General features: G+C 44.1%; 3 protein-coding genes across 5 annotated transcripts; all 3 read right to left on the reverse strand.

Annotated features, from left to right (window-relative positions):
* Positions 1-3043: 3043 nt before the first annotated feature.
* On the reverse strand, positions 3044-46192 carry LOC120023915 (RAC-alpha serine/threonine-protein kinase). 3 transcript variants are annotated; one of them, XM_038968016.1, is made up of 14 exons: positions 46064-46192; positions 29973-30158; positions 14416-14544; positions 14063-14174; positions 10800-10926; positions 10533-10664; positions 10365-10430; positions 10179-10247; positions 9442-9567; positions 9225-9353; positions 8846-9060; positions 8087-8174; positions 7697-7799; positions 3044-6831 (listed from the first exon to the last, which is right to left on the reverse strand). In XM_038968016.1, exons 2-14 carry the CDS (start codon positions 30016-30018, stop codon positions 6752-6754), a joined length of 1422 nt encoding a protein of 473 aa, XP_038823944.1. In that variant the 5' UTR covers positions 30019-30158; positions 46064-46192; the 3' UTR covers positions 3044-6751. The 3 variants fall into 3 exon arrangements, with proteins under 3 accessions (XP_038823944.1, XP_038823943.1, XP_038823945.1); XM_038968015.1 differs by having other exon boundaries at positions 14063-14177; XM_038968017.1 differs by lacking the exons at positions 3044-6831; positions 7697-7799; positions 8087-8174 and having other exon boundaries at positions 8842-9060.
* A 6161-nt stretch (positions 46193-52353) lies between these two features.
* LOC120024438 (adenylosuccinate synthetase isozyme 1 A) lies at positions 52354-65295 on the reverse strand. Its single transcript, XM_038968677.1, has 13 exons — positions 64979-65295; positions 59190-59292; positions 57496-57558; positions 57291-57341; positions 56892-56958; positions 55365-55472; positions 55175-55256; positions 54773-54899; positions 54318-54472; positions 54028-54152; positions 53704-53801; positions 53405-53554; positions 52354-53298 (listed from the first exon to the last, which is right to left on the reverse strand). The coding sequence occupies exons 1-13, from the start codon at positions 65144-65146 to the stop codon at positions 53246-53248; spliced, it is 1350 nt and encodes a 449-aa protein (XP_038824605.1). The 5' UTR covers positions 65147-65295; the 3' UTR covers positions 52354-53245.
* A 236-nt stretch (positions 65296-65531) lies between these two features.
* LOC120024457 (inverted formin-2-like) lies at positions 65532-101298 on the reverse strand. The gene is made up of 21 exons (XM_038968705.1): positions 101142-101298; positions 86669-87084; positions 86303-86418; positions 85857-86016; positions 84436-84469; positions 84125-84266; positions 83903-84035; positions 83006-83752; positions 82710-82849; positions 82493-82554; positions 72843-72945; positions 72585-72670; positions 72392-72492; positions 72211-72281; positions 70482-70660; positions 70262-70385; positions 69943-70107; positions 69619-69721; positions 69005-69157; positions 68228-68770; positions 65532-66411 (listed from the first exon to the last, which is right to left on the reverse strand). Exons 2-21 carry the CDS (start codon positions 87063-87065, stop codon positions 66365-66367), a joined length of 3606 nt encoding a protein of 1201 aa, XP_038824633.1. The 5' UTR covers positions 87066-87084; positions 101142-101298; the 3' UTR covers positions 65532-66364.
* Positions 101299-103801: the final 2503 nt, after the last annotated feature.

A 103801-nucleotide genomic window follows, 5' to 3' on the forward strand; every position in this document is an offset into this window, starting at 1 on the left:
GTCAGTGTGCCTTTGCAGTGGTTCAATGTCACCAACAGGGAATGGTACTGTAGCTAGGTCAGTGGTGTAGGTAAGCCCATAGCCCTCTGTTTAGAAGTCAGCGCTGCTATGACACCGCAAGCTTTGGGACTGGTGGCAAGGGATGTGAAACTGAGAGGGCCCAAGATGCTACGTTGTAACTAAAACACTGGAACCACGCCCTAGACCAGGGACGGCCAGCCCTCTCCTAGAGAGCTACTGGCTGCTCAGGCTTTTGTTCCAGCCCTGCTCTAACACGCCTGATTTAACTCATTAGCTGCTCATCAGGATGCTGAATCACATGTATTAGATCAGGGGTGTTAAGGACAGGGGGATACTGCTAGCACGGCGATAGCGATATAGCACAGCCTTATAGCACTGAAATGAAGAGGGGCTTTAATAGCAGCAAACAGCATCGCAGGCCTTTGATCTGTAATCTGAATGCTTGTCTTTCAACAGGGAGGTTTAAGCTTAAAAGGGCCAATGTCCTGCAATGGACAAGGGTGGTGTTGCTCTGATACCAAAACGAAGGCAATAATGCTCACATTAGAAATAAATGGAGAGAGGAAGATGGAGAGGTCTTTATAGCTGCTATAACATTGATGTAAGAGTCCCCTGCCCTATCCCTCCAGCATTGTGATATTATTTCTTAAGACCACGGTTTTGTGTAATATCACATTTCATAGAGGTTTCTCATATTCAATAGTTTGTCCCTAACTAGAATCCTCACTACAATAGCTCCGTGTTACAGTGAACACCAGAGAAAATGGTATTGCTGCTAAGTAAGCCTTACAGACACCCAAGCTGCCCATACAAAATAACAATGTAGGCCTATGGTGATGAATATTATTACTGCATAATAGGTAGCAACATACTGACTATAAGAAAGCAAATGTTAGGCTCATCTCAAATGGAAACAATGAAACATATTTCTGAAGCAAATCTTAAATGATTCATAAACACACGTATTATTCATACTAAGAATAGGCATCGCATCAATTTCCACACTCCATTACAGGCCGGTGTCAGTAGCCAATAAGATGCACGTGATAGCCTACAGAATGTCTGCATGCCCTCTTTGAAACATGCACCGTTATAGGATAATTGAAATCCCAGTTACATTCAAGCTCAACCTAAATGTGTCCTTGAGGCGACCTGACTCGTTTCTTCAATAGTTTCTCCAAAGCCTTTAATTTGTTCATTAAATAACCCGATCATACAGCGCAGCTGGTGCCGGATGCTCGCGTCAGTGAGAAGCCAACCCGACTGGATGATGATGTCTGCCTTATATGCCCAGCCCAGCACTATTGTTAGTTCATATAGTCCTACTACGATACAACGTATACAATTGATTGGGCGCAATAGCCTAATAGCTATAGGCAGAGGATGCAACTGTCGATACTGCCATGGACAGAATGCTACAATCAATGTAGCTAACATTAAAAAGGCGCGTTTAGCGCCAAAAGCCTTGAGTAGGCTACTGTCTCATTCAGTGAGGCACGGACGAGCTAGATCTTTATCGTTTTAACCCAAAATATATAGCCGTCGACCATACCAAATAAGATGGGTCTAGGCCACTGGCATGATGAAATAATGTAATTTTCTAATATTGAAATCCTCGCGACCTACCTACAATATTCCAGATGCTGCTCCCCACCAAAAAGCAACAAACGATGTCACCATCAAATAGACAGCACCAGCCTTGGCGCAATCCTTTGACAATTCAGTCTGTGGTCAAATGTGGCTTCAAATCGATGTCGTTACGCGGGTCCAGGTGAATATCATGCACTTCGGGTGGTGATATCGATGCTGCTGTTATGGCATTTCTGTCTGACCAGCGCGCCGCCTCCAAACGCCCAGCAGGACCAACGGCGAATATCAGATGCTCAGTTATCTGGTGGTGCACCTGCTCTAATGTATGCCGAATGCAGGATTATATAGCTATGTCTATCCCAAATAAATATGAACAAGCGTTGTCTAACGAAGATTTTGTTACAGATTCTTGTTGAAATATTTTTGGATATTGAAAATGTGGTTTCAAAATCATTCACGTGAGGGGCATTGGACACCGTTATGTGATGACGTCACGTCTTTTGTTTACGTTATAATTTAAAAAATGTAGTGTAGGCTAACAGCGAATTTGGAATTGCTGATACGAATTAAAATGTTGCAAAAGTGTGTTATTATTACGGATATTGACTGTGCCTTCTCATCCCATACGGACTGCCAGGTAGGCCTGGTAAACTACATGTCTATACCTCGCGCTTTTGGATAGCCTGTAAATCCACGCCCTTGATTACATAGTAGCCTACAGGAGGCTATTGAAATTGGTGTAATTTCTGTTAATGGTCAATTATAAATAAAGAATTCAAATCAGCTTCCTGTAAAACTATCATGTCATGGATGATTTAGATGCTTAATTTGTCCATTATGTGCCCAAAAAATCTAATGCTTAACCTTTCATGTGTGTTCTTATTTTGTGATCTTGTTATGATTACACTTTATCCAAGATAGGCCTATCTTGATTAGGATTAATGGCAAATAATGCAACCTTCACTATTTACTATGTTCAATAATAAACTGCATAGCCTTTTGAGCCAGAAGATGGCGCACTATACATGCCAAATATGGCTTTGCTGAAATAGAGTTTCCTTGAGGAACTAGCTGAAGAAATAATCTCCCAAACATAATGCAAAATGTCCTTCAAATCTACAGGATTGTTTTTTTTAGGATAAGGGCTAGGGGCCAATTGAGAATTCAGCAATTGGCTGTGTTGCTCCCTCCACATGGAGCTCGGCTCACAGCTGGACCCCGGAAAACCTGGGTTTGTCTCCCTGGACCTCTGCTCCCTATCCTGGGCTGGCCTGGGCAATCTGCACTTGGCTCTAGGCTGCCATTGTCAGCCCAATACAGAGATCCAGTGGATGAGCCAAAAAATTATGTCCTGGACAATATTTGTAGGCTACTTGATATACTCTTTATACAAGTGGGGAGCTTGAGTGAATTGAACAAATCAAAATCATAATATTTGTCCAAAAAGTCTTTATTTCTGAATCCCAATGAAAATAATGCCACATTTTTGCCCACACAGCAAAGGAAAACATTCTTTGCACAGGAGGTTGGTGGCACCTTAATTGGGGAGGATGGTTTGTGGTAATGGCTGGAGCGGAATCATTAGCTCCGTTCCAGCCATTATGAGCCGTCCTCCCTGCAGCAGCCTACACTGGTTCTTTGTTCACAAAAGCTGGAGCATTCAATTGTTCAGTTTCTCATCTACAAAGGGGGCATCAAAGGGAATGAAATAACTTAAATATAAATTCTTTAACATTTTCTTACCCCCCCAACTTACATGGTGAATCACCAGGGAAGGACCGGTCGATAAGTAACAATTAGGTCAATGATTTCAAAATAAGGAAGTAAAAAAATAAGTAAATATACAAAACTGGAATGGGTCAACAAAATTAAATATATGTTTTACATTCATTTATAATTTCTTTAACATTAATTATTAATTGTATTGTTCAGTGAACATTTTGAACCCTTTCCTAAATAAATAATTTATATTCAGAGGGGTTTCAACTAACTTCAAATTAAATAAGGCCTTAACACTTAAACCTAGAATCTAGGGCATCTGGACACAACGTAAATTACCATCAGCAAAATGTGGATATCCTCACTTGGATTCAATTAAGACCATTGAGGTATTTACGTCTCAAATATTTTTGATTTAATATGTAAAAAGGTAAGATTCTCATTTGTTTTCCTTGACTAACATACCATACATAGCCAGTGAGTTTTTTTACAAATCACTGATACAAATGCATTGAATTGTTGGCCTCACAGACCTGTCCGCACAATCGCTTGTGTACACACACACACAAATACAGTCATCCTTCCTTGATTGTGGATATAGTCACAGCCTGTTTGGTGTGTTTCGCTGCACCAGTAACTGTCTATGTACAGTAGCTGTCTGTCTAAAAGGGTTGAGTACTGTAACAGTGACCTCAGTGAGGTGTTGCTAAAAGCATTGGGGAGAAAACACCCAATAACTGGAAAGGATCGCAAAACAATAAACAATTAAACGTACAAACAAATAACAGGCTACCTGTTGAGAATCTAACAGCAAAGAGAAGGTCAATTTGTTGGTAGAACAGAACATTCACACCATTCATTTTGTACACTCAATTCCAAAGGTTCGTATCAGTACACGAGCATGCCTTTCAGATGATCATATCCCCCAGTTGTCAGTCAGTGCGACTCCGGTAAGGTTAAGGGTCAGGGCGAGGTTGTAAATCTCACACAAACTAAACAGGACTTTGGTCACAGTTCTAGCTAAAAGAAAGACATTCATTTCAAACCATTCATTTTGTATCAGCATTGCCCAGCCCTTATCCCATCTACCCTCACGAGGATTCCAGTCACAAATATGTTTGCTCCTTCTTTCCTCTCATACCACAGCCCTATGTTATTGCACAATTACATTTACTTAGACCAGGTAGTCTTCCCACAGTATACAGAAACTGTCCACCAAGCTAAGGGTCTTCAGAATATGTACTGGAACATGGCTGGTAAGAGTTTTGTTATACATTGTTCGGACTGTGACCTGTGCTCTCAATACCAGATAGTTGTGGAGCAACTGCTTGGTTGGTAAATCGTTTTAAAATCTTTACAGGCGAGCTTCAGACTCTTCCGTTGTTTAAGCCATGCATGTGTCAGCATTCAATGGCATGCTGGTAGAAAAACACATTTGTTTTTTAAAAGTTGATTTCTATTATCAACATGTAGCTAGCAGCTAACAGGTCTACGAGCATGGTTCTCTGCTAGATATAAAAAGTAACTTTTATTAGCTAACTCATCTCAATGTACTTTGAAGTTGTATATGTCTATAGCTTTGATAGAGAAATATAAACCAACAAAAGGGTTCCTTACACATGACTTCAACAGAGCCCATTTGTTTAATGGGTAAATGGATATAGTGGCCTTTCTAACAAAACAAGTACGTACATCCAGTCATTTCACCATACAACCTACTGTGGTCGCAGCAGCAACTTTTGCCCGCTGTGTTGTACCGGAATACCAAGATTGCTATTCGCATGAAAACAAGCTATTTCCCAAATCATAAAGGTAGCCAGATACACCAACCCCCACAAAACATGTCCTTTATAATCCACACACCGTTTTGTGGATTTCACTCTGCGCCATGCCAATTTACAGATGGTGTGATCCCGTACACCAAACTTTCACTGTACTGTAGTCACTCTTAACTAAGGAAAGCTTAGGCCAGAAGGCGAGGGAGGCCAGTAACACTGAAGAAAAGTAGAATAACAGATCATTCTATAGACTCCATTTCAGTAGTCTAGTCCTCACTGCTACTATAAAGGTGTGTGTGTTTGGGAGGATCAACATTTGAGAGGTGAGAGACAGCAGGGTCATGTTCAGAAGTCACAAAATATGAGAAAGCAAACAGGAGGTGCTATTGCAGGGATGGGCAACTTTCCAAAAACAACGTATCTTATTGTGTAGAGTAAGAATAGTAGAATACACAAGGTGCAATTTTGAAATTTGGTTGTGCATAAGCAGTTTCTCTTGTTATGTCAGTCACTGACAGTCCCTCAATTAGCCCATGTCAACTAAGATATTTTAGATTGGTAGTTATTCTAGCCAGCTATCTAAACTTATAGTAATTATGGTCAATTTAACGGCCGGGGGGCCCCCATTGATTTTATTAGTCACTCTCACTCAGATATATTAAAAACTGCAAAACTGCATATTAAAAACATTTCTCTCCACCCTATGGCAAAATGTGTAGAATAGCAGGAAATGAACTGCAATTCTAACTTAGGGCCCCCCAAAAGGCTAGGGCCGGACTGACTGCATGCGTGGGTATGGCCCCTCGTGATGAGTTCTGATTTTTTGTGGCCCCCACCCTCACCAAAGTTGCCCATCCCTGTGCTACGGGAACTTGTTTAATAAGAACACATATTTTCATTTTCGATTTCAAAACGTTTTGCTTTGTGGTGCCCTACTGAACACAACCCAGGTGTGGAGCTTTAGTGTTACCTCTCGCAAACCTCTGAATATCTGTGAGAGTCTTTGAGAGCACAATGGCAGTGGTGGCTAGTAGAAGAAGATGGGAAGAAGGAGGACTATTTCTAAAGATCACGCTATGATGTTTCCTTTGCTCCCTCAAAATATAAAGCTAATAATTTGTAGAAATAGATAGTGTACCGTTTAAAAAGCTAATTTTCAGAGATTGTGTATAACTGTGCTTCTCTTTTGAGGCTAGCTGCATATGTATCATTGACAGGAAATCATGTTGCCATGAAGAATTAGGTTGGCCGGTCACCACTGTATCTTAGTGACTTTTGACCTCTAGTCCAAGTGTTTTCCTATTGGCAGGCAACCGACTCCTCCCCTCTAAGCAACACAAGTACAGTATTTGAAACACTGGTGACACCAAGGGAGACTCAATAGTCGAAAGTGGCCTTCCACTCCTCGTCTCCTCTCCTCCCCTGGACTCATCTGAAGAGGAGAACAGGCTAAGAAGCCACACTAGACAATTGAGATGTGCCCCAACAATTACAGAACAAACAGACAAAAAAGAAGATAAACATGAGTGAGGTCATAGATGGCCTATGAGGATGAGGTCTGTTCAGAGATTGGGGCATTAGGGTGAGAGCAGTATGGTCTGTAAGAGGGTGAGGAGAGGGTAGAGGGGGTCTAGGCTTCGGTTTCAGGCTGTCCCACTGGCAGAGTAGGAGAACTGGGGGAAGTGGGGTCTCCTGTCGCTGTCGAAAGACTCCATGCTGTCATCTGGGAAGGAAAAGGAGGGCAAGTTAGAGAAAGAGAGTTAAAGCGCAATTAATTCAAAACTGACATTCACGTTCCAAAATAATAAAACTCAACAACAAAGCAATTAAGTCAAATTGTGGTTTAACTAGTAGTATGAAAGCTACTAAGCCCACTAGGGGTAGTCAGTGTGCTATAAATCCATCAACTCTTTAAAGCGGGGGCACAAACTACTGCACTCAGTATCAGAAAATAGGCTGATCCTCTTTGAAGTCTTGTAGATCGATGCATTGCACGTTTTTTGTTTATACAGCCTTTTAGCATAAACTCCCACCGTACCCCACTTCTCTGTTAACCTACAGAAATACAAGATATCAGACACCGTCTCAGGCTACCTCTGGAGATCCCTTTGATCTCAACAGAGTTAGGTAAATCTGCCTTTAGCTATTTTGCACCTTGCGGAATGGTGTACAGAGTTTGCTGAAATTGGATGAATTAGTGCCTCTAAAGCGAGAAGCGGGCAGGCGAAGCAAGCAGAGAGGCGGATGAGAAGAACGGGATAGGCAGAGCAGTGACTGTATTCTAGCAGGATAGTCCATATCTCCAATCATCTTCGCTGATAGCGATGTTGTGTTTCCATAAGTGGATTTTTATTTACCTTTATTTAACTAGGCAAGCCAGTTAAGAACAAATTCTTATTTACAATGACGGCCTACCGGGGAACAGTGGGTTAACGACCTTGTTCAGGGGCAGAACGACATATTTTTACCTTGTCAGCTCAGGGATTCGATCCAGCAACCTTTCGGTTAATGGCGCAACACTCTAATCACTAGGCTACCTGCCGCCCCATATGCTTAACATACAAAATATATAAGGGGAGGGAGGGTACCTTGTCCTGGAGGCGTGATGGTGATGGTCTGCCCGGTGAACTCCACATCAAAATAGCGGGTGTCTGTTTCCGAGGTGACCTGGGGCTTGAAGGGCGGGATCAGCTGAGAAGAAAAGGAAGGAGTCATGATAGTGGGCACCTACATGTCATAACACTTGTCATAACCATGAGAACAATGAGAACTAGTGGAGGCTGCTGAGGGGACAGCTCATAATAATGGCTGGAACGGAGCGAATGGAATGGCATCAAACACATGGAAACTCTGTGTTTGATGTATTTGATACCATTTAATTTATTCCGCTCCAGCCATTACAACGAGCCCGTACTCCCCAGTTAAGGTAGCACCGACCTCCTGCGATGAGAACACATAGAAAGCTAAGGATATGATACCTTCTTCTCATACACGTCTTGCCACTCGATCCCAGCGAAGAACTTGTGCTGCATTATCTCCTTGGCGTCATCAGGCCCTCCACCTAACCTAAAGAGAGGCACACACACACATACATTCATTTATTGAATGACCATTGTTACAAGCAAGGTGTTTTGAGGTTGTACTTTCAATCAAATCAATCAAATGTATTTATAAAGCTCTTTTTTACATCAGCCGATGTCACAAAGTGCTACACAGAAGGGAGTACACCTTTAGCACGTATTGGTCGTTAGCACGCAGGGCGCTCCGATTGGTGTTACCTTAGTCAGTGTTACACCTGTGCTGGTTCCCATCTTGTTAGTGGGAAGGCGTTTCATCTGTGCTGGCTCAGGTGCTATTTAAGAGTGGCTGGCCCAGCGCTCCAGTTGTCTTGGGATGTGGAGGGTCAACACCTTTATTTGGCTCTGCCTATTTGATTTCTAGAAAAACATTAATTTGTCTGATTTCCCTGATCTAATTTTGCTCCACATTTTTCGTTTGCTTCCTATCTGTAAGTTTGGTGTGAGATTTTCTTTTTGCCTCTTCTTGGGCAAATTTAGTGGACGTCTTTTAGGTTCCAGTTGTTGTTGCTCCTAAACCCCCCGTTTCATATTGGTTGTTGGTCAGTGACTCTTTGTTAGTTCCCCCTACTGTTTAGCGCCATTTTTTGTTTTCTTGCTGGGGAATGTAACGCCACCACATACACATGCAGAAACATACTTCACACACACCCGTCTTACCTCTGCTTGGGGTCCTTCTTGAGCAGGCCAGAGAGCAGGGACTTTCCCTCGGGCCCCAGGGTTCTAGGGAAGCGGATCTCCTCCATCAGGATCAGCTCAAACAGCTTCTCATGGTCCTGGTTGTAGAAGGGCAGCCGACCGCACATCATCTCATACATAACCACACCCAGACCCCACCAGTCCACAGCACGACCGTAGTCATTGTCCTCCAGCACCTGTGTGTTAGGAAAGGGGGAGGTAGAACATGAGCGTCATGTACAGGTGGGTGGTAGATCCTCTGGAAGGGCTTTCAAACCCTTAACTTCTATGTTAGTGGTTCTGATTCACTGATGATAGCTTTCTATCAGTGGAAGAACAGGGTTGATGGGTAGGTGTTTACCTCGGGGGCCAGGTACTCTGGCGTCCCACAAAAGGTCTTCATGGTGGCCCCGTCCTTGATGCCCTCCTTACACAGGCCAAAGTCTGTGATCTTGATGTGGCCGTCTTTGTCCAGCATCAGGTTTTCCAGCTACAGTAGAGAGAGGGTTAGGGAGGTTCCAATAAGAACACATGTTTTTATTTTCCATTGCGAAACGTTTTCCGACTCCTTAACTTACCTTCAGGTCCCTGTAAACCACGTTCTTCTCCGAGTGGAGGTAGTCCAGCGCCGACACGATCTCCGCTCCGTAGAACCGGGCCCTCTCCTCGGAGAACACACGGTCTCGTGATAGGTGAAAGAACAGCTAGGTGGAAGGAGATGGCGATTGTGTCAATTACATTGTCATGACTTCTTCCGAAGTCGGTTCCTCTCCTTGTTCGGGCAGTGTTCGGCGGTCAACGTCACCGGCCTTCAAGCCATCACCGATCCATTTTTCATGTTCCATTTGTTTTGTCTTGTTTTCACACTCACCTGGTTTCAATTCCCTAATTACATGATGTATATTTTCCCTCTGTTTTCTCCCCATGTCCTTGTCGGGAATTGTTCGTTGTATGTATTGGTGCCAAGTATGTTATGGTGTGCGACGGGTTTATACCCACTTTCTTTATTTTGTATGTTGGTTTTTCGAGTTTTTAAGCAGTTATTAAATAACTCAGTTTATACCAATTTCGTTCTCCTGCACCTGACTTCCCTGCCACCAGCACACACCCTATTACATACATTTACGGTCACATAAATCCAACCCATTTCCCCTCACCCTTACCGGTATTAAGTTCACTCCCATCAATTGTCTTACATGTAGATTAAGGAACCATGTCTGTTCTATTCATTACAGTTCATCTGCAAGGTTCAGAGTATTTCACCTCACTGATAAGGCGTATGTATACCTCAGGTAAAATGCAACACAGTACTCACCTCTCCTCCATTGGCATACTCCATGACGAAACACAAGCGGTCAGGCGTTTGGAAGGAGTACTTCAGACCCTTAATGGTAAGGAGAAGGAAAACATTTAAGAAACACAATGCTACCCATTTATATTAGGATAACAGTAAACAGAGGGAACACATTTGCTGATGCACACCAATGGAATGGTCTCTCACCGTTAAGAAGGGGTGTTTGGAGTTCTGCAGTACTCTGTTTTCAGTGAGCGTGTGCGCTACTTCATCCTAGAAAAGAGTAAGGAGATGAGCATGATCCAAGTAAAGGAAATACCAGTATGTGCAGACACAAACTGAGACAAAGACACACGCACACACTCGTCTACTCACTTTCGCCACAATCACTTCTTTCTTGAGGATTTTCATAGCGTAGTATTTTCCTGTGGCTTTTTCCTTCACCAGGATAACCTTCCCAAAAGTGCCTTTTCCCAAGAGCTTGAGGTATTCAAAGTCGTGCATAGTCTAGGAGTTGAGAACAAACAGTTGGATGAACTTTATTTGACCATATCTAAAACCCTGCCGCTGGTATTTGTCTTGTATTAAAGTAACAAGAAATGCTGAGTAGAAAGGGTTAGGGCTAGGGTTGGGTGTACGCACCACTTTAAGTTTGGGTTTGGTGAGGTACATCTCCATGTCCATGGGGTCTGGTGAGGAGTCCATCCTCTCCTCCTCCTGTTTCTGCAGCCCATCAGCCACCTCCTGGATGGCCTTCGTCCACTGCTCCCTAAGGATGGAAGGAACCAGAGGGGGATGACTCTACGGGCTCTATTTTCGGCTGGTGCTAAGGAAGCGCAAGTGTCAAATGAACATTAGTTTGCAATTTCGTCAAGTAAAAACTGACGCACTTTCATTTTCCACCCCTTTGGCCAGGTTTGGTAATTTACCTGTCTCACGTCAGCTCACTTGCGCTGAGGTGGGAGGGATGGAAATATTTAAGGTGCGCCAATAAGCCAATTTTGGTCAGCAAAAAAAACTAATTAAAAAAAACTAATTCAGTCAGTGAAACTAGGGCTATTTAAGGCCAACCAAAATCTGGTCTTAGCGCTAACTCAATTGGTTACGGCATTGATTTTGCCAGCGGAGGTACACACAGTAGCCTTACATTAGTGTACATCACTAATGTTTTATTCAAATATCAGAGCAGCAAAACAGTCACAGAACTTCCCCTTTTTATTTATTCTGAACATTCTTTTTTTTCAGCTTCAGTGAAAAGTTTGGACTCATTATGTGCGATGCGCATGAAAGGTGTCAGTAACTGTAGGAAGCCTGTTTAGGAACATCAAGTTATTGAAAAAGACTGCTTATTGTTTTTTGTTGATCAAAAAATCTTCCACTTTCCTCTGCCGGACCAAACTGTCAAATTGTGGGAGATCTAATCGCTGTCCGTGGTGCTTAATCTGCTTGTAGGCTATATTTGCCCGTTTGTTTACCTTTCACATGGCAAAGCATATCAACGGCAATGGTAGGCTATAGCTATATATACACATTACCGGTCAAAAGTTTGGACACGCCTACTCATTCAAGGCTTTTTATTATTTTTACTATTTTCTACATTGTAGAAAAATAGTGAAGACCTCAAAACTATGAAATAACACATATGGAATCAAAAAGTGTTAAACAAGTCAAAATATATTTGAGATTCTTCAAAGTAGCCACCCTTCGCCTTGATGACAGCTTTGCACACGCTTGGCATTCTCTCAGCCAGCTTCATGAGGAATGCTTTTCCAACAGTCTTGAAGGAGTTTCCACATATGTTGAGCACTTGTTCGCTGCTTTTCGCTGTTGTCCAACTCATCCCAAACCATCTCAATTGGGTTGAGGTCGGGTGATTGTGGAGGCAAGGTCATCTGATGCAGCACTCCATCACTCTCCTTCTTGGTCAAATAGCCCTTACACAGCCTGAAGGTGTGTTGGGTCATTGTCATCTTGAAAAATAAATTATAGTCCCACTAAGCTCAAACCAGATGGGATGACATATCGCCTCAGAATGCTGTGGTAGCCATGCTGGTTAAGTTTGCCTTGAATTCTAAATAAATCACAGACAGTGTCACCCGCAAAGCACACCATCACAACCAACTGCTCCATGTCATCACAAATGGGAACCACACATGCAGAGATCATCCGTTCACCTACTCTGCGTCTCACAAAGACACGGCAGTTGGAATCAAAAATCTCAAATTTGGACTCATTAGACCAAAGGACAGATTTCCACCTGTCTAATGTCCATTGCTCATGTTTCTTGGCCCAAGCAAGTCTCTTCTTATTATTGGTGTCCTTTAGTAGTGGTTTCTTTGCAACAATTTGACCGTGAAGGCCTGATTCACAGTCTTCTCTGAACAGCTGATGTTGAGATGTGTCTGTTACTTGAACTCTGTGAAGCATTTATTTGGACTGCAATTTCTGAGGCTGGTAACTCTAATGAACTTATCCTCTGCAGCAGAGGTAACTCTGGGTCTTCGTTTCCTGTGGCGGTCCTCATGAGAGCCAGTTTCATCAGAGCGCTCAATGGTTTTAGCGACTGCACTTGAGGAAACTTTCAAAGTTCTTGAAATGTTCAGCATTGACTGACCTTCATGTCTTAAAGTAATGATGGACTGTCATTTTACTTTGCTTATTTGAGCTGTTCTTGCCTAATATGGACTTGGTCTTTTACCAAATAGGTCTATCTTCTGTATACCACCCCTACCATGTCACAACACAACTGATTGGCTCAAACGCATTAAGGAGATCAATTCCAAAAAATAAACTTTTCACAAGGCCACACCTGTTAATTGCAATGCATTCTAGGTGACTACCTCATGAAGCTGGTTGAGAGAATGCCAAGAGTGTGCAAAGCTGTCTTCAAGGCAAAGGGTGGCTACTTCGAAGAACCTCAAATATAAAATATATTTTGATATTCTTTCACACTTTTTTGGTTACTACATGATTCCATACACGTTATTTCATAGTTTTGATGTCTTCACTATTATTCTACAATGTAGAATTTTTTTTTTTTTAATTAAGAAAAAGCCTTGAATGAGTAGGTGTGTCCAAACTTTTGACTGGTACTGTATATTTGGGAGCAGTATAACGGTGAGTGGACATTCCCACTTTCTCCTTATAGTTGATCTTCTTCCAGCTCCTATGAAAAGATTGGATGTGTGTAAAACCCTCCATAGTCTATGTCATCTTAGGCCTAATATCATATGCCCACGTGGAACAATTATGGTGCCTGTAACTGTATTTAGACAGCCTATTTAAAACAAGTTGTTGTTTTTTGTTGACATTTTTTTATTTATTTTTATTTTATTTGAATTATTCAGTCTTTTTAGGTCTCATCAATAATTAATTTCATATTGATTATTGACAATGTTTGGCATGTCCATGGCTCAGACATAATGCATTTTACAGTAGGCCTATTTCAGTGTGAATCCATTTTGAAGCCGTGCAATTTCTTAGTACAATGTACACTGCAAATATGCTCAACATATTTAGCAAATATGGGACAGGCCTACATTTCGTTTTTTTGTTTCTGTAGGCTATTTAACAAACTAGGCTATAACAGACTAACACTCGAATTGGAGTTGTGAAAACACAATACATAAAATCCTTTACATACACAACTTGAAGCAACCACATATTTAGCCATGGAGCACATTCTGGTTGGCCAGCGAGGGATCAAGTCTAGACACACCCACAACTTTCTTATTAATCAAAACCCAGTCCTTTCGCGATACTGTCAGCTACTGCGCCCATAATTCTGGTTGTGAAAATAGCTCAAGTATTTCGGACATACCCCTGACCCAACCACCAGCGCTAAGATTTACCATTATGTTAGGTTCGTTAAAATAGAGCCCTGTGTGTGTACGTGTGTAACCTACCTCTCCTCCGGGCTATCCACGTGGAAGGTGCGCTCTATGACAGTGGTCCACTGCAGGCAGCGGATGATGAATGTGTTGGGCTTAGGACGCTCTGTTTTCATCAGCTGACATTCTGCTGGTCATAAGGAAGAAGGAAGAGAGAGGGAGGGAGAGAGAGAGGGAGAGAAAGACAGGGAGCAAGCGAGAGATATGTCATGCGGTCAAGTGAAACATCAGGGATGCAGAGTGTAGTGCAAGGCTAGAACAAAAATGTGGAACCTCGGAGGAACTTGAGGACCAGAGTTGAGAAACACTGCACAATTATTTTGTTAAATTTTGTGGTTAGGGCAGAGAGTGTCATAGGGTTGCCTTACGTGCTACTGAGAAGTTATTGAGTGGCGTCTCCAGTTGATCGATGTCTTGCGGTCGCTCCTTGTACCCGATGAACGTACCGTCGCTCTTCAGCAAGAAATACCTGGGTCTCCAAGTCTTTATGTACTCTCCTGAGAGAGCGAGAGAGAGACACAGAGAGTGAGCGAGACGGAGAGTGCATATCACATCAGAAAGGACAATACTCTGTCAACCTTGGACAGTGCAATCTTAAACCTAGCCCAGTCTGAAGAGCATTAACAACACAGCACTATCGCTAACCCTAGGGTGAGCTAGTAATGATAGCACTGGACAAGTGTGTGAGAAAGACAGATTCTCTCACAGTCTGGTTGACCGCAAACTGAGGCCTTTCTACTGGTGGTTTCAGAGAAAACGGAACTTTTCTCATTAGGCCTTTTCCTTCTCCTATTTATGTATTTGTATTATTGCTTGTTTATCTCCTCTTTACACATTATGGTGTGTGTTGCCAACCTGTACTGTACCTTTAAGACAGGCAGCTAGTAAACACGGGGTCTCACCCAGTTTTTTTATTTTTATAACTGTGGCTAGAGGTACTTCTGGTAATCAACAACCAGATTCTAGAAAACAGGAAGTGACACACTATCAGCATGGGTAAACACCACAGTTAGAAAAGAACAAACCCCAATCAGGTCTAATGTCAGTGCTGCTGCTGACTCATTTGTTACCCGCTCAAAGAGGTGCGATGAGATCAGAATCCTCTGAAAACAGTTTTATTTTCACACGCACACACTGCAATGGCATGGCTAATGAATAAAGCAGCGGAGTGTGTGCATGCTACCGAGCCTGTGCACATTTTCGTGTGGCATGGACCGGATGGTGTTTTCACATAGCCAACAGCTGCAGGTGCACAGGATGCTCCTGGGGCAGAGCTAATGAACAAGCTGTTAACTTATAAAGTCAATCCATCTCTGTCTATTAAGTGTTGTTGCATGGTGCCTGTCTAGACTCACACACCAATGCCACTCATCTCCAACCCATTTCTTTACAAACAGCACATAAGCCTGAAAACATGTTTGAAGGTGCATGTTTTAAATGGGTGAGTCTATGATAATGTACTGAGCTGTAAGTACCTGTGCAGTGTGCTGCTAAATAGATACTCTAAGGACAGTGATTTCTAGTGACAGAACTGGACAGGTGAAAGCAATCCATCCATACACCTCCAACCTAATGCCAGATCGGTGCAGTTGGGGTAAAGGAGGGAAGTCGAGGAAGACGCAGTAGAAAATTGAGATGCACACTAATAATGCATAAATGACGGAGAGCTACCCAGGCAGGCAGGAAGTTCAGTTTATTGGGATCCTTATTAGCTACTATGCAGCAACTACTCATCCTGGGGTCCACAAATGTACAAATACATGACAAAGTACAGAACAGTAATAGACAAGAACGACATAAGATAGTACATTAAATTCAAAATAAATAAGAGTTATATATAGGAAAGACCACAAGATTTAAAAAAAACTATTGACAGTGTACAAAATATTAGGAACACCTGCTCTTTCCATGACAATATCACCTGTTAAATCCACTTCAATCCGTGTAGATGAGGAGGAGACAGGTTAAAGAAGGATTTGTAAGCCTTTAGACAATTGAGACATGGATTGTGTATGTGTGCCATTCAGAGGGCGAATGGGCAAGACAAAGATTTAAGTGCCTTTGAACAGGGTATGGTAGTAGGTGCCAGGCGCACCAGTATGAGTGCGTCAAGAACCGAAACACTGCTGGGTTTCTCACGCTCAACAGTTACCCGTCTGTATCAAGAATGGTCCACCATCCAAAGGACATGCAGCCAACTTGACAACTGTGGCACGCATTGGAGTCAACATGGGCCCGCATCCCAGTGGAATGCTTTCGACACCTTGTAGAGTCCATGCCCCAACGAATTCAAATCAAACTCTATTTGTCACATGCGCCGAATACAACAAGTGTAGACCTTACCGTGAAATGCTTACTTACAAGCCATTAACCAAGAGTGCAGTTCAAGAAGAGTTAAGAAAATATTTACCAAATAAACTAAAGTAAAAAATAATCAAAAGTAACACAATAACAAGGCTATATACAGGGGGTACTGGTACCGAGTCAGTGTGCGGGGGTACAGGTTAGAGGTAATTGAGGCTGTTCTGGTGGCAAAGGGGGGTGCAACTCAATAATAAGGTGTTTGTAATGTTTTGTTCACTGTGTATACATATTCAGTACAGTTAAATTAGATCTTTAGAAAGAGGAGATGCTCTAAGATAAACATATTGTATCTGTTTTTAAAGTTAAACTTGCTTTTTGCCTGAGTAACCTGTGGTGGCAGAACATTCCATGATGACATGGCTCTATAGATAACTGAGCAATGCATTAAATCTGTTTTTGGTTTGGGTACAGTAAAGAAAGCCATAGTGGCATGTCTGGTGGGGTAGGTACTGTATGTCTGTTTGAAGTGTATGCAAATAGATTATGCATGTGATTAGGCATTTTCAACACACAAATTCTTCTTAAAAAATAGAGTAGTCAGTCAATTTCTCAACCATGAAAGACTATCATGCATGTATTATTATTTACTTATTTGGGGGGGGCTAGATCAGCTTTAATATTGGAGATAGACTGTGGCTTCCATCAATGTAATTGTCTGCATCATTTCTAATCCTCCAAATATTATATTTCTTATATATACAGAACCTTCCAGAAAGACAACCATCTCTGCAGCACTCCACCAATCAGGTTTTTATGGTAGAGTTGCCAGACGGAAGCCACTCCTCAATAAAAAGGCACATGACAGCATGCTTGGAGTTTGCCAAAAGGCACCTAAAGACTCTCAGACCATGAGAAACAAGATTCTGATGAAGTCTGATGAAACCAAGATTGAACTCTTTGGTCTGATTGCCAAGCGTCACATCTGGAGGAAACATGGCACCTTCCCGGCAGGGACTGGGAGACTAGTCAGGATTGAGGCAAAGATGAACAGTACAGAGTACAGAGATCGTTGATGAAAACCTGCTCTCAGACTGGGGCGAAGGTTCACCTTCCAACAGGACAACGACCCGACACTGTTCATATCTGATGTTAGAGAAGCTTCCATTGAAGAATACTGAGTTATATTGGATAAGTAACTCTCCAACCATGCGATGACAGGTGATTTAAAGCCATAGTTTTTTTTAATAACAAACGGAACACTGAAAACTAACAATACAGCTCCAACTAACATCTTATTATCCATTTATTTTGGCCAATCATCAGTCATCTGAGTCAATGCAGTACAAGTTAGGTGCCCTTTCCTATATGCATGCTGAGCATCTGTAGTTAGCATTGTATTTATTCTAACACACTCTCCAACAGTTTACTAAGAACAGGTGTCACATTCGTTTAGAGATGGATTGGACCAAGGTGCAGCGTAGTAGGTGTACATTTTACTTTTATTTAAATGACACCAAAAAAACACCAAAATACAAATGAAACGTAAAGTTCTGGGCTGCTCACAGGCAGCCACACAAAAACAAGATCCCACAAACTAAAGGTGGAAAAAAGGCTGCCTAAGTATGATCCCCAATCAGAGACAACGATAGACAGCTGCCTCTGATTGGGAACCATACCCGGCCAACAAAGAAATAGAAAAACTAGAATGCCCACCCAAATCACACCCTGACCTAACCAAATAGAGAAATAAAAAGGCTCTCTAAGGTCAGGGCGTGACAACAGGCAGCTGTTACAGCCAGCAAAGGGTGCTTTACCATTTTTAGGTAGAAAATACATTTCTGTTTGCATCAGAGACCTTATCTAACATCACACACATATTCTCCAGATACTGACAATTTGTACTTGGTGGCCTATAGAGAAATAAAAAGGCTCTCTAAGGTCAGGGCGTGACAACAGGCAGCTGTTACAGCCAGCAAAGGGTGCTTTACCATTTTTAGGTAGAAAATACATTTCTGTTTGCATCAGAGACCTTATCTAACATCACACACATATTCTCCAGATACTGACAATTTGTACTTGGTGGCCTATAGCAGCACCCTAAAATAAGAGACTTCAGGTGTAGCAGGTGAATCTGCATCACAGCACTTCTATTTCATTTGTCATGAGATCCTCTCTGAGCTTTACAGGAATATGGCTCTGAATATATACAGCAACACCTCCCCCCTAGACATTCCTGTCTTTTCAATATACACTGAACAAAAATATAAAACGCAACATGAAAAGTATTGGTCCCATGTTTCATGCGCTGAAATTAAAGTTCCCAGAAATGTTCCACACGCACAAAAAGCGTATTTCTCTAATTTTGTGCAGAAATTTGTTTACATCCCTGTTAGTGAGCATTTTTCCTTTGCCAAGATAATCCATCCACCTGCCAGATGTGGCATATCAAGAAGCTGATTAAACAGCATGATCATTACACAGATGCACCTTGTGCTGAAGACAATAAAAGGCCACTCTAAAATGTGCAGTTTTGTCACACAACACAATGCCAGAGATGTCTCAAGTTGAGGGAGTGTGCAATTGGCATGGTGACTGCAAGAACGTCCAGCAGTGCTTTTGCCAGATAATTGAATGTTAATTTCTCTACCATAAGCCGCCTCCAACGTTTTAGAGGATTTGGCACAACCAAAGAATTTCTGCACAAACTGTCAGAAACGGTCTCAGGGAAGTTCACCTGCGTCCTCATTGTACTCACCAGGGTCTTGACCTGACTGCAGTTCGGCGTCTTAACTGACTTCAGTGGGGCAAATGCTCACCTCCACTGGCACGGTGGAGAAGTATGATCTTCACGGATGAATCCCGGGTTTCAACTTTATCGGGCAGATGGCGTCGTGTGGGCGAGCGGTTTGCTGATGTGAACGTTGTGAACAGAGTGCCCCATGGTGGCGGTAGGGTTATGGCATGGGCAGGCATAAGCTAAGGACAACCAACACAATTGCATTTTATCGATGGCCATTTGAATCCACACAGAGATATCATGATGAGATCCTGAGGCCCATTCATCCACCACCATCACCTCATGTTTCAGCATGATAATGCATGGCCCCATGTCACAAGGATCTGTACACAATTCATGGAAGCTGAAATTGTCCCAGTTCTTCCATGGCCTGCATACTCACCAGACATGTCACACATTGAGGATGTTTGCGATGCTCTGGATCGACATGTACGACAGCGTGTTCCAGTTCCCGCCAATATCCAAAAACATTCCACAGGCCACAATCAACTCTATGTGAAGGAGATGTGTCGCGCTACATGAGGCAAATGGTGGTCACACCAGATACTGACTGGTTTTCTGATCCAAGCCCCTACTTTTTTTCTTCTTCAAGGTATCTGTGACCAACAGATGCATATCTGTATTCCCAATCATGTGAAATCCATAGATTAGGGCCTAATGAATTTATAATTTCCTTATATGAATTGTAACCCTGTAAAATCTTTGAAATTATTGTCTGTTGCGTTTATATTTTCATTCAGTATATGTTACATCCTTGTATTTCTACTGCTGTATCAAAGGCGCTGTCAGCCTCAGAAATGGCTAATATATTAATATTATCTCAGATTAGCAAATTACTAATCTCATGAGGCTATATATATTTATATGAGCTAACTTTAATCCTTTCCGGGGTAGCTTATATAAAACTGAACTCAATGATAAATGGGTTGTATTTCTAATAATTCTATTTATGATAATAACAAAAGGAATTAATCGATTCTTGAGGAGATTATGTTCAGCAGATGCCTGGTTTAGCTCGGCTGCTGTAATGGGTCCTATGTGTAGCTGGTGTAGACAGTCAGGCGCAGGACAGCAGATATGAGTAATCAACGTACTTTTACTCAAAATGTCAAATATACAAAGTAACAAATACACGCACACCATGACAGACCGAAAATACAATCACTCACAAAAACCCATGGGGGAACAGAGGGTTAAATAATGAACAAGTAATAGTGGGATTGAAATCAGGTGTGTAAAACAAAGACAAAACAAATGGAAATGAAAAGTGGATCGGCGGCTAGAAGGCCGGTGACGTCGACCGCCGAATGCCGCCCGAACAAGGAGAGGGACTTTGGCGGAAGTCGTGACAGTACCCCCCCTTTGACGCGCGGCACCGACCTCGGGGACGACCCGGAGGACGAGGCGCAGGGCGATCCGGATGGAGACGGTGGAAATCCCGCAGCAACGAAGGGTCCAGGACGTCCTCCACCGGCACCCAGCGTCTCTCCTCCTGACCGTACCCCTCCCACTCTACGAGGTACTGAAGGCCCCTCGCCCGACGCCTCGAGTCCAGGATAGCTCGAACAGCATACGCCGGGGCCCCCTCGATGTCCAGAGGGGGCGGAGGAACCTCCCGCACCTCAGCTTCCTGGAGTGGACCAGCCACCACCGGCCTGAGGAGACACATGGAACGAGGGATTAATACGATAATCTGGGGGAAGCTGTAACCTGTAGCATACCTTGTTCAGTCTCCTCAGGACTTTAAATGGCCCCACAAACCACGGACCCAGCTTCCGGCAGGGCAGGCGGAGGTGCAGGTTTTGGGTCGAGAGTCAGATTCGGTCCCGCCGCGGTGGCGGTCAGCGCCTTCTTTTTGGTGCACATGGGCGGCGTCCCAGGTCTCCTCCGAGCGCGTGAACCATTCGTCCACCACAGGAGCTTCAATCTGGCTCTGATGCCATGGTGCCAGAACCGGCTGATACCCCAGTACGCACTGGAAAGGAGAGAGGTTAGTGGAGGAGTGGCGGAGTGAGTTTTGGTCCGTCTCTGCCCAGAGGATGAACGCCGCCCACTCCCCCGGTCGGTCCTGGCAATATGACCGCAGAAACCTACCCACATCCTGGTTTACTCTATCCACCTGCCCGTTACTCTCGGGGTGAAAACCTGAGGTGAGGCTGACCGAGACCCCAGACGTTCCATGAACGCTCTCCAGACCCTGGAAGTGAACTGGGGACCTCGACCAGAGACTATGTCCTCAGGCACCCCGTAGAACCGGAAGACATGAGTGAACAGGGCCTTCACAGTCTGTAGAGCCGTAGGGAGACCGGGCAAAGGGAGGAGACGGCAGGACTTAGAAAACCGATCCACAACAACCATGATCGTGCTGTTGCCCTGTGAGGGAGGAAGATCCGTCAGGAAGTCCACCGACAGGTGTGACCACGGCCGTTGTGGAACGGGTAGGGGTTGTAATTTCCCTCTGGGCAGGTGCCTGGGAGCCTTGCACTGGGCGCACACCGAGCAGGAGGAAACATAAACCCTCACATCCTTGGCCAAGGTGGGCCACCAGTACTTCCCACTAAGGCAACGCACTGTCCGCCCGATGCCAGGATGACCAGAGGAGGGTGACGTATGGGCCCAATAGATCAAACGATCAGACGGAACGTACAGGCGCCCAGCTGGACACTGGGGGGGAGTGGGCTCTGTGCGTAACGCCCGCTCGATGTCCACGTCCAGCTCCCACACCACCGGTGCCACCAGGCAAGAGGCCGGAAGTATGGGAGTGTGATCCATGGACCGCTCCTCTGTGTCATACATCCGGGATAGTGGGTCTGCCTTAGCGTTCTGGGAACCTGGTCTGTAGGATAGGGTGAAAACAAAACGGGTAAAGAACATAGCCCACCTTGCCTGGCGAGGGTTCAGTCTCCTCGCCGCCCGGATGTACTCCAGATTGCGGTGGTCAGTCCAGATGAGAAAAGGGTGTTTAGCCCCCTCAAGCTAATGTCTCCACGCCTTCAGAGCCTTGACAACAGCCAACAACTCCCGGTCCCCCACATCATAGTTTCGCTCCGCCGGGCTGAGTTTCTTCGAAAAGAAGGCACAGGGGCGGAGCTTTGGTGGCGTGCCCGAGCGCTGAGAGAGCACGGCTCCTATCCCAGCCTTCGGACGCGTCCACCTCCACTATGAACGCCAAAGAGGGATCCAGATGAGCCAGAATGGGAGCGAAGGTAAACAGAGCCTTCAGGTGACCAAAAGCCCTGTCCGCCTCAGCCGACCACTGCAGCCGCACCGGTCCTCCCTTCAGCAGTGAGGTAATGGGAGCTGCTACCTGACCAAACCCCCGGTAGCAGTTGGCAAACCCCAGAAACCGCTGCACTTCCTTTACCGTGGTGGGAGTCGGCCAATTAAGCTCGGCTGAAATGCGGTCACTCTCCATCTCCAACCCTGATGTGGAAATGCAGTACCCTAAGAAGGAGACGGACTGTTGGAAGAACAGACATTTCTCAGCCTTGACGTACAGGTCATGCTCGAACAGTCAACCAAGAACCCTGCGCACCAGGGACACATGCTCGGCACGTGTAGCGGAGTATATCAGAATGTCATCAATATACACCACTACACCCTGCCCATGCAGGTCCCGAAAAATCTCGTCAACAAAGGCCTGGAACCCGTACGGCATGACGAGGTACTCATAGTGCCCTGAGGTGGTACTAAATGCCGTCTTCCACTCGTCCCCCTCCCGGATACGCACCAGGTTGTAAGCGATCCTGACATCCAATTTTGTGAAGAAGCGCGCCCCGTGCATTTACTTCGATCGCACTGGCGATGAGAGGCAGCGGGTAGCTGTACCTCACAGTGATCTGATTGATCCCTCAATAGTCAACACACGGGCGCAGACGCCCATTCTTCTTCTTCACAAAAAAGAAACTCGAGGAGGCAGGTGAAGTGGAGGGCCGAATGTATCCCTGCCCCAGGGATTCGGAGACATATGTTTCCATAGCCACCGTTTCCTCCTGTGACAGAGGATACACGTGACTCCTGGGAAGTGCTGCGTCTACCAGGAGATTTATCGCACAATCCCCCCGTCGATGAGGTGGTAATTTAGTCGCCCTCTTCTTACAGAAGGCGAGAGCCAAATCGGCATATTCTGAGGGGATGTGCACGATGGAGACCTGGTCTGAACTTTCCACCGTAGTCGCACCGATGGAAACCCCCACACACCTCCCTGAGCACTCTCGTGACCACCCCTTGAGAGCCCTCTGTTGCCACGAAATAGTGGGGTCATGATAGGCCAACCAGGGTAAGCCCAGCACCACGGGAAACGCAGGAGAATCAATAAGGAAGAGACTGATTCTCTCCTCATGACCCTCCTGTGTAACCATGTCAAGTGGAGCGGTGGCCTCCCTAATCAGCCCTGCCCCTAATGGTCGACTATCTAGGGCGTGCACAGGGAAAGGCATATCCACAGGAACAAGGGGAATCCCTAAACTATGAGCAAATGAACGGTCAATAAAATTCCCAGCAGCGCCTGAATCTACTAGTGCCTTATGCTGGGAATGCGGGGAAAACTCAGGAAATGAAATAAACACATACATGTGAGCAACAGGGGGCTCTGGGTGAGCCTGGTGCCGACTCACCTGGGGTGACACGATAGTGCCCTGCCTGCTGCCTCGACTCCCTGAGGAACCCCTCCAGCACCAACCAGCAGTGTGCCCTCTGCGGCCACAGATGGTGCAGGGAATGGCCCCTCCTCCGGTCGCGCTAAGTGCAGCACCTCCCAGCTCCATGGGCGTCGGAGCGGAGGTGCTGGTGGATGGAACTGACAGGTCCCGATCTGGATGTCCGTGGCAGTCAGGAGGTTGTCCAGCCGGATGGACAGGTCCACCAGCTGGTCCAATATGAGGGTGGTGTCTCGGCAGGCTAACTCCCGACGGACGTCCTCGCGCAGACTGCACCTGTAGTGATCGATCAGGGCCCTGTCGTTCCATCCCGCGCTGCGCGCTCCTCGTCCCCTGTCTCAGGTGGAACAGACGCTCACTCTGCGTAATAATCCAACACCGCATCTCCCTCACACCATAAGGTGTTGGCCCACTCCAGGGCTTTGCCTGAGAGGCAGGAAACGAGGGCGGACACACTCTCACGCCCCGAAGGAGCCGGGTGGACGGTTGCCAGGTAGAGCTCCAGTTGTAGTAGAAAACCCTGGCATCCGGCAGCCGTCCCATCATACTCCCTCGGGAGCGCGAGTCGAATCCTGCTGGTACCAGGGGAAAGAGGTGTGGACAGTGGGACCTGTTGTAGTGGGGCTGGTGGAGGCGCTGAAAAACCTCCTCCTCTCTCCAAACGATCCATAGTCTGCAGCACGCGATCCATGGCAGTGCCCAGGCGTTGCAACATGGTCGCGTGCTGCTGAACACGCTCCTCCACTGGAACAGGGAGTGCGTCTGCTCCTGCTGACTCCATTCTTATAGGTGAGTGATTCTGTAATGGGTCCTAGGTGTAGGTGGTGTAGAGAGTCAAGCGCAGGACAGCAGATATGAGTAATCAACATACTTTTACTCAAAATGTCAAATATACAAAGTAACAAATACACGCACACCATGACAGACCGAAAATACAATAAACAATCACTCACAAAAACCCATGGGGGAACAGAGGGTTAAATAATGAACAAGTAATAGTGGGATTGAAATTAGGTGTGTAAAACAAAAACAAAACAAATGGAAAATGAAAAGTGGATCGGCGGCGGCTAGAAGGCCGGTGACGTCCGGTGACGTCGCCCGAACAAGGAGAGGGACCGACTTCGGCGGAAGTCGTGACAGCTGCAGCACGGTGCTCTATTCTTCGTTCCACTTCTGGACTGTTGGTCCCTTCTGATTGGGGTGTTGTCCTGTAAGCATGGGGGTAGTGGGATGGGGGGGTGCTGTCCAATCTGGAAGGTGCCTGATGGTGCAGGGTGTTATTGGCCGCTCTGGATGGGGCCCGATGGTGCAGGGTGGAGCTGAATTCTCTGCCTGCGGCCCGATGGTGCAGGGTGGAGCTGGCTTCTCTGCCCGCGGCCCAATGGTGCAGGGTGGAGCTGGATTCTCTGCCCGCGGCCCGATGGTGCAGGGTGGTGTTGGCCGCTCTGGATGGGGTCCGATGGTGCAGGGTGGCGCTGGATTCTCTGGATGGGGCACAGCCTATAGCCAGCTCAGCATTGTTGCTCTGAATAAATGTGGAAGGGCACATCTCCAAGTAACAACAGGGTGGACACAGTGATTTTGTGTTAGTTAATCCATCCAACTCTGGCTGCCACTTGCTGCATTGCAGGATCTACATGTCTTCTCATTGCCATCAAATCATTAGTAGCGGTGTGAATTATAATACGTTTGACCCCATTTAATGTGTTGCTTGGCAGACTGACATGCCTGTAGTGCTGAACTTTTAGTGTTTTTTAAGGTCGGTTCGGTTTCAGTTCAATCATTAAAAAAACAATCACGGTTTCTGCAAAAAAAAATTACATTAAATTAATTATGAAATAATTCTATTAAAATTATTAGTGCTTTTTCATGGAAATAACAAAGCCAAAAATAGTGAACGTTCAACTGCCAAAACCTTGAAAATTCTCCATTGTCTCAGTCAGGGCCACATAGAAAAGTAGGAAATTACTATTAAATAAAATATATTTCAATTGTGTATATTACTTAGTTTTATTTGATGACATTATAATTTTTCATTCCTTAAAGTAATCATCTCATCTCTGCTCAGGCACTAGCAGCCAGCCAGCCAGCCAACCATCTAACATCATCTCTGTTCTCCCCATACTATACTGTCTTTAGTCATCCTATTTAGCTAGGCTAGCCTGCCTAAGTATGCTGCAGAACGGTCTGATAATCATTTTACTATAAATTATTTTACTACTATAAGTCATCCTTTAATGAACTCTCTATCCCTTCCTCTCATCGTTGTGTTGTCTACATTCCTCTCATGTGCCGGCGTATGTGGTGTGTGTGTATCTAACCTAAAGTAGCAGGCGTAAAAGTGTATCCATCTGTGTCCGAGCCAGAAAAGAACAGGCGCAATGGATTATGGTTAGTGTAGTTAATTGCCAAGTTTATTTGCTGAACTTGGTTGAATATTTGCTCAAGTAAAACAACTCCCTTCAGCCCAGCGTCCCATATAGTTCTTGACTTAATTTATCTTGTGAATGATTTGATTTCTCTCCAGAGAAATGGCGCATTGGGCTCACAAAAAAAACGAAATGGAACTCAAGTAATTGATCAGACGTCGGTCAATTGGCTGTTTAATAACCGGAAAAAAACATTTGGTTAATCACTAAGCACTACATGCTAGGGAAAAGCAGTTTCTCTGAGAAATGTGTCATTGGAGTCACAAAATAAAAGCCATAGGGTGCTCTGACTGTGTGCTGCTGTTGTGGGCTCTGGTGTCTGGAGTGATGTTCTTTGGAGTGGGGTGGTGACCACAGGTGGCCTTTCCTTGTCTTCCTCTCTCCTGAGGGTCCCAGCATGGCTCCGCTGGCACTCTGGGACTGGGATGTGAGGATCTAAGGGAGGTCTGTTCAGACCTATCTGACAAGGGGAATGTGCTGGTGTGGGTAGTGAGGAGTTGCACTGGGTCTGGTTACTGACCTCTTGTGCTGAATGTCTGAATTCTGGGAGGTCCACTATGAGAAGCTGTGGTACTGCTGATGAGGGGATGTGAGGGTGTGGTAGTAAGGGTTGTGGTAGGCCCCAGTTTTTCTCTCATAGGGTGGATGGCACTATAGCAATTCTATGACTGCTGACATAAGTCAACAGTGGCTGAGCATGGTGGTGCAGTGACAGGGAAGATAAGAGATACCAGTGCAGTCTGGGATAGGAGGAGGATGTGGTTTCAAAGGAACTGTGTGGCTTATAATAAGAATCCACTTCCTCCTGTACCTCCCCCACACATACACACTCGGAAACACACACCCACACACACTCGCTCTGATACACGCCCACTCGGGGACACACACCCCCACACCCCCACACACACACACACACACACACACACAAAGGCCTAATCTAATTCAGCTCAGCCTACAGTGTGGTAACCAGGCCCCTCGAATAGGCAGTTTCTTCTAAAAGAGGCAAACACTGTACACTATTGTGTTGTATGCATGTGAATAGCTACAACAGCAGCAACTCAAACTAAGTACCGCCACCTTTATTGGGGGAGCGATCATCCATGTATGTGTATATATATATATCACTGTGAAAAGAGTATGACATGCAAATTGCTTGTGAGCAGAATGAATGCGAGGGTAGACAGTTCCTGTCTACACTTTGAGATAGACAAGTAGGTCAAAACATCAGTCAGATGTCATACCTGTCTCTAAACTCTTCCATTCAAGCACAAGCACAGACGACAGAGTACGCCCGTCGTCTTCTGGTCAGCGGTCCCATTTGCAAGCAACTATGAACCTTATGCTAGGCCTTGGTAACACAACAATGTGGTACAGTAAGTGCTGTGTGTGTGTCCCTTTGATAACTCGGCACACATTTCTCATCCATATGTAAGTGTTAAGAGGAGCCACCACTACCAGTATGTCTCTGCCTTACAGCCACTCCTCAATATGCCTCACCTGACCCCGTAGTGTGCTCAACCACACTGGGTCTGAGGAGGCTTTTGGTAAGGAAGGTACCGGTTGGCCTGGCTGACACATGACCACCCTCCCCCCAACCTACAAATCCTCTGCACCAACTGTAACTGCCAATCTCCACAGACTGATCCCGGTGTACCCGTCTCCTCTGCAACGTTTGCGAACGGAATGCTTTGATCAGGCAAGAGAGGCACACCATCGCAAGCCACATAGCCGCAGGCTAAAGGGTGTGGCTACTTTTCCATATCAGGAACCAACCAGCTGCCAGGACACTAAACAGTATTTAGGCTGAGGCTGGGATTTAAGAATAAGCCTTTCCAGTTGTGAATTTTGAGTCCAGGAGTTACATCCAAAGCACATTTTTCTCCTACCTCGTGTATGACTCATTTGCTTGGAATCAGAGGACTCCTAGCCATGCTGAGATATTGGCAAAAAAAGAGAAAGGTAGATGCGTTCCAGGGAGTCCAGATGTTTTCCTCAGAGCAGGCTTTTCCAATGGTTGACTAACACCTTGATTGGAGCCCCTGCCATGTTTCAATGTGAAGAGTCCCATGGAGGTCGTCCTAGCATCCATCCGTGGCTTTGATTATCCCTGGATTAGTGGGAAAGTCCAAACTCGGTCTGCAGTGATGGAACCAATGCCCTTCAGTAACCGCTTAAACCCAAGTAGTTGACTCACTTCACGCTAAAATACAGCCCTATCTGATGAAAGCAAGAAACCTGGCATAATCGGGTCATTCAGGCTACATTTATATACCTTGCTTCCATTACATACAAACCAGTTCAGCATATTGTCAACCATACAGAGGAGACATGATGCACATTGGCATGTTTAAATTAGGTGACTGGCATACAGTGCTTGAATGAGCATGACCCTCCTAAACTAAAGTTGTTGTATAAAGTTTGAGAGTGACAGGTGGGCAAAGCATGAGCATTTTTAAAATGCACCCTGAGCTGAAAGAGCCTGACAACACCACCCTGCAGCCTTCATGGTTTCCCATGGGTGATGTCACCATGGCCACATCGAGAGAGAAAAAACATCTCCCCCCAAATCCCTTGTGGGCAAAACAGGCTCGCCGCCACACTAAGCGGCACAAATCCAGCATCGGCTGCCTTCCTTTTGAACAGGGCCCAGAGCCATTCCGGGTGGTGTCTGTCTGCATAGCTGAACTGGGATGACCCCCAAACTCCTAGACACGGCGCTACACTGTCCGACTGGCCGAGGCTGGAGGGAGGGAGGATTCTCCCGTAATAACCCATTGGCCTTGCAAACTCCTCGACCGTCCAACTTCCACAGAGTGTGTAGGAGTCTTACTGCTGCTGTCGCCCTCCACCACACCCTTATCCCTGCACCATTGCAGAAAGTTAAGTTGCGCCTCTGTGATTGAAAAGGGTGTTGTACACAACCCAATAACAGAATTCACTCTGAAATATCCAGCGTAGGCAATTAGAGGATTTCATATGTGAAAACAAACATAAGTGGCTGAAACCATCGTTTGTCATTGTCAGTCATTCTCTGAACTCCTTAATTTTGCAATCCGTTCTTCCCTGTGGCTACAGCTGTGTCGAGGTGAGGCGGCGTGCGCTGGCAACTGTACAGTCATACAGTGGGGGGTGTCATCCTCTTTGTTTATAGAACACAGAAAGGGTCAAAGGTAAAGCAGGTGCAAGTGGAAAACATGCACGAGGTTTGGCTTGGGTCACAGCAGAGACCCAGAGTTCAACCTACACACAGACTAATCCAAAAGTTAATAGTTCATTTCTATCCAGAAAAGGGCAAAGTCCTGATATAACCGCTACTAGTGTGTGTGAGCACTAACAGGTTTGTTATGAGGATGTATTCACAGGCCTTAGGTGTTGGGAACTAACATTTTATGGACCATGAACATTCGTAGCGGCCATTAAATACTTCAGAACAGTAAACATTCTTATAGACCGTAAACAATATTGAGGACCATAAACATTGCATCACTTGCATTGTAGACCTGGTTATCTATGAATGGAGCTGAAACAACAGGAAGCAATCTCAGGAATTTGTGAGACGACTTTATCTGCCCATTTAGGTCAAAAGACAACAGGTTGGCTAATTGAAAAATATGCAAAATCTACAAAGAAATCTACACTTATTTCATATCAAAACAGAGGAAGAATCAATGGAAGATTGTGTGATTTCCAAAGCCTTAGGTAAGTGGGTGTGGGAGATGGAGGGAATATGTATTTACCTCGTTTGTGAAGCCATCCCTCCTTCACAATGACTACTTCGCCCATGGTGGTCTGCGGAGGAATGGGGGTAAGGGGGAGGTTCTGTCTACTGAGGGAGTCCCACAGAAGGAGAAGACACTCTGGTCCCCTTCACTCAAATCAGAAGTGGTCTAGTGCTGGGGAAGGTTTCAGCCAGCACTGGTTACCTATTGGAGTAAGACAAAGAGACAGGCTGGATTTGAACTAGGACACCCTATTACACATTCTTCAATGCTGCAAATATTAACACACCACAGGCAGTGATAAAGCAACATTAAGAGACAAAGAAACAAGGACTACAAATGGCAATCAGTTATTATTCCAGAAAAACAGCTCAAGTCATTTACTATACAATTACAAAGTAATTACTAAATCACTATGTAACAAAATACAATGTTAGAGTAATTACAGTTTTACTACACATGAATAAGGACAAATTCATGTAGTGTTGCCATTTCTATCTGTATTTTCTGTAGCGTTGTACCCTACTGAACAAGTGTCTGGTATTTGTTATTATAAACTGGGTGGTTCGAACCCTGAATGCTGATTGGCTGACAGCCGTGGTATATCAGACCGTATATTTGTTTTTACTATTACGTTGGTAACCAGTTTATAATAGAAATAAAGCACCTTGGGGTTTCTGATATATTGCCAATATAGAAGAAAAAGAAACGCACACCTATTTAGGTGAGGTGCTGGCTAGCGGAGTAGAAAACTTAAAAATAAAGGAGAGCCGCACACTCTAGGAGCTCTAATTTAACCAATAAGGCACGAGGAGGTGTGGTATATACCACAGCTAAGGGCTGTGTCCAGGCACTCCGCATTGCATCGTGCATAAGAACAGCCTTTAGCCGTGGTATATTGGCCATATACCACACCTCCTCGTGCCTTATTGGTAAAATTAGAAGACCGGGTCCTTACTCGGATGGCACCAAGACACAGAACTATGCAGACCGTTTAGCAGCTGTCAAATCTTTCTACCTTGTCATGGCTACCACCCCATGTATCCCTCCATATCTATCAACAGTGGAAATATTGCACCAAAATTGTCCCTTGGATATATAGCCTACTTTGTGCAATGCCATATAAGATCATTTAATACGTTTAAGTGATAATGAACACCCTGGAAGCCGGTGTTTGAAGGATACATTGGCACGGGTGTTGTTAGGCCCGAGACAAAGTCGAGGGGAGGCAAACCGTGCCAATATATCCTCCAAACACCGGCTTCCAGGGCATTATCACTTTTATACAACGAGTTACCAACATATTCAAATAAAGATCGACATATTTTCATTAAAAAAAACATTTTGATAAATGTATTCATACTATTTCATCCTTCCACAAGATATAGTCCCGACACAAAACTAGAGTTGCTACCCAAGCCAGCTGGTTGTTCATTCTATCGGTTTGGTTGCCAGAGACGCAACTCAGTCGTTCAGTCTTTTTGTTCTGTATCTATGGACGCGACACAGGTCTTCGTTCTAAATGTTCCATTGCCATACTGGCTGGCAACATTCTTATCCCTTGCTTGCTAGCTAGCCAACTACAGCTAACTTACAGTCATGTCAAACAGTGCAGCCAGAACAGTAGCTGCATTTGTTTAAGCTGTTTCCTAGTGACATTTATTTGGATGCATCCATAGGCGCGATTTTGCCTGGCACAGAAAATGTGCTTTCTCATCAGGACACTGTTGTTCAGAGGAGCTAGCCAACAACACAACTAACACAATCACTTCAAACTGAAGCTGGAAAGACTACAAACTAGCGGCACTTTGTTTCATTTTCTTTTTTCAATTGACATTTCTTTGTGTATATATATCCATAAACATGATGCCAGCTGATTCATGATTTCGAATGGCTAAGAAAAGCTGCCTGCCTGTCTGTCTCATCCCGACACGTTCATTACTATGGGACAGCTTGAGATCGAATGTCAGAGAGCCAGACAGCAAGGTTAATACAAACCTCCGCTGTAGAAAACAAAGTGTTAGTCTAAAAATAAAATGTGAGATAACGGATTTTTATAGTGGAGATCAAGCTTACAAATTGTCTGGCTGGGCTGATGAGACAGTGGATTGTGCAGTCAGATGGAACAGAGTAAATAGGCATTTTAACGTTATAGATTTAGCCAGTGGTAACTTGGGGAAAAGACACCGGCTGGAATGCAGTTTTAACCAATCAGCATTAGAACCACCCGTTGTATGAAATTAAATAATAATCAAGGTGGTTCACAGGTTGGGTGTTCTGCTGTTGGACCAAACTAAATCAGGTATATTCAAGGAATGAGGGAAATTTCAGATTTCCATTGGTAGGCCTAAAAATTATAATATTGTACTATAACTACACTATGATCACCATTATTAATATTAGTGCTAGGCTAAAAAATAAAGAGAACCGTTGCTGAGCCTTGCAGAGCTTTATTTGCCCTAATCCTCTGGTTGTTGAAATCCTGCCCCTTGACTGCAACCCAATATTATATTAAATGACACCCCTGTTCATCAGAATGATATGACTAGCCATGAAAAGAGCTTATGAATGCATTGGCAGAAGATCTGTACGATAGAGAGAGAGGGGTTAATGCAGGTTCACATTATTTAATATGGCTTCAACAGACAGCAGGTGCTGTCTAGCACAGCAATATGCCAAGTGTTTCTACTGCTACTGTCAAGCTCTGTATGGAAATGGATGCATTCCAGATATACATTTTCTGCACGTCTATACAAATTACAGGACGGTTATAGCATGTTGATGTGGTTGTGCTGAGATGGTAAAGATCCAATGACTTCAAGGCACAGGGCTGGGGAAGGAGGCAGCAGTTCTGTAGACGAAGCCCAGACAGAACACCCCTCCCCACTGCACAACACTACATGCTCCATCTAGCAGCTAATTACATAAAACAACCTGAAACTGTCTTTACTATGCAGCTTAATGTTTTTGATCTACCAATCAAGTATCATTTCACCTAGGGAAAAAATAACAGATGCCCATAGTGAACTGTTCAGAAGCCCAAAACAAACAGACATGAAAGACAGGAGCAAGTATGTTTACAAAATGGCCATTCACTGGACCGTAGCCCACCAGACTATTTGTTTTTGTTTAACTAACTAGCTGCTAGCCATGTTCTGATTTCTTCATTTGAAGACCTCTCTCCAGGCCTATTGCAACCATTGGTGGTCACCAAATTATATCATGGGGAGCTCCCGTTAAACCATCAATAAAAGTGCTAAGTAACTGTCCAGTGAAAATATACTTTTAAAAGTTCTTATTCTGTTAACGCATACCCATATAAATGTTGTTGACTGATCCTGTATTTGTGGCCAAAGCATACATTGAAGAAAAACACACACAAAAACACCCTAAACTGTATATAAAACAGACCATTAAAAAATGCTTGCTATTTCCTCATAAAGTATGATGTCATACTCCTGAGGAGGATGAGCTGGCCAATCAGCCTACTATCAGGATAAATATTTTTTTATGACCAGTATACGCCCACACCATTCTGTTGTTGGGATATGCCCACACTATTCCAACACGGAAAAGCTGCTTTTAACATACGTAATTCCAAAAATGTTGGTAAGGAAAACTATTTCACGCATATTGTCATTATAAGTCATACTTCATAGAAATCTGGAAACACTGGACAATTACTTTAATAATTTGTATTAATAGTAATTTCTTATCAAGAGGGGAAAATAAAACATCCCTGAACTGTCCACATCTAAAATGTGTAATGAAATCAAGCAAACATGAGATCAACAGATATGCAGGTTTACTCTTGTGGGTTTTTGGTTGCAAGCAAGGCTGCTTAAAGGCTGTCATCTCCCATTGGTAGTTTGAAGAAATCCTGCACTATTGCAAGGTCATTGCAATTGGCCAGTCAAATCTAACTAGTTAGGCTACCACACAACAACAACAAAAGGTGAATTGCAAAATATTAGAAATGTACACATGGTATTCTCTAGCCCTGGTAAGGGCTTCAATCTGTGCAGTACAAAGGGGCAAGCCAAGGGTCAAGAGGTTGTGTGTGTGTAATGTCTCCTGTAATGAGTTGCCTATAGGAGAGAGCGAACAAACCCGGAGGGGTTCACCAGGAGGTCGTACACAGCTCCCAGAGAGGCATGATTTGTCGGCGTTGAGGCAAACATGAAGTTACAGACCTCGCAGTGACCTTTTTTGCTTGCTGCCTTGCAGTACATAGAGCCCCACTGTCAAACCACACTCATGTTGCACAGCACAGAAAGAATGCTGACAGGACTAAGCAGAGGTTAAGGTGAGGAAGCCAGGAAGGGGGAGATTGCGAGACAGTGGTTTTTCATTGCTTAGACTTTGTGGGAAACTGTCCGTCAACATAACACGCACATTTCCATAGGATGTACAAACTCAGCGAGCCACACTATAGGTCAGGCTACATCCGTTGTGATGTTTTAAGGCGCATTGAAGACATACGTAGTCTTCAACAAAACAGACAGACCCCTAACTGTACAGTTGTGGCCAAAAGTATTGAGAATGACACAAATATACATTTCCACAAAGTTTGCTTCTTCAGTGTCTTTAGATACTTTTGTCAGATGTTACTATGGAATACTGAAGTATAATTACAAGCATTTCATAAGTGTCAAAGGCTTTTATTGACAATTAAATGAAGTTGACGCAAAGAGTCAATATTTGCAGTGTTGACCCTTCTTTTTCAAGACCTCTGCAATCCACCCTGGGATGCTGTCAATTAACTTCTGGGCCACATCCTGACTGATGGCAGCCCATTCTTGCATAAACAATGTTTGGAGTTTGTCAGAATTTGTGGGGTTTTGTTTGTCCACCCGCCTCTTGAGGATTGACCACAAGTTCTCAATGGGATTAAGGTCTGTGGAGTTTCCTGGCCATGGACCCAAATATCAATGTTTTGTTCCCCGAGCCACTTAGTTATCACTTTTGCCTTATGGCAAGGTGCTCCATCATGCTGGAAAAGGCATTGTTCATCACCAAACTGTTCCTGGATGGTTGGGAGAAGTTGCTCTCGGAGGATGTGTTGGTACCATTCGTTATTCATGGTTGTGTTCTTAGGCAAAATTGTGAGTGAGTCCACTCCCTTGGCTGAGAAGCAACCCCACACATGAATGGTCTCAGGATGCTTTATTGTTGGCATGACACAGGACTGATGGTAGCGCTCACCTTGTCTTCTCCGGACAAGCTTTTTTCTGGATGCCCCAAACAATCGGAAAGGGGATTCATCAGAGAAAATGACTTTACCCCAGTCCTCAGCAGTCCAATCCCTGTACCTTTTGCAGAATATCAGTCTGTCCCTGATGTTTTTCCTGGAGATAAGTGGCTTCTTTGCTGCCCTTCTTGACACCAGGCCATCCTCCAAAAGTCTTTGCCTCACTGTGCGTGCAGATGCACTCACACCTGCCTGCTGCCATTCCTGAGCAAGCTCTGTACTGGTGGTGCCCCGATCCTGTAGCTGAATCAACTTTAGGAGACGGTCCTGGCGCTTGCTGGACTTTCTTGGGCGCCCTGAAGCCTTCTTCACAACAATTGAACCTCTCTCCTTGAAGTTCTTGATGATCCGATAAATGGTTGATTTAGGTGCAATCTTACTGGCAGCAATATCCTTGCCTGTGAAGTCCTTTTTGTGCAAAACAATGATGACGGCACGTGTTTCCTTGCAGTTAACCATGATTGACAGAGGAAGAACAATGATTTCAAGCACCACCCTCCTTTTGAAGCTTCCAGTCTGTTATTCAAACTCAATCAGCATGACAGAGTGATCTCCAGCCTTGTCCTCGTCAACACTCACACCTGTGTTAACGAGAGAATCACTGACATGATGTCAGCTGGTCCTTTTGTGGCAGGGCTGAAATGCAGTGGAAATGTTTTTTGGGGGATTCAGTTCATTTGCATGGCAAAGAGGGACTTTGCAATTAATTGCAATTCATCTGATCACTCTTCATAACATTCTGGATTATAGGCAAATTGCCATCATACAAACTGAGGCAGCAGACTTTGTGAAATGTAATATTTGTGTCATTCTCAAAACTTTTGGCCACGACTGTACATTTGATTTGACATCATGTTTTTTCACCCAGAATGGGATGTACAGTGTAATGAATCTCAGACGGACCTATAGGCAGACCAGAGGAATTGCTTTGAGATGATCCGGTGATCGCAAGGGGGGTGCAGCAAGGGCCCTATTGACTGGGACTAGCCAATGAGAACAGAGACGGTAAAAGGTAGACTAATTCCAGAGAAAAATCCTGCTGCCCCCAGCATACACCCCTCTTCCTCCTTCCTTTCTCCTTGCTACACACACACCCACCACCCATCAATGTCTGGTAGGGGTGGGCATGAATAATCGAGTACTCAAACAGACGTCAAAACTCAATATTTAACCAGAGATTTTTTTTTTAATTAAAGAAAGTCCAACACCGTAAAACTATTTGGTCAAAATGTTGTCTTGACCAAAACATTCATTTACTTTGACTCTAGTGTTCCATTTGTACCTGTGCATTTGCGGAACACAAGAAAAAAAAAAAACAAGCCAAGCATCACACATTCTGCTACCTAAAAGCCTTTACCCCTCTGTGTCTCACTCAATTGTGTTCGGAGCGCTCCCTCTACACACTCTACAGAAATAAATGCCTTTAAAAACATATCTAACTGATGGGATGACGACAGTTTTATCACAAATGTAAAATGGACTGGTTGACTGAAGTAGCAAAATATGTGTTACAATAATGAGCTGCAATTTTGGAACAATTGCGTAATTTCCCGCTTCAGCTACTTTGTGGTTGTCACTAGCTGCCAGTCACAAAATCAAAGTCTCTATATTAGAAAAACTCATGAAAGGTTGGGCATTAGGTTAGCAGTGTGGTTCAGGGTTAAGTTTAAAATCTGATTTTAAAAAGAGAAATTGTAGAAACAGGCACGGTGTCACACCCTGGCCTTTGTTATATTGATTTTCTTTATTAGTTTAGTTAGGTCAGGGTGTGACATGGGGGATGTTTGTGTGTTTTGTCTAGTTTAGGGTGTGTGTATTGTTTAGGGGGTTTTGTAGTATGTATGGGGTTGTGTTCAGTGTAGGTGTTTAGGAAAGTCTATGGTTGCCTGATTTGGTTCTCAATCAGAGACAGCTGTTTATTGTTGTCTCTGATTGGGAGCCATATTTAAGGCAGCCATAGGCTTTAGGTGTTTGTGGGTAATTATCTATGTTTAACGTTTGTAGCTTGTGTATGCACTAACGTTTGTAGCTTCACGGTCGTTTGTTGTTTTGTTTTGTAAAAGTGTTTGTTTTCGTGTTTCGTCATCTCTATTAAAAGAAGATGTACTCATATCCCGCTGCGCCTTGGTCCGCTTATTATGACGATCGTGACAGAATTACCCACCAACCCAGGACCAAGCAGCGTGTGAAACAGCAACAGGACCCACCTACACAGGATTTATGGCAATGGGAGCAGGATCTGGGCTACACTACGTGGGAGGAGATCGACAGGTGGGCGATCGACCCAGGGCGAATGCCGGAGCCCGCCTGGGATTCTCTGGCGCAGTGCGAGGAGGGATACCGGCGAATGGAGGCAGCACGACGACGCGGTAGGAAGCCTGTGAGTCAGCCCAAAAAAATTCTTGGGGGGGGGCTGAAAAGGGAGTGTGGCGAAGTCAGGTAGGAGACCTGCGCCTACTCCCTGTACTTACCGTGGAGAGCGAGAGTACGGGCAGACACCGTGTTACGCAGTAGAGCGCATGGTGTCTCCTGTACGTGTGCATAGCCCGGTGCGGTACATACCAGCTCCTCGTATCGGCCGGGCTAGATTGAGTATTGAGCCAGGTGCCATGAAGCCGGCTCAACGCGTCTGGTCTCCAGTGCGTCTCCTCGGGCCGGCTTACATGGCACCAGCCTTACGCATGGTGTCCCCGGTTCGCCTACATAGCCCGGTGCGGGTTATTCCACCTCCCCGCACTGGTCGGGTGATGGGGAGCATACAACCAGGTAAGGTTGGGCAGGCTCAGTGCTCAAGGGAGCCAGTACGCCTGCACGGTCCGGTATTTCCGGCGCCACCTCCTCGTCCCAGCCCAGTACCACCAGTGCCTACACCACGCACCAAGCCTCCTGTGCGTCTCCAGAGTCCTGTGCATCCTGTTGCTGCTCCCCGCACTAGCCCTGAGATGCGTGTCCCCAGCCCGGTACCACCAGTTCCGGCACCACGCACTAGGCCTAATGTGCGTCTCCAGGGTCCAGTATGCCCTGTTCCTTCTCCCCGCACTAGCCTTGAGGTGCGTGTCCTCAGCCCGGTACCTCCAGTTCCGGTACCACGCACCAGGCCTACTGTGCGCCTCAGCCGGCCAGAGTCTGCCGTCTGCCCAGTGCCGCCTGCACTGTCCGTCTGTCCCGAGCCGTCAGAGCTGCCCGTCTGTCCCGAGCCGTCAGAGCTGCCCGTCTGTCCCGAGCCGTCAGAGCTGCCCGTCTGTCCCGAGCCGTCAGAGCTGCCCGTCTGTCCCGAGCCGCTAGAGCCGTCCGCCAGACAGGATCAGCCAGAGCCGTCCGCCAGACAGGATCAGCCAGAGCCGTCCGCCAGACAGGATCAGCCAGAGCCGTCCGCCAGACAGGATCAGCCAGAGCCGTCCGCCAGACAGGATCAGCCAGAGCCGTCCTCCAGACAGGATCAGCCAGAGCCGTCCGCCAGACAGGATCAGCCAGAGCCGTCCGCCAGACAGGATCAGCCAGAGCCGTCCGCCAGACAGGATCAGCCAGAGCCGTCCGCCAGACAGGATCAGCCAGAGCCGTCCGCCAGACAGGATCAGCCAGAGCCGTCAGCCAGCCATGACCAGCCAGAGCCGTCAGCCAGCCATGACCAGCCAGAGCCGTCAGCCAGCCATGACCAGCCAGAGCCGTCAGCCAGCCATGACCAGCCAGAGCCGTCAGCCAGCCATGACCAGCCAGAGCCGTCAGCCAGCCATGACCAGCCAGAGCCGTCAGCCAGCCAGGATCCGCCAGAGCCAGCCAGCCAGGATCCGCCAGAGCCATCTGCCAGTCATGAGCTGCCCCTCAGTCCGGAGCTGCCCCTCAGTCCGGAGCTGCCCCTCAGTCCGGAGCTGCCCCTCAGCCCGGAGCTGCCCCTCCGTCCAGTGGCGCCCTATGGGATGGTAATCAGTCCGGGACTCGCCGTTCCAGAGGCGCCACCAAAGCGGGTAGTGACTATGGTGGAGGGGGGTCCACGTCCCGCACCCGAGCCGCCACCATAGGAAGGCCCACCGGGCCCTCCCCTTCTGTGTCAGGTTTTGCGGCCGGAGTCCGCACCTTTGGGGTGGGGTACTGTCACACCCTGGCCTTTGTTATATTGATTTTCTTTATTAGTTTAGTTAGGTCAGGGTGTGACATGGGGGATGTTTGTGTGTTTTGTCTAGTTTAGGGTGTGTGTATTGTTTAGGGGGTTTTGTAGTATGTATGGGGTTGTGTTCAGTGTAGGTGTTTAGGAAAGTCTATGGTTGCCTGATTTGGTTCTCAATCAGAGACAGCTGTTTATTGTTGTCTCTGATTGGGAGCCATATTTAAGGCAGTTTGAGTTTCGGTTTGCATCCCATCCAACACTCTACATAAAAGCAAAACGTTTACTTGGGTGTTACCCAGCCCCCTCCCTGGCCCAGGTGCCCAAAATCCTTGACAGTTTTGATTCTCAATTTCAGAGGTGTTATACCCACAAACAGTATCCAGTCCCTTCCGTGCCCCCTCTCAGCAGCCCCCACCCAACCATTCCCCTACTCCAGATATCTGCTCTTAGGTGTTTGTGGGTAATTATCTATGTTTAACGTTTGTAGCTTGTGTATGCACTAACGTTTGTAGCTTCACGGTCGTTTGTTGTTTTGTTTTGTAAAAGTGTTCGTTTTCGTGTTTCGTCATCTCTATTAAAAGAAGATGTACTCATATCCCGCTGCGCCTTGGTCCGCTTATTATGACGATCGTGACACACGGTTTATGATTAACGACTTATTGTTTATGACTTTGTGGCTGTGGTAACTCGTGACGACCCTACTTTGCAAATTGCTAGTGCCATTTAGAATTGGTTAGCCTAGGGTATAACCACCCTAAATAGACAGGTTCCAGACTGAAAATATGCAAAAACATTATTTTGATAAAGACAAAGATCATATTTGTCAGAATCATTAAGAATAGACCTACTCACCAAACACTAGGCCGTAATTCCTCCCATGTGGTGTCCAATGTGGAATTGTTAACATTCAGGATAAACGAAATCAAAATGTCTGTATATCGAAAAGAAGACCGATTTTTGGTTTGTACCCCTGAAAAATATTTTTCAACTCTCCAAATTGGGGCCAGTTTCAAATGATCACTGTTTGAGAATAAGTGTTCCAGACAGGAGATGTGCATCACTTCTGTTCTATTTTTACTATAAAATGTGTGTCGACTGTGATAAGGGCTCGGGAAATAAGAGCATCTTGTCTGCTAAATTAACAAAACAAGGCTATGCCAGTACACAGCCATAGGCTCCTACAAACAAGCACCACACTGCTGAAGGTTCAAATGATTAAAGCTTGATGATTAGTTGAATCAGCTGTGTAGTGCTAACGCAAAAACTAAATGTGCACCCCTTTGGGTCTCCAAGACCGAGCATGGGAAACCTTGGCATGTAGACAAATTCACCACAAAAAAATTCCAGTGCAGGCATTGTGTTCTAAAAATAGCTTTTATTTATTAAGAGTGCTCGAAGAAAAAAAAGTAGTGCGAGTACTCAAACAGTTCAAAAAGGTCAAATGTCCATCCCTAATGTCTGGCTCCTCAAAAAATGAAGTAAGCTTTATGCGACATTCTTTAGTGCAGACCCATCATACCCTTTGCTTTCTGAATTCACAGATTTTACACATCAACCAAACTTCTGGGAGAGCTCGATGGTCCCTTTTCGATTTCCTTGGTATGCACAGAAAGAGACCACAGTGTTCCTGTGAACGACAGAAATCTTTAACAACAGCCCTCTTGCCCATGTGGTTAACTCCCCTGCCCCAACTTGCAGCACAAACACACACTCGTATTATGCCAGCAGAAGCACAAGGATGCACAAACACACACTCGTATTATGCCAGCAGAAGCACATGGATGCACAAACACACACTCGTATTATGCCAGCAGAAGCACATGGATGCACAAACACACACTCGTATTATGCCAGCAGAAGCACATGGATGCACAAACACACACTCGTATTATGCCAGCAGAAGCACATGGATGCACAAACACACACTCGTATTATGCCAGCAGAAGCACATGGATGCACAAACACACACTCGTATTATGCCAGAAGAAGCACAAGGATGCACATAAAACAGCTAACACTATCATCCAACGACAGACATACAAAACATGTAAGAAACAGAAACACTCCTCACACCTGTCAACAGCATGCAGTCCAACACATGGGAGCACATAGAAACATGTGCAGTAAACACATTCTCACAAAAACACCTATAGGCTGATACAAATGGTCATGTCATGCACACACCAGACTAATAACTCTAACAAATGCTACCGTACCAAAACCACACAAAAATGTCTCATACATGCAACACACATGAACGCACACACACGCGCACACACACACACTCACACTGACATCTCCTCCTGGTTCAGGCACACTCCTGCAGCCCAGAGCGCTCCTCCCCTCCCAAAGACGCCTGCACGTCCCCCCCACCCCACCACTGCCGGCTGGCTGCGGAGGGGAAAAGAGACTTGGCCCATGGCCAAAACACTCGCTCCCTCAGACACACACACACACACACACACACACACACACACACACACACACACACACACACACACACACACACACACACACACACACACACACACACTGCAGCACTCGAATGAACCTAACGCCCTCACAGCTGGTCACGTGACCAAGCCAGAGAGGGAGGGGAGGAGAACGAGAGGGAGGAGAGAAGGAAGAAAGAAAGAAGGAGAAAGAGTAGGAGCGAGAGAAAGACCGATACAGAGGGAGGGAGGGAGAACGAGAGGGAGGAATGGGAAATGAGGGAGGGAAAGAAAGGGGGAAAGAGAGGAAAAAGAGAGGCCCCTTAGGGCTGCCACCGCCACGCCTAGTTCGACATTTGTGGCCTCGTCATGGTGGAGTGTGCACCACGCGCCCCAGTGTCAGGGAGCCAGGGAAGCTGCTGCAGAGGAGAGAGGGAGTGTATAAAATACAGCAAGAAAGAGGATGGACTCTTCTTCATGCCACGCAGCTGCACATCCACAGCTGGGATTTGTGGGATGTCAGTGGACATGCCTTGACATTAATTAACATGTGGAGTAGCAGGGTTTTATGGTGAATAGGGTGCATCCCAGCAGCGGCTCTGTGCAAATGTGCCTTTCAAAGTACAGGAGACGTTGGCCCTTGAAAGGGATGATAGGAGGCAAATAAACCTGCAGTTTTGTCAATGGATTGAGTTAACAGCACACAAAGTCTGCCAGGCCAGAAACTGCAGACGGTAGATAATGTGCATGAGCCAGTGTGTGCAGTGCAAAGGCTGAGGGAGGGCTTTTGGGTGGAATCACCCTTAATCCTAACGACTCATACATGTAGCAGCTGTTTCTGCCAGGTACAGTTGCTAACAGGTAGAGTTCACCAGGTTCATTCCACTAAATGGGTGAAATGATGCAAATACAAGAGTCAGCCACGTTGCCCATACTAGACCTACTATTTTGTTTGCTGTTCTGTTTGGTTACTAACCAGGTGACCACTGACCATGTTTGCTAATGATCCCTTACCTTCTAGTACACAATATTCTAAAGAAAGACCCCCAATCCTGTGTGTTGCGACTTTCTTCAGATTGACTGTTGTTTCCAATCATGTCTGGCAACTTTGAATAATCTGTCAGAATCAATTGAGACAGAAATGTGACAAAAGTTACTCATGTAATCAGTGTGGAGGTAACTTCTGTTAAGAGTTGTTTAAAAGAGGCTGTCAATATCCTCACATTCAGCAGGCTGTCAATATCCTCACATTCAGCAGGCTGTTAATATCCTCACATTCAGCAGGCTGTCAATATCCTCACATTCAGCAGGCTGTCAATATCCTCACATTCAGCAGGCTATCAATATCCTCACATTCAGCAGGCTGTCAATATCCTCACATTCAGCAGGCTGTCAATATCCTCACATTCAGCAGACTGTCAATATCCTCATATTCAGCACGCTGTCAACATCCTTTGCGTTAATTGCTAATGTTCGGGAACAGGCTGAGCAAAAGGGAACAATGAGTGGGTGAATAGCATAGAAGGAGCATTTACAGGACCCAAATATAAAACTCATTTCCAGATCCATTCCTTGAATTCTAATGACTTTGGACAGGGTGGTTCGCCTCTGAATTACAGTGTTTAGATTGTTGTTTGTTTTTATGTTAGGTAACTAAGCAACCACCACCCCCCTTGTTTTCAAATGGACCACCTTGAGTGAGTAGCCACATTTTTTCTGATGAGCGTGAAGATGGGTAAAAGAGTGCTTATTTATGCAATTAGTGTACAGCATATTTTACCTCCCTGTAAAACATAAGCATATGAAATACACTCAGCTTAGTTAAGAGAGACTATTACTGGGTGTAACAACTAGGCTGGCGCTGTAAGCTTGACTGGATGTCTGTGCGTGAGAAAGAGTTCAAAAGAGACTGACTATGGATTGCAAACAGAAGTGTCTGTTTTAAGGTGGTTGTGGCTAGTTCATTTGTAAACCCTTGAGAAGTAGCCATGATTAGACGTTTCTTCCAGACCTCATCTGTCTAGACAATAAATTGGGTTGAAAGACTCAAATACTGACATGTTGTTTGACTGATATCCTTCATGCTGCCCCACTCCTTGACCTCTGATGGGATTCAAAGGGTTATCTTTCTCAAACACACAGAGACAGTGAAATGCTTTGAGAGTTGTAAGAGGTGAGGGTGGACCCCTTGTTAAAATGTCATGAGATCTGGAGGTTGTGTGTATGTGTGTGTGTGCGCGCGGTTGACACAACAACTCCTCTTGCCATTTGTCTGATTGTACATCTGAACCTCTTGGCTCGCTGACCGGCACAATACGCTTGTCTGTGCTACAGCAGCAGATTCCAGAGACATTCCTCATATTCAGGCTACGACCAAATTTGAGGTATTTACATCCACAGGGCAAACAGTTCACACTACTGCTTACTTCAAAAAGTTGTCACAGCCTGTCTCTTACACTCTCCATCCTCTGGTGTTTTTTTTCAGTCTTTGTATTATGTTTTAGGTCTCCTGTTCCTCAAAACAACCCCAGGCACACACATTATATGTGAGATGTTCGTAACCATCTCATTTTTGGCTTTAAAATTATTTATCTGCCATGTTTAGCAACAACTGTGAGTATTGACCATGATCAAACAAAGATATTGGCATTTAGTAGAGAACTGTTCCCAACTGCAATGGATTATTTTCATGGCAACTTGTTTGTTTTAAGCCTCAATATGCTCCCCCTTCCTCCTCCGAAAAACTGTCAGTGGTACCCTGGCATCACCACAAATCTGCCTTGAATCCTGTCTGACCTCCTTGTTAGTGTGTGCTCTCTCTCTTCTCAAGGTAATCCACAAACACTAGATTTTAGGAGCATGTCTAAGAGGAGATAGCAGTTGTGTGAGAGAGACAACGTGTCTGGTGTCTGATTTAATAATAATTTGCATGTTATTCATTATGCTCACAATAACCCTGCCCTTGGCTTGGACTTTGGTATCGAAAGATGCTGAGTTGGGTACCAGAGGAAAGCCTTGCTACATTTTCACCCGTCACTTTGTCAGTGTAAGGATTTTAAGTCATTTTTTCTGTTATGTAATTGTAGTGTTTTGAGAGGTATTTTTGCTGTAGGCATAATTTCAGCTCAATTATTCCTGGAGATTGAAAATGAATACTAGCCTCTGTCCATCACATCTTGTTTTTAAATGCTTCAACACAAACACACAATCTCACTATCTCCTAAACTTTCTATATTTTGTTCTCTAAGTAATATGGAGTAAAAGTAAAAATAAAAATCATGGTGATTACTGCACTTCCTCACCTGTGGCAAAATCCATAATTGAGAATAGGCAGATGCACTATCTGATGCACTATCTGACAGTTTAACATCACATCATTTTTGCAAATGGCATGTCATGATACAAATCTATAACACAAAGATAGTGTGAAATAGTTTTTTTTTTTTTATGCAGTAAAATAGGTCATTTAGAACTTTATACAGTGGTTGCTTTTCATGAAATACATTTTGTAATCATATCACCGTTTGAATACAACGTTTCAGCCAATCTTTTAGGGTTGATACACGAGTAGCCTATGTGGATGTAATGTTTCCACACTATAACGCAATAAGTGGGGGCCATTGTTACAGTCGGGTTACAGCACACGTGTTAGCCTACTGCAAAAAGCAGGTTCCCTTATTCTCTATGGTTAGCCTACAATGTAGAAAATATATCAATGGAACAACCTTCAAGTCCCGGTCAGTTATTTTAGGTTCATCAATAAAATAATTCAACTAAGTTTCAACTAAATTAGGCTACAAGACAATACTGAGTGAATAGGCTGAGCTTCACCAAAGAACAAAAAGATGTTGGGAAACTTATTGGACTTGTCACTAATAACACTGTACGGCGGATTTACACTCCTTGCTGTGGCCAAATGATGCCAAGCGGCATAAAGCAAATGTACTACTAACATAACAACTAATGACAGGGAATTGACTTTAGTTTCCCGAGCACTGTGACCGACACCTAAAAAAAATAAGATTTTACAGTAATTATGTGAACTCTTCGTAAATATAATGTAAGAAATGTAATAACGTGCATAACTGTGGAAATTAGCTATGCGTCACAAAGCTACACATTACACACAGTCGGCTAAGTGGAACAATATCCCGAATTGTAAATATTTCTCATATTTTGGCTCGTTTTTTTACAGTTCTAGGCCTAGCAGCAGATTGGGTGAAGAAGATATCCGCATCCCACTGACTACAATGGGAACTACCCTTTCTGGCATGACTGAAGACTGAAACAACAAAATAAGAAATCAAACACAGTACTTTACCTTAACCAATTCAAATGTTATTCCGGGCCATTGCTTGGACTCTTTGACAATTTATCAGCGGATATGTCCATGCGTATTCGTTAATGTATCCTCGTGCACTAGAAGTCTAGCCTTTCTCCCATTAAACCAACCGAGCCTTATGTCTGAACGACATTTGAATCGCTCCTGGGTCCTAAAGCCGACCCAATACCTGTACCGTAACCTCATTTGCCTTTTCACCCGTTTCAAGAGTTCATACTCATTGTGTCACTCAAGATGCAAAATGCCACGTTTTCTGGGACTGTGTTGTTAAACTAGAACGTTATACGGGATGATGATGATGATAAAATTGAGAACTTTACTGTAGGCAGAAACAACTTGCTTTGTATCTATCTAATGTATTTACGGGTAATTGAGAGAATATTATATTTCATTGAGAGAATGTTCTATCATCATTATTGCTAAAATGAGAATTAATACCTATTGTAACTCTATAATTGATGCAGAAAAAGATCCATTAGTTATGTAAGCTAATTACTTACAGTATACAGTATAGCAAACCATTAGTTGGGCTCTTCTTTCTTGATAGGTTACATGAATGGCACATATTTAACATAATGATTGGGAGGGAGTGCATTAGAATTATGGAGCAGCGTTTGTGTGTGTGGGGAGGGGGGGGGGGGGGGGGGGGGGGGGGGGGTAGTGTGTGTGTGCCTACTCATATTACACATGAAAGTGTGTAATAAAGGTGTAAGTGTGTAATAAAGGTAATGCCACAATGACAACACTTCAACACAGTTTCGGTAAAAAGCCTCCATGATGAGGTTTAGGGATTCTTTTTTTGCCACAGAGGAAATCCCCTGTCAGAGCCTCAGCCGGTAAACAAGAAGTCAGAGCAGAGTGGGTCTGCCAGCAGGACAAAAGGCCTCCATTCAGCTGGCTCAACTACGAGAAACACACACACAGCCGCGCTTCATGAGCTATTTGTTATTGGAAAACTACTCGGACACTTTCAGTGTTCTGTGACACCACTTTGGTTCATTGACCTCATTTGGAGTAGTTATATGCTTAACTAGGCTACTGCTGTCTAACTGTTCTGTCTCACAGACTTTGTCTCAAGAAGAAACTATATTTCCTTAAATGTCTACACTTTCATTATCAGTCATGATTTGTTTAGTTATGAGATCAGGAAGCTTATATGTAGCTTGTTTATTTCCATACCTCTTTACTTTGTGACACAGAGAGTTTGGCTTTTAAAGTATTACTGTTGTATAAATTAATCAACAGAAATGGATTAACGAGCAAACCTTTACTGTATATTATACTGTATATTGACCCCCCTCACTCGTTCTCTCTCTTTCTCCCTCTCTTTCTCTCTCTCTCTCTTTACAGTGCATTCATAAAGTATTCAGACCCCTTCACTTTCTCCACATTTTGTTACATTACAGCCTTATTCTAAAATGGATTAAATAAAAACATTTCCTCAATCTACACACAATACCCCATAATGACAAAGGGAAAACATTTACCTTTTTTAGCAAAAAACTGAATATCTTATTTGTATAAGTATTCAGGCCCTTTGCTATGAGACTCGAAATTGAGCTCAGGTGCATCCTGTTTCCATCGGTCATCCTTGAGATGTTTCTACAACTTGATTGGAGTCCACCTGTGGTAAATTCAATTGATTGGACATGATTTGGAAAGGCACACACCTGTCTATATAAGGTCCCACAGTTGACAGTGCATGTCAGAGGAAAAGCCATGAGGTCGAAGGAATTGTCCGTAGACCTCTGATACAGGATTGTGTCGAAGTGCAGATCTGGGGAAGGGTACCAAAACATTTCTGCAGCATTGAACATCCCCAAGAACACAGTGGCCTACATCATTCTTAAATGGAAGAAGTTTGGAACCACCAAGGCTCTTCCTAGATTTGGCAATCAGGGGAGAAGAACCTGATGGTCACTCTGACAGAGCTCCAGAGTTCCTCTGTGGAACCTTCCAGAAGGACAACAATCTCTGCAGCACTCCACCAATCAGGCCTTTATGGTAGAGTGGCCAGACGGAAGCCACTCCTCAGCGAAAGGCATATTACAGCCCGCTAGGAGTTTGCCAAAAGGCACATAAAGGACTCTCAGACCATGAGAAACAAGATTCTCTGATTGAACTCTTTGGCCTGAATGCCAAGCGTCACGTCTGGAGGAAACCAGGGACCGCTCATCACCTGGACAATACCATTCCTACAGTGAAGCATAGAGGTGGCAGCATCATCTTGTGGGGATGTTTTTCAGCGGCAGGAACTGGGAGACTAGTCAGGATCGAGGGAAAGATGAACAGCGCAAAGTACAGAGAGATCCTTGATGATAACCTGCTCCAGAGCGCTCAGGACCTCAGACTGGGGTGAAGGTTCACCTTCCAACAGGTCTTTGAGTGGCCCAGCCAGAGCCTGGACTTGAACCCGATCGAATATCTCCAGAGAGACCTGAAAATAGCTGTGCTGCCATCCAAACTGACAGAGGTTGAGAGGATCTGCAGAGAAGAATGGGAGAAACTCCCCAAATACAGGTGTGCCAAGCTTGTTGCGTCATATTCAAGAAGACTCATGACTGTAATCGCTGTTAAAGGTCCATCAACAAAGCACTGAGTAAAGGGTCTGAATAATGATGTAAATTATATATTTTTATATATTTTTTAATACATTTGCAAAAATGTCTGAACCTGGTTATGGGGTATTGTGGGGTATTGTGTGTAGATCGATGAGGGGGGGGAAACAATTTAAGGCTGTAACGTAACAAAATATGGAAAAAGTGAAGGGGTCTGAATACTTTTTGAATACACCCTCATGGAGTCTGTTTCTAACCGTTTGAGGAGACCCATGCACATTTGTGGCCTGCTGGAGGTCATTTTGCAGGGCTCTGGCAGTGCTCCTCCTTGCACAAAGGCGGAGGTAGCGGTCCTGCTGCTGGGTTGTTGCCCTCCTACGGCCTCCTCCACGTCTCCTGATGTACTGGCCTGTCTCCTGGTAGCGCCTCCATGCTCTGGACACTACGCTGACAGACACAGCAAACCTTCTTGCCACAGCTCGCATTGATGTGCCATCCTGGATGAGCTGCACTACCTGAGCCACTTGTGTGGGTTGTAGACTCCGTCTCATGCTACCACTAGAGTGAAAGCACCGCCAGCATTCAAAAGTGACCAAAACATCAGCCAAGAAGCATAGGAACTGAGAAGTGGTCTGTGGTCACCACCTGCAGAACCACTCCTTTATTGGGGGTGTCTTGCTAATTGCCTATAATTTCCACCTTTTGTCTATTCCATTTGCACAACAGCATGTGAAATGTATTGTCAATCAGTGTTGCTTCCTAAGTGGACAGTTTGATTTCACAGAAGTGTGATTGACTTGGAGTTACATTGTGTTGTTTAAGTGTTCCCTTTATTTTTTTGAGCAGTATATATATATATATATATATATATATATATATATATATATATATATACACACAGTGCATTCAAAAAGATATAAGATATATATATATATCTTTTCCGGTAAGAACTCAGCCCCCCAAGCAAAGGTCAGATTGCCAAAGCATCTGGCACTTTCTTCTCCCCTGAAGTGTTTTTCTTACAATTACACACAGCCAGAAAAAAATAGAGCTCTTAAATCCAATTAATGAGAAGATAACCGTTTCTCCCTTGGGTCTTTGTGATGACACATTTAGTGATGCAAGGTTTTGTTTTCTCTAAAAGAGAAATACGGTATTGCCCAAGGCAACAGACACCTGCCGAGAACTGTTTTAGGTGTCATTTAACACTTTAATTGACCACGGCTTTCACTTTTACACATCACTATCTCTTCAAAAAGGAATTTCCATGGCAAAACCACAGTATGGTTACTGTATGTTTTAACTCAAGCTGCAACAAATTATTTTTCACTAATATCTGTCAGGTCTTTGAGTGTTATTATGACTGGATGTTTTCCCAGATGAAGCAAAGAGAGAAAGAGAGCGAGAAAGCAAGAGATAGAGAGGGGGGAGGCAGAAAGCAAGAAAGAGAAAGCAAGAGGGAGAGTGAGAAAGAGAGAAAGCAAGAGTGAGAAAGAATGTGAGGTGAATAGAAAGATAGAGCAACAGCAGAATTGGAGGCAGATGGTGTGACAGAAGACAGCGACACCCCTACTGTGCAAAATGCTGAGTGCCAGTCTGTGAAAGAAAGCCACACACAGCACCTTTTCTCTTCAAGCCCAATCTGTCTTTGCTGTGTTGCCCACTTATAGTGAGGGTCCTACTGGGAAAGTTATTGTAATTGAGCCACACCTACAGTATCAATCTACAACAACGATGTAATAGTAATGCAACTACAATCTAAAGTAATAGCAATGTAACTCACCTCAATAAAAGTATTGTGCTTCAACTGTTCAAGTTCTATGTGGGATTCAATGGCTTTGTTTGAAATCAGAGCCATTTTAGATAGTACATTTCTCTCTGAGGTGCTGAAACCCAGACTTTAGCATGTTGTAAATTACATTACAAGAAATAAAGAACGTGGACATCCTCCTCAATATCGGCAATTAAAAGCTATCCAACAGCCAGTATAAAACCAAAAGCAAAGATAAGACCTGGTTTCAACATTACGTTAGTATTGGCCCCTGCTGGACCAGAGGAACACAACAGGTATAACAACTAACATCCAGAAAAGAAGGCACAAACACATAAAAATATACATGTACAAGGAGAGGAAGAGATGTTAAGTAGCAAAACAGGTGAAAAGGCCTCCTGTTCCTCCCCTGCAGGGACACAGTTCCAGGAACATTTTCTCATAGCAACTATGGATTTAATGTCAGTAAAAGAGACAAAATGGCCCCCTGCTAACCGGATGAGAAACTCCAGCAGGCTTGTATCTAATATGCCCTAACCTTCTCATGACACAGCCCATCCCTGGGTCACGGTCTCTGGCTATTTTCAGGGAAGTGACAGCGGGTGGCGGTGGCCTTCTGGGGTGACACTCAGAGAAGGGGGGAGGGTCATGGGGACCAGGTGTGGTAAAAGGGACAAGTGGCTGTGATTTAATTTCAAAGGGTTTTAATCTGATAACCTGAAATGGCCAAACAGGAGCCTCATTGCCACTATTTCAGCAGTGAACGGCGGTGCGGTCGTACCGGCCTCTCTGATGAGACTAAATAGAGACAATGTTCCCATCACCACTGACTCACCAGCAGGTTACTATCCACACCGCTGCCAAATAAATAGAGGGATTTCAGGTTCTGACAGGAGGAAAGAAAGTCCCTTGAATGACATTTTCCTATGTATTATGTCCACCTATTGTGTTCTCAGAATGGTGCAGATAAAGGTAAAGAGATAGAAAGAGAAAACCCCTTCAGACTGTAGAGATGTGCTGCCAATTTAAATAATCCAGTGCGGTACATGATGTCAATTCCCCAGCATTCGCCAGAGTTGTGCCTACTGTTATCTTTTCTTGACAAAGGGGTGAGCCAGAGATGTACACTACCGTTCAAAAGTTTGGGGTCACTTAGAAATGTCCTTGTTTTTGATAGAAAAGCACATTTTTTGTCCATTAAAATAACATAAAATTGATCAGAAAGACAGTGTAGATATTGTTAATTTTGTAAATGACTATTGTAGCTGGAAACGGCTGATTTCTTATGGAGTATCTACATAGGCATACAGAGGCCCATTATCAGCAACCATCACTTCTGTGTTCCAATGGCACGCTGTGTTAGCTAATCCAAGTTTATTATTTTAAAGGCTAATTGATCATTAGAAAACCCTTTTGCAATTATGTTAGCACAGCTGAAAACTGTTGTTCTGATTAAAGAAGAAATAAAACTGGCCTTCTTTAGACTAGTTGAGTATCTGGAGCATCAGCATTTGTGGGTTCGATTACAGGCTGAAAATTGCCCGAAACAAAGACCTTTCTTCTGAAACTCGTCAGTCTATTCTTGTTCTGAGAAATTATGGCTATTCCATGCGAGAAATTGCCAAGAAACTGAAGATCTCGTACAACGCTGTGTACTACTCCCCTCACAGAACAGCGTAAACTGGATCTAACCAGAATAGAAAGAGAAGTGGGAGGCCCCGGTACACAACTGAGTAAGAGGACAAGTACATTAGAGTGTCTAGTTTGAGAAACAGACGCCTCAAAGAAGGTCAGCGTCCCGGAGTCGCCTCTTCACTGTTGACGTTGAGACTGGTGTTTTGCGGGTACTATTTAATGACGCTGCCAGTTGAGCACTTGTGAGGCATCTGTTTCTCAAACTAGACAAACAAAACATAGATAATACACAACAGATCAATGTATGTGATGTAACAGATTTATTTGCATATCAGATTTCCACTTGTAAAAGTGTTGCACTAGAAAACTTTTGGGGTATAACAGTGTCATTTTCTTAGCTGTTACAGTACAGTGTCAATGGGGGACATACTATTACTGGGAAAAAATCAATTTGACTGGCAAAAAAATCCATAGAAACCGAGCTCTAATTGCTACAACAATACATTTGTTTTATATAATCAAATGTGTCACAGAAGCAAAGAACAGGATCCCTGTGATTTTTCAACATAGTGTGGACAGCAAAATACAGTATTGCACTTCAGTTCATGGACAAGTATCAGGACACATGATTTCCACCTTGACCACATGTCATACAACTACCTAATTCTGGCCATTGCACATTGCATTGTTCAAAATAGTTTTACATATCAGCTGTAGTTCTAGCATGCAAGTACTGTTAGACATCAGATACTGGCCAATGTTAATTCAAGTCTAAACAACGTAGGTTAGCTGACATGACAGCAATATCAAATCAAAACAATATTCAACAAAATACGAAAATGCTGTATCAGTGCAAAGAACGGAATTGGAACATAAACAAGTCTATTTGAACTCACCTAAGACAATTTCATGGTTTGTAAATTGCAATAGAGAAGAACTACTGTGACACAATCAATATAACTATTATTTGCTCACTTTGTGCTTTTTGAACCATGTATAGTAGAGCATGGTGGTTGCACAAACTCTCATTTGAACCTGTTTGTTAGTCCAGGAGTTGGGGTCTGTGCAGCTGCTGCTGCCCCTTAAAAAAAAACATTTTCAAAACAGAAGAAATCTGACCAGAGCAGATAAAGCCATACCACCTCAATTCACCTTCATGGAGAGAGGAAGGAGGAAGGACAAAGGTCTTGTTGTGTCCTAGAACATCTGGATCATAGACTCCCTGGCCTTGCCCACTCCAACCCATTTGACTGGAAAGATAAAAAGTTGATTAAGAGCTATTGAAAAATGTTTCCGTATTGATTTATTGAATTTTAAAATAACATGTAAGTCCTGCATTTGGAATAGAATACTTACTGGGTACACCAACATGGTTCTCCACAAAGCGAATGTAGTTCTGGGCTTTGACTGGCAAATCTTCCCACTTCCTACAGGCTGAGGTGTCACTCTTCCAGCCAGGCAGTTTCTCATACTCCACCTCCACTTTCTGCAGGACGTCCATGTTAGCTGAGGGGACATGGGTCATACAGAATATAGAGAAAGGTTTTGTGTTAACAATTTCCAAATGAATCTTATAACGCCAACATCATCTTCTTTGTTTGATTCACCACGTATACATGTATGAAGAGAATATGTACACTTGCAGTCAGTCTCACCTGGGAAATAGGGAATCTTTTTGCCCTTGAGTTTATAAGACACTCCCACTTTGATTTCATCCATCACATCAAGGATATCAAGTTTGGTTAATGCAAACCTGTTATTGAAAAAAACACGGTACAAATTTAACATATATCTCTAATCTCTTGTCAACCCCTAATTAAATAAAGGTTAAATAATTATAATTTTTTTAAATTAAAAAATGGCATCTAAGCTAAAAGTTCCCAATAAGATCCACTAGGTGGCAAAGTAGCCCAACTTTTCTATTAAAAATACAGGACTGCACAACTGTAGGGCAGGGCAAACCCTGCAGTGAAACTCACGCCGTGAAGCCGTTTATCATGTTGGCGTAACGCAGGATGACCAGATCCAGCCAACCACAACGTCGTTTCCTCCCTGTGGTCACGCCCACCTCATGGCCCCGCGTCTGCAGCAGCTCCCCAACCTCCTGTAAGGACGGATGACAGCAGAGAAGCTGGTCTGAGCAATCAGACCTTCAACTACTCTATTCTGTGTAGACTTGACTACTTCGAGTTGAATTCTAACATCATGTTCTACAAAATAGATCTCCTCTAATTTGTATTTAATGTATCATGTTTGGGGTTCGACTCACATTGAGTTGTTCTGTGGGGAACGCCCCGATGCCCACCCTAGTGGTGTAGGCCTTCACCACCCCGTACACATCACCAATGTTCAGAGGGGGGATGCCCAGTCCTGTACACACACCACCCACGGTGCAGTTTGATGATGTCACAAATGGGTATGTACCTGGGAGACGAGCGCAAGATTTTAAAGGAATGCATTTGTGATAGCCTCCTGGATATGCACCAGACCCAGAACTATTGGGCAATGTCTACTTTTGAAATGTCCTTATTCCATTATAATGACTATATGTGGTGTCAACAGGTGTAAACAAGGACCGTGTAGACCCAAACACAAACCTACTCTAAGGATACATACCATGCCTATGTACATACCATGATTCTCGGGCCAACAGTGCTTACTCATATTCATGCGTCTATACCCGCCTCGTACGGTCAGCCATAGGGGAGTATAGTATTTCCTTACCAAAGTCAATGTCAAGCAGGGCAGCGTTCGCGCCCTCCACCAGAATCTTCTTAGGGGGTCCATTAATAGCGTCGTACATGAAATAGACACCGTCTCGCACCATGGGTCTTATCCGCTCAGCATACTCCTAAAAGGTTAGACAGGGTGCATAGGTGAGATTTGTTCCTACTGTATGGATCGATGGATCATGAGAGCAGAGCTACTGTAATTGTAATCTGCTTCTCCGATGCTAAATTTAGACATCACCCCATGATGTGGTGATGATGATTATGATGAGTTAGGAGTATGCCCAATTCAGACAGACTTTTTCTACTAGCTGAGGGGGGTTGTTTACCCCATCGCCATGTCAACACATAGTGTACACAAACAAACACGTAAAAAAGCGCACCTCATGAAACTCACCTTTAATTTCTTCAGCTGACCTTCAACATCTACCACCAGTGTGGGGAACATGGCCTGGTACTGCTGAGCAAGATTCTTGAATCTAGGACCAAGCCACCATCAGAAGAACATGAATATACTGTTATTTTCATAATAAATGTTCCTATTGTCCAGAGAGCCAAATGCCAACTGGTACTCCCCATAACCTTACCTTGTAGAAAACTCTTTGAAATCATCTAGGAGGTCACAGATACGCAGCCCTGTACGTGACGCTTTGCTTGAGTATGTCGGTCCGATGCCTTTCTTTGTGGTTCCAATACTGTATGAAGTAAATGTTGAATTATAACACTAGAATTGAGGAAAATAATATTTCAACACTACAGGAATGCTAATAAAACACTTAATCTGGTAACACTTTACTTAAAGTCTGCAGGTAATGCTTAATAAGACATTACAAGCATTGTATGCCTTTGTAATGAATCATAAATCATGACAAGTCTTACAATGCATTATTCAATGGTGTCATGTAAGTACTAATTATGTTTATTTTCTGGGATATCTGCACTTTACTTTACTATTTATATTTTTGACAACTTTTACTGCACTACATTCCTAAAGAAAATAATGTACTTTTTACTTCATACATTTTCCCTGACACCCAAAAGTACTCGTTACATTGTTCATGCTTAGCAGTATAGAAAATTGGTCCAATTCAAGCACTTATCAAGAGAACATCCCTGCTCATCCCTACTGTCTCTGATCTGGCGGATTCACTAAACACAAATGTTTCGTTTGTAAATTATGCCTGAGTGTTGGAGTGTTCCCCTGGATATACGTAAATTAAAAAATATATATAATAATTACTTAATATAAGGAATTTTAAATGATTTATACTTTTACTTTTGATACCTACAGTAAGTATAGTTCAGCAATTACATTTACTTTTGATACTTACGTACTGTATATTCAAAACCAAATACTTTTAGACTTTTACTCAAGTAGTATTTTATTGGCTGACTTTCACTTTTACTTGAGTCATTTTCTGTTAAGGTATCTTAACTTTACTCAAGTAATGCAATTGGGTACTTTTTCCACCACTGGCATAATTGTAACGGGTGTCTAGATCTTCCTCCTCGGACGAGGAGAGGAGAGAAGGATCGGAGGACCAAAATGCAGCGGGTTGTGAATACATAATGATTTATTAAAGTAAACGACGAAACACGAAAACAAACACTTGGAAGGATTACAAAATAACAAAAAACGAACGTAGACTGACCTAAACCATGAGAACTTACATATAACACGAAGAACGTAGGAACAGGTACAGACTATAACAAACGAACGAACAAACAAACGCTACAGTCCCGTGTGGTGCGCAGACACAGACACGGAAGACAATCACCCACAAACAAACAGTGTGAACAGCCAACCTATATATGGTTCTCAATCAGATGAAACGTCAAACACCTGTCTCTGATTGAGAACCATATAAGGCTGATTACAAGTGACCTAAACATAGAAACACAAAACATAGAATGCCCACCCCAACTCACGCCCTGACCAACTAAACACATACAAAAATAACATAAAACAGGTCAGGAACGTGACAATAATGAATGAATCTCAATGCATTACAGCTGCAGGCTTTAGTAGTGTATGAATCTCAATGCATTACAGCTGCAGGCTTTAGTAGTGTTGTTTGAGCCCTGAAGAAGAAGGTGTAATTTACTGTTCTTACTTTTTCCCGTCCTGTGCTTGTCTCTGTACCTCCTGGAGCCCGTCGACTGCCTGGTGGAAGTCAAACACTGTCCAAAGGGTAAACAGGTTATTTCACGCCATGGACACATAAACACAACAACAGAACATGTCATTGGAACATGTAAGCAACATGAGAGACTATGGGATAAATGTATCTCCATGTTCTATAATTATCTGCAACAACTGTTGACAAACTGCTGTCACAACACCAACGACATGAAGTACAAACATATACATCAATTAGCAATTGATTTGCGAACAATCAGCAATAATCACATCCGTTACTGTGCTTGTTCGTCTGATTAAAGTGCTATCTGAACTACATGTCCTTTGCCCTCTCTTTTAAATGCAGCTGTTTTCCCATGAGACAGTTAGTTACCAATGTGGGCCCTGTCTGAGATGATCAGTCTCTTCTCCCAGTCTTTAAGGCCTGTGGGAAGGAAACATAAAACAGTTAGGCAAAAACACTCTGTCCTCTCATCTGCTGACTGCTGTTCCTTTCTAAAGAGATGATCAATGTGAACATTCTAAGACAAACTATAGGCTAATTACTCCACTTAACATTGACACCTGAATCTTCCAACCTTTCTTTTCATTTTTTTCCGCTTCTTCTAACAAGCCTGGCAGATGAATGACCACACCGTTGCCTGCAGAGACAGAAGGGATGTTTTGTGTAAAAATAGATGCGATTTGATATGATTTTCATATACAGTACCAGTCAAAAGTTTGGACACACCTACTCATTGCAGGGTTTTTCTTTATTTTGACAATTTTCTACATTGTAGAATAATAGTGAAGACATCAAAACTATGAAATAACACACACGGAATCATGTAGTAACCAACATTTTTTATTTTATATTTGAGATTCTTCAAAGTAGCCCCCCTTTGCCTGGATGACAGCTTTGCACACTCTTGGCATTCTCTCAACCAGCTTCATGAGGTAGTTGCCTGGAATGCATTTCAATTAACAGGTGTGCCTTGTTAAAAGTTAATTTGTGGATTTTTTCCCCTTCTTAATGCGTTTGAGCCAATCAGTTGTGTTGTGACAAGATAAGGGTGGTATACAGAAGATAGCCCTATTTGGTAAAAGACCAAGTCCATATTATGGCAAGAACAGCTCAAATAAGCAAAGAGAAACGACAGTCCATCATTACTTTAAGACATGAAGGTCAGCCAATACGGAAAATGTCAAGAACTTTTAAAGTTTCTTCAAGTGCAGTTGCAAAAATCATCAAGCGCTATGATGAAATTGGCTCTCATGAGGACCACCACAGGAAAGGAAGACCAAATAAATACTTAACAGAGTCTCAACATCAACTGTTCAGAGGAGACTGCGTGAATCTGGCCTTCATGGTCGAATTGCGGCAAAGAAACAACTACTAAAGGACACCAATAATAAGAAGAGACTTGCTTGGGCCAAGAAACACGAGCAATGGACATTTGACTGGTTGAAATCTGTCTTTTGGTCTGATTTCAAATTTGAGATTTTTGGTTGCAACTGCTGTGTCTTTGTGAGACGCAGAGTAGGTGAATGGATGATCTCCGCATGTGTGGTTCCCACCGTGAAGCATGGAGGAGGAGGTGTGATGTTGCTTTGCCGGTGACACTATCTGGGATTTATTTAGAATTCAAGGCACACTTAACCAGCATGGCTACCACAGCATTCTGCAGCAATACGCCATCCCATCTGGTTTGCGCTTATTGGGAATATCATTTGTTTTCAACAGGACAATGACCCAACATAACTCCAGGCTGTGTAAGGGCAATTTACCAAGAAGGAGAGTGATGGAGTGCTGTATCAGATAACCTGGCCTACACAATCACCCGACCCCAACCCAATTGTGATGGTTTGGGATGAGTTGGACCACAGAGTGAAGGAAGAGCATCCAAAAAGTGCTCAGCATATGTGGGAACTCCTTCAAGACTGTTAGAAAAGCATTCCAGGTGAAGCTGGTTAAGAGAATGCCAAGAGTGTGCAAAGCTGTCATCATGACAAAGGGTGGCTATATTCAAGAATCTGAAATATAAAATATATTTTGATTTGTTTAACACTTTTTTGGTTACCACATGATTCCATATGTGTTATTTCATAGTTTTGATGTCTTCACTATTATGTAGAAATGTAGAAATTGAATGAGTAGGTGTGTCCAAACTTTTGACTGGTACTGAATGATTTGACAGTAGGCCTACATCTTACTGGCAAACCAAAGAGCAGATTGACTGGTCAGGGTGAACAGTGGCAAACTGCTGGTGATAGGGAATAGAAATGTACACACCGATCACAGAAACAGCTTTGGAGTTGATGATCCCACTGGGGAGGAGGTGGAAGTCATATTCCTTCCCATCCACGACCACCGTGTGACCTGCGTTGTTACCGCCCTGTGGTCCGAAAAACAAGAAGAACAGAGAGGGCACTCAGGAATGCAACAAACGTATGGGTTATCTTATCTCATCCAACAAGTCTCCCCTATCTAGGCCATCCCCTCCTCCCCTAATCCCCTCTTCTCTGTTCCAGCCCCCCTGCCTGCAGATACACAAGACTGACTAGTCACTCTATAACATGCCAAGGGGGGAGGGGTGCCTGGGGAAATATTTTTCCCCAGAGCAAACTAACCGGCAGTCTGCAGAACTAGACTAGTAGCTATTTTAGCAGCAGCAACGATCGGGACAAGGTGACACGACACCCCCACACACACGTACTCCATGTAGTCTGGGATATGGGGATTGGAGTGCAGTCTGCCCTTCTCATGTATCCATGCTTCCCCAGGCATGTGACTCCTCTTTATCCCCTAGGCTGGCAGGCACACTGGAGAAATGGGGGCATCCCAAACTGACACTCAAATCAAATCAAATTTTATTGGTCAGATACACATGTTTAGCAGATGTTATTGCGGGTGTAGCGAAATGCTTGTGTTTCTAGCTCCAACAGTGCAGTAATATTCAGCAAGTAATATCTAACAATTTCACAACAATACACACAATTTGAAGCATCTTTGTTTGAGGACTTTAAACGTTACATATAAGGACCTTGCATCATTGTCCTAAATGTTATGTGTACAGTATGTTGTTACTTCCAGTATCCCCTCTGCAGCTGTATTTCAATCCTGTCTTTCTGCAGGAACCCCTCTTACGTCTCCACCAGTGGGATCACAGATTTATGCTGTCAGGTTTACCAATACCAGTCGCAATCCCTTCCTTCGGCAATGACAAAGAGGAAACTAAATGTGCTAATGTTAACACGTGTAACACCTCTGCCAATTACAGTAAATAAACATTAAGACATCTGTCATCAGCAGAAGCTTACTATAAATACACTCTGCCATATTTGTAAGGCTACTTTCCAACAAAGACTAGTGTTGATTTGTCAGTCAAAGGACCAGAATGTTCTTGATTTAAATGATTTCCACCGGAGCACTGAAAATGAATAGGGAGTGAACAACGTGAGGCTAGTATGAAAGAATGAATCTAGAAAAATACTTACGTTAGTGAAACATGCCAACAAAAGTTCAGAGATTAAACACCATTTGGCCATATTCAATAACATCATTCATTACATTATCCACGAAAACAGCCTTATCTACACAGACAACTCAGAATGATAGCATTGAGTGACCTTAGGACACTGCTGGCCATTGTCACTGCCAAACACTCTCAATTAGGATAACTGAACACCACTCTTCAAAAATGCCATGGTTTTGAATACTGGATAGAAAATATTTTGGCGTCCAATTTATGGAGATTTTGGAGCGACGGCGCGAGCAATAACATAACCATGTCTCTTGTGTATCTCTGACTTCTAGTTTTGTGTTGTCTCTGGACAAAGTGGTCACTTAACGTCCCAAGCATCTCAAGAGAGTCAAGATAAATTTGGATGAAATGCCAGGGGAAAACACTGTATTTTTCCACTGCAGCAACTTTTTGGTGACCAAATGGTAAAAATGCTGAAGCTGCTAAAATTGTTTCCTGATTTGAACATATTTTCTCAAAACATTCCAAAGACCCCAGTGTTAATCAGAGAACACAGACGAAAGCCAACATGTCTCTGTCACTTTGCATAACTATTAAATTCCCTTGGGTGACATCGGTGTCAGAAGTAGGAGAGATACAGTGTGTATACTGTCCACGTCAGTGGGGCCAGAGTTGCATAATGGAATGCATTATAAGCTGTATCCCAAAGAAAGGGGTCAGGAGCCACTGACATGATGGGTGCAAACTGTCAAAGGCTTGTGATCCATTTGCAAAGGGATGCGCTGACAGGGGGACTAACAAGGGTCCAAATCCCAGAAACCACACGGTCACCCTAATTGGTTGCAATATGTTGACAGGAGCCTTTCCAATAAATAAGTAATGTATCCCCTTCAGTCAGGACCGTTTCTAGCTTTTTGGGAGCCCTAAGCAAGATTTGCCCCCCCCCCACACCCACCTCGCAGGCAAAACATTTTAGTGGTCCCCCTCTTGGCAGTTAATGTCCTGCAATTCTACACATTTTACCATGGGGCATAGATAATATTATCCAGATGTAAAGCACATTTTCTGCAATTATACATGGGGAACAGAGAAGATTTAGCCATTTTAAAGCTAATTCCCTTAAATTTTACACATTTTACTATGGGGTTGAGAGAAAAATGTGCAGTTTTAAAGTTAAATTCCAGCAATTCTACAAATGTTCCAAGGGATGGAGAAAACAATTTGCATTTTGCTATAATTACAAGGTTCAGATAGCTGGCAAACTTACCTAGCAATCTATAAAGTGTGAGCTGACGGGCTCAGTGGCAGCCCGTCCATTAGAGCGTTAGGGGCGGTGCCTCACTATTTAAAAAAAATGTACAGTACCAGAGAAAAGTATGGACACACCTACTCATTGCAGGGTTTTTCTTTATTTTTACTATTTTCTACATTGTAGAATAATAGTGAAGACATCAAAACTATGAAATAACACATATGGAATCCCGTAATAACCAAAAAAGTGTTAAACAAATCAAAATATATTTTATTTTTGAGATTCTTCTAAGTAGCCACCCTTTGCCTTGCTGACAGCTTTGCACACTCTTGGCATTCTCTCAACAAGCGTCATGAGGTAGTCACCTGGAATGCATTTAAATTAAAAGGTGTGCCTTGTTAAAAGTTCATTTGTGGAATGCCTCTCCTTCTTAATGCGTTTGAGCCAATCAGTTGTGTTGTGACAAGGTAGGGGTGGTATACAGAAGATAGCCCTATTTGGTAAAATACCAAGTCCCTATTATGGAAAGAACAGCTCAAATAAGCAAAGAGAAACATTACTTTAAGACATGAAGGTCAATCAATGAGGAAAATTTCAAGAACTTTGAAAGTTTAAGTGCAGTCGCAAAAACCATCAAGTGATATGATGAAACTGGCTCTCATGAGTACCGACAACACAAAAGAAATACCCAGAGTTACCTCTGCTGCACAGGATAAGCTCATTAGAGTTAACTGCACCTCAGATTGCAGACCAAATAAATGCTTCACAGAGTTCAAGTAACAGACACATCTCAACATCAACTGTTCAGAGGAGACCGCATGAATCAGGCCTTCATGGTCGAATTGCTGCAAAGAAACCACTACTAAAGGACACCAATAATAAGAAGAGACTTGCTTGGGCCAAGAAACACGAGCAATGGACATTAGACCGGTGGAAATCTGTCCTTCGGTCTGATGAGTCCAAATTTTAGATTTTTGGTTCCAACCGCCGTGTCTTTGTGAGACGCAGAGTAAGTGAAAGGATGATCTCCGCATGTATAGTTCCCAATGTGAAGCATGGAGGAGGAGGTGTGATGGTGTGTGGGTGTTTTGCTGGTGACACTGTTTATGCCTTGAATTCTAAATAAGTCACACTTAACCATCATGGCTACCACAGCATTCTGCAGCGATACGCCATCACATCTGGTTTGCGCTTCATGGGACTATCATTTGTTTTTCAACAGGACAATGACCCAACATACCTCCAGGCTGAGTAAGGGATATTTTACCAAGAAGGAGAGTGATGGAGTGCTGCATCAGATGACCTGGCCTTCACAATCACCCGACCTCAACCCAATTGAGATTTTTTGGGATGAGTTGGACCGCAGAGTGAAGGAAGAGCATCCAACAAATGCTCAGCATATGTGGGAAGTCCATTAAGACTGTTGGAAAAGCATTTTTACAGGTGAAGCTGGTTGAGAGAATGCCAAGAATGTGTGCAAAGCTGTCATCAAGACAAAGGGTGGCTACTTTGAAGAATGTCAAAAATTGTAACGTTCGTCTTGTGGTGCATGAACGGACCAAGGCGCAGCAGGTGAGGAATACATACTAATTTATTGAATGAAAGACGAAAACACTGACAAAACACTAGAACAAACTACAAAACAATAAACGAAGGCAACAGACCTGAAACAAACGAACTTACATATAGACGAAGAACGCACGAACAGGAACAGACTACCTAAAACGAACGAACAAACGAAACAGTCCCATGTGGTATACACTGACACAGGAACAATCACCCACAAACAAACAGTGAGAACAACCTACCTTAATATGGCTCTCAATCAGAGGAAACGACACACACCTGCCTCTAATTGAGAACCATACCAGGCCACACATTAACCCAACATAGAAAACACATAACATAGACTACCCACCCCAACTCACGCCCTGACCAACTAAACACATACAAAACAACAGAAAACAGGTCAGGAACGTGACAAAAATAAAATATATTTTGATTTGTTTAACACTTTTTTGGTTTCTATGTGATTCCATATGTGTTATTTCATAGTATTGATGTCTTCACAATTATTCTACAATGTAGGAAATAGTAATGGTCGTTTTGTTAGATAAAATCCTTCTTTATATCCCAAAAAGTCTGTTTAGTTGGTGCCACTGTAACAGTATAACTTTACGTCCGTCCCCTCGCGCGAACCAGGGACCCTCTGCACACATCAACAACAGTCACCCACGAAGCGTCGTTACCCATCGCTCCACAAAAGCCGTGGCCCTTGCAGAACAAGGGGAACCACTACTTCAAGGTCTCAAAGCGAGTGACGTAACCGATTGAAACGCTATTAGCGCGCACCACCGCTTACTAGCTAGCCATTTCACATCCGTTACACCACCGATTTCAGTAATCCACTCGTTCAACATGCAACGGAATCCAAAAAGCTACCGCTAAAGCGCTTTGTTAAAACAAAGTTTCTATTTAATCCTCAGGTACCCTAAAATGTAATTAAACTATAATATTTCATACGGAAAGAAGTATGTTGAATAGAAAAGTAAAATTGGCAAGTGCGCGCCCACAGACTGATTTCCAACTGTGACTCCTTGTACCAAAACTCAAAATTCTTCGCCCGAAACCTTGAACAAAGACTTGACATCTAGTGGAAGCCTTAGTAATTGCAATCTGGAAGCTGGAATTGCATTTTACCCATAGCTTTTCTTTGAAAGAGCATGGGATCTCAACAAAAAAAATCTGGTTTGTTTTTCTTTGGAATTTCGGCTACCATATCAATTGTGTTATAGTCTCATGCATTATTTTAACATTTCTACAAACTTCAAAGTATTTTCTATCCAATGGTACCAATTATATGCATATCATGGCTGGTCCTGAGTAACAGGCAGTTTACTTTGGTCACGTCAGTCAGGCAGAAATTCTGAAAAAAGGACCCTAGCACATAAGCACATAAAAAGAGCTCCTAACTCCTGTTGAGCCGGGTTCATGTTACAACAGACGGGTATTTCCTTGAATAAACACAGGGTCTTTCAACCCAACATTTCACGGTGCTGCGTTGAAATAGTTAATGCCCAATCTGCTTTCTCTCATGCGCCTGGAAACAAAGTTAACGTTAAGGCACTATGAATCAATAGATACAGTTTTCACAATGGCACCTACTTTACACTGACTGACATTGCATAGAGTTGCACAGCGGAGCAGCTGGAATTGTTAACAGGTGCGTAAAACAATGTGTCCAAATAAACATAAAGGTCTTGCAAGTGCAAACTTCTCAAATAAAGAAAAACGCAGACACATAAAACAATGAGTACATATCTTTATGTATTTTTGTTTCCTCACCTGGCATCTGCAAATGATGTCCGACTCTGTCGCCAACAAGTCGACCACTTTTCCCTTCCCTTCATCGCCCCATTGTGCACCAAGTACAACTGTCACCTTGTTCCCCTTGTCGTTTCGAGGTCGCTTCCCCCCTGTGCCAGGGTTTGTATAACAACTTTTGTGAGACATATTTATCCTGACAACTCGTATGTGATGAGAGAAATGTCCCCTCAGTGCTCAAGAAGAGTCTGGTCTAACCAAAAACGGGTTTGCCGCCTGATGTCGAGGGGGCACACCAACCGTAGTCTAGACTGCACATGATCTCGTGTCTATATTTACAGTCAGACCCTTATCAGTTGTTCAAGACTACCACGAAAGCGAGAGCCAATGAGAATTCATAGTGTAGGCCTAATCATTCTCGGAGCGCTAGTCTCGTTTGGATGAAACTACTCGCACACGTTGCGCGCACTATGTTGAACCAGTGGACCGGCCATATGCAACCATTTTAACTGTGAACATAGCTATTAGCACACACATATAAACGAGATAGACAAATCGAATAAAAAAATGCATGGAGTGTATCAGATTATTTTATTGTATGTAGAGTATTTTTTATAGCCTACTAAATCCCTGATTAGCGTAGCTTTTTTTAAATGACATTGTTAATGCAGAGTGCAATAAGAAACAATAACTGTTACTGTTAAAAAAGAGACTATAGCAAATTATCACTATAATATTGTTGTGTCTGGAAAAACAGGTGAGTTTATTATTATGGTCTATCTATGCTGTTACCTTGTCAATATTTAATGGCTAACTGATCATGAACCAATATTCATTACAGTCATTACACCAATGCTTGGCTGTAGGCAAGAGGCCCTCTATTTGCCAAATTAAATGAGGGGCCCTCTATTTGCCAAATTAAACGAGAGTCTGTATCAACAAGTAAACATAACATGTAGACCTACTGTAAACATTTGTCTCAGTATCAAATTGAAACATTCTATACATAGACATGTTGATTTTCGTCAAATAATGTATAATATTTCAATGAAATTGTGTCAAATACATTGAATGTCCATGATGAAATTGTAACATGCAAATGATCCCATCATCATCATCATCATCATCATCCATACTTCCTGGGGCTGGCTGCAAAGCAGTTCCTGTCATATCATTGCCAAATCCTGTTATTGACATAGTAAATAATACAAAGACCCCACTATAGGGGGTGCAATAAGGAAGTCTCCATTTTGAAAAACAAGCATCACCTAGGTTCGTTAGGTAATCCTTTGAAAAAAGTGGGGAAAACATGCATGGCTGATATAGATATTTGTAAGTACAGTATAATGTATACCATAGTATTTGTTTGGCAGACAGGGGTGGAGCACTGGAAGATGGCGTCAACATTCATGGTTTCTTTTTGCCTTTGGCCTTGTCCTTCTTCTTGCGTCCACCTAGAAATAGAGATACAAGATAGAATCAGTGATGTTGCATATACCAACCACACAGCTATAGCTAATTTAATTTCACCCAGAATACAAGAGGATAGACCATTGAGACCCGTTGCTACACTAGGAGCTGAAAGGAATAAGTAAAGTAAATCAACAAGATGAGAGCGCATGGAAAGGAAGCACCCCCAAACAATGGAGACAAGGACACAAATATAGCTTAAGCTTGACGTTGTGGGATTTTAGTGAAGCTGTGTACGTTCAGGTGAAGTAGGTAGAATTGTCCCCTAACAACTGATCCAGGGTCAGATATTTGAATTGCCCTAACGATAAATGGTAATCTGTGAATAAGGGCAACTTCTGCCTCGAGTGTTTACATAACAAGGAAAGTGTATTGAGCGTCAGACCCATAGCAGTCCCTCTCTCCAGACTGCACACTGGTGGTTAGAAGATAATAGACCCATAGACCCCACAGAAATGTCATCTTCAGGGGACATCTGTGATTTTAACATCCCTTAGCAGAGTGACAAAGATTTACAGCACATTGACAACAAACTGCTTCCCTGACATGTTCATTTATAAAATAAAATAAAAATGGGGGCAAAAATTCATAAAAGAAACAACAAATGGGGGAAAATCTGGTAAAAAGGATTAGTTTGCAGTAGTAAATTCCCACAGGGCTCACACTGGTTGAATCATTGTTGTTTCCACGCCATTTCAATGAAATTACATTGAACCAATGTGGAATAGATGACGTCTGTGCCCAGTGGGTTGTTCTTAACGTCAAATGCAACGTCATTTTTATAGAGGCCTGTTCCTTGTTAGACACTACATGTAAAATACACAAAATGTTGCTCAAACCGAGTGAATCAATAACAACCTAGAAATGACCCACAAAACCACTGGCCCAGATCTGATCTAACTCAATGATTTACTCTGTGTGTGTGTGTGCACGTGCATGTGTTTGTGTGTGGTGGTGGTTGTTGGTAGGGAGAACAGGCAGTTCGGCTGAGGTCCTGCAGTGTTCAGTAGGTCGGTATGCGTTCCGCCAGGCGCGAGGTGTATCACATCTCCCATCATAAGGTCACCTTGGGTACTGGGGGGATCCAATGATGGCAAGCCTACAAATCTCCAACCACCCAGTGCTAGCTGACAGACAATATACACCAACAAAAAGCCCCTGCGAGTCATCCATAAAGCACCAACCAGCCAGGCTAAAAACACCACATACCCCCCAGACATGGAAGAGAGTTGAAGCAGGAACAGTAACTGCAAGTGGCGTATGAAAGGTCACTGAGGAAAGGGGAGGGATATGCAGGATGGACAAGACATAGAATTGAAAGGAAACCAGTGAAACAGGACTCTTAAATCACCAATAAAAAAATAAAAAAATGTTTAAACTAGGCTAAACTAACTAAGTCAGTTAAGAACAAATTCTTATTTTCAATGATGGCCTAGGAACAGTGGGTTAACTGCTTGTTCAGGGCCAGAACGACAGATGTTTACCTTGTCAGCAACCTTTCGGTTACAAGTCCAAAGCTCTAACCACTAGGCTACCTGCCGCCCCACCAATGACTTGGTTAGATCCATGCAGGATTAGTGGATGGTGTTTCTGGGATTCTGAAAAGCCTGAAAGGAGGATAACCTACCTCAATGTAACACACAACTCTTTTTAGGTTTAGTGTGGCCTTTTCCATAGCTCATGTCTGTTTTTAGGGAATTAAAAACAAGAAACAAAGTTTTCCTTACAGGACAAAAAAAATCAAGATAAGCAAGAATGGTTCATTTTCTATCGAGATGAGGCTAGTTCTGAAGACATTACCTTCGCTATGTCTCTTAGTATCCCCCCGTTTCTGTGCCTGTTGTTTGGGCTCTGCGTCACCAGCAGCTGTGTTTGAGGGGGACTCTGATGATTGACTCTCCTCTAACCCCTTTCCATCAGCCCCACTTTCCTGGTTCCCATCTATCTCTGTGTCTCCGCTTTTTGGACCATCCCCACCAGCTGAGAATGCCTTCCTGTTCACATCCTCAACCTCTGAATCAGCAGCCTTAACCCTCTCCACCTCTGGGGACTCCTCCTCGACCAGGCGGTCAGCCAAGGAATCCATCCCAGGTTTGAGGTCCTCACTCTGTGTGTGATCACAGGTTCCCTGGTCCTTGGTGGTGGTGGTATGGAGGTCTGAGGGGCCTAAGGTTTCGGGTGAACGTGATATGAGTGAGGGGTGTGTGGGGAGGCCGGATGAGGACTCCCCTACGACTGAATCTCTGTCTTGTTGTCTTTGGTCATTGGGTGATGTCACCTTTTCAACTTCATCTCCATCTTTAGCATCTATAGCAGACAATCCCTCAGGCTGCGTGCCCTGCTCTAGGGGAGGATAGAGAGGAAAATTATTCATTAAAGATATTAACATAAAGCACAACTAACTACATTTACCTCCTCTACAAACCTCCTCTACATTCTACATGCAAGCCTTTCAGATCTACACAAGTGCCTAGTGCTTAGAGGTAAGAGGGTGTTTCTGGACAGGGCCTTAGTAATATCTTTCAAACAGCTCGAGGCAGCAGCAGAATCAATGGCCAGTCCCATCCTCATGCTCACCCGACAGACTGCTGTCCCTTTTCTTGTCTGCAGAGGGCAGGCTTGTCCTGTCGGCCTGGGGCCTGGTCTTCCTCAGTGCATAGCCCTTCCTGATGTCAGACAGCAGGTGGTCGATTATGCAGCCCTCTTCCTGGACCGGGGGGGCTTTACGAACTGGGATTGAGAGAGAGAGAGTTCATCTCAAAACAGTCCACCCTGATACATGCAATACTCTGGTAGTGCGTTTGAATTTGGACTGGTGAACTGCAATTATCAAACATGCACTTATAGGTGTCAACTGTCCTTAGAAAGTGGCATAATTTCCTAGTCTCCTTTCCTTAATCTGCACTGAAAGACTGGACAGTTAAAGGCAATGGAACCTTCTATTTTGTGAGGAATGCTTTCATCTCCCCAGTTCTTCTAGATCAATGCAGATGAAGGAGGAGGAGACGGGGAAAGGGATCTTCTGAAGACTATTGAGACACAGCCAGGGAGAATCCCTTTCAGAAGCTACACATGATCCATGTATGATTATGATGTTGGTAATGGGACACTGTTGAGTTATGACTATAGTCACCAGGGAGTGCCTTGAGGTAACAGTGTTATTTGGTGTGTTGGCTGGCGGTTAGACTCACTTATTTTCCCGTTATCCCCTCTTGGTCGCTTGGAATCCTCCTCCTCCTGCTGTTTCTTCCTCTTCTCTGCCTTGATGGCTTGCTCTCGGCGGGTCTGATTGTCCTGGGATTTAAAAAAGGAAGAGAAAACACACAATAGTACAGGTATCCAGAATGTGAAACCATAGCAATGTGGTATTAAATATCGGAACAAAATTGGAGGACCTATACAGTCAAAATGTATGACCCAGTTTGTGGAATAAACACAGAAAGATATACTTTGAATGGTTTTATATAGGAACGTCAATAGGTGAAGTAGGTCCATTAGTTATTTGTTTCTCTCACCTTGAGAGCTTTGATGAAGAGTCCCCTGAAGGTCTTTATAGTGCTGAACAGCTCCTCCAGAGAGAGACGAGATGAGTCCTCACACAGATACAGTGCCAGGTCCTCCTTCTTCCTGTCAATGGAGAAAAACCTCTCCTCCAGCTCCCTGCAGGCCTCCAGGCTTCCCTAGAGTAAACAGCCAATTCAGGGGGATTTATTTAGTTATGATCTGGCAACAATCCCGATGAAGTCACAAATCTCTAACACCATTAAAGGGGAGCTTGTACGAAACTACAAAGTCACCTGCTCTCTGGTGGTGAGGAGAGGTATTGCAACCCACCTGCATTGCAGTTAGATACTGCTCCTTGATGTCCTCCACAGAAGAGGAAGCCACCTTCTTCTCTGAATCTGTCAACCGCTTGATGAGCGAGCTCACCTCTGTCTGGATAGACTCCAGATTCACACTGTGGAAGTAAACAATAAACTTGGTAAGGTTAGCATAGCCTCCATGTCAAGCTTTGATTAGACTCCACAATGTTGTATACAGCTTTTTCCAATACCCAGCAGCCTTTTCACAGATCTCTAAATCATCTGGAAGGTTCAACAGGTCATCATGGTTCTGCTCAGCATCCTGTAGGATGTGGTGGAGCAGCGTAATGCGACTTTTATTGGCCTTGGTCTCAGTGAGCTTCAGCAGGGTTCCGATCTTGAAGCCCTCAGCGTTCCCCGTGTGGCTCCCCTGTAGAACAAAGATAGACAGATAGTTCTCTCACTAACAACTAACAATGTTGTTATGAGACCATCATTTTTGTGTTTGGTTATAAACTCAGCAAAAAAAGAAACGTCCCTTTTTCAGGACCCCTGAAAAAGGGACATTTAATTCATAAAAATCCAAAGATAATTCATAAAAATCCAAATAACTTCACAGATTTTCATTGTAAAGGGTTTAAACACTGTTTCCCATGCTTGTTCAATGAACCATAAACAATTAATGAACATGCACCTGTGGAACGGTCATTAAGACACCAACAGCTTACGGTAGACAATTAAGGTCACATCTATGAAAACTTAGGACACTAAAGAGGCCTTCCTACTGACTCTGCAGACGTGGCCAGGGCAATAAATTGTAATGTCCTTACTGTGAGACGCCTAAGACAGCGCTACAGGGAGACAAGACGAACAGCTCATCGTCCTCGCAGTGGCAGACCACGTGTAACAACACCTGCACAAGATCGGTACATCCGAACATCACACCTGCGGGACAGGTACAGGATGGCAACAACAACTGCCCGAGTTACACTAGGAACGCACACAATCCCTCCATCAGTGCTCAGACTGTCCGCAATAGGCTGAGAGGCTGGACTGAGGGCTTGTAGGCCTGTTGTAAGGCAGGTCCTCACCAGACATCACCGGCAACAACGTTGCTTATGGGCATAAATCCCCCGTCGCTGGACCAGACAGGACTAGCAAAAAGTGCTCTTCACTGACGAGTCGCGGTTTTGTCTCACCAGGGGTGATGGTCGGATTCGCGTTTATTGTCGAAGGAATGAGCGTTACACCGAGGCCTATACTCTGGAGCGGGATCAATTTGGAGGTGGAGGGTCCGTCATGGTCTAGGGCGGTGTGTCACAGCATCATCGGACTGAGCTTGTTGTCATTGCAGGCAATCTCAACGCTGTGCGTTACAGGGAAGACATCCTCCTCCCTCATGTGGTACCCTTCCTGCAGGCTCATCCTGACATGACCCTCCAGCATGACAATGCCACCAGCCATACTTCTCGTTCTGTGCGTGATTTCCTGCAAGACAGGAATGTCAGTGTTCTGCCATGGCCAGCGAAGAGCCCGGATCTCAATCCCATTGAGCACGTCTGGGACCTGTTGGATCGGAGGGTGTGTGCTAGGGCCATTCCCCCCAGAAATGTCCGGGAACTTGCAGGTGCCTTGGTGGAAGAGTGGGGTAACATCTCACAGCAAGAACTGGCAAATCTGGTGCAGTCCATAAGGAGGAGATGCACTGCAGTACTTAATGCAGCTGGTGGCCACACCAGACACTGACTGTTACTTTTGATTTTGATCCCCCTTTGTTCAGGGACACATTATTCCATTTCTGTTAAGTCACATGTCTGTGGAACTTGTTAAGTTTATTCGTCAGTTGTTGAATATTGTTATGTTCATACAAATATTTACACATGTTAAGTTTGCTGAAAATAAACGCAGTTGACAGTGAGAGGACGTTTCTTTTTTTGCTGAGTTTAGTACTATATGGCATCACATGTTATGGATTCTTACGTAGTTAAGGAAGTTTCCAACGTCCAGAATGAGCTTGCAGAAGCTTGGCAGTCGAGTGCTCACCCTCAGACCTTATAGGATAGAAATAATAACCGATTAAAGAGAATAAAATAAAAGGAATTTTAATTAGTCGTAGGGGTGATGAGAGTGGTAGGGCAGCCAGCCTGGTGCCTGGACTTACTCTCACAGGCCTCATCCAGCAGCTCAGCTTTAGGTTGCATCATCTGTAACACTGAGCTGATCTCCTCACACAGCAACATGCACTCGATCCTCAGGGCGTAGCTGGGGTCAAACACATACACACGACCACGGTCAACATCCAGGGTGAATCTGTCCTGGCTCATTGAACGCTATTAAGCTGTGGAGAACTTTACCATGGAACAGCTAGGAGCTGGAGATAAAACTGGTCCACACCAGCTAACTTCTTTCTCTCTCCTTGGTAGGACGTGAGGTTATCCATCTGAGTGGTGGGGAAAAAACAACTTTCCTATGAACATAAACTGAACACAAAGATTTGGTTCCCAACACTATGTCGCTATTGAAAACGGAAAATGTATTTAGATCTAGAAATACAGTGTGGCCGCTTGAAATTAACCAATGAACTTGGCAGGGATTCCTGTGCCGGCACGCACCTCATGCTTCTCTGGTTGTAGCTTCTGTAGCTGTTTCAGCACCTCCACATCGAACTTGGAGCGGTCCCCTTTTTGGATCATGGCCACAATGTCCTCATGTGAGCTGTTAGGGGACATACAAATTACAGTGTTTTCAGAAAGTATTCATACCCCTTGACTTATTCCACATTTAGTAGTGTTACAGCCTGAATTCAAAATTTATGAAATTGACTTTTTTCTCACCCATCTACACACAATACCCCATAATGACATAACATGATGCAGCTACCACCATTCCTGAAAATATGAACAGTTGTACTCAGTGATGTGTTGGATTTACCGCAAACATAACACTTTGTATTTGTATTTATTAAGGATCCCCATTAGCTAATGCCAAGGCAGCAGCTACTCTTCCTAGGGTCTGGAGAAATTAAGGCAGTTATACCATTTTTAAAACATTAAAATACATTCATTACAGAATTCACAACACATTAAGTGTGTGCCCTCAGGCCCATACTCCACTACCACATATCTACAACACAAAATCAACACAAATATAATGTGTGTGTATGCATGTGTCTGTGCGTATGTTTGTGTTTCTTCAAAGTCCCCGCTGTTCCAGAAGGTGTATTTTTATCTGTATTTAAAATAAATCTGATTCTACTGCTTGCATCAGTTACCTGATGTGGAATAGAGTTCCATGTAGTCATGGCTCTATGTATAACTGTGCGCCTCCCATGGTCTGTTCTGGACTTGGGGACTGTGAAGAGACCATTGGTGACATGTTTTGTGGGGTGTGCATGGGTGTCTGAACTGTGTGCTTGTCGTTTAAACAGACAGCTCGGTGCTTTTCAACATGTTAATACCTTTCAAAAGTCCCTCTTTGCGGCACCTGACCACAAGACTGAACAGTAGTCCAGGTGCGACAAAACTATAGCCTGTAGGACCTGCCTTGTTGATAGTGCTGTCAAGATAGTAGAGCAGCGCTTTATTATTGACAGACTTCTCCCCATCTTAGCTACTGTTGTATCAATATGTTTTGACTATGACAGTTTACAATCCAGGGTTACTCCAAGCAGTTTAGTCACCTCAACTTGCTAAATTTACACAATGATTTGTCCCACATACAATGCCTTTAGTTTTTGAAATATTTTGTACTAACTTATTCCTTGCAATCCATTCTGAAACTAACTGCAGCTCTTTGTTTTACTCAAAGCTAGTGGTATGTCGTTAGTAAAGATTGAAAAAAGTATGGGGCCTAGAGAGCTGCCATGGGGAATTCCTGATTCTACCTGGATTATGTTGGAGAGGCTTCCATTAAAGAACACCTTCTGTGTTCTGTTAGACAGGTAACTCTGTATCCACAATATAGCAGGGGGTGTAAAGCCATAACACATACGTTTTTCCAGCAGCAGACTATGATGGATAATGTCAAAAGTCTCACTGAAGTCTAACAAAATGGCCCCCACAATCTTTTTATCATCAATTTCTCTCAACCAATCATCAGTCATTTGTGTAAGTGCTGTGCTTGTTGAATGTCCTTCCCTATAAGCGTGCTGAAAGTCTGTTGGCAATTTGTTTACTGTAAAATAGAATTGTATCTGGTCAAACACAATGTTTTCCAAAACTTTACTACGGGTTGGTAACAGGATGATTGGTCGGCTATTTGAGCCAGTGAAGGGGGCTGTACTATTCTTAGGTAGCGGAATTACTTTTGCTGCCCTCCGGGCCTGAGGGCACACACTTTCAAGTAGGTGTCACGTTCGTCGTAGTGAGGAGACCAAGGCGCAGCGTGATTATAATACATACTTCTTTTAATAAAGAAATATACTGAACAAACTAATACAAAACAACAAAACGAACGTGAACGCTATAAACACTGAGGGCAGACATGCAACATCACATAGACAATAACCCACAAAACCAAAATGGAAAATGGCAACCTAAATAGGATCCCCAATCAGAGACAACAATAAACAGCTGTCTCTGATTGGGAACCAACTCAGGCCACCATAGACCTACATTTACCTAGACAATACCAAAACCCCATAGATATACAAAACCCCCTAGACAAAACAAAAACACCCATACCACCCTCGTCACACCCTGACCTAACCAATATAATAAAGAAAACAAAGATAACTAAGGTCAGGGCGTGACAGTGTCCCCCCCCCCAAAGGTGCGGACTCCCGGCCGCAAACCTAAACCTATATGGGAGGGTCTGGGTGGGCATCTAACCTCGGTGGCGGCTCCGGTTCTGGACGCCACCCCCCTTCTTTACACTGAGTCCGCTCCTGATCATCGTCGGAGGCTCTGGACTGCGGATCCTCGCCGTAGGGCCCCGGGCTGGGGACCCTCGCTGCGTGGATCAACACCGGATGTTCTGGACTGGGGACTGCTGCTGGAGACCCCGGGCTGGGGACCGTCGCTGGAGGCCCCGGACTGGGGATCGTCGCTGGAGGCCCCGGACTGGGGATCGTCGCTGGAGGCTCCGTACTGGAGGGCGTTGCTGGAGGCTCCGTATTGGAGAACGTTGCTGGAGGCTTCGTGCCATGACTCCTCACTGGAGGCTTCGTGCCATGGATCCTCACTGGAGGCTTCGTGCCATGGATCATCACTGGAGGCTTCGTGCCATGGATCATCACTGGAGGCTTCGTGCCATGGATCATCACTGGAGGCTTCGTGCCATGGATCATCACTGGAGGCTTCGTGCCATGGATCATCACTGGAGGCTTCGTGCCATGGATCATCACTGGAGGCTTCGTGCCATGGATCATCACTGGAGGCTTCGTGCCATGGATCATCACCGGTGGTACCGGGCTGGGGACACACACCTCAGGGCGAGGAGCAGGAACAGGGCGTACTAAACCCTGGAGGCGCACTGGAGGCCTGGTGCGTGGTGCCGGAGCTGGTGGTACCGGGCTGAGGACACGCACCTCAGGGCGAGTGCGAGGACCAGGAACAGGGCGTACTGGACCCTGGAGGCGCACTGGAGGCCTGGTGCGTGGTGCCGGAACTGGTGGTACCGGGCTGAGGACACGCACCTCAGGGCGAGTGCGGGGAGGAGGAACTGGATACACTGGACCGTGGAGACGCATTGGAGATCCAGAACATAGAGCTGGCTCAATATGTCCTGGCTGGATGCCCATTCTAGCCCGGCAAACGCGAGGAGCTGGAATAGAGCGCACCGGGCTAAGAATGCGAACTGGAGACACCGTGCGCATCTCTGCATAACACGGTGCCTGACCAGTTACACGCTCCCCACGGTAAGCACGAGGAGTCGGCTCAGGTCTCCTACCTGACTCAGCCAATCTCCTCGTGTGGCCCCCCCCAAAAGAAATCTTGGGGCTGCCTCTCGGGCTTCCGTGCTAGCCGTGTACCTACATATCGTTGCCGTTCCTCTATTCTCCGGTATTTTTCCTCGCAGTATCGCCGTTCCGCTTTCGCTGCCTCTAACTCCTCCTTAGGACGGTGATACTCCCCCGGCTGTGTCCAGGGTCCTGCTCCATCTAATATCTCCTCCCAGGTCCATTTCCCCATAAAGCGCTTCTCCTCCTTTTCACGCTGCTTGGTCCTTGTTTGGTGGGTTATTCTGTCACGTTCGTCGTAGTGAGGAGACCAAGGCGCAGCATGATTATAATACATACTTATTTTAATAAAGAAATATACTGAACAAACTAATACAAAACAACAAAACGAACGTGAACGCTATAAACACTGAGTGCAGACATGCAACATCACATAGACAATAACCCACAAAACCAAAATGGAAAATGGCAACCTAAATAGGATCCCCAATCAGAGACAACAATAAACAGCTGTCTCTGATTGGGAACCAACTCAGGCCACCATAGACCTACATTTACCTAGACAATACCAAAACCCCATAGATATACAAAACCCCCTAGACAAAACAAAAACACCCATACCACCCTCGTCACACCCTGACCTAACCAATATAATAAAGAAAACAAAGATAACTAAGGTCAGGGCGTGACAGTGTCCCCCCCCCCAAAGGTGCGGACTCCCGGCCGCAAACCTAAACCTATATGGGAGGGTCTGGGTGGGCATCTAACCTCGGTGGCGGCTCCGGTTCTGGACGCCGCCCCCCTTCTTTACACTGAATCCGCTCCTGATCATCGTCGGAGGCTCTGGACTGCGGATCCTCGCCGTAGGCCCCGGGCTGGGGACCCTCGCTGCGTGGATCAACACCGGATGTTCTGGACTGGGGACCGCTGCTGGAGACCCCGGGCTGGGGACCGTCGCTGGAGGCCCCGGGCTGGGGACCGTCGCTGGAGGCCCCGGACTGGGGATCGTCGCTGGAGGCCCCGGACTGGGGATCGTCGCCGGACTGGGGATCGTTGCTGGAGGCCCCGGACTGGGGATCGTCGCTGGAGGCTTCGTACTGGAGGCTTCGTACTGGAGGGCGTCGCTGGAGGCTCCGTACTGGAGGGCGTTGCTGGAGGCTCCGTATTGGAGAACGTTGCTGGAGGCTTCGTGCCATGACTCCTCACTGGAGGCTTCGTGCCATGGATCCTCACTGGAGGCTTCGTGCCATGGATCATCACTGGAGGCTTCGTGCCATGGATCATCACTGGAGGCTTCGTGCCATGGATCATCACTGGAGGCTTCGTGCCATGGATCATCACTGGAGGCTTCGTGCCATGGATCATCACTGGAGGCTTCATGCCATGGATCATCACCGGTGGTACCGGGCTGGGGACACACACCTCAGGGCGAGGAGCAGGAACAGGGCGTACTGAACCCTGGAGGCGCACTGGAGGCCTGGTGCGTGGTGCCGGAGCTGGTGGTACCGGGCTGAGGACACGCACCTCAGGGCGAGTGCGAGGACCAGGAACAGGGCGTACTGGACCCTGGAGGCGCACTGGAGGCCTGGTGCGTGGTGCCGGAACTGGTGGTACCGGGCTGAGGACACGCACCTCAGGGCGAGTGCGGGGAGGAGGAACTGGATACACTGGACCGTGGAGACGCATTGGAGATCCAAAACATAGAGCTGGCTCAATATGTCCTGGCTGGATGCCCATTCTAGCCCGGCAAACGCGAGGAGCTGGAATAGAGCGCACCGGGCTAAGAATGCGAACTGGAGACACCGTGCGCATCTCTGCATAACACGGTGCCTGACCAGTTACACGCTCCCCACGGTAAGCACGAGGAGTCGGCTCAGGTCTCCTACCTGACTCAGCCAATCTCCTCGTGTGCCCCCCCCCCCCCCAAAAGAAATCCTGGGGCTGCCTCTCAGGCTTCCGTGCTAGCCGTGTACCTACATATCGTTGCCGTTCCTCTATTCTCCGGTATTTTTCCTCGCAGTATCGCCGTTCCGCTTTCGCTGCCTCTAACTCCTCCTTAGGACGGCGATACTCCCCCGGCTGTGTCCAGGGTCCTGCTCCATCTAATATCTCCTCCCAGGTCCATTTCCCCATAAAGCGCTTCTCCTCCTTTTCACGCTGCTTGGTCCTTGTTTGGTGGGTTATTCTGTCACGTTCGTCGTAGTGAGGAGACCAAGGCGCAGCATGATTATAATACATACTTATTTTAATAAAGAAATATACTGAACAAACTAATACAAAACAACAAAACGAACGTGAACGCTATAAACACTGAGTGCAGACATGCAACATCACATAGACAATAACCCACAAAACCAAAATGGAAAATGGCAACCTAAATAGGATCCCCAATCAGAGACAACGATAAACAGCTGTCTCTGATTGGGAACCAACTCAGGCCACCATAGACCTACATTTACCTAGACAATACCAAAACCCCATAGATATACAAAAACCCCAATACAAGACAAAAATACCCATACCACCCTCGTCACACCCTGACCTAACCAAAATAATAAAGAAAACAAAAGATAACTAAGGTCAGGGCGTGACAGTAGGCATAAATTGAAGATATGGCAAATAGGACTGGCAATATCGTCGGCTATTACCCTCAGTCATTTTCCATCCAAGTTGTCAGACCCCGGTGGCTTGTCATTGTTGATAGACAACAATCATTTTTTCACCTCTTCCACACTCACTTTAAGGAATTCAAAATTACAATTCTTGTCTTTCATAATTTGGTCAGATATACTTGGATGTGTAGTGTCAGCGTTTGTGGCTGGCAAGTTTGCCAATGAAAAAAATATTAAAGTAGTTGGGAATATCAGTCGGTTTTGTAATGAATGAATCTGATTCAATGAATGATGGAGCTGAGTTGGCCTTTTTTCCCAGCATTTCATTGACAGTGCTTTTTACTATCATTCTTTATGTCATTTATTTTTGTTTCATAGTGTAGTTTATTCTTCTATTTATTCAGTTGTCACATGATTTCTCAATTTGCAGTACGTTTGCCAATCGGTTGTGCAGCCAGAATTATTTGCCATTGCTTTTGCCTCATCCCTCTCAACTAGGGTTGCAAAGGGTCGGAAACTTTCCAGTAAATCTGGAATTTTTACAAAATTTTCCATGAGAAGTTAAGCCCTGGAATTTGGTAAATTTTGATTAAATTCCTCAAAAAAGCTTATAACAGTGAACCTTTTTTAAGGCAATTCTAGGTCTTGTGGCATATTTTGGTTAAACTATCCCCAATTCAATGGAATTGCAACCCTCTGCATGCACAGTGCATACTTCCATCACATGTGCAGTGCACTCTTCCATCACATGTACAGCTGATTTTTAAGATCTTCCACACTAATGAGATGCTATTGAGCCCACACTACTACACTGTCTAAGCCAAGGACAACATGCTTTCTGGTAAGTTTTGATTACAATACTGGGTGGGGTGAATATATTTTATGTTACATACATAATTTTTTCTTAACTAGTAAATAGTAGGCTACAGCAAAGTGTGTTTAAATTATTTCTAACTTGTTAACAATTTCTGCTAGTTAGTTTTTGCTACCATGTGGGTTCTAGCTTGCTTGAGCCTGCTAACTGAGGAGTGTTAATTCACCTGTTTCCATACATGTTTCATTTGAAAACATTTATCTTACAAAGGAGTTGTTTAATCTAACTGCTTAACTTTTTATCTGTACATGGAATTGTATTTGTTTTTTTTACTCATTTTTTTCTGATCTTTACAGGAAAATGCCACGGGCACTATCTAATGTGTGGAGACATTTCACTGCAGCCAATGTAGAAGGAAAAGCTGTGTAATTTGCAAATACTGTGACAAATCAAATGTGAAGAATACAACAAAGATGCGGAATCATCTGGCCAAGTGCATAAAGTTCCCTCAGCGCTCACAACAAGCAACCTCTGACAAAAGTCCCTCTACTTCTATTTGAGGTGAAAATTATGAATCAGACACCTTATCGGTAGCAACAGTTCATGGTCCTCCTGGAATCAGAAATATTTTTTGACTCAATGGAGGAACGTAGTCAGAGAAATGCTGATGAATGTCTTGCTTGAGTTGTGTATGCAACTGGTTCACCTCTGATGCTCACAGGCAATGTGTATTGGAAGAGATTTCTGAATGTTCTTCGCCCAGCATACACCACTCCAACCAGAAATGCTTTATCTACTAATTTGCTGGATGCAGAGTTCAACATAGTTCAAGTGAAGGTCAAGCAAATCACAGAGAAAGCAGACTGTATTGCAATCATCTCTGATGGGTGGTCGAATGTTCGTGGGAAAGGAATAATGAACTACATTTCCACCCTTCAACCAGTATTCTACAAGAGCACAGACACAAAGGACAACAGACACACTGGTCTCTACATTGCAGATGAGCTAAAGGCAGTCATCAATGACCTTTGACCACAGAAGATATTTGCACTGGTGACAGACAATGCTGCTTGGTCTAAAGTGGAGGAGTCCTACCCTCACATCACACCCACCCAAGGACATCATGGCACTGAAAACAATGGATACACTCTACAAGAGAGCCAAGGAAATGGTTAGGTATGTGAAGGGTCGTCAAGTTACAGCAGCAATCTACCTCACCAAGCAAAGTGAGAAGAATTAGAGCATCACATTGAAGCTGCCCAGCAACAACTGTTGGGGTGGTGCTGTCATCATGTTTGACAGTCTCCTGGAGGGGAAGGAGTCTCTCCAAGAAATGTCCATATCACAGTCTGCCGATATGGACATCCCCATCAAGAGGATCCTCCTGGACGATGTATTTTGGGAGAGAGTGGTAAGCAGCCTGAAACTCCTGAAACCTATAGCAGTAGCCATTGCACAGATTGAGGGAGACAATGCCATCCTGTCTGATGTTCAGACTCTGCTTGCAGATGTAAGAGAAGAAATCCGTACTGCCCTGCCCACTTCACTGTTGCTCCAAGCAGAGGAAACTGCAGTTCTGAAATACATCAAAAAGTGTGAAGACTTCTGCCTGAAGCCCATACGGAATAGGCACAGCGGCTGCAGACACAGGTAAACCCAGCGACGAAGGTGCAGGAAGATCAGGCTCCAGGGCGGCGAAACTATTCGTTGTTTGTTTCCACTCCAGGCCTCTCATTGGGAGTGTAGTTTGCTTTGCGGCAGGCCGCTGTCTTCGGCTTACACGGCTCGTGACATGCGACATTTGTTGATTGCCATGCTCCTCTTGCTGTGCTCCTTCGACTCCGCTATCAGATTGGGGAGGTGAAGCAGGAGATGGCTACCCTGGCGAACGAACTCCGGACAACACCGGCCAGTCCGATAACGACAAACGACAAGACGGAGATGCATCCAAAATGCGCGGAAGCCATCCAGCAACCGGCGTAGAAAAGGTAAACATTCCACTCTGCGTTTTCCCCAATTTCTGACGTAGGCTGCATGATCAAGGAAGCCACCTCAAGCCTATAATCCTCAGCAAGCAAACAATTGCCGCATTGTAACTCTGAGTGATCCAGTTTGTTCTAAAACACAGAATAATAGATACAACTCCTACAGCGCTGGAACCGTTCATTTACCTCTCCAGACAAAGAGAGCCCCATTGGAAAACTCATCTGGGACTAACTTTGTTAGCTTTATGGCTAACGTTAGCAGCGGCTCTTTCAAGCAGACTTTAACCTGTATTCAGGACATAAAGTTAATTTATTTGCCATATTTTTTGCAGTTTTACTTTAGTGTCTTATTGCAAAGAGGATGCATGTTTTGTAATATTTTAATTCTGTACAGGCTTCCTTCTTTTCAATAGGTGCCCTTCATAGCGAAGCATTGGAAAACCTCCCTGGTCTTTGTGGTTGAATCTGTGTTTGAAATTCACTGCTCGACTGAGGGACCTTACAGATAATTGTATGTGTGGTGTACAGAGGTGAGGTAGCCATACAATAATCATGTTAAACACTATTATTGCACACAGAGTCCAATGCTACTTATTATGTGACTTGTTAAGCACATTTTTACTCCTGATCTTATTTAGGCTTGACATAACAAAGGGGTTGAATACTTATTGACTCAAAACATTTCAGCTTTTCATTTTGAATTCATTTGTACAAATTTCAAAAACCATCATTCCACTTTGATATTATCGAGTTGTATGTGTAGGTCAGTGACATAAAATGTATTCCATTTTAAATTCTGTCTGTAACACAACAAAATGTGGAAAAAGTCAAGGGATGTGAATACTTTCTGAAGGCTCTGTATTTCAACACTCTTCTACTGTACCTATCAATTCTTAAGTTGCCTCCTTTACGAAGACTCTCTTCTTCATATTTCTTGCCTGAAAATACTCACCATCTGAATTGTTTTAAGAATATGTTCAGGTTAAGATTTTTCTTGGCATCGATGAAAGAAATCTGTAGGTGGAGAAAAAGTGTGATGCTTGAAATTAAAACAGGGGATGTGTTAAGGAAAATGACAATAATGATGAAGGGAGAAGAGAGAGTGAGATTATAAGGCCATTTCAAAGTCTAATGAGATGGGGTAAGACCACATTGATTACTCTCTCTACCTCTTTGGGCTCCTGTTTGACCACAGGGGCGCTGCCTTTGGCCTTTGAATCAGTCACTGGCAGACAGAAGAGCTCCTCAATACTGGAGTAGTCAGGCTCCAGAGAATCTGACTGTACCGATGTCCACATGGAGTGACTGTCTGGAGCAAAAGAACAAAATGGTGTACAATATTTGAATTATGACTTATACACTACACTCTTGAAATGTATCCAAAATGTATCCAATTTGCACTTGTCAGGGTCAACTGTATTTGTTGGTTTAATTCAATGGTGACACAATCTGACAGGTCCCTTACCAGTCACCACTCTGGATGGCAGCTTCTGCCAGTTGAGCTTCTTCATGCGTAGTGTGGGGCAGCGGCCCGCCTTGGGTGGAGGGGCATAGTAGGATCGGCCCAGTGTCTGCACACTCTGGGCCATAATCATGTCACCGCCACCAGGGGGAGGTGGGGGGCCCATACCAGGCAGTGGTGGTGGGGGTGGGGGACCCATCCCAGGCAGGGGTGGTGGTGGTGGGGGACCCATCCCAGGCAGGGGTGGTGGTGGTGGGGGACCCATCCCAGGCAGGGGTGGTGGTGGTGGGGGACCCATCCCAGGCAGGGGTGGTGGTGGTGGGTAGGGACCCATTGTGCCAGGTAGGGGTGGTGGTGGGGGGGGACCCATGCCAGGCAGGGGTGGGGGAGGCGGTGGACCCCCATGCCCCATCCCTGGTAGAGAAGGTTGGGTAGGAGGGAGACCGGGGAGAGGCCGGGGAGGGGGCAGCATCCCAGACAAGCCAAGAAGTGGTGGGGGTGGAAGTTGGGGTGGGGGTGTGCCGAAAGCTGCCATGCCTTGTAGTGGTGGGGGTGGAGGAGGAGAAGGAGGGGGGGGTGCAGTGGCAACAGGGGAGGTAGATCCTTTAATGAGGACACCCAAATGATCGGTCAATCTTTCTCTCAGGTCTATCTGAACGCCCCTGTCTGTGGTCTTGACCTTGACCTTAGGTGACCATTGCTGACCCTTGGAGGACACCAGACGTTCCATCAAGCGCTCGGTGGAGTCAACTTCAGCGAAAGAACACACACACACACACAGACAATGTCAGAGTGACATAATATATACCAGCCAAAACATGTCAGCGTACATGGCCACAGTAAATAAATGGTGAAAATGATGTTTTTATGGACTATGAAGGTGATTGATCTCAGACTCACGTTCCTGTGCCAGCATAGTAGCACGGTCAGCCAGGGCCTCCAGGGCCAGCCACACCTCGCTGTGTTCCGGCCCCAACAACAACAGAGCGTGCAGGATGGACAGCAACTGCACCGAGGCAGGGGAGCTACTCACCTGGAGAGAGGGGGGGGGGGGGTTATATTACTTGTATTATCTGCTGTGGGTTTTAATTACAAATAAATACACCCTTAATTGGTGCTTACTTTGGTGAAGAGTGTGGCGAAGACTTCCTGGTGACTGCTCATGTCAATACCTCCGTACATGCTCTCCATCTCAGCATCATCATATGCCATGGTGTCCTCAAAGGTCTCACACTGGATGTTCAGGTCCACATCATCCGTCTCCCTGTAACACACACACAAACATACATGAATACGTATTTCCACAGGAAAAAACAAGTAGCAGTGTGAAAGAAAATTGGTGTGCTGTGCATAACAGAGCATTTGCTTATTCCGAAAAAGTTTATATATATTTGAAATAAATAAAAATGTATTATGCAAAAGACTCAACTTACCTCAGTTTTGGAAGTAAATCCAGTAATTGTAGCCCTGCAAGACAAAGAATAAGTCACAGTTAGACATTTTCATCCAGTTTGACATGTCCACATAGAGATTCTATCAATTACTAGAGGGGCTATGTTACAAATCCTAAAAGTTCTACAATGGGGTGAAAATGGCAGCCATATTGGTCAGTGAGAAATCCAAACCAGTCTAATTGAATTAATGGCAGTAGAGGCATAATCCTGATTTTACTTATAAAGTAAGGCATGTGATATATATCATAAATTGTGTAATAGAATTATTGTCAAACTAAAATATTGTCAAATAATTATAAATACTGTTTAAACAGGTTTTATACCAATTTTCTGTATAAAAAGCATCTCAAATATATTTAAACAGAACATGTCAACATGCTATTGTGTATACAGTATATATATAATACATCTAAAAAATATGTTTTACTATTTTGCTGATAGGTGCAGTGAAATGTGTTGGTTTACAGGATCAGCCATAGTAGTACAGCGCCCCTGGAGCAAATGAGGGTTAAATACCTTGCTCAAGGGCACATCGACACATTTTTCACCTTGTCGGCTCGGGTATTCAAACCAGCAGCTTTTCGGTTACGAATCACACTGCGCTAACGGCTAGGCTACCTGCCGCCCTATTATTTGATACAATATCAGTATGTGTTGCATTTAGAACTTGTCTAAGTCCTATCATCTACTGATTTCCGCCAGCGTATGGCTGTGGACTGCATTGTTTGGATATTGGCAAACTGGCAGTTAAACAAATTAATGGAATCATTCCTCTAAAACTGGCTGGCTATCTAACTAACAAACATACAGTGCAGATAAATTCTTCAAATTCATTATTTTACACAATATCTTATCGCAGCACTGGCAAACCATGGTTGACCAACTCCCTCACCAAAATGGCTGACCTTAATGCCATCATAAGAAGGTTCATGACCATTCTAGTACTCTAATTCTTAATTCTATGAATGTCCATCTCTATTTCCTGTATTCAAGCCATTGTTTATAACGATTGCAATATCTTCATCATTATGATAGATTTTTCAACATATGAAGCACTCCACACCATGTAGGCTACTGTATATAAGCATTATTGTGGTACTTCTTGATACTGGTAATCAATTTGTGCATGGTTGATCTTTAAAGGGTACAGACACTCCTTAAGCCTCTCCGTTTCCTGGGCAACAGTATTGGAAGGTCAAGTAGACATATACATGGCAATGGAAACCTTTCTCAAGAAACAATAAGTGAGTCTAAATACTAAAAAGCATTATTGGGAAGATACACAAAACTAAAATTGGAGGTAGTGAAAGCAGGGTCTCCTTGTTTCTTTTCTTCCATTCACACCGGTGCTTCTCTATGTATGTGAGTGTTGAAAAAGCATGATGAAGAAGTAGTGATACCGATGAACTCTTTGCGTAGTTTGTCCCTCTTCCTCAGGTCCTGTACCCTGTAGATGATCACGTTGACCACACTCATGAGGATGACCATATACGGCACGTTGTCCGTCGCATGCAGCTCGTTCATGATGACGCTGAAGCGGTACTGGTGGATCTTCACACTCTGACAAAGATATATAGTTATGAAGATAACATAAGTCAGCATCCCTAATTCATGAAGAGCAGGGAGATGCCTTATCTAAAGTAGGTTTTCCTTATCTTAGACGAGGTAAAATACATTTTCACACTCCTCCTTTAATACTTTGTATGAATTCAAGGGGGTATCAATGCTGCTTCAGCTAACAATTGCTTTGAAAGTAAACCATATGAAAATAATTATCAGAATTTGTCTTTGTGTATATTTATGCTGTTCTGTATAAAAAAAAGGTGATGGCAGGGTTACACCTTACTTTATAGTGATCCAGGGCATCCATGACCAGGTGGTGTCCCTGTGGGTTGAACATGGTGAGGGCTGCCAGCAGCTCAAACACCTGCATCTTCACCATGGTGTTGGACGTGTCCAGTGCTGCCAATCAAAAAAAGAGATCATGTTCCAACAGGCAGGCAGGCAGGCAGGCAGGCAGGCAGGCAGGCAGGCAGGCAGGCAGGCAGGCAGGCAGGCAGGCAGGCAGGCAGGCAGGCAGGCAGACAGACAGACAGACAGACAGACAGACAGACAGACAGACAGACAGACAGACAGACAGACAGACAGACAGACAGACAGACAGACCTTTGCCAAAACTCTTGCCACCCTTCTTACGAGTCCTCTTTCTCACCTTGTGACAGGGTCCTGACGTATCCCTCATTGTCCAGTATAAAGTGCAGCCCAGCGGAGGAGTTCATCACTGCCTTCACACAGGCCACACAGGTGAGCTGGAGGATGGCGTCAGCGATGCGGGCACACCCACGGCCAGACAACCTCTCCAGGGCCTCCATCAGCAGATCCAGCCCATTGAGCTCCAGGAACTGCACCATCCAGTCCTGGTCACTCCCCTCCAGACGCCTCCGCAGCCCTGAGTAGTTGACCACCGTGGGTACCTGTAGCAGTCGTATGCATAGCTCTGGATCTGCATTCTCCAAGTTGGCCTCCAGGTGAGCATCTGGGTCCGGGGGGCTGCTGGTCAGGTGCTCCTTTAGGGCCTCCCACTTCCCTTTGGATGCCTTGGCTGCCATGGCAACCAAGAAAGGTGAGCTAGAGGTAGAGAAACATTGTGCAATATTCGTGTTGTGCCACATAAGAGTGAAACAGAGACCCACAACAATTGAAACAAAATTTAAAAATAAGTCTGTAAATCATGCATTGGTTTGATTTGGAGGAACTACAAAGCATTATTGGAAAGATACACAAATCTAAAATTGGAGGTAGTGAAAGCAGGGTCTCCATTGTCAAAGACCTGCCTGAAGAGGAACCTCCTCTGAACTCAGGGGGGTAAAAGAAGAGGAACTCATCAGGAACTGCCTGAAGAGGAACTTCCTCTGAACTCAGGAAGGGTAAAAGAAAAACAAACATCATTTTATGCTGAAACTCTGAAAATCCTACTTGTGAACTGGGAGCAACAAGTTGTGTCCATTCACATGCTTTGAACTTGTTGAGAACCCCTAATTGGCTAATGGCAAACAAGCTGTGTCAACCATGAACTAAAAGTACAGCTATCATGCTCATAACCAATTTATAGTGTTCAAAAACCATATTAATAGATGTATTTTTATAAATAATGTTTTGTTGTTGCATTTAACAGCAAAAAATGCTGTTATCGAGGTAATTTCCTTAGTATAGTAGGTACTATCTAGAACCTAAAAGGGTTTTCCGACTGTCCCCATAGGATAACCCTTTGTAGAACCCTTTTTGGTACTAGGTAGAACCCTTTTCGATTCCATGTAGAACCCTTTCCACAGAGTGGGAACCAAAAAGGCTTCTCCTATGGGGACAACCGAAGAACCCTTTCGGAACCCTTTTTTCTAAGAGCCTAGGTGACGTCAGAGTTCATCATGTGGGAGAAGTCGGAGCTCAGGATGAAATGACACAAGAGTTCCACCTATCAATTAAGATTTGGAGGGGCATTGAAGTGGATTATTCCCAGTTGTATGTTCATATTTACGAATATATGAGATGCTATGAACGCAGCGTTAGCATTGTCTAAAATGCTGAAGTTGGTTGCTGTCGCTAGTAGAGGTCGACTGATTATGATTTTTCAACTCCGATACCGATTATTGGAGGACCAAAAAAAGCCGATACCGATTAATCGTCCGATTTTTATATATATATTTGTAATAATGGCAATTACAACAATACTGAATTAACACTTTTATTTTAACTTAATATAATACATAAATAAAATCAATTTAGTCTCAAATAAATAATGAAACATGTTCAATTTGGTTTAAATCATGTAAAAACACAGTGTTGGAGAAGAAAGTAAAAGTGCAATATGTGACATGTAAAAAAGCTAACGTTTAAGTTCCTTGTTCAGAACATGAGAACATATGAAAGCTGGTGGTTCCTTTTAACATGAGTCTTCAATATTCCCAGTTAAGACATTTTAGGTTGTAGTTATTATAGGAATTATTTCTCTCTATATCGTTTGTATTTCATATACCTTTGACTATTGGATGTTCTTATAGGCACTATAGTATTGCCATCCTAATCTCGGGAGTTGATAGGCTTGAAATCATAAACAGCGCAATGCTTGAAGCACAGCGAAGAGCTACTGACAAACGCAGGAAGTGCTGTTTGAAAGAATGCTTACGAGCCTCCTGCTGCCTACCACCGCTAAGTCAGACTGCTCTATCAAATATCAAATCATAGACTTAATTATAATATAATAAACACACAGAAATACAAGCCTTAGGTCAATAATATGGTAAAATCCAGAAACTATCATTTTTGAAAACAAGACGTGAATTCTTTCAGTGAAATACGGAACAGTTTCGTATTTTATCGAATGGGTGGCATCCCTAAGTCTAAATATTGCTGTTACATTGCACAACCTTCAATGTTGTCATAATTATGTAAAATTCTGGCAAATTAATTACGGTCTTTGTTAGGAAGAAATGGTCTTCACACAGTTGCTACGAGCCAGGCGGCCCAAACTGCTGAATATACCCTGACTCTGCTTGCACAGGACGCAAGAGAAGCGACACAATTTCCCTAGTTAAAATAAATTCATGTTAGCAGGCAATATTAACTAAATATGCAGGTTTAAAAATATATACTTGTGTATGGATTTTAAGAAAGGCATTGATGTTTATGGTTAGGTACATATTGGTGCAACGACAGTGCTTTTGTCGTGAATGCGCTTGTTAAATCATCACCGTTTGGCAAAGTAGGCTGTGATTCGATGATAAATTAACAGGCATCGCATTGATTATATGCAACGCAGAACAAGCTAGATAACTAGTCATATCAACCATGTGTAGTTAACTAGTGATTATGTTAAGATTGATAGTTTTTTATAAGATAAGTTTAATGCTAGCTAGCAACTTATCTTGGCTCCTTGCTGTACTCGCGTAACAGGTGGTCAGCCTGCCACGCAGTCTCCTTGTGGAGTGCAATGTAATCTGCCATAATCGGCGTCCAAAAATGATGGTTACCGATTGTTATGAAAACTTGAAATCGGCCCTAATTAATCGGCCATGCCGATTAGTTGCTAGTTGCTAGGGTCTATTTTGTGAAGTGCACCAGTCCCTCCTGCAGCAAAGCACCCCCACAACATGATGCTGCTACCCCCATGCTTCACGGTTGGGATGGTGTTCTTCGGCTTGCAAGCCTCCCCCTTTTTCCTCCAAACACAACGATGGTCATTATAGCCAAACAGTTCTATTTTTGTTTCATCAGACCAGAGGACATTTCTCCAAAAAGTACAATCTTTTTTTATGGCGGTTTTGGAGCAGTGGCTTCTTCCTTGCTGAGCGGCCTTTCAGGTTATGTCGATATATGACTTGTTTTACTGTGGATATAGATACTTTTGTACCTGTTTCCTCCGGCATCTTCACAAGGTCCTTTGCTGTTGTTCTGGGATTGATTTGCGCTTTTCGCACCAAAGTACGTTCATCTCTAGGAGACAGAAAGCGTCTCCTTCCTGAGCGGTATGACGGCTGCGTGGTCCCATGGTGTTTATACTTGCGGACTATTGTTTGTACAGATGAACGTGGTACCTTCAGGTGTTTGGAAATTGCTCCCAAGGATGAACCAGACTTGTGGAGATCTACAATTTCTTTCTGAGGTCTTGGCTGATTTCTTTTGATTTTCCCATGATGTCAAGCAAAGAGGCACTGAGTTTGAAGGTAGGCCTTGAAATACATCCATAGGTACACCTAAAATTGACTCAAATGATGTCAATTAGCCTATCAGAAGCTTCTAAAGCCATGACATAATTTTCTGGAATTTTCAAAGCTGTTTAAAAGGCACAGTCAACTTAGTGTATGTAAACTTCTGACCCACTGGAATTTTGATACAGTGAATTATAAGTTAAATAATCTGTCTGTAAACAATTGTTGGGAAAATTACTTGTGTCATGCACAAAGTAGATGTCCTAACCGACTTGCCAAAACTATAGTTTGTTAACAAGAAATTTGTGGAGTGGTTGAAAAACAAGTTTTAATGACTCCAACCTAAGTATATGTAAACTTCCGACTTCAAATGTACCACTTTCAGTATACGATCAAGATTAAATGTAAATTAAAGTTGGGTGAACTATCACTTCCACTTCAGTTCTGAGTGTGACTGTTTGGACTTTACAGAGTTCTATAGAGGGCACACTACTAGTAGGCCTATGCCCTGTCCCAGACAGCAAGCTCAAATATCAGTCACTATCGCTGTGTCTTTCACTGAGGTCGTAAGATCTGACTGCAGGTCATGCAACTGGAGATGGATGGCATGTGGCAGAAATTAAGCCCCATGGGCCACCACAAAAAGGAGGTGAAAAGTTATAATGGACGAATGTGAGAAGAGGGGCATTTACTAATAGACAAGACAGTTAATAGACGATCACCAGGTCTTCCTCCTTTGACTTTGATTGAAAAAGTTAAAGGCTTTTGTATATGTATATGTTCAATTGAAAAGCCATTCTGTAAAATGTGCTGCATCCCAACAGCCATCGGCATAATATGGGATAATGCATAGTACATTTGGTGTCATACTTGCTGAATTTGCAACAGCTTTGTGAGTATACTGATTCAGTCCCATTGTTGCTTGGAGCTGCGGTTTAAAGAGTATTCAGTGCCATTGGGACATAGATTAGTGACTGACAGATTGGCACATTTATAGCCACTCAACTTTGTGAGGACAGACAGACAGGGAGTGACCTAGGCTTGGGCGGTATACCGTATTTGCCGTATACCAGGGTATTATAAAATACCGATGGTATGATTTTCAATACCGTCAAGCTTGAGTTATAAGCCACTGCTTATAACTAACTATAAGTTAACTATCTAAAATGTGCCAAATCTATTATCTCCAGCTCAGGGCTCCAACTATTTATTTGGTTTGCTAACTTGCTAGCTAACTTGCAAGATTGGTTACAGTAGAGACAATCAACCCCCTCCTGGATGAAGATCCCTGATGCCTATTTTTTATTAAATGTTTTCTTTTGGAAAGAAATAACGCCCCTTATGTGCACTGACGGTAATACCGTATACCCCGGTATGCTACAGGAACAGTATAAATGTATGAAAATATGGATACCTCCCAACCCTAGAGTGACCCAGTCAGCTATTCAGGCCTGTTAGCCAATACAATCACATCCCTCGCAGTGAATCTGATATGAGTGCTCCGTCTCTCTCTCCCCCTCACACACAACATTTTTTGTCCTGTCTGTCTCTCTCTTGGACACTTCCTACTTTATATTTCTCTTTCTATGACTCTTTTTCCCTGACCCTCCCCTTTTTTCCCTCTCTCACTCACCCTTTCTTTGTTTCTCAACTTTGTTAGAAGCCGGAGTCTTTCCAAACCAGTAGTAACAAATAGGAACCTCAGGTGGTATGATATCTTAAACTGTCAATGGGTGTGTTTCATAGATTAAAGCAAGTGTCAGACTCTTACCTCAATGAGGTATTTCTCAAGTGGAGCTGCACCAAATTGTGCTACTTTTAACAATTTCCACTGAAGATTTACCAAAAACACATTTATAGGAAAAACTGTGCAGATACAAAGTTTGGTAACAGAATAAAACTGTTACCAAACTTTTTTTTACTGTGTAAATTGTTCAAAGTAGTCATTGTGCATAGAGTTGTATGGTTTGTTAAACTTTGAAATCAATGGTTTTTGTTTGGAATACATTTTAAAGTGAAAAATCCGTCTCAATGTAATTCCTTTAACGTGGAATTGCCCTATGCTAGATAAATCCACATTCCAGTGATTGCACAAGAATGCAAAGAATCCATGCCAGACTTGTTGGTGAGGTTGAAGTATCCTCTTTCTAGCATAGGGAGAAGCAAATCAATGAAGTGCTCCTTTAAGAGACCATGGTTCTGAGAATGGGTGGGGTCCACATGAGCAGAAACCTCAATGTGCAGAATGCCTTCTGCACTCTACACTACGGAGACATCCTACTGAAGAAATGTGACTCACACAGTTCATGCTAGTGAATCATATCCTCCTGCTGTAGTCTGTGTTGTGTCTACTCTCTCTATTACAATGCCTTTAAACTCTGCATCTGTTCACATTGATTATCCAAGCCAGGCTTGAAATATACTACTGACAGAAACAAATTATTCATGAATAAACTCTGAGGCAACTGTTTCCAACAGAAGCTACATTATGACATCACGTGTGTGTCTATTTGAAGTTGTGACATCAACTTCGAGGTCAGTTTGAAGGTTTTTAATGTGGCGCTTTCCAGTGGTGCTGGAGTAGAGAGGCTAAGATTTTCCATAAACACAAAATCCTGATCTGTGCTGATGTCTTTTTTCCCTATTGCTGCTCACTAATCCTCAGGCTTCCTGTTCAACAAAGAAGCAAATTACTATTTCCATTGAAAAATGTACGTTTTGGAAAGGCTACTGGTCTGGTGCAACATTGAGATAAAAAAAAACGATGTACAGTATGACCAACCGGAATGACACCATACCTCTAACTTAGCCCCGTATGCATGTTCTAACAAGTAACAACCAATCCACACTCAGTGGCATTATAGGAAAACAGTCTTGCCATGTGACTGGAATGTTCATGCTTCAAAAATGTCCTCAGCTAAGCACATGCTGACACATTCAACAAGATGTGGAATTTCGGGAGCTACAACGACATAGTCTTGAGAACACATTACCGTGGATACAGGAATCCCTGGTCTGAAAGGGTACATTATTTGAACAGGCTTCTGCTTCTATGCTGCCTGGAAGGGAAAGGCTGAAGGAAACAGACACATTTCCTGCAGCTTAAGATGGGATGGGGACAGACAGAGAGACAGAGAAAAAGACTCTTTAGGAAAGAATGATTAACTTTTGTTGTGTTATTCTCTCAGTCACATTCCTCCCAAAGTTGACCTGGGGTCATCTATATGGATTTGCTTGATTATATTGACAGAGATTTCTGAAAGAGCCCAGAGATCATTATTGGTTCATATAGAGGCCTCAATGGCAATACCATGCAGTTATCAACACGGTTGGGTTCAACTGAATTAAATCAATTCAGGAACTTTTCTGTCCCTTAGAATGTGTAGCATGACATTCCTGGAGTGCTGGATATACTGTACAATGGGACTTCTTGTCAACATCAGCATCATCCAGACCAGCATGACCCTGGCAGAGAGAATCTTCCTGGAGTCATGTGAAATAAGGAACCAGGCCATGGGCTATGTAATGTGACCTCCTTAAATGCTTACAGAGCAACTGAGCAATCTATGCAGTTTATGATGATGGAATCACTATAAAAGACCTAAATAAAGATGTTCAGTAGCCATGGAAGTTTGAAACATGATAAACCTTGGCTCATCTCATGCAAAGGAATGGTTTTATAACAATATCATATCTGGTGCAGTCAGTGGCAGACTTACTATTAGGCAACTAAGGCAATTGCCTGGGGCCTCGCATCATCAGGGGCCTCGTGAACTTGCCATCATTTAGTTTAATAATACATAATTTCTCTGTTATCTTGCCCTCCTCCTCCACTTGAGGCTTTCCTCCACTTGTGAGTTACCTCCGAGGTACGCTATTAGCAGTAAACGGAGCGGTTTCTGTTTTGTTCCTAAAAATGTATCTTCTGGCGCATCTCAAAATCGTTTTATTTTCTTTGAATTTGGCTCCAGCTTTTGAACGGAGGCTATTACCGATTGATGAGACTCACTCACGGTTTGATGCAAAAAAAGTGAGATGGTTTGGGATGAGTTGGACCGTAGAGTGAAGGAAAGCAACAAGTACTCAACATATGTGGGAACTCCTTCAAGACTGTTGGAAAAGTATTCCAGGTGAAGCTGGTTGAGAGAATGCCAAGAGTGTGCAAAGCTGTCATCAAGGCAAAGGGTGGATACTTTGAAGAATCTCAAATCAAAATGTTACGTTCCTGACCTGTTTTCTGTTGTTTTTGTATGTGTTTAGTTGGTCAGGGCGTGAGTTGGGGTGGGCATTCTATGTTATGTGTTTCTATGTTGGGTTTAATGTGTTGCCTGATATGGTTCTCAATTAGAGGCAGGTGTTTGACGTTTCCTCTGATTGAGAACCATATTAAGGTAGGCTGTTCTCACTGTTTGTTTGTGGGTGATTGTTCCTGTGTCTGTGTCTACCACACGGGACTGTTTCGTTTGTTCGTTCGTTTGGCTAGTCTTTCCTGTTCGTGCGTTCTTCGTGTCTATGTAAGTTCTCAAGTTCAGGTCTGTCTACGTCGTTTTGTTGTTTTGTATTCTATTCAAGTGTATTTCGTGTCAGTGTTCGTCTTGTTAAATAAATTCTTTATGTCTGCATACCTCGCTGCGTGTTGGTCCGATCCATGCTCCTCCTCATCCGAGGAGGAGGAATATGACGAACGTTACAGAATCACCCACCCACAAAGGACCAAGCGGCGTGGGAGAAAGCAACAGCGATCACAGGATTCATGGACATGGGAGGAAATATTGGACGGAAAAGGTCCATGGGCACAGCCAGGAGAATATCGCCGCCCTCGTGAAGAGCTGGATGCAGCTAAAGCCCAGGAGCGGTGGTATGAGGAGGCAGCACGTAAGCGAGGCTGGAAGCCAGAGAGTCAAGCCCAAACATTTCTTGGGGGGGGGGGGGGCTAAAGGGTAGTGTGGCGAAGGCAGGTAGGAGAACTGCGCCCACTTCCCATGCTTACCGTGGAGAGCGGGAGTACGGGCAGACACCGTGTTATGCGGAAGAGCGCACGGTGTCTCCTGTATGTGTGCATAGCCCGGTGCGGGTTATTCCACCTCCCCGCACTGGCCGGGCTAGACTGAGCATTGAGCCAAGTGCCATGAAGCCGGCTCTACATATCTGGCCTCCAGTACGTCTCCTCGGGCCGGTGTACATGGCACCAGCCTTACGCATGGTGTCCCCGGTTCGCCAACACAGCCCAGTGCGGGTTATTCCACCTCCCCGCAATGGACGGGCTACGGGGAGCATTCAACCAGGTAAGGTTGGGCAGGCTCGGTGCTCAAGGGAGCCAGTACGCCTGCACGGTCCGGTATATCCGGCGCCACCTTCCCGCCCCAGCCCAGTACCTCCAGTTCCGGCACCACGCACCAAGCCTCCTGTGCGTCTCCAGAGCCCTGTTCCTCCTCCACGCACTCGCCCTGAGGTGCGTGCCCTCAGCCCGGTACCACCAGTGCCGGTACCACGCACCAGGCCTATAGTGCGCTTTGAGAATTCAGTGTGCCCTGTTCCTGCTCCCCGCACTAGCCTTGAGGTGCGTGTCTCCAGTCCGGTACCACCAGTTCCGGTACCACGCACCAGGCCTATAGTGCGCCTCGAGAATTCAGTGTGCCCTGTTCCTGCTCCCCGCACTAGCCTTGAGGTGCGTGTCTCCAGTCCGGTACCACCAGTTCCGGCACCACGCACCAGGCCTACTGTGCGCCTCAGCAGGTCAGAGTCGACCGTCTGCCCAACGCCGCCTGCACTGCTCGTCTGCCCAGCGCCATCTGAGCTGCCTGCCTGCCCAGCGCCATCTGAGCTGCCTGCCTGCCCAGCGCCGTCTGAGCCATCCGTCTGCCCAGCGCCGTCTGAGCCATCCGTCTGCCCAGCGCCGTCTGAGCCATCCGTCTGCCCAGCGCCATCTGAGCCATCCGTCTGCCCAGCGCCATCTGAGCCATCCGTCTGCCCAGCGCCATCTGAGCCATCCGTCTGCCCAGCGCCATCTGAGCCATCCGTCTGCCCAGCGCCATCTGAGCCATCCGTCTGTCCCGAGCTGTCAGAGCCGCCCGTCTGTCCCGAGCCGTCAGAGCCGTTCGTCAGTCAGGAGCCGCTAGAGCCGTCCGTCAGTCAGGAGCCGCCAGAGCCGCCAGCCAGTCAGGAGCCGCCAGAGCCGCCAGCCAGTCAGGAGCCACCAGAGCCGCCAGCCAGTCAGGAGCCGCCAGAGCCGCCAGCCAGTCAGGAGCCGCCAGAGCCGCCAGCCAGTCAGGAGCCGCCAGAGCCGCCAGCCAGTCAGGAGCCGCCAGAGCCGCCAGCCAGTCATGAGCTGCCCTCCAGTCATGAGCTGCCCTCCAGTCATGAGCTGCCCTCCAGTCATGAGCTGCCCTCCAGTCATGAGCTGCCCTTCAGTCATGAGCTGCCCTCCAGTCATGAGCTGCCTTCCAGTCATGAGCTGCCCTTCAGTCATGAGCTGCCCTTCAGTCATGAGCTGCCCTCCACTCATGAGCTGCATCTAGTTCGGAGCAACCATTCAGTCCAGAGCTGCCTCTCTGTCCGGAGTTGTCCTTCAGTCCGGAGTTGCCCCTCTGTCCTGAGCTACCCCTCTGTCCTGAGCTACCTCTCTGTCCTGAGCTACCTCTCTGTCCTGAGCTACCTCTCTGTCCTGAGCTACCTCTCTGTCCTGAGCTACCTCTCTGTCCTGAGTTGTCTATATTTAGGAGGGGCCTTGGTGAAGGTTCCTGGACCATGGTCGGGGGCGAGGGTCGCCACTCAAGGGACGCTAAGGAGGGGGACAAAGACTGGTGGAGTGGTGTCCTCGTCCTGCGCCGGAGCCGCCACCGCGGACAGATGCCCACCCAGACCCTCCCCTTGAGTTTTAGGGGTGCGCCCAGAGTTCGCACCTTGAGGGGGGGGTTCTGTCACGTTCCTGACCTGTTTTCCGTTGTTTTTGTATGTGTTTAGTTGGTCAGGGCGTGAGTTGGGGTGGGCATTCTATGTTATGTGTTTCTATGTTGGGTTTAATGTGTTGCCTGATATGGTTCTCAATTAGAGGCAGGTGTTTGACGTTTCCTCTGATTGAGAACCATATTAAGGTAGGCTGTTCTCACTGTTTGTTTGTGGGTGATTGTTCCTGTGTCTGTGTCTACCACACGGGACTGTTTCGTTTGTTCGTTCGTTTGGCTAGTCTTTCCTGTTCGTGCGTTCTTCGTGTCTATGTAAGTTCTCAAGTTCAGGTCTGTCTACGTCGTTTTGTTGTTTTGTATTCTATTCAAGTGTATTTCGTGTCAGTGTTCGTCTTGTTAAATAAATTCTTTATGTCTGCATACCTCGCTGCGTGTTGGTCCGATCCATGCTCCTCCTCATCCGAGGAGGAGGAATATGACGAACGTTACACAAAAATGTGTTTAACACTTTTTTGGTTACTACATGATTATTTACTACATGTTATTTCATAGTTTTTATGTCTTCACTATTATTCTACAATGTACAAAATATACAAAAAATTATGAAAAATCCTGAAATGAGTAGGTGTGTCCAAACGTTTGACTGGTACTGTAGGTATTGGCCAGAATTTATATCCACCATAGAGATGGATAGAGATCACTACTTGGAAATAACCCGTTTTTGCATGGACATTGCCATTGAGAGCTTCCACCATTTTGAAGTAGTCAACTGGGTGGAACTTCCTATGGGTTAAGGAAGGATCACATGATCCCATCTAGGTCATCAGGTGGGCTCAGCCAATGAATTCTACTTGTGAGCATTCCATAACTGCAGGTGGCAGTAAATCACCAACCTTGACATTATACCTGTTCAAACAACAAACTCCAGGTGGCAGTATGTACCATTTCAGTTTGTTTACCAACTCATAGAAGTAGTAGAAGAAGAAAATTGAGTACTTCAAAATGGAGATGGCCTCAATGGTGCTGCCCGGTGCTCTCACAGACACCATAATGGGACAAAAGATGAGTTGTCTATGGTCCCTAACTTGAACATCTAAAACTAAATAGAAAACATGTAGAATGTTAATGGACTTATCTATTTAAAAATAACTTCCCTTTTCTGGCCCGCAAATTGCTTTTGATTAACAAATGGGTCCGGAACAAAACTGAAATCCCGATGTGACCCTCGGACCAAAATGATTGCCCACTGCTGTTCAATATAGTGATACAAAGACCTTTACTAGTGAAGGGCATTTGACATTTTTTTCGGTTAGCCTTTTCATTTTGGTTCATTCATCTAAAAGAGCTGGCTCCGAAAAGCTCTTCGTTCAGTAGCCATGAATGCGTTTAATAGACATGGGCAGGGGCCTCAGACTGGCCTCGGCCTAGGGCCTCCAAATCACTAAGTCCGCCCCTGGGAGCAGTAACATAATCAACAGCTGTTGACCTTCTAGCTAGCTGCATGTGCACCTTTGTCAGCAGAGGATCTCCACTAGCAGTTCCTCTTCCCTATAAATCCAGGGCATCACCCTCTGGGACCCAGTCAGCAGATTGTTAGTCAGCATCACCATGCCAACACTAGTGCTGCCCGGGTCAGCTGTTTGTTCACCCGCACCCTTCCACAATTGCTAATAACCCATCCTCAACCACCAGATTATATGTGATAAAGTGAAAATCTGAGGCCAGCACCCGGCCCCTAGCCCACTAATATAGAAAATGCGCTGTAGTCTACAGTCAAAGACAGCTGAAGATTTAACCCATCTGAACAGTAGGCTACAGTTCCCTTGAATTTCCTTATTTGAAGTCCCCATCTTGTGACTGTTGAATTTGTATAGCTCCTCACAATCATCACATATAGGCCTAACATAGCCGGCACTGCCATCATCCTCTTTAAGCCTACCATTTCACCAAATCTTTCCCAAACATTTACTTTTCTGGCCCTCTTTCTGTTCAACTCTCCATTTCACAGCTTTTCTCTAATTAAATTGCGACATTGTCCATTTTGCCTCCGTGGATTGACGCCATTCCCAAAAACATGTGGCGATTGGCGTGTAGACTATTTGGCACGCCTACAGTTAGGCCCTAAAGCTTATAGGCTTACGCACTAATGCCATTTAGCCTAAAATAATTTAAGAAAAACCTAAATGTAGCCTATAGATATAAATTGCCCAATAATTATACATTTATGGATTTTTTAAGGTATTTTTTTCTCTTTATTCAATCCGCCCTTCATCCACACAATATTTAATGACCCTAAACCCATCTGCCCAGTGGATATAACCGCGGGAACTGCAGGGTATGAGTCAACCCGTGCCTCACTAGCCAACACAACACAAATATGATTCTGTATGTAACTGTGCTTAAACACCCATTTGTCTTGAGCTTCCTAAATAGCATAGTCCCTATGTAAATAAATCATATAGCCTTCTTAAACCTATCGAATTTCATTCTAAACTAATGGGCCATTCTGTCTTATTAACAGCAACATCAAACAAGAGCAGTTCAGTGAATGATCAAATCCGATCAAATCCGATCAATGATCTACATCATTGATTTTGAATCAAACACATACATCTAATTGGCCGCATTTGTGTGGCAGTGTTTTATTTTGTTTACAGAATGCATGGTTGTGCCGCATGCACAACTGCATACAACACATAACGCACACACCCCTTCTCATCTGATCTGTAAAGCCTATTTGCCTGTAGAAACACCAGACTGTCATGGTCAGCTGTGTATGTGAGATGGTAATGCCATGGTGGCACTGACCGCCCCCTTGTGTCCGTCCCTCTGTGTCACTCACACATGTAAACAATACATCGCCATAGGAACAAATGAGTCCCTCTAGAGTTCAGTGGACATAGCCCACTTACATAATCCAGTCATTAAACAGACATACACGTCACACTATCACCTAGCCATATCTATGACTAAAAAGAAAATACATTTTAGAACCTGAGTTCTTTGTATCTCTTCTTAGTCAAAGATATGGCTAACAATCACCAAATGTGAAGTGCAATGTCAGTTCTCTAGGAACAGACAGAATCCCATACTAACATTTGTACATATATTTTTATCTTTACTACCAATTGGTAAATTATTAGTAAAGAAATTGGATACCTTGTGACGCATTGTGCCCATTGCCATCTTCACAAGCCTGACACAAAAGTGGCAGAACATTGAAGGTTGGCATTGGAACTTCACATTTGCCCCAGCCTGGTCTCTCACACTAGATGTGACATAATACATGTACATCTAACACACTCAAATTAGTATAATATGTTAGGTTTGGTTACATAAGACAGAAGGTTACCTAAGGCAAAAAATGAAAGTAAGGTGGTTGGTCAGGATAGGCATATACAGTATAACGTGAACGTCTAGCAACCCAATGGTTCGTGTTTGAATCACATCACAGACAACTTTTAGCTAATTTAGCATTTTAGCTAATTTGCAACTTTGTAACTATTTACTACTTTTGAGCTACTTTGTGACTACTTAGCATGTTGGCTAACCATAACCTTAACCCTTAAACCTAACTCCTAACCCTTGACCCGTAACCTTAACCCCTAGCCTAGTTAAAGTTAACCACTTTGCTAATGTAGCGTTAGCAATCTAGCCACCCTAACTAACGACAGCTACAACAAATTGGATTTGTAACAAATCATACGTTTTTGCAAATTCTTAACATATTGTACGAATTGCAATTCATAACATACCATACGAAATTGATGATGGACGTCATCAAATTAGTACCAATGGAATTTAACACACAGCATCATACTAATTGGAGTATGTATCCCGGATTAACATTTACTATGTTACGTCTACCCCCGAGTCTAGGTTGTTTGCCCAGGCTATGAACGAGCAAGACAATAGAATTCACATCATGATACAGTATACAACTATCTTATGTTGGACAAAAAGTTATTGTTAATGAGTGATGTGGTTCTCTCCGTCCAAGTGCTTAAATTGAACAAATTACAGATGTTACCATTTTTTCCCATAAAGTCCTCATTATGAAATGTGTTACTCTTACGTTACTGAGTCCCTTAGGCTGCACGAAGGACGAATTCCACAGCAAATCGAAGGCAACACTTATATCGAAAAGTAGCCGCTTTCCTACAATTCCTGCGTTCTAGTAGAAACTATGGAATATAGACAGACTGTTGTATCCAAACCCTGCTGCGCTGATCTCTGCATCTCACGGACTGCGCGTGACGAAAATTGTGAGGGTAGAGAGTAACATAGCTCCGCCTCCTCGCCCACACATCTGGATGTTGATGAATTCAGCGAAATGGACCAGTCCGGACCAGTCGTCCTGTTAGTTGTTCAATGTCTCAAAACTCTTGTCATATCATTCATCTTCTCAAATGTTCTAGACTAGGTAATATGAACAGGGTTGTTTAATAACTGAGGGAAAATTTGTTTCATATTGGATATTCGTACCTAATATTTGATCTCATCATAATATGGATAAGTTGTTTCCTACTAATTATTTGCCTACTTTAGCAATGTCATCATATTTCCATGCCAAGTTAGACGAAACAGTCACATTAGCCTGAGAGGTGCAATGCATGTCTAGGGCCAAATAAATATTGGATGCACCTATTGTGGAACAAGCTAACTCAAGCTTTACTACAACAGTGTACTAACTAGCAGCAACAATCTCAAACCCCCCCAAAAACGCCTTCATCTTCCCCTGATTCAGAATATACAATTTGCATAGTCATGGCACAATTTATGTAAGTTCTATTGAAGGTTGAAAGCCGAAAGAGAAAAAAATATAGAAAAAAATATAGAAATAAAACTAAAGTGAATTTTTCCCCATTCTTCCCTGATTCAGAATGTCTCATTTTGTATTATGTATTTATTTTGGATCCCTATTAGCTGCTACTCTTCCTGCCCTGTTCTGAGCCAATTGCAATTTACCTACGTCCCTATTTGTGGCACATGTCCACATGACTGAACAGTAGTCCAGGTGTGACAAAACCAGGGCCTGTAGGACCTGCCTTGCTGTTAAGAAGGCAGAGCAGTGCTTTATTATGGACAGACTGTTGTATCAATATGTCACCTCATCTTGCTCAATTTCCACATGATTCATTACAACCCTAAACAACCCTACAACCCTAAACCTTTAGTTGAGGTTTAGGGTATAGTGAATGATTTGTCCCAAATACAATGCTTTAAGTTAAACTATTTAGAATTAACTTATTCATTGCCACCCATTCTGAAACCAACTGCAACTATTTGTTAAGTGTTGCAGTCATTTCAGTCGCTGTAGTAGCTGACGTATATAGTGTTGAGTAATCCACATACACAGACACACTGGACTTACTCAAAGCCAGTGGCATGTCGTTTAGTAAAGATCGAAAAAAGTAAGGGCCTAGACAGCTGTAGTGGGGATTTCCTGATTCTACCTGGATTGTGTTGGAGAGGCTTCCAGTAAAGAACACCCTCTGTGTCCTGTTAGACAGGTAACTCTTTATCCACAATATAGCAGGGGGTGTAAAGCCATAACACATACGTTTTTCCAGCAGTAGACTTTGATGGATAATGTCAAAAGCTGCACTGAAGTCTAACAAAACAGCCCCCACAATCTTTTTATCATCATTTTCTCCCAGCCAATTGTTGTGTAAGTGCTGTGCTTGTTGAATGTCCTTCCCTATAAGCGTGCTGAAAGTCTGTTGGCAATTTGTTTACTGTAAAATAGCATTGTATCTGGTCAAACACCATTTTTTCCAAAACTTTACTAAGGGTTGGTAACAGGCTGATTGGTTGGCTATTTGAGCCAGTAAAAGGGGCTTTACTATTCTTAGGTAGGGGAATTACTTTTGCTTCCCTCCAGGCCTGAGGGTACACACTTTCTAGTAGGCTTAAATTGAAGATATGGCAAAAAGGAGTGGCAATATCGTCCGCTATTATCCTCAGTAATTTTCCATCTAAGTTGTCGGAGCGGAGTTTGCCTTTTTGCCCAAAATTTCATTTAAGGTGCTCCAAAGCGTTTAACTATCATTCTTTACGTGATTTATCTTTGTTTCATGGTGTAGTTTCTTCTTCTTTTTATTCAGTTTAGTCACAGGATTTCTCAATTTGCAGTATGTTAGCCATTCGGTTGTGCAGCCAGAATTAGTTGCCATTTCTTTTGCCTCATTTCTTTTTATTTTATTTTATTTCACCTTTATTTAACCAGGTAGGCTAGTTGAGAACAAGTTCTCATTTGCAACTGCGACCTGGCCAAGATAAAGCAAAGCAGTTCGACACATAAAACAACACAGAGTTACACATGGAATAAACAAGAGTACAGTCAATAACACAATAGAGAAAAAAGAAAGTCTATATACAGTGTATGCAAATGGCGTGAGGAGGTAAGCAATAAATTGGCCATAGTAGCGAAGTAATTATAATTTAGCAGATTAACACTGTGATAAAGTGATAAAGAGTGATAAATGAGCAGATGATGATGTGCAAGTAGAGATACTGGTGTGCAAAAGAGCAGAAAAGTAAATTAGAACAACATGGGGATGAGGTAGGTAGATTGGGTGGGCTATTTACAGAAGTACTATGTACAGCTGCAGCGATCTGTTAGCTGCTCAGATAGCTGATGTTTAAATTTAGTAATTGAGTCTCAGAGATAATCAGAATATGAATGCCATCTGTTACTAGCAAATTATTGATTTAATGAACCTTGTTTCTTAA

Source organism: Salvelinus namaycush, chromosome 29 (genome assembly GCF_016432855.1).
Source record: "Salvelinus namaycush isolate Seneca chromosome 29, SaNama_1.0, whole genome shotgun sequence".
Taxonomy (NCBI): domain Eukaryota; kingdom Metazoa; phylum Chordata; class Actinopteri; order Salmoniformes; family Salmonidae; genus Salvelinus; species Salvelinus namaycush.

Excerpts from the sequence above, each read along its gene's own strand:
- LOC120023915 (XM_038968015.1), bottom strand. The coding sequence starts at position 30,018 with ATGGGCGAAGTAGTCATTGTGAAGGAGGGATGGCTTCACAAACGAG. Across the intron at positions 14,545-29,972 it reads GGGATGGCTTCACAAACGAG|GAGAGTACATAAAGACTTGG; the intron begins GTAAATACATAT and ends TCGCTCTCTCAG. Across the intron at positions 14,178-14,415 it reads CAATAACTTCTCAGTAGCAC|CAGAATGTCAGCTGATGAAA; the intron begins GTAAGGCAACCC and ends CCTTATGACCAG.
- LOC120024438 (XM_038968677.1), bottom strand. The coding sequence starts at position 65,146 with ATGTCTCACAAAAGTTGTTATACAAACCCTGGCACAGGGGGGAAGCGA. Across the intron at positions 54,153-54,317 it reads TCCCCACAGAACAACTCAAT|GAGGTTGGGGAGCTGCTGCA; the intron begins GTGAGTCGAACC and ends CCGTCCTTACAG. Across the intron at positions 53,555-53,703 it reads AAAGATTCCCTATTTCCCAG|CTAACATGGACGTCCTGCAG; the intron begins GTGAGACTGACT and ends ATGTCCCCTCAG.
- LOC120024457 (XM_038968705.1), bottom strand. The coding sequence starts at position 87,065 with ATGGCAGCCAAGGCATCCAAAGGGAAGTGGGAGGCCCTAAAGGAGCAC. Across the intron at positions 86,419-86,668 it reads CGTCAGGACCCTGTCACAAG|CACTGGACACGTCCAACACC; the intron begins GTGAGAAAGAGG and ends TTTGATTGGCAG. Across the intron at positions 72,282-72,391 it reads GCTGGATGAGGCCTGTGAGA|GTCTGAGGGTGAGCACTCGA; the intron begins GTAAGTCCAGGC and ends CTATCCTATAAG.